The following is a 144,179-nucleotide window of genomic DNA, read 5'->3' on the forward strand; positions in this document are numbered from 1 at the left end:
ATTTTACCGTAAAATTACATTATATTAAATTAAATTTTACCATTATATATATTACAGTTATTCACCGTATATAGTACGAAAACTTTCTGTAAACCAATTGACAGTTTTTCACCGCACCATTTTTACAGTCTTTTACTGTTAAAATCACTGTAATTTTTTACAGTGTATATATGTTTTTACTAATTTTAGCCATGCTTGGATGTTTTTTTTTTAAGTAGAAAAGTCTTGTGTCTTGCCACCCTGCCCTGTAGCTCAGACAAATGGAAAATGCAGGAGATAGTTGTTAAATATAGGGAGCAACAAGTACTTGCCAGAAAGAGCTGCAATGTTGCTGTAGGCCTCTCGACAGCCTCCCTGACCAGTTTTCTCTTTGTCTTCTCATCAAGTTTGGAGGGATGCTCTGTTCTTGATCATGTCACTGTTGTACAATATCTTCTCCACTTTTTGGTAAATGTCTACACTGTGTTTAATAGTGTATCTAATGACTTGAATTTTTTTTTTTTTTTCTTTTTTTTTTGTAGCCCTCACCTGAGCGATCTTTTCAACAATGAGATCCTACTTCGTAAACTCTTCAAGTGGCTCATGGCTCTTGTAGTGGCATGCAACCAAGAAGATGTCAGAAAAAATCTTACAAGAACAGTTAAGAGTTACTTCAGTTGAAGACAACTTGTGTGTGTGTGTGTGTGTGTGTGTGTGTGTGTGTGTGTGTGTGTGTGTGTGTGTGTGTGTGTGTGTGTGTGTGTGTGTGTGTGTGTGTGTGTGTGTGTGTAAATAAATAAATAAATAAATATAGACTTTATATTTATTAATTCATTTAGAGAGATAAATACAACTCCATTAATTAATACAGCAGACATGACTTAATTTTTTTATTTTTTTAGGCTTTATTGTCACTTAGTATTTACAGAGAGGTCACATGCCAGACTGATTAACCCTCCCACTTAGTGTAAACTCTAAGTATGAATTGACAAGTATGAATATAATTATTATAAAATATATTAATCCTTTATCAGAATGTAAAATTTGCCTTGACATACAAATTTAAAAATAATTATAATAATTGGATAATTTTATCTTTACATTCCAGAGCATTGACTAGGCATGAAACTATTAGTAAGCAAAGAACATATTGCTACCTGGAAATAAACAGTAAGTTTTAGGAGTTTTAAAAAGAATAACTACATTTAAATTGTTGCATTGACCATGTTTTGTGACCACCTTTTGTAAAAAAAAAAAAAAAACCCTGAATATAGATAGATAGATAGATAGATAGATAGATAGATAGATAGATAGATAGATAGATAGATAGATAGATAGATAGATATTTCAATCGAAATTATTATGCTGCTAATATAATTTCTAATGAAAAAACTTTGCTATGTTGTTGCGTCAGATTGCATGCAGGGCAAATTAAAAGCTTCGATAATCCATAATTCGCTCGCTTTATTCAATATAAGACATAAATTAAAATACAATTGTATGCTTGCTCTGCACCCCTTTTTTTTAAATACACATGCTAACAAATGATACGCTTTAATACACATTAAAGGGTCTTGTTGACATATCTCATATAGTGACGTATTTCCGGTTTAGTTCACTAGCATAAAGAGCAGAGACGTGCTCGACAACTTCAACGCCCCGCTGCTGTTTATCATCAAACACTTCTGCAAATAATTCTCGACAACATGGCAGAGAGTGACTGGGATACCGTGACTGTTTTGAGGAAGAAGGGATCGGCTGCGCAGTCAAAGTCTAAGCAGGTATCTCACAGCCATCTGCTACATAGTTTGCTGACGTTATTAGTTCACGTTTGACAAACACATTGTTGCTGTGACCTGCTTTCAATGTTTCGCTCCAAATAATGCGCAAAATGTGACCTAAAACTTAAAATGTTGGTCTGTTTACAAATGCAACAGAAATACTATCGTGTTATTTCTTGTTGGATTAGCCAGTGCACGAAACGTGGTGGAAGCCATAATAATAACAGCTCAAAGATATACGTGCAGTTTCGGTTTACATGACGTTAATAGTACTTTTGTTTCAGGCTATCATTTCAGCTCAGAGGAAGGGAGAGGAAGTCGAAACATCTAAGAAATGTAAGAGCTTATAAACCTTTTGTACATTATCAGTTTATTACCAATGGAATTAAATGAATAGTCTCATTTTCCAAGGGGCTGCTGGGCAAAATAAACAGCATGTTGTAACCAAGAACACAGCCAAGCTGGATAGAGAGACCGAGGAGCTCAGCCACCAGAGAGTGCCTCTTGAAGTGGGTAAAGTGATCCAGCAGGGCCGCCAGAATAAGGGCCTCACCCAGAAAGATCTGGCTACTGTGAGTATTTGTCCATTAAAAGTCCACCTATCACCAGACTTACTGTATGATTCAATTTTTAAAGTCACCATGAATTGAAAATCTACTTTTTTTTCTTTTTTTTTTTTTTATAAATGATTCATCTGTGTACATCATTATTATTATTTTTTTAAATCCATGTGCTCTTGTAATCTTTAATCAAAATAGCTTCCCCTCCCACTTGCAATGACAACTCTTCTCTGATGATGTTTACTGACGGGAGGGCAGGACAACCTATCACATGAGATCACAGCAATAGCAGACCACCACGATCTTACAACCCAATCAATTCCAGATGGACAAAACCAAGTCCCACCCCACATTTTTTCTTGTTCGCGAAGCCGTTTCACTCGCATATACATCACAATATGGAAAAAAAGACTTCTGTTCTGTTTCATACGACTCAAACTTATAATTTTGTTTCTTGCAGAAAATTAATGAGAAGCCACAGATCATCGCAGAGTATGAATCTGGGAAAGCCATTCCCAATAACCAAGTCATGGGGAAGATTGAGCGAGCCATTGGTAGGATTTTGTCATTTCATCATTCATTACTTTTGCAGGTGCATTGCGGCAATAGCTAATTTGCTGCCTAGCTAAGATTTATGCATTAAAATAACGTAATCGATTTGTGCTTATATAATTCAGCAAAATAAAAAATTGCTTGCATCATGGTCTGATAGACTTTATACTAGATTATCATGTTGATGAAATGTGCAATTTGTTTTTTAAATACCAGTGAAACTGTATATATGTGTGTGATTGAACTGAAAGTGTCTGATAATATATGGGAATAATGAGACTAATCAAATTTATTATTTTTTTTTTATATATAGGGCTGCCCCCTAATAGTTGACCAAATGTTAGTCAATGAGAAGAAGCTTAGATGATCAATTTTAATTAGTCGGTTATTCGCAGAAAAACAAAGCAAGTGGCGTAACACAGCTGGCCCATGTGGTAATTACAGTATGTCGGGCAGGAAATCCAAACATTCATCGACCTAACTGTGGCTTATCATTTGAAACATGCAAGTAGTAGCCGTTTGCCACTTTACATGGCTACTCGCTCTATAACGTTAGCCTGGATAAATGTGCGCTATTATTGGCGCATATTCAAATGTTGGTGCCGACTGACCTGGAGGCTCTGGCCCAATCACTTGCATTTTTTTTTTTTTCTTCTGATAACAGCGGAAAAAACTATAAAACACTGTCATTGTTTTTAGTACAGATAAAAAACAATATTTGAAACTGTAATGGGTCTTTTTGTGTAAGCTCACAATAACAATACAACTTTGTGCTTTTTTAAAATAAAGAAAACAAACAAGGATGCGCTTTCTGTCGTCTCAGTCTCTGTGAGCTGAAAAATGAAAAAAATGAACCGAAACTCGTATACTTATAGACTTAAGAAATGTCTATATACATATAATCATTGAAATTTTTACTTTTAAATAAACCAATTCGAATCAAAAACAAATATTGTCTGATTATTTAATAATCTTTATAAAACGTCCATTTTTCTCTTTAGGTGCGCCCACAATACTGCGGACAGGGCGAGTCAGCATCGTCAACAACATCTTTGCAGCCGACACTGACTCGAACACTAGTTTATTAATAAATCAGAACTTTCAGATGGTCTCCTTCATTTTTTCCCTCCCCGTCACATTCATAATAATTACTTTTGCAGGTGCATTGCGGCAAGCTTTGTGCGCGTGCTTAAGTACTTAATTTATAGGCCTATTTTAAAGGCTCAGTATTATGGTCTAGTATTTCTCTGTAATGTAAAACAATGTTAGTAATGTTACATATAAAATTCTTTCCCAGCCCTGAAACTTTTTTCAACCATTTTCAGTTGCCACCACCCAGTATGTATCGAAGTAATTCAATTATTATCATAAACGTGCGATTAGTCAACTATTGTCTTAAATGAGTGACTATTAGTCAGCTAGAAAATTCTTTAGTCGGGTGTAGCCCTATTTTTTTTTTTTTTTTTTTTTAAGATTTTTGAAATAGTAATAGTTTTACTAATAATTTAGTTTTTTTTTATCCCCTCACATACTCACCAGGGCTGCATTTATGATCAAAATACAGTAAACGGTAATATTGTGAAATATTACAATTTTAAATGTTTTCTGTTTTTAATATATTTTAAAATGTAATATACTCCTGTGATAGTGAAGCTGGATTTTCAGTGACCAAAAATTGCTGACTCCAAACATTTGACCAGTAATGTAGATCATTTTACACATTTGCCAAAAGAACTAACAATAATTTTTGTGTAATACAGAAAGTAATCACAGCACATTTTAAAAGGTGCAGTCCTTTAAAGGAGAACAACCATTATATTTTATCTCTTGTAGATTTTGTTTTCCTCATTTTTAAACTATTTTCTCTTTCATTTTTAGGCCTTAAGTTGCGTGGAAAGGATATTGGGCAGCCCCTCGATGCCGGCCCTAAGAAGAAATGAGTATAAAATCCTCGAAAGATCCACCATCTACTGAAACCTACCAGTAGTTATATGATCTTTACAGTCAATCTTTATTAATTGCTGCATTACTTCATATTTTCTCAATTCAATGGTGGACCAGACATGCTCATATTACCACCTACACAAAAGGCTTATTATCTAACGTTTTATGTCAGATGATGAAGACTTGGATTTTTTTTTAGCTTGCTCACTGCTTTGAAATAAAAACATATTTCTATGTCTGACTAAGTTGTCTTCTAACTGATGCTGCATTTTTTTTTTTTTCAGGCCATGTAATTCATGAAACTTATCATTTAGAGTATTTGATTTGTATAGATATTTGATTTGTTAAATGCTCATTTTAATGTTAAATACTTGGCTGTTGTTTATAATAATAAAAAAAAAAAAACTCGCTTGTACTTTGCAAATGAACCTGCCCTCGGAACCATTAAACTTCTCATGGTTGCAGACGGACTCGCATTCAAGCGGACGTTGTTGCCACAGGCAGCCGCTGGCGTTGTTGGAGTTAAACTAGCTGCTGTTTTTTTCTCGAATTACTCTACAAGGAAACTAAAAGGTTGAACAAATCTGAGTACTACAGAAGACCAGGTTGTCATAAAACTACTTTGTAATGTATTTCAACTACTGTCTCTGCAAACTGCATAAATCAGCCAACAAAAATGCAGAGGGGATTAGCGTCGTTTAATCGTCATTTTGATTATGCGCAACTGGTGAAGACAAGTCACTTTTCTCCCTTGCCGCTACTGAACTACGGCCCTTTTTTCTAATGGCGTGAGACGACACTTGAGACGATCACCTTCATGAGAGATTTAACAAGACGTCTTCCCGCACTTCATCGTTACTGGCAATGACGGAGCGTTATCCTTTAGCCGAAAAGGCGATGTCGGAAGGCTACGCTCGACTCCGGTTCAAGGACACTTCGCTGCTGATTTGGCAACAGCAGCAGCTGGAGCTGGAGAAAGCGCCTCCGACCAATTACCTCAGCCGCAGTCAGAGCTCGTGGTACAGCCAGTATGGAAACCAGGCGGTTGTGATACAGGACAAAACAAGACTGAAAGATTCTGACAGCACTGGACAGTCCCGGATTTGTGTTGTTATGTGATAGTGTTATTTTTGTTATGTCATTTGTCCACACGTCATTATTCAGACAATCTCGTGGGCAAGTTTACACCGAGCTTCATGAACAATGCATCAGTATTTTAGCATTTATATATAGTGCAACAGCAGTATAGTTTGAGGAGCATTGTCTGCTTATTATAGATAGTGTTATCCCATTTTATTCCCAGAAAAGTGAACACGTATTTTCTTACTGGATATCACAGTGTAACAAATTGCGCATGTCTTTTTAAAGTATGTTTGCTGTTCCTTAAGACCCAACTATATTATATACTTTTACTTAATACTTTAATGTAGCAACAACTACAATTGTATAAATGTGAATTAGTTACTTGTTCAAACAACTATTTTTATGTTTACATGTCTTAAGATTGCTGTCATATATAAATCTTAACACTAAGACAACCTTAAGTGTTATATGTGCCAATTATGCTAACTTTATCTGTATATCAGATGCTTCCAAAAAAAATGTTCATGTGAAATCAAGATTTTAATGGGTTAACAGACTTTTATGACCTGAAGTTGGTACATTTGAACAACATGACCTCATTAAGCTTCCCAAAACAGTATCTTACTCAAATCTTACTATTGTGTTTTATGTCTTCTAAAAAACAAAAGCATTAAGTGAACTCAAATAAATACATCTAGATAGTAAAAATACACTCCTATGGGTTTTTGTGATTTATTTACGAAAAACAGGGGGCTCAGTGTCCAAATTTCAGATTAGCTTATACATCAGATATTATCATGTAAGTCTGCGCCAAAACATACTTGTCAACTTGCTTTAACTTGCTGAACTTAACATATGCAGCGCTACCAATTTTAAAATTTCACTCGAAAGAATGACATTTACATGTTATAAACTGCTCAAAAAGTTTAAGAAATATACTGTAAATTGGCATGCAATACACAAATGTTCTCTCTCTCTCTCATAAAAAAAGAACTAAAATACTTAGACCCAAGACAATTGATGAATAAGTAGTGAATATACATTTATATCTGTAATTATATATCCTATGTATCTTTATATCTCTGTCTGCATCATTTTCTGTATCATAGACCCCAGTTATATTTACTGGGCTCTGCTGGAGGAATTGAGGAAGAGGAGCTGTAACAGAAATTATCTTAGAGACAAGGTAGGTTATAGTCACAAGGAACATGTAATGCAATACAGTGGTATAATGAATAAAATCAAAACATAATTAAAAGCATCCTACATATAAGAAGAAAACCCATTAAGTCACTTTACATCACAATTTTTTGATGTGTTTTCATGATTTAAAAAAAAAAAAAAAAAACTATACACATTGGCTTCAATTTAAATCAGTTATACCAGACCCATTTTACTTTATTTTAGTGTGCCAACTAAACTTAAGGCAAAAAGAGCACATCCAATGATTTTAAGGGGTTATTCAGAGTTGAATTCAAGGCTGTTAAATGAAATAAATCATTGCCAATGCCAAAACCCAGTGAATGAGTAGCATTACTGCAGCCACAAAAAGAAAATGAGAAAATAACCTCAAATACATTCATATTTTTTTTTTTATAAAGATTATCAGTCATGGTCCATTTCCAAACTATTCTGGATACATGGCAAGAAGTGTCTAGGTACCATTGAAAGCATTCAATACACCATTTGAGAAAAACAAAAGTAAAATAATAAAGTTATTAAACTTGAGAACATACATTAGTTGTAATACTTGCAACTAATAATAACTACTGTCAAACACATATCCTTCTGAAATTAAATCTAGCACTGCTGCTTGAAGTCTTCTCAAAGATAAATGTCCAACTTTGTCTTTAAATGCTTCCCTCTTGTTCTTTACAGAAGTCTCCTCTAAATGGCTACTTGTCCAAGAGAGCTAGCATTCACTTGGTTTTCCCAGGGAGGAGTTTCATAGAGGCTGATTCATTCCAATCTGCAGCCTTGTGGGTGTTTTTTTAACATCTGAATGTATTTTGCCATTATTTTGGAGTGTACTCGGACACCCTAAAATACCTCCATTTCATATATACTGAACTTGAATCACAACTTTGATTGTCCTATGAATGGACTTGGTAAAGATGAGGCGTATCAGATAGAAAGTAGGATAAGAGATACTCAGGGCACCTACATATCAATAGTAAAAAAAAAAAATACAGAAGACAATCCAAATATAAAACAAACAAATGAGCGTATGATATAGATTAAAAACATACAAACAAAAAATTCAGACATAATTCTACATCAAATACTGAGCTGAGAGCACCGGAAGAGAAAATGTACAGTGTTGAAATAGCCAAAATGACTGCGAAGCCTCTGAAATTGAAGGTTTAGTAACGATACTGACACCAGAGTTACCAAATGCTGTCTAGAGTTCTAGTGAGTTATGTTGAACCAAATTTCTTACATTTAAACAGGTCAACTGGAAACATTTCTGTGAAGACCGAAGGTTGAAAACACGCATAACTTTGTGCCTTTTTGGATAAAAAAAATAAATAGATTCTCTTAAAAATGGTAACAATGAAGAGTATTATCATAGTCAGCAAAATAAATGCGGAATGAGTTGAAATGTCATGCCAACATGACAGAACCACACCAGAGCGACAGAGCCGATAATTCACTGTTTGTTCCTTCAGTCTTTGAGACCTTGTGTAGCTACTCGATCAGTAAAATGCAGCCAGGCATTTGTCAGTTTTTCCACTAACAAACGCATGTTTTCAGTATGGATCTAATGAGCAGCAACCTAAAAAAAAGAAAGAAGGGAAGAAAAAAAAAAAAACAACAGACACACACAACCGTTTCACCTCCACAACTGACATATTTTCAAAAAAATATCTTTTTTTTTGTTGTTTTTTTTTTCCCCCTCTGGTGATACCAGGCATTTCCCTTTGAGGGCCAGCGAGAACCTTAAAACTGCTTGAACTATTCCAACTCTCCTCTTTATCTGAGTCAAGAGCATCCTACAAACTATTTTAAAATATCCTCTGCCATCTGCAAAGCATCTAGCTCTTTATAAAATGGGCCTTCAGAGAGACACTATCATGACAACACACACTACTCATTAGAAAATAGAGGAGGTTGAAGTATGCAACGTGTCGATTCGAGTTCAATCTGAGTCGCTGCTCTCGGAGCTGGAGCCACTGGAGCTGCTGCTGCCGGAATCCGAAGAACTGCTGCTGCCACTCAGCCGAGATGGCCCGCCCCCCTGCGCTGACCCCGCCTTCTCTGCTGGGAACAGGGAAGAGAAGTGATTGCATGTTCAATATGTATGAGAAAAACAAACACTGAATGTATATATTTTATGCAATTCATTTCCGTCAAGACCTTTGTCCCTAAGTTGTTTTTTTTACACGCCCTTACCCACACCTGCAGCTGTGTATAACAATAAAGCAGAGACATGCACAAAGAAAGCAAAGAACTGATCTCGAAAAGACAGAATATATTGCGTGCCCACCAAAGCAGCTGATATCAAGTGAAGTCAGTTAGTTACAGCACATACACAACCATATTCATCAGTTATTAGCTTCTCTAGCAGGTTTAACCATGTTTTACTATTTGTCCAAACCAGGGCTCAACAGCAAGGTTTTTTTTTCTGTCAGTAGCTAAAGATTTCTAATTGCCCTGCCAAGACTTTAATTACAAGTTAATTATAATATACATGAAATAATTAATAATTAAATAATTGTATTTAATATTTAAAGAACAAAAATATCTAAAAACACTACCATGTTTATAGTTAGTGTTTATGGAGTGGTTGGGGTCAAATATATATATATATATTAATATTATTATTATTTTTTTAATATATTTTAAAATGTAATTTATTCCTGTGATGGCAAAGCCGAATTTTTAGCAGCCATTACTCCAGTCTCCAGTGCCAGATGATCCTTCAGAAATCATTCTAATATTCTAAATTGCTCAAGACTTATTTTCTTATTATCAATGTTGAAAACAGTTGTACAGTTTAATATTTTTTGTGGAAACCTCAATATATGAATAAAAAGTAAAATAATAATAATAATAATTTATATATATATATATAATTTTTATTATTATTTATTATTTAAAATTATTATATCATTTATTTGAAATAGAAATCATACAGGAGCTCCAAGACAGATATAAATTTATAAACACACTAGATGGAAAAATAATGGCATGTGTGGGTAAAAAACAAAACAAAACAAATCAAAAAACAGATTGGTTTGAAATTTAAACACAATGGTATTGAATCTAATAAGAATATTAAGTCAAAAACTAGGGATGCGCCAAAATTACAGCTACCAAAATCAATAACGCTTAATTAGTGCTTCTCTGATGGTGAATTTTGACAGTTCAGAGTCTATTTTGTGCACAAAACATGTATAAACTAGAAAAGTTAAACAGATTGACAATATAGATTTCTCGATTTTAATCGATACTGATATGGATTCTTAAACCTCAAGATCGATTTAGTCTATGCTGTTTTCTGTTGATCCGTGAACCAAAAATAACTTTAGAGAGCAGCATTTTGGTTAATATATGCCCTGTATTACATATTCATTATATTTTTACTTAACCTTCATTAATTATTTAATGTGTTTGCATAATTCTGTCTTGTAAGGTGGGGGGAGGGGGGGTGCAATGCCATTTCATGCATTCTGATTTATTTACACTGTTAAAGAGTTGGATTCTCATGCTAAACAAGGCCAAAGTTTCAAAACACGAGTTGGACGTATATCAGTATTTCTGTGTCAAAAATACTCTTCCAATTCCTCACAAACTTCGCACTTATTTTTTCAAGTATGGCCCTTTATTATGTAATAAAGGGCAGAATTCCTTGTATGGGCACTTCTCCCGGAAGAGCGCACGCACACCAGAGCGAGAGCAAGAGCACACCAATCAACGTGCTTTATTTGGCTTTACGGAAGTCATCGGCAGCACTGCACAGGACTTACTCAAGAAAGATTTGTCACTTTGTTTTTAGACCACGAAATCAACAGTGTCACCAAAGAAGTGTGTTTTTGGTTGTGAAGGAAAGATAACCTTGCTTCCCAAAGAACCCAGCGTTAGGTGGAGCTGAGAGATTTGTGCTCACGCATTACATTGATGCACTCTCGATATTTGTCATTAAAATAACCATAGAAACTTGCCTTAAAATAACTATCAAAATAAGGATAAAGTCAATCCTAGGCAATGGTGTATTGTGTGTGTTTAAATACATTTGTTTAGCTGACCATTGATAGTTTCGCAATAGCTGCGCATGCTCGTGACTCTTTAGCTTCGCCCACGGCACGACTCCAGGAGCTTGGCTGTTTTCGGAAAGACTCAGTACAGCGTATGTATCTTTTATAAATATGTTAAAACTAAAGACTTTTAGGAGATATGAAGAATGCACTACTACTCTGTAGGTACATGAGATTGGCAGAACTTGTGTGTGATACCACCCCCCCTCCCCCCCTTTAAATGTTTATATTTCCCCACCAAATTGGAGTAGAAACATAATTCTGTTATTGCCTCATGGGCAATTAAAATGTTTGTTAAGCTGAGTTTTATTTGAGTGTTGATTAGCAAATAAATGTAATTAATTTATTACTGAACTTTATTTTTGCTTTCCATATATATATATAAAGTAAAAAGAAAGAAAAAAAAAAAAGAAGTAAATTTTCAGTTTCAGGCCTGAATTTTCATTTCGGTGCATCACTAACAAAAACTATTAATATTTAGTCTTTAAAACAAAACAATCCATCTAGCCAGTTAGATAAGTTTACCTAGCTAACAAAGTTACAAATTTGACCAAAATTCGCTTGCAAATTTCACAGAAGAAATGGTAAGACATAGCACTGAACAATAGACAGTCTAACTGGTTCAAAACTATGGCCAGCAGTCCACCCTTGTTGTTGAGCCCTGCAAACCCTTTTCAGTGTATGAATAGCATTACATATGAAGGTCTGGCAGAAGACCTTAGATGAAGTTAGTCAAATTAGTGAAGCAAAAAGCCTATCCTTATCTCTGTTTTCTTATCCTACCATCCTAAATCCAGCTAACCCAGTTTGGTCACCTGTCTGCTCACATCTGCACACTACCACACAGGTACCTTTTTTGGGTGGTTTCTTGTTGTTGTTCAGTTGTCCGCTCACGTCCTGTAGCCTCTTTTCTAACTCTTTCTTCTTTTCCTGAACCAGTTCCTCTTTAGACTTGGCACTCTTTTTCCCAGTGCCCGCTGCAGGAGACACACAGCGGTGACCGGTGAGTAACGGGTTGCCCTCGTAGCCCACCGCCGTGGCAACAAGCAGCAAAAAGCACTCTGCTACACTGGTTTTAAACTCCATGATGTCAAATTTGTGTTCAAGGAATCTTATCAGGTTCAAGTTAAGACCAAACAGCAGCATTTGGTTACTACCATAGAAAAATACTTAGACTCATCCTTCATTTTCCTTAAAACAAACAAAAATCAAGGTTATGTTGAAACACTAACAATAGAAGTGAATGGGGACAATTTTTAGAGGAATTTTAAAAAAATGAAAAGATTTTAATTTTATGAAAACACTTACATAACTTGTGTATTTAAAGGTGCTATAGAGGATGTTTTCGTCGACTGAGAAACCAAAGACTGTTACTGAGTTTTTGAAATGAGCGCATGCGTAAGAACAACCCCCCTCCTTCACAGCTCAATTAGAGGGAACGCCTCCCAAAACTCGTGCACAAGTATTGGAACACGAGTGTTTGTTTACCACCGGCATTCGCTGTGTCGTGTTATTATGTCGGACTCACCGCAGGTAACTCATAATCTGCAGTTGTTACTCCTGGCAAAAACATTGCATGCGGCGCCTGTGGAGTGTGGAAAGTGCGCACGCGTCTCTCACAAGGAACATAGTGGCAGTGATTGACAAGCCAGAGAGCCAATCGTTTATGTGATGATCACACAAACGATTGGCTGATGTTTTTAAGGCCCTACCTCGTGCACAGATGAGATTATTCCTTTCAGTGCACCTTATAAATAGTCTTTTATCAGTTAGTAAAGACAGTTTCAAGTAATATTGCAAAAATGTATAAAACAAAACATCCTCTATAGCACCTTTAAGTAAAGTTGTTCTCATAATTTTTATTTATTTTAGGTTTAGTTTGTTTTACTTTTATCATGGTAACAAAGTTGAATACAACTTTACATAGAAATGGTTAGTAAACTCCACATTTTTTTCCACATTAAAATCATGCTAACACGCACAGTTTACCTCTTGTGGCTATACTATAGTCCAACAGTCAGGTTCTCTATAAGGGAACTGTTTTTTTTTTTTAATGATAACTCACAATAAGCCTTCTGTGAGCTACGAGGGTGTTAATCGATGGTAAGGACGGGTGATGTGACCAAAATCTTATATCACAATATGAGTAATTTTATTTCACGATAATGTCACGGTATACTTATTTTTGCTTTAAATAAGGTTTTTATATCAATAACATTTGATACCATTGAAATTTCACAATTTCAATATCTCTCTTTCTCACACTTACTGAAGACAAGTCAGCAGTCAATGATAAAATAAGAACAAAGAAACTAATTACAAGCAATAGGACAACAAACTACAATAGAACAAAAAAATAGATCTACCTGAAAAAATGTAAGCACTAGAAATAAGAAATACTAGCCTGCTAACCTACATAAAAACTACATTACCTATAATTCTGTAAAAGAAATCACCACCAGAGAACTGCAACAAGAAAATCACGCTAAAAGAATTTAGCGCCTACCCACTCCCCATGAAGCAACATGAATGAAGTAATAAAGTCAGTCCCTTCAACCCTTTCAAACTACTTAAATATATGTATATTAATTGTGCAACAAGTTTTATAAAGTGTGGCCGATTAACATGGTTTTTTATCAATGGTATTTTGATTAATGGCAATGCAATTCTTCCCTTCATTAGAGAAGTTTACTACACAGTCCTGTACCTTAGACTTCTTGTCCGATTTTCCAATACTTTTTTGGTTCAAATCAAAGTTTGTAATGTTGCTATTCACATCATAGCTGGTTGGTTTGGCTTAATCTTTAACAAAACACCCTATTGAAAATATAAATGAAAAAAAAAAAAAAAAATATATATATATATTATATATTATATATATATATATATATATATATATATATATATATATATATATATATATATATATATATATATATATATATATATATATATATATATATATATATATATACACACTTCCGGCACCAAGGTCGCTAAAAATGCAAGCAGGCACTGTTGCATTCCAGTGAGTATTTTAATGGTTATGGATTGACCCCATGCACTTCCATTTGTATGTGCCTTTTTTTATAGAAAAGAAGGGACAAGTGGAAATTACTTATTGTGGAAATCAACATTATGCCACAAATGCTGAAGATTGAGCTTAAGTTGTAATGAACCCAGAATATTCCATTATGAAGTATGAGTACTGCAGTGTGCACAATAATTACATGTACACTGTGTACAATTAGGAAATTGATGGTCTGATCAAATGTTCTCTACTGTATACTGATGTACTCTTTAAACCCTTGAAGCTTCACTTGAAGGTATTAATACCAGGGAAAGCACATGTAAGGTAATCCACCAAAAGTCATGCAACACATTGGAGAAGGTGAGTGCTCCCAGCTCAAAGGAGGAAATAGCACAGCCCATTTCAGCTTTTAGAGCAGACGGACCAGGCAAGAAAAGAGAGCTGCTCGTCTATAAAACACTGAAGTAAGCTTATACCTAGCAACAAATCTGCTGAGAAAGAAAAGAAGGGCACTTACGTAAAGGTTTGCGCTGCTTTTTCTGTAAACAGGACTTGACGTATCGTTCGAGCTCACGCAACGTGGAAGGCTTGAGCGTTTCAAAGTCGATCTCGATCTCGTCTGGGTTGGAGTCTCGCAGTGACGGCTCACGTGACTGGATGATGTGAACCACGCGGCCCAGTTTCTCACCGGGCAACCGGTTGATATCCAGGCTAAGTTGCCGTTTTTCATCGTAAGACATGGGAAGAGACTCCTCCTCGTCAGACTCATAGTTTGCAGCGCCAGGTTTGCCCCCCTTTTTCGGTTGCCTGTGGATTGGAGGTGTAGTTTGCACAAATGCTTCTTAACCTTAAAAGTGACCTATTATGCTCCTTTTTATAAGATGTAAAGTAAGTCTCTGATGTCCCCAGAGTGTGTATGTGAAGTTTTAGCTCAGAATACCCCACAGAAAATTTAATAGCATGTTAAAATTTAAAACTGTGCCTTTTAGTGTGTGTCCCTTTAAAATGCAAATGAGCTGGTGCTCCCAGCCCCCTTTCAAGAAGAGGGTGGAGCTTCAAAAGCTCAGGCTATAGCATACCGATGTAAGGCAGAATGCCAGAACACCAGCAACAACAAAAAAGGACAATCTCACGCACTGAAAATGTCAGAAACTGTCAGTAGAGGTGTTTAGCCTTATATTTTCAAACCAAAGTCACTGAAAAGACCCTTGTTTGTGAAGCAGTTGGCCACAAAATGATTGACGTAAATGTGTAAGACTTTATTTTCTTCAGGATATTTCCTTCAAAAATTAAATTTAACCATATGTCCTTAGTGACTTAGATGGTGGGAGTCCTGTGCATTGGTACATTCCAAAACAACACTTGTAATGCCTCTTTGGCACAGACATTGTACAACTCCAGTTGCTACAGCTAGGATACAGAAATGGCAGACTCGGGGCTTCTCATTTAGGGCTTTGTCTATGCTAATACAGCAGATCATCACCGGCTGTGGGCGGGGCTTCTCCCTATAATGATGTCATTATAGGAGGAAATCTGAATCAGCTCATTTGAAGAGACTGATTTTGATTTATGGGATTTATATAAAAAATGGGTGAGTGAATTTTTACCATTATAGACTGGTGCTTCTCACACACTGCGGACAAACATCGGTGTTCAAACACCTTATTAAAGTGAATTTTGCATAATAGGTCCCCTTTAAACTCTATACACAAGACTGAACTGCCATACTGAGATTGAAAGAATTACATGAAAGTTAGCACACTTTACCACTATGACCAATAAATGGCACATTGTGTGTTATTAAATTGTGTTGATTTACATTGAACTTTAAACAACTTAAAATTGGTATTTATGTATCCACATATACAATATGGGCCAAATAATCAGCCAATATTATCAGTTGATTATCTGTTAATAATCATGACTGCTTGGCCTATTATTAAGTGTTTGCCAATCGTATTGTGGATCTTCAGTTTTCTATGGAACCCTGTTTCCACCTCAGAGTAAAAAAAACAATAAATGTAAATGTGAGATAAACTTTAAAATAAGAAATAAAATCAGAATTCTTTTTTCAACATTTATAAGAAATGTTTCTTGAGCACCAAATAATCATATTTGATATGATTTCTAGCAAACAGCTATTTTAAATTTTAATTGTATTTCAATATTATTGTTGTTACTTTATTTTTGGTCAAATAAATGCAGCACAGATAAGCATAAGAAAAATATTAAAAACATTATTAATAAATTAGTGCAGTGTAGTGTAAAGTCCCAATTATAAAAAAAATAAAATCGCAATTACAAGAAGTAACATTTTATTTATTTATTTTTTTTTAAATCTGAGTTAGAACAGGCTTCCATAGTTCTGAAATATTCTAAATATTGTGTAAAATAAAATGCATTTGTGCACATTCCATTTGTAAATCAACAAAACATGTATAATAATATAGTATTTAGTATAACGTTGCCATGTATTACAATTAATGTATTACAACCCCCCCCCCAAAAAAAACAACCAACCAACCAACCAAAACAAAACCACCACAAAACAACAACAACAACAAAAAAACAATCTAACCTCGTGGTGGACGTGCTGTTGGGTTTCCGTGCAGAGGTCTTTTTCTGCGGAGTTTGCTTATTCGGTTGCGTGGACTTGGCCTTTTTGTCATCTTCCGCCTTGACCTTGTTTTTGTCTTTGTCCTTCTCCTTGTCTTTCTTCTTCTTTTCTTTTTCCTTCTTCTCTTTCTTTTTCTTTGGTTTGCTCACAGGACCCTGTGACAGAGCGGCTAGCTGTTCATGAACAGCCTTCAGCTGAGGAGGAAGGTGGAGGGAATGGTTAGCAAGCAGGGGGATGGGGCATGCTGCATCGACGCTAACGTAAAAGACTAGGATCTTAGATGTGCGGGACAGATGATGGGACTGGTGATGAAGGGAAAAGTTTGAAGGATAATGAATGACATTTGTTACCTACTTATCTCCCATTTTCATGGAAATGCTCTCCCCAGAAAATAGCTGTTTGCAGAGGACTCTTATTTTGAAACAAATGCCAAGCCCAGAAAAGTTTTGTTTTACTTCTAAATTCTTTGCAAACAAAATGGTCATAAACAACTTTAAATAAATAATAATAAATTCTTCAAATGCTATTCAAATGCAGCAGCACACTAATCGAACATTTTTACAAAGACACTATCTTTCATCATTTAGTTCCAGTTACAAACCCACATGTAAACAGTTTAAAGTCGGTCTGAAATGAAAATTCAGCCTATTTCCTAAATGCCTTTTATTGATCTTATTCATCGGTTTATAGGTTTCATTTTTTAACCTCATTATTCTAAATAAAAATATCATAACTTGATTTTCCAGCGAAATGACGGGCTTCTCTCTGATGCATACGCCGGACTTCATCAATCATTAAGTCCACTTAAACCCCGCCCCTTTCTTGCAAGCGACTGCATTCAGATCTGCCTCCATCCAATCAACAAGTTAGAGACAGAATCAAGTTTTTTTTTTTTTTTTTTTTTTTTTGTTAATCCGTTTCATTCCGATGTACGACAATACAATACAATACAAAAAAAAAAAAAAAAAAACTCTACTTCCGTTTCATCACGACTTTAAACCTCCTTTAAAGAATAAAAAGGACTCTACCATGATGATTTGGAAGCACTGGAGATCACATCCCGGCAAAGAATTTGGATTCTCATTGATAAACATGCCAATCAATGTCATTCACAGAACAGAGAGGGAAACAGAGCCAAAAGACTAGCTGAGTGTCAAAGCAAGCTCACTTAAAGATGCCCAGCTCAAACACACCCCATAAAGCACCACCTTAACCCTCTACCGCTCACTTAAGAAGAAGCTACGAAAAATGGAGGAGTTAGTGGGGTGGGGGACCGGGAAGTAAAAATATCATTCACCTGAAAACGTTTGGCACACCCGTTTTTTGTCCCCGACCTGTTACCATTGGGGTGCTCCACAGTGAATCGCTGGTAAAAAAGCCAAAGTGAAATCAAGGGACAAAATAGTCATTCTCAAAAATGTATTTTAACAACAGACTATGTCATGATGAGAGCAGAGTAACTATAATCGACACCAATATGTTTAACATTGAGAGACAGCGAAATTAAAAACTGTCATCTGAAGTTTTACAGCATGCAAGCCAATGTATACCAAGATGCCAACACAAACTGCAGAGGCGGTAGAGGGTTAAACGTTCAGTCCAGGGTGAAAATGGGCACTCGTTTCCAAAACATTATGAAAACAAGAGACATTAAGGAAAAACAAAAAAAAAAAATCCAAATGACTAACACAAGCAGTCAGACTAAGGAGGAGGAGGTGGTGAATGTGAGGGGGAGTGGCTGTGGCCTCTGCCTGTCTCTCCACCCTTGGTTTGGATCTTGGTCCTCAAGTGGTGACACCCACCTGTTTGCCACTCACCTGTTCCTGCAGCTCAGCCAGCCGAGTGGCCCGTTCCTCCTCCGAGTCGGAGCTGGAGCTGGAAGAGTCTGCGCTACTCTCGCTGGTGCCGGTGCTTTTGCTCACCACCGCCGTGGCCGACACCGCACTAGGCGAGGACGGCTCTGCGGGTTCGTCGGGCATCTTAGCGAATTTCATCTCAAACACATCCTGTGGGACATGGGCAAATATGATTGGTGAGATCCGAAAGCACATTATCAGGCACAATGGCTCTTTTTTTAACCGCCGCACCTGGAGTTTTCTTGCCATGGCAACGACCTCGTGATCAGGCGGGTTGTATTTGTAACAATTTGAGAACATTAACCGAATATCTGCCGCAAAGCTTTGGGCGTCTTGGTATTCTCGACTGTCCATCTTTTTCTGGAAAAGACATTTTGTGTGAGATAAAGTCTGGCTTTAAAAATGTAATAAAAAAAACATTATATACAGTATATAAAAGTTTATTTATATAAATAAATCAATTTCTTTTGAATATTTACTATTCTACACTTAAATAACTTTTCAAGGTGTTATTTTAGCCATACTTTGACAGTACTGAGGTCCATTGGTTGCTTGATGATTTCATGATAGTCATGCAGCTCCAGGGCCTCTGCATCTACAGGCTTGTAGAAGGGCCAGGCGTAGGCCGCATGCTTCTTGGAAAGCATCTCTTTAAGGATAGTGTCACAGTATTTGAGATGATCGTTGAGCTTGCTTTTCTTGTTGCCTTGCTGTTGGACATCCCCATCCTCCAGGTCTTTTTTGGGAGGTTTGATGGGTCGACCTGTGCTCTCTCGTCTGGAAATGACTTTACTGTGTTTGGACTCTAACATCGCAGTGGGCGACTCACTTCTGCTGGCAGTGATTGCGCAGGTTGTAGGTGTGGTAGTGTCCGCTTTCCGCTTCACCCCTTTCTTCTGAGGAAACTTAGATCAGCATGTGTGTTAGAACACTACTAAATTAGGGATGTGCCCAAAGCCGAATTCCCTATTTGGAAAGGAAATTATGCATTCTACGGAGCTCCTAAAGGGACATGATGATGGAAAAAATATGAGATGGGAGGAAAAATATATCTCAATGCTTTTGCGTTCTCTCGCAATTATGCAGTTGGGTAATTGTACTGTACATAATTTGAGTGCATCAAGGAGCAATATGCGGGGTATTGAAATTGCTTCTGAATGCGCGCTTGCTTTTCGTGATCATGCATAATCTGTGTATAGGGAACAGCGGTACTGACCACACATTTACAAGATATTTGTCATATACAGTATAAGATATATGAACACTGTGTAACCCAAGTAAGCCTAACCATGTCCCTTTAGGGGCTCTGTAGAATGCGTTATTAATTTTCCGTGTCTTTCTGAATAAGGTATTCGGCTTCGGCCACTAATGTGCAAAATGACTGATCAGTGGCATGTGTGACAGACTAGCTTTAAGGAAGCCTTTAATAATTAGGCTGGTTTAGTGTCAAGTTAGTCAATACCAGTTAGACTTGTTTTGTTTTTTTAGAGATATACAGACACAACATTCTTGCCATTTATCCTTCAATAGAACAGATATTGAACAAATAAATAGACCACAAATCATTTTATTGCACCAACTATTATAGCCCTCACAAAAAAACAGATTATGCATAATAATGGGAACATTACTCAGAGCAGGTGATTTGAAATCTATTGCTGAAGGCAGTGAATCTGTTACAAAAATTGTTTTGATGGCTGAAACAGCGGTGCTTTAAGAGAAGAATTTAGACATCTCAGAAAATGTTTTAGTTTGTTGGCAATCTTATAGCTACTTTTAGACTGTTAACACACTAAAGCACAGCATGCTGTCAGAAAACTAAAGGCCTTTCAGAGAAGTTGCATCCCTAATCCATCCCCTTTAAAGCCCAGCTGCTAAAAATATGTAAAGCTAAAAAACATCTAAACAAAATATAATAAAGAACAAAATTAAGAGACAGTATAGACAGAGAGAGGCAGATAGATAGGACTGAGCAAATAAAACCTGCTATGTCCACATCATTTTAGATGGTCTTACTTTGAGAACAGGCTGTGCGGTTGGAATCATGGAATTGGCAGGGGGCACAGCTTGGACATTGGAGGTGATGGTCGAGACCGGAGTCGCAGCTATTACAGGAGTCTGAGCCAGCTGTGGAGGGGAGCTCGGACATGACGAGGATGGAGAACCGGTAGTCAGTGCTATTGATTGTTGGTTTTCTGTTTGGATGTGATAATGACAAGGTCAGCTGGAAACCCTCATCCAAGCATTGCATCATTGGTAACTTCAAAGGTTTATTATTTGTGGCATCCAGTCAGTTACCTGAAGCAGGGGGTGCTCCAGGTTTCCGTGCTTTACCCTTCGGTGGTGGGGGTAAAAGTTCCACCTCCTCCTGGGGCATCTGAGCTACCTTTTGGAGGAAAATCTTTTCCAAGGCTTGAGCCATTAGAACAATGTCATCTGTGGGCTAGGACAATAATTCAAGGGAAATTGATTTAAATCACACAAAATGTATAATAATTATAATAATAATATATTTTGTAATATTATAAAATAAAAATAAATATTAAGGACTTGGATCTACCTTGTTATAGATGTAACAGTTTGTGAACATAGTGTTAAAGTCCTGCATGCATTCGCCAGCAGTCCAATAGTAATTATTCTCAAGTCGCTTCTTTATGGTTCCCATGTCCATTGGATTCTTAATAACTTTATGGTAGTCCTATGACCGAGATAATAAATTAGACAAGGCGTAATGCACTAGGTAAAGGAAAACAAACATTTAAAGGTGATGCGTGTAATATTTTAAATTTTAAACACTACAGCCATTAGTAAGTAATTTATAGTTTATTTCCCACTCTACATATAGTTTGATAATCCCAACCAACTCAACACAAAAACAAAATCAATCAACTGCATGGGTTTGGGATTCTCTGCTTGCCCAAACCATAGCAGATTGTCACTTTTTTGTAATTCCTCTTGGTAACACTAGAGGTGCAAAAATTACACTTGTCACCTTTAAAGGGATAGCTCAGCACAAAATTAAAATTTTGCTATCACTTACTAACTCCCAAGTTGTCCCAAACCTATATGAGTTTCTTTCTTCTGTTGAACACAAAAGAAGATATTTTATAGACTGCTGGTAATCAAACAGTTGATGGTAGCAATTGACTTCCATAGTAGGAAAAACAAATATTATAAAAGTCAACTGTCTGGTTCTTCTTTAAAATATCTTCTTTTGTGTTCAACAGAAGAAAGAAACTATCCCTTTAAGTCAACATTACTGGTCAAAATAAAGTTTGAAATAATGAATAATATTTTATATTTTAAGTCTCACCATGGCTGCATTTATTTGAAAAAACAAAACAAAAACTATGATATTGTGAAATGTCACAATTTAAAAGAACTGTTTTATATTTTAATATATTTTAAAGTGTAATATATTTCTGTGATGGCAAAGCTACTAAATACTTTTCTGGAAATTGTGATACACCATTCAAAAGGCTGAAGCTACTTTTATTCAGGAAGGATACAATAAATTGATCAAAAGTGACATTTATAATTTTTCAAAAGAGTTACATTTCAAATGAATGGTGTTCATTGAACATTCTATTCAACAAAGAATTCAGGAAAAAAAGTATGTTTTCAACATTGATAATAAAAACACTTATAATAACTTATAATAATTGAGCACCAAATCAAAAAATTATATATATAAAGAAAGGCCAAAAAAATAACTCACTGGCAGATTCAACTTGATGGCATCCACAGGTGTGTAAAAGGGCCACGCAAACTGATGCTTCCACAGAGTCTTCACAACCACATTCTGCATGTACTGTAGCTGGTTGGTTTTTCGGCCAGGCTTACCAGGGTTCGTGACCTCAGGTGGGGGAGGGTTTACAATTGGTGGAGGCACCTGTGCAGGGGATGTGACTACCGACATACTGGTCAGTTGCTTGAAAGAAGTTGCTTGAACGACGTCTGTACGTCTCTTAGCTCAGTTTCAATGATCCTCTTGCTGCTCCTTAGTCCCACCTCCACACACACATCCCATCTCAGGACCTGAGTGTCAGCACGCTGCCAGTAAATGTAGAAAAATGACTCAATGAATATACAGCTATGAAAATAAATGACATATTTATCTATACGGTGTGTATATAGCATCAAAAGGAATGTAATTGCAGAAATTATACCAGTTGACTCCATTCTTTTTTTTTTTTTTTTTTTATACAGTATATTGCTAATTGTGCACATGTATTTCATAACCAATACAAATTTGAAAATTTATCAAGACCACAATCATGGTGGAAGTGGATGTGCATGTTGTAAACAAACCGAATTTTTAATAACTAATGTTATTTTCTATAGCTGCATTAATATTAATAATAATTAATGTAAATCATATTGATTTTAATAATCATTTTCAGGTTATGTGTTGTATAGATTCATGAAATATAGGTCTCTTCACCAGTAAATTAGTTAAAAGTCTGAACTACAGTATCAAGGGTTTCACACGAATGAATGGCTAGAAACCCGGGAAAAAGCAGAACATTACTGTAAACTTGTGTGTTTCATTTGAACCACTCCAATAGTTTTAAATACGAACAAATCGATCAAAATTTCGCGTGCCAATAAGAGGCCATGAAAAATCGCAGGTTTAGTCAGAATTAAACCAAAACATCAGCTAGCAAATTGCGCCCCTGCGCGCCCTTAAACGGAGCTCTAACTGTAAACTTGACTAGAAATACATTTTGCAATCGCGCGTTAAAGTAACTGCATCAGGCGTGTGTGTATATAAGTTCTTGAAAAGATGGCGGGCACGGGAGAGACAGGGCATCGAGTGAGGAATGCCGAGGATCGAGCCCCACCATGTCTTTAACACAACCATTGTGTGTGCATGCCGTTCAGTCAGCTAGCTACTCAGCGGGCTAATTTGAAATCATCCCACAATGCATCAACCAGTCCTGTTTATACACTTGATACAACGAGAAAAAAACAGCGCAAACAATTACAGCGAGCTCTACGTTTACTGATCGAAACGGCTGCGCGTGAAAGAAGGTTTTGTTACATTGTTGCAAAGCGCCGCTCATCAGCTCCACTCTGTCAGAGGAGATCCTGCTAGCCACATTCAGCTGTGTTTTCCCCCCAAAACACCAATATACATCACCTAAACTGAATATAAACTTCGATCGGAATGCACTAATCGTAAATATATATGTTATACTTTATTACTTTCACTCCAAGCAGCTCCGGTAGCGTTTTCCTTGCAGATTTTCGGGTAGCTTTTATTGCGAAGAAGCATAATAGATGGCTGGGGTCGACACTGGTTGGGTAGTGTTGTGCGCATGCGCGCTGCGTCGCACGGTATTGTGGTTGTTGTTGTTGTGTAAATGAATTCCCTCGGCGTCGCTCAGCTTTTAACATTCTCATTCCAAACGTCCAGTATACTTTTTTATTGTTGTTTTACAAATATCAAAGTGGCATATTTACAGTGTAAATTCAGTAGCTCTTGATCAGGACCACGAAACTGTGTTTTGTATCACCGTAGCGTGATGGGTTGTGACATGATGACCCACTGACTAATACTGCTTATTACATAGCTAAATAAATGCGTGGACGTGAAATATTGATTTGTTGAAATTAACTTTTATTAGCTTACTTCTAGAGACAAATATTTGATGCTGTGAAACAAATGTGCTGCATTTGCAACAATGGTCAAAATAATATCATATAGCGGCAGCCTATCAAAATAATATATTTCTATGTCCAGTAAATAAATACAAGAGTAAATAGTTTGTTTGTAATGTTCCACATCTCCTGACCGATAATCACCAAACAATTTAAATTTAAAACAGTAAAAACGGTAATACTGATCCCAGATCAGCTCTGAATGGAGTGAATGACCACCTTCCCTACTATTAGAGGAAAGATTTAAACAAACTTACTCGCAAAGTACTAAAAAAAATAGATGAGTTTGTTCATAATTTATTCGAAGGCACTACAGCTGTGCAAAATTTATATTGGTCGCATACAGTGAAGAAGACAGCAAGTAACATAAGAAACTCAAGTTGTCATTACATACTGCACATGCGCGGTGGCGCGTGTGTAATTTCTATTTGGCTCAGCAAGTGTCCCGACGCGTCTTCTACTACTTGTTTTGTAAACATAGTCGTTTGGAGCGGCTCGTTTGAAATCGAAACTTTGGTTCAGAACCTTCCAGTAAGTTATTCTTTTGTTTGTTCGTGTTTCGTCGCTTATGTGTTATGGAAACCTGAGCTGAATGCAAGTAACGTTACTGTGGTTCGGTTGTTAGCCGTGCTAGGTGTGTGAGTGGACAGCAGTGATAGGGCGGCAACTACACAGTTGTTTACTGTTGTAACTGATTTATGTGTGACTGTCAAAATATACGCCTCACCATCCGCAGTTCTAAATAAACATATGAATTAGTCAGAGGAAGTAAATGGCTTGGCTGCCATGCTATTGTAGTGAGACTTTCCTTTTAGGCCATGTGCATTTTGTAGCAGCCCAATGCTGTCAACTGTCAAGTTTGTGTTGTTGATATACTACTTAAATAAGTGGCATTTATTTGAATCGTGTACATCTTTTATATGTTCAATAACGTTATGATCTCTTTCTCTATGATTTAGAGCAACTGTATTTGACCACATGAGATGCAGTGATGGCATCAGAGGAGAAGAAGCTGGACACAGAAACACAAAAGACACATTCAGCATCATCATCCTCTAAGGTAGATAAAAACTAAAATAATAATAAAAAAACTAGCCTTTTGGTTGCTTTGCTCTTTTAAAGTCACCATGAATTCAAAATTGACCAACATTGCAGTATTTATATAAATAATTTATTTGTGCACATCATTATATATTAAGTAACTTTCCCTCCCTCTTGCAACAACATCTCTTCTCTGAAGACATGTTTACTGGCATGAGGGCAACCTGTCACTCACATGAGATCACAATATTAGCAAACCACAAAGAACCAATCAATTCCTGCCCTACATTTAGGTTTCATGCCAATTTTAAATGCAGTTTCAGCCAGAAGATAAGTTTTTTCTATGTTGATGTTATCTGTATGTCTTTTTTTCAAGTCTGCCCCTGTGAAGCCAAACTACTCATTGAAGTTCACCCTCGCAGGCCACACAAAAGCTATATCATCAGTGAAATTTAGCCCAAGTGGTGAATGGTTGGCCAGTTCATGTAAGTGCTTGTTTGTTTTTTGTGTTTTAACATTCAGTTGTAATCTACAAAAATCAAACCAATGTTACAAAAAGTTTTTAAAAATGACAATCTCTTTTTCAGCTGCAGACAAGCTCATCAAAATATGGGGCACTTTTGATGGAAAATTTGAGAAGAGTCTTGCAGGACATAAACTTGTGAGTTTAATCTAAGTTAAAATGATAGTTCACCCCAAAATGAAAATTCTGTCATCAATTACTCATGTCCCTCACGTTTTTTTTAAACCCTTAAGACTTTCCAACGTCTCCAAAACAAGATATTTTTGATGAAACCTGGAACATTTCTGTCCCTCTGTTGAAAGTCCATTCTACCAAGACTTTCACTCTTCAAAAAGTTCATAAAATCATCACAAGTACGGTTGAGCTGTCTTTGACCGTATTTGATGAGCTCTATTTTGATCAATGTACATTACCAGTATTCCATCATAAAGCAATTGTGTCTCTTGGTGGACTTGGATTTAAATGCATGAGTCATATGAATTAGTTTAAAATCTCTTTCTGAACTTTTTAAAGTGTCAAAGTTTTGGTTGAATGGACTTTCAGTGGAGTAATAACTCAGGTTTCATTAAGTATACCTTCATTTGCGTTTCAAAGATAAATTAAATTCGTTTGAGTTTGGAACAACATGAGGGTGAGTAAATGATAACAGAATTGCATTTTTGGGTGAACTAACCTTTTAAAGACTCGATATGTAAATCCAGCAACATTCAGGTTCAATCCCTTGCTCAATATTCAAAGACATATGTATTAAAGAAATGCTATTGTATAAAAAATACTCTTAAGAATATTCCAGTCCCAACATTTAGAGCATATTGTGATGTGTTTTACAACCCTGTGTTGTATTTGGCAGGGAATATCAGATGTGGCCTGGTCCTCAGACTCAAATCTTTTGGCGTCTGCATCAGATGACAAGACACTGAAGATCTGGGATATGAGTTCGGTAAATTTTTTATATATATAATAATATATAATATATACATTATATATATTCTGATGCTGTAGGTGTTATCCATATCAGTTTCTGAGTTTTTCCCCTAAATTCTCTGTCATGCTTTTAAAGGGGAAATGTCTAAAGACACTAAAAGGCCACAGCAACTACGTCTTCTGTTGTAACTTCAACCCACAGTCGAACCTTGTTGTTTCTGGATCTGTAAGTAAACGGACAGATGGATTATTTTTTAAATGCATCAAAATAAATATGCATATGAGACGACGATTGCAATTGTATGCCATTTAGTGATCGAGTGGTGTGGTTCTTGTTGACAGTTTGATGAAAGTGTACGGATTTGGGATGTCAAAACTGGGAAGTGTCTGAAGACCCTGCCAGCTCACTCGGACCCGGTCTCAGCGGTGAACATCAATTCCTAAAAAATCTTTTTGTTAGCTTGCATGTGGATTTTGATGATGTCGCTTTCATCTAATGTTTCCAGGTTCACTTCAACAGAGATGGATCTCTGATAGTATCCAGTAGCTACGATGGTTTATGGTAAGTTGATTAGCGCCTTCATTTAAAGTGCCTCTAATATGCATTTTTGAATTTTACCTTTCATGCAGTGTGTAAAAAAGCTGGTGAATGTAAACGGTCTGCAAAGTTTTAAAGAGTTTTAAAGAGAAATAATTGATTCTGAACTGCCAAAATGAGTCGTCAGCATTTCCACTCTCATTTCCTGTTACATAATACCTACGTAACAATAATTCCAGCCTTTGGTCTTCATTGGCTACCCATGAACAACATTTACTTTGACCCACCCTAAAACACTGTAGCTGTAGCTGAGGCCTGGAAGAGTTTCGTTCGCATTGTCGATATGTCAAGAAGATGCTGTTTTTTAGCGCTACGAATCCACTTTGCATGCACTTGAAAAGGTTGTGCTGGAATTGATATAGGAAAACCAATGCTATACTTCGTATCACTGTATATCAAGCACTGAGGAAGCCTCCGGAGCTGTAATTCAGATATGGTAATAGGCGTTTCGTTTCTGACACGCGCTATTACAGTGAATCATCAAACAAACTGTTTTCAGACTCTTTGAAAAATAAGGTGATGTGCAATGTATATTATTAGAAAATTAAAATGTTTTTTGACCTTGGATGCATGTAAACCTATTGAAAATCCATGCTAACTTACTTAACTTACTTTAGACCACCCATATCTCTTCAAACACACACCCTCTCTCCAAAACCCTGCCCTACAAAGGCATGTCAGCAAATCCAAACATGTAAAAGGCAGAGTGGCATAGCACATTCTCTGTCAGGTAGAGCAGACATACTAATACGTTTACTTGCAGAACCTCTAAGTAAGCCACTATCCTTACTTATGATTCTTTAAGACCGATGTGATTATTTATCCATTAATGTTATGTACTGTATTTTTAGTCGATTGTGGGACACTGCTTCAGGACAATGTCTAAGAACTCTTATAGGTATGTGACTGTTTTCTCTTTAGTATTTACCATATGTACTGATGAAGCTGGAGAGCATAATATCAAGTTTTCTAAGTATAGCTGGACTTTAGATGTTGAGTGAGTGTTGTTGTGGTGCCAGATGGCAAGATGTTGTGTGGTGTATAATTTGGAGAAATGTGGCCGCTCTAAATGCAAATAAGGAGAGTCTGTTGATGGAGAACTTTTTTTAATATATATATATTATTATTTCCAGATGATGACAACCCTCCTGTCTCATTTGTGAAGTTTTCTCCAAATGGAAAATACATTCTAGCTGCAACACTGGACAAGTAAGTGAACTCATCCCCCTAGTGATGTTTTCTATTCATTGCAGAGTTTCTGAGATATTAAAGGTGCAATATGTAAGAATTTTGCAGTAAAATATACAAAAAACACTAAGCCAGTGTTATATATTTTCTTCACTTGAGTACTTACAACATCACAAATGTTTCCAACTATTTGTAAATCATGAGAAAATTACAATTTTAACCAAGGCTCTGGGACGTGTGAGGAGTCGCCTGTCAATTGACCCTTCGCCGGGAGTTTGATTGACAAGCAATCTAACCAGTCATAATGCCGAATCTGCCATTTTGTCTGACAAAGCAGTCAGGAGTTAAAAGATTAACCTCGGTGGACTTGATCTTGAAAAATGATGTGTATTGACGTCTTTCCGCGTTTGAAACAACATTCCTTCTCATGTTCATTCATGTTTATTTGATGCTATAAATTAACTAGTATGAAGAGATGATCGGTTCACGAGCTGCTTGAGCTGAGGCGGTACAACAATCTGTCACGACACATTAAAGAGCCACAAAACGTTTTTTATATAAAAAAAAATACACAATTTGAAAGCTGGGACTTTGTTTAATATCATAAGTAACCTGCTCTGTCTTGTCTGTCAACGTGTTGTTAGTGTCCTCTTTGCTCTGCAGTGTATTTTTCACTCTGTGTGGGATGACAGCGCTGGCTTGTCGGACACAGCAACAGTAACTAAGGGGGCAGGTCTTTGCGAAGGGTCAATTGCGTCATACCCGTGTTACCCTCGGTTTCCGGTTTTATTTTGTAGAAACCATGGAAACACCAAAGACGCTTTAATATATCACACGTTTTAATAAACAAAGGAGCAACTGTTTTGATATATTTATAGACAGAAAACTAATTGTAGTTATATAGCTCAACACGTTTAGTCTTATTGTTTAAATCTAATTTTCTTGATTTTTTGTGAGTGCCATACTTTACCATGCCTCAGAGAAAAACACTATTTTGTCAAGTTGATAACATAGCATATCAGATGCAGCTTTATTTTTAGTAACAGTAATACAGCATTTTCTCCATCATGCAATACCTTTTAAAATGAATTAAATGCCATTTATCAACACAAGCCATCCAGCATTTATTATATTCTAAAATTGATCTATCTTACTGCAGTGTGCAACAAGTGTCTCACAGCAGCCACCGAGTGAACACACGGAGTAACGTTAATCATTTTCAATACACTTAAATGTATTTAATATGATAAACAGAGCTGCGTTACCTCATACTCATGACTGGAAAAGAGGAAGCAGCGCCGGCGACTGTGACATAATTAAAGTTCCGCTGCTCGTGAGGTGTGTGTTGTGCAATTGCTCCCACAACACTCGGCCCTGCTCTGCTTCATACTACAGTAACGTTAATAATCTTATCCATGAACATGATTTTTTCCCGAGTCCTATCCCAATTCTTTTCCACCGACCGTTGAGATGAAAACCACATGTCCCAAGATTCCGCGCCCAAACTTGGCGTCATAAAGCTACGCCTTTGTTTTGAATAGGCCTCTAGTGACGTCTAGCGGACAGAAAATGTTACATAGTGCACCTTTAATTCAGTAAAACTGTCAAAATTGCAAACTATTGTAAAACAAATAGAATTTTAATATAAATATTATGGTAACACTTTACAATAAAGTCTCATTAACATGAGCAATATATTTTACAGCATTTATTAACCTTTGTTAATGTTTTTTAATAAACATGCTCATGTTCATAATTTTTTTTCCCCCTTACAGTACCTTAAAGCTCTGGGACTACAGCAAAGGAAAGGTATGTCATTTGTAATGAATGTTGACTGCTACTGAATTGAAATTTTTATCATAAAATATTGTTTTAATGCATTCAAATTATTAGTGTATAATACATGCTATTATTTTTAATACATTAATAAAAATATTTTGTGACATGTTGATAATACTAATTTGTAAGTATATGTGTACAGAGTTGACAATACTTGTGAGGTCCAAAATTTAAATCTAGTGTATTGCACAGGTTTCTGTGAAGGTTATGTTTAGGCATAGGTCGGGTTAGGTGAAAACAAAAATCATTAACCTTATATATAAAAACAATGGATGTCCTTGAGATACAGTATACTAATATAGTCAAACAAAAGTGTTTGTTTACCTACTACTTATCATATTTTGTGGACAAATTTATACCCAGAATTGAGATAGGGTAACATGTTCAAATGATGCCCCTGGTTTAGTCAGCCGAAACAGTTTTGAGGTTAATTGATCTAATTTTGTGTCTCTGGAAAATAGTGATCTATGACATTTTATTATGTTGAATACCAAAATGTTTTGTATCTATTTGTTAATGGGGTTTATGGACTCATGAATGTTTTTAGATTTGAGGGAAAAAGGTAAAATTAGACCCTTGGGGTAAGATGACCCCCTACCCCATATTAGGCACAGAAGCGCAATGTTGTTACTTGTGTTATTATTTTTTAAATGTAATACTTATTGTAATTAATTGGGCTTCTTACCCAAGGTATGGGGTCAACTTACTCCAGCAGGGGCCATCTTACCCGTCTTTTAATATGTTACATTTTGTACTATAACAACTAAATTAGTTTATTTCCTATAATAACAAATTGGCTGATGCATCATCATCCTGCACATGCTAAACTTATATCAAAATATGTTACGGTTTAAAATTAAATCCACATTGTTCCTATGGAGGGCATCTTCCCCCATGTTACCCTAAAACCTCTTTTGGGGATGTGCTCATTTGTAAGAAGGTTATAAAAATAGATAAATAGTAAATAACTTTTATTATTATTAATTTTATTATTATTGTAAAAATGCATAACTTTCTTTTAGGGTTAAGGTATAGTATTTCAAAATAGCTGTATATAAAAACAATAGAATGTCCACATTTAGCTAAACGTGTGGATAATATTTCATGCTTTAAATGATCTGTTGTACCTTTTAATATTTTTTTTAGTGTCTCAAGACGTATACTGGACATAAGAATGAAAAGTATTGCGTGTTTGCCAATTTTTCTGTGACTGGAGGAAAGGTAGGTTCTGTTCTACTTTGTTCAAGTATTTGTTTCAACACATAGTTATATCGTTATTTTAGGCCTTTTTTTGTTGTTGTTATTTGAATAACCTGAATCTGTCTTGCTATCATTCAGTGGATCGTCTCAGGCTCTGAAGACAATATGGTGTATATTTGGAACTTGCAGACCAAAGAAATTGTGCAGAAATTACAAGGGCACACAGGTATATGACATTTGATTGACCTCCCAGACACTGCAGTCTCTTTCATTTTGTTAACATAAGAGGTAAGACATTGTAAATATGATGTATTTTTTTTCCTTAGATGTAGTGATCTCGACAGCCTGTCACCCTACGGAAAACATCATTGCCTCTGCAGCCCTGGAAAACGACAAGACCATCAAACTGTGGAAAAGTGATTGTTAAGTTAAAGCATAGTACTCCAGAGGCTTTAGTAGAAAAAATCAGACTGACTTCGAATAGTGTCTGTCTTTTACAATGGTTTGATAGCATATGATGCAGGTTTATCTGAGAGATGGGCAGGTCCTATCTGCTTATAATAGTGACATCTCACTTATCATAAAGCCTTTTCTCCCCTTAAAGATTTAATTCACCCAAAAATGAAAATTCTGTCATTAATTACTCGCCCTCATGTCATTCCAAACCCGTAAAACATTTGTTCATCTTCGGAACGCAATGATCTTTTTAATGAAATCTGAGAGCTTTCTGTCTCTCCATTGACAGCCTAGGCAACTACCACTTTCAAGCCCCAGAAAGGTAGTAAAGACATCATTAAAGTAATCCATGTGACTCCAGTGGTTTAACATCAGTTTTATGAAGCATCTAGTGTGCTTTGTTTGTGCAAAAAATATAATTTACCACTTTATTTACAATATATTAATCTCCAACGCATTCACGCAACGTCTGCTCTCGCGTCAACACAACACGCATATGTCGCGGTGATTAATATTTTGTAAATAAAGTGGTAAGTTATGTTTTTTTGTGCAAGCAAAGCACTCGCATCACTTCATAAAACTGAGGTTAAAGCACTGGAGTCACATGGGTTACTTTAATGATGTCTTTACTACCTTGAAAGTAGTCGTGTAGGCTGTCATTGGAGGGACAGAAAACTCTTAGATTTCATTAAAAAGATCTTCATTTGTGTTTCAAAGACGAAGAAGTTCCGAAGATGTCTTAAGGGTTTGGAACAACATGAGGGCAAGTAAGTAATGACAGAATTTAAATTTTTTGGTGAACTAACCCTTTAATATACTGTATAATTTACTGTAATGTTTTCAGTTCATTTTAATTTATTACTGAAGAGCAAATGTTTTCTATCAAATGATGAATACTATTGTTTTATTGTTCTATTGGAGTAAAGATATATGTACCAAAAATGTATATGTAAATGTATTTGTTAAATGAGAAAATGTCTTTTGATGTCAATTTTTGCTTTTTGCTTTAATCATTTTGCAAATATTGATATTTATATGTAAATTAGCAATGTCCGTTGGAAACTTCAGTTGTTTCTAAACATAATTTTCCAGCATTTCAGCTTTGAATTTAAAGGTATTCAGTTATCTTCATTTTTATTTTCATGGTTTGTCTTTGATCCATTGGAGCAGTTGGTTAATCTCCATAAAATTCATAACCTTCTGCACGCTTTGCTATAGGAGTATATAGAAATTTCTTGTCTAGAAATATCTTGTATGTCATCATTTATTCATATCTATCAAATACTTTAATGTTTTCTGAAGATGACATCAGTCTTTTTTACAATCTGAAATTTAATAGTCCTTTGAGCAGACATTATATAATAGGTCAATACACAATAAACCCTCGATTTGTCTTGTAAAAAAAAACGAGCGAGCATCTTCAGCTCAGTTGAGGGTACCATGAAAACAAATGGCAGAGGAACAGAAGCCTTTGCACGTAAACCTTTCCCTCAGTTCAGGCTTAAGGGCATGGCTCCACTTAAAAAGGAATATTTACACCAACAATATGAACAACATAGAACTGATGAAGTAATGATACAGAGAAAAAAATTACACTTTGTACAAAAATAGATAAATCTCTTAAAATGCATCTCTTTTGTGTTTTGCTAACTTATCCTGTGATGGCTGGTGTCTCACAGTCACAGGGAAATATTACAGATTCCTAGAAAGATGTCTGATGGCGGCACATCAGGATTGCAGATAAGATGCGCCTGGCTCCTGGTGGTCTAACAAACCCTGTTTGACTAGTCCAATACAGTTTTTCGTCTTTACCTCAGCAAGGGGCTTTTAGTTCTTATCTGCACATTTTAAATATGCTGGTTTTGGAGTAATGAAAGGCCAAAGATGTTCGATAACAGAACTAGCAAAATCAAAGCACTGATCTTCCCTGACTGCGGATTCAAAGCATAAAAACATGGAAACTATAACTTTAGGTTCTGTATAGCAATGAAATAGACATTATATTCTGTTTGTGTACATATCATACTGAATGCTCGTCATGTTTCTGTGAGGCCTGGCGTAATAGACTTTTGGCAGAATGTGTATTCTAAATCAGTAGGTCTTCTGCACTACGTCTGCTAATGACAATTCCTTAAATTGCTGCTACACAGCTCACATATACCTCCTGAATTCCAATAATAATTATTTAAAATTCATTGTCGTCATGAAAACACTGGTTCAGATTGGCTCAATCTGCAAATGAGGTTTGATGCGTTAGTAAAAATGCTATGAACCTGTAATTATCACAATTTACAGTTTCTTGCTTATGACATAGATAAGACACTGCACAACAGAACCAAAAACACAAGAAAATGTGGGGTTTTGCATTTTGCATCCACCTGAGGCATAGAAATGGTTACTTTGCAATGTTTGCCATGCATTTTATGACAATCCAACTTTTAAACTAACAATTCCATGTAATAGCAAATGAGTGCAGCTGTAATGTCACAACTCTTCCAATAGGGGACAGACGAAGCACTTCTCAAACCTCCTGATTCCCTGAGGCCAGAGTATCATCTGGATTCCTTTAACTCATTGCATATTTTCAAATCACAAACACCCACTTGCTGGGAATTATCAGATGATATATAAACATTATTGAAAATCTTTGGAAATAATACATATTTATGCTGAATTATAGAGGCTTTTTTTTTTTTTTTTTTTTTTTTACATAATTCTAACAATGAATCATTGTATTTTCATCCAGCATGAGTTCAGCCAAGAGAACACCTGCTTTTCATTCTTTTTAGGCCTTTCTGTTATTCATAGGCCCATATATTTCCCAAAAAGAAAATGACTTTAAGCCAAACTGCGTACAGATTCTTCCTCATGAAGATGGACTTTAAGCATCCTGACATATGACAACACCACTTGAAAGAAGCAATTTCTAAGTGCCTGGAAACAAAAAAACAAACAAATGTGGTCCTTTTAACACTGAACTCTGCTATGATTTCAGCAAGAGCTTCTAATGGCAGATACAGTGATGTGTTCTTTATTGACAGCTGCATGAAGAAGTGCATCCGAGGTATTTTTATCCTCATGAAATCTGAAAATTCACAGCAAAATGATTGTGAGTTCAGAGATGAGGCGGTTTGGCTGTGTACTCAACGGAAAGCAGAGGTAGACCTCTGTAAGGCAGAAGAAATGAGAAACCAGTAAAAAAAAAAAAAAAAACTTGTCCAGAAGTGACTTCCCAAACGTGCATGCAAACCAGGAAAAAAAAACAACTCACTTAATCCATCCTGTATGGTATTCTGCAATGAACGGTTACTCAGTATTTTGTGGATTGCGCAATGTTTCTTAAGAAATGCCAACGTAGAATTACTATTGGTTCAGTCCTCTTCGGTGAGATCAGAGATGTGTCCTGTCCCTCCTGTAGTGTTCTATACATAAGCTGCACGTTCTGTCAGAGGGGTGGAGATGAAAAGAAATGATTCCCTCATGTCATTTGGTGTGGCGCCTCAAGCATTTCCATTAGGAAAGTATCAATGGGCGTGTCCCCAATTAACTTGAAAAAGAAGAGATGTTCGAGACACTTCAGGCCGATGGAGCGCAGAGCAGGCAGACGCAGTAACAACTTGGCAAATCTGTTCATGAAACAATGGATGAATGTGTGGATTAGCACAGTGTAATAATTAAGCTGTTTTCTTAAGATGTTCTGTTGTGGTAAATCATCAATCATTTGTAAATAAAATAAACTATTGTTGTAAAGTTAAAAAAAAAAAAGAAATTAATACATTTATTCACCAAGGACACATTAAATTGATCAAAAGTGACTGTAAAGACATAATGTTACAAAACACTTTATTTTAGGGTCTTTTAACTAGTTGCTTATTAGCATGCATATTACTAGAATATTGGCTGTTTATTAGTGATTATTAAGCACATATTAATGCCTTATTCTGCATGACCTTATTCTACATTCTTAATCCTGCCCAAAACCTAAACTTAACAACTACCTTACTATTAATAAGCAGTAAATTAGGAGGATATTGAGGTAAAAGTCATAGTTAATAGTGAATATATGTTCCCTATACTAAAGTGTTAACAAGATTTCAAATAAATGCTATTCTTTTAAAATTTCTATTTATCAAAGAATCCTGAATGTATCATGTTTTCCACAAACATATTAAGCAGCACAACTGTTTTCAACATTGATATAATTAAATAACTAATGTTTCTAGAGCACCAAAATGATTGGTAACACTTTACTTAAATATATATATATATATATATATATATATATATATATATATATATATATATATATATATATATATATATATATATATATATATATATATATATATGATGCATTATAAACGTATTTTAATGCATTATTTATGCCTTGTAATGCACCTTATAATGATGTCATAAGTAATTGTAACTACAGTTATAAATACATTATAATACTCTTTAGAAAGTATAATGCATGACAAACACCCAATTTCAAATTCAAATTTAGTATTATAATGCATTTGGTTACAATTAATTATTAACTTTGTTTTTTTGAACAATTATTTATGAAAAGATGTAATGCATTATAACATACATTAAGAATACCTTTAAAATGCATTATACATAAAGGCTTTAAAGGGATAGTAAACCCAAAAAATTAAATTCTGTTATCATTTACTCACCCTGAAGTTGTTCCAAACCTGAATACATTTCTTTCTTCTGCTGAACATAAAGGGAAGCTGAACAGTTCTGGGTTACAAACTTTCTTCAAAATATCTTCCTTTTTGTTCAGCAGAAGAAAGAAACTCATACAGGTTTGGAACAACTTGAGGGTGAGTAAATGATGACAGAATTTTAATTTTTGCGTAAACTTTCCCTTTAAGTAAAGTGTTACCAAATGATTTCTGATGGATCATGTGACACTGAAGACTGGAGTACTGACTGCTGAAAATTCAGCTTTGCATCACAGGAATAAATTACACTTTAAAATATATTTAAATGGTAAACGGTTATTTTAAATTGTAATCTTAATTTGCATTGTTAATGTTTTTGTTGTATTTTTGATCAAATAAATGCAGGCTTAATTAGCATACAAGTTTTTTTTTTTTTTTTTAACATTACAAAATCGTACTGCTCAAAAACGTCTGAACCGTGGTGTAAAGGAGATTTAACAGATATGTAGAAAATAAGCAAATTACTATAAGTAAAATTGGTTTTGAAAATGAAATAAAATTAATGAACATGAAATGAAAAAATATATCATGCTCACTCTGAATCCAATTAAACTTTTCTATAGCACTCTTTTTGTTTGGTGCTATTATTTTAATTTTTATATACAAGTGAAATAATGAAGCGTACATAAACACATGTGAGATGAAAGGTGTGTGTGTGCACGTACCTCCCGGGCTGATCAGGATATTTATGTTTACAGTAGGCTTCTAGAGAAGCATACACTCTTTCCCTTAATGCCTCCACCTCTGATGGATTAGACAGTCCTTTTGAATCTACGAGTCAATACAAACACAAAATCCACAATTTATTGTGAACTACCTAAGATTAGATGTATTTACACATTCAGCTTTCATAAGAATCAGTATGTAAGGACAAACTTTTGATATACAACAAAACAAAGTCATGTTAAAGTGTTATTTTATTTGATGCTACACTACTGTTACAAAAGTGTGGGATCAGTACATTTAAATAAATAAATACTTTTATTGGGAAAGGATGTGTTAGATTGATTAACAGTAATCAGTAAAGACATTTATAAAATAACAAAAGATTTCCATTTCAAATAAATGCTGTTCTTTTAATCTTTCTATACATCAAAGAATCCAAAAAAAAAAAAAAAATGTATCACAGTTTATACAAAAATAGTAAGCGCAAGTGTTTTCAACATTGATAATAATAATAAATGTTTCTTGAGCAGCAAATCAGCGTATTCAAATGATTTCTGAAGGATCATGTGACACTGAAAACTGGAGTAATGATGCTGAAAATTCTTTTTAAAAAATATTACAAAAACTCACCACCCCCAAAATTTTGAACGGTATAGTGTACATTTAACTTGTCTTGTGGATGATAGGTAATGCTAGCAGTGGTGTAGCGGACAGGCACGCACTGCGGGGGGGCCCCACGTGTTTGGGGCCCCCGCGATAATCCCCTGTGTTGGGTTGCGCCAATGATCATTGACAGACATTGTCAAAAGCATCAAATATTGGCAATATTAAGAGGATTTGGCTTTTTTTTTTTTTTCGCGGATTTGCGCTTCGCCACTGAATGCTAGTTTAATCAAATAACTTCAGGCTGTAGATAAAGCTATTTCAGAAAGTACAGCAGCAATCCTCTTTCCTCAATAGCATGATTATAGTTTGTCCGACATCTGAAATAAAGCGCATTGCCTTAGAATGTGAGAGGACCGTATCCCACAATGCAATGTGCTTGAATTGACCTTTTATCAGGGGTGCCTGCAGGATTTCAGAGGGGATTTATTTATTTATGCAAAATCAAACACTAAAAAGCTCAATATATGCTCATGCTAAAAATTCAACTCTGAGAGATGTTTTAATTTTCTTGAGTATACACACATTTCCACCATTGGGCCAAACCTTTCTCGTTGCTAAACGGTTCCATTCCGCGTTGATCCCAGCCAATTTGGTTTTATTTTCCACTGTAGGGCTGATAACGGAGCTCTTTGAAATGTAATACAAATGCGTCAGTCGTTGTCTTGGTAACGCAAGAGTTTACAGACTGTATGAGATGGAAATAAACCACATTATGGAGGATGATCACATATTTCTTTAAATTGTATTATTAACTTGTGTTTACTTCACTCAAGTAGTGCGCTTGGCCAGCTACAGAGAAACTGGTAGCCAGGCAACAGACAAGAGACTAATCCTGAGTGGCGACGTCACTACACGGCCAACCGTGCTGAGAATTCTGGGCCGAGAATGATTTGTAATTGACCCGTGCTGAACCAAGCTCAAGTGGAAATATAACCGGAACTGTTCCTTACTGTTCTAAAAACCATTCGCTCCGACAGTGGAAAAGCAACTTAAATATAGCATTCATGTAACTACTACACACTTCTATAAAGATTTTTTTTTTTTTTTAAATGGCAAAAAGCGGAAAACAAAATGGTCAAATATATACATCTAGCACGTTCACATATTAAAACAACTTAAAGACAGTGTAGGTGGACACAGAAACACTTTCGGCGTGAATGTCTGCTTATTCACGTGGCACAGCTGAAATTTCTCAAAGTACGCTAAAATGCGTACAGCCATAAGGCTGCAGGCACCACTGTAACAAATGACTAGACTGTCAATATTTAAGACATTTTTACACAACAAAATGTTTTATTGTTTGGAGATGAACACAGAGGTCACGTGAGAACAATTTTGCATTACACAGTATATAGCCTGCTGATTTGCCTGCTATACTACACTGTAAAAAAAATCCAAGTAAAATTTACGGTAAAAAAATGATAGCTGTGGTTGCCAGAACTTCACCGTAAAAAATACAGTAGCAACGTTAAAAAAAATCTGTTAAATTTACGGTAAAATAACGTATTTCATTAACTGATATAATGTTAATTTACCAACTTAATGAAGTACTAATATCTGTTTTGTACCTTTATAATACACTGACAGTCACCAAACACAGTGGTGATAAGAGTCACATGATGAATCAAAGTTCATCACAAGCAGATTTTCCACAAGCTGAGAAGGACAACACTAACATATAGAAGGTGCACACAGTGTCATTCACACACACACTAAACACCATCATGGTAACATGCATGAAATTTTAAAAATGCAATAAACATTAATTTAACAACATTAGATGTAACATAAAACCCTAATGTACATAACATGATTAGAAAAAAATGAGAAAAACTAAGAAGAAACAGAGTTATTTCAACAAAAATATATGAAAAGTGTCACACAGGGAATTGTGGGAATGTCAATTTACGTTTTTTCACTGTAAATTTTACAATGAATTGTTATTTTTCACTTCCAAAAACTGTGAATTTAACAGTATTTTTACCGTCAAATTACATTAAATGTACCGTTAGATCTATTATAGTTATTCATCATATATAGTACAGAAACTTTCTGTAAACCAATTGACAGTTTTTGACCGCAGCATTTTTACAGTCTTTTACTGTTAAAATCACGGTCATTTTTTACAGTGTAAGGTTTACAGTCAGATGAATCTCATTTACCCTTTCTGGATTTATTCCATTCATTTTTTTTTTTTTTTAAATGGGCCAAAACAAAATAGCAAGGTATCTTAATCAAACTAAAATGACATTTTAAAAGCACTTGCATAAGAGTGCTGTGTTTGTATAAGTATACATTACTGTACCTGGATTGAACAGAACAATGGCCCGCAGGCATCCAAGTTCAGTCTTGTCCATTTGCATGTCTCTCATCTTTGACACAAGCTCTGTCAGCACTCTGTAAAAAAGGGACAAAAATCTTTATGCTCACGTGGCAACTCAGCCAATCTAAATTATAGATATAGTTCATTTATCTCCAACATACCCTTAAAAATGCCGGTAAATGTTCTGTAACATATTAAACAGGCTCAGTGAGTCATCGCTCCACTTTATATTTAGTTTTCATATCGCCTTGAAAATCAAAGTCATTATGTCTTATAAGACACATTCATCTCTACCACAGACAGACCGGGCAGCATATATTTCATTAGTGAGGACACCAGCATATCTCACGCGGCCAGTGAAACATTATCACAGCGCTACATAAAACTGCCATACGGCTTAATGTAAAAACGGCATCAATCAAGAGTAAGATGTGCAGGACACTTTCATGATGCAGCGTCTAATATCATTATAGGGGTTATTTTCAAAAATTCATGTGTGCATGACCTACAGCTGTCACAAATCTTCCACAGGTTGTATTATCAGGACACAGAAAGGTTTCTTAGTAGACCACAAGATCTTACTCTCTATAAACTGAATGCTGACACTGAATTTAAAATGATAGTTCACCCAAAATTAAAATTTGGTCATTGCTAGGGGCTTTCGCACTGGGTAGTTATAGGAGCTAGCCACCAGTGCGGTCCCCTCCCCTGAGAACGAATGGCCCCTAGGGCCATTTTTATGGTTGCATTCGCACTCCCAGTAGGAACTCTGAAGTGACGTAAGCTGGCCAACAGCGATGTCATTTAAGCGTGGCATTCAACAACACCAACAATTGGAGGATGGAGGACGCCATGATTGGAGCTGTGTTTTTGTTGTGTGTCATGGGATTCATGATAACTGAGATGGAATGTAGACGTACAGTGGGTACGGAGAGTATTCAGACCCCCTTAAATTTTTCACTCTTTGTAATATTGCAGCCATTTGCTAAAATCAATTAAGTTCATTTTTTTCCCTCATTAATGTACACATAGCACCCCATATTGACAGAAAAACACAGAATTGTTGACATTTTTGCAGATTTATTAAAAGAGAAAAACTGAAATATCACATGGTCCTAGGTCTGAATACTTTCCGTACCCACTGTATAAGTTATGTGATTGAAAGAGAAAAAGGAGAAAGAAGAAATCTCCTATGAAAACGTGCAGTGCTACATATCATTGCAAGGCTGAGAAAAGAACACAACGCTGCAGACAAAGGTGACAGGTTCATGTTGTTAACATTAGCTTTCAGTGTGTCTTATTGTTTTCCATGTTTGTGGAGTTCATTGAGTAAGTATATAAACTCTGTACACTGATTTTTAAAAATGATGGGTGCCGGATTTTTGTATGCGTTCGGCCAGTCAATGTACACTTATGCCACTGGAAGTTCCTATTGTGCTGGGTTAGACCTTTTTCTGAAGTAAGAATTAATTTAGTCTTCCCATAAGGTGTTCCTATGACAAAAATCATTCCCAGCTCCTGCGGTGCGAACATGCCAAAAAAGTGGGTATTTCCTCCGACAGTTATAGGGACTCCCATGCGAAAGCCCCCATTTACTCACCCTCACATTTACTCAACCTGTGTTACTTTCTCTACAAAAGGGGATGCTTATGTGGCTGCTCTTTTCCATATAATTTAAGTGAATGGGCACTGGATCTATCATGCTCCCAAAAACAAAACAAAAAGTAACATAAAATATCATAAATTTAATAAAACTATATTCCATGTCTTATGATGCCCTATGATAGTTTTGTGTGTGGAAAATGCATAAATCAAAATTTTTGTCTAATGGCACATATTTGATTTGAGATTTGATTAGAGGTTAAATAACGACTTTGGTCTGTCCTTCACACAAAACTATCATGTAGCTTCAGACGATTTGAGTGCAACAAATTCATTTTTCCCATAGGGATTTTTAAAAAGTCTTTGTTAAAGAGTAAAAAGGCATAAACTAAGCCAACCAGCTATAAAGTGAATCACAACATTACAGACTTTGATTTGAAGCAACGGATGAAATGGAATTAAAGTAAGGGGGCACAGTGACTCAAGTAGCCGGCCCACGACCCCCGGGGCCCACTTGTGGCGCCAACGCTGAAAATATGCATATATATAGGAGCCCCTCTGTTGACATGGTGATGGAAAAATTATGAGATCGGAGGCATATTTCAGTGCTTTTTTTTTTTTTTTTTTTGCAAAAGTATTGAGCTACACAGAGAAACTTCGCATTCACTCGGAAAAGCACTGAATTTTAGTTTTTACTCCCATCTCATATTATTTCCGTCACTTTTTTTTTTTTTTTTTTGCACGTTTCTCTGGGAAATGCAAAAGTTTTTTGAGAGAATGCATTAAAATATTTTCCCTCCCATTTCATTTTTTGATTGGTGGAGATTTCTCTGCAGAATCATGAGTAATGTAGGTTTACACCAGGAATTCTACTGATAAACCCGATAATTTAAAAATAAGTTGAAATAATGCAGGTTGATGGCTTCAACAAAGAAAGACATATACCATCGACTAACAACCTTGTAGCTCATAGAACAGTAGTGGCTAAAAGTGATTTTTGGACCCTACAAGTTTGATTAAACCATTGAAACTTTATTTTTTCTTTTTAAATATATATTAAATATGAGGAAAGAACAAAACACTACACTTACTTAAGATATTTATCTGACAAAATCATTTCACAAAAATGGCAAACTGCAGCTACAATTTTACGTTGACTCTACAATTGGACCAACGTACTCAGAAGACAAGGTCTGTGGTAGATTTAGCTGTATTGAACACATAAGAAATAATTGCTTCCATATAAATGCAGTGACATAGGAATATTCGTGTGTTACTAATTTGTACCTTTTCCTTTTCATTTCCAGGGATTTGATGGGTTTTTTTTACTTTGTGGGAACCATAAATTAATTTTCAGTTCAGAATTCAATTAGTGCAAATGTAATTTGTTTGTGAATTGATTGAGACTAATTAAAATAAAACTTTGGCTGTCTTTTCTGTGTCTGAATGACTTGTTCTTGAATTAAACCCTATTTAGTTATCACTATTTAAACATTAACACTCACCACATCAACATCAATTTCCAAACAGTTTAACATGAAAATTTCCAGTCTGAATAAACAGTAAACCTCAAAGACATCAAAATCAAAATCAGTCCATGAATTCAGTTCAGTTCCCAAAAGAAAAGTTCCTTGAATGTGATGTAATTCATAGTCTGTGCAGGTGTCCACAGGATTAGGACAAACAAAAAAAAACCCCAAAAAACAAAAGAGTTTGTTGTGCAATTCCCCTCCTACCGTTCGACGACCAGCACGTTCAAGTTCACAAGAAGTTCTAAGGATTCACTCGACAGGTGGCTCGCCAGTCCAACCCCACCAGGTGCATACAGAAAGTGTAGGAAGGAGTTGAGATAATTCACGAATCAGAAGGATTCACACTTTGATCAATCCACATCCAGATCAGGCAACATTCAGCGACTGACTCCACAAAACTCATACAGACATCACAGGAGGAAAAAAGACCTAGCCAAGGAACTCATTCATCACATGTACATCGGATGAACAGGAAAATTCCAAAGTATACGCGTTCCAAAATGTCAGTCTCCACACAATGTGCTTATCTCTGAACCCATTACTTTTCTCCGATTTTGAAGCACTGATTCTCCGGGGATAGCGAGAATCTTATTGGATACTTCATAATGTGAGAATATTATTATTTAATTTTGAAACCTTTATTATTTTATACATATATATATATATATATATATATATATATATATATATATATATATATATATATATATATATATATATATATATATATATATATATATATATATATATATATATATATATATATATATATATGTAATTAGTAAAATTGATTACATCATAATTTATTGTTTCAGCCTCTTTATGCTTCAATTTGTGCTTTAATTCGAAGGTTTATTTTTTCTTTCTCAGTCACTAACTACTAGTAACCTGGGCTACATACAGGTTTTATTTTACTATGCAAAACAATGCACAGAAAAACAAAAAGCTAACAGGAAAAACCATACATTGACTATTAATATTAATTATTAATATTTTGTTAGCTGTCACTTGTTTTCATGTGTTCATAATTTCTTTGTATGACAGCCTGGCCAAAAGGTATGTCCACACAATTTGACATCACAAATAAAACAAATGACACCAAGCTCAACTACGCAATATGCTTACAAAATCTTTAAACAAATGTTTAAAGGTGCCAAAGAACATGTATAATATAAGTCTAAGGTGTCCCCTGAATGTGTCTGTAAAGTTTCAGCTCAAAATACCCCATAGTTTTTTTTTAATTAATTTTTTTAACTGCCTATTTTGAGGCATCATTATAAATGCGCCGATTCAGGGTGTGTGGCCCCTTTAATTCTCGTGCTCCACGGCCCAAGAGCTTGCGCTTGCCTTAAACAACATAAAAAAAGTTCACACAGCTAATATAACCCTCAAAATGAAACTTTACAAAGTGTTCATCATGCAACATGTCTAATCGCGTAAGTAAGGTATTTATTTGGATGTTTACATTTGATTCTGAATGAGTTTGATTGTGCTCTGTGGCTAACGGCTAATTCTACACTGTTGGAGAGATTTATAAAGAATGTTGAAAAAAGTTGTGTTTATGCATTATACAGACTGCAAGTGTTTAAAAAATGAAAATAATGACAGTCTTGTCTCCGTGAATACAGTAAGAAACGATGGTAACTTTAACCACATTTAACAGTACATTAGCAACATGCTAAAGAAACATTTAGAAAGACAATTTACAAATATCACTAAAAATATCATGCAATCATGGATCATGTCAGTTATTATTGCTCCATCTGCCATTTTTATTCCTGCCTTTTGTTAATCCTGGCTGCCCTTGTGTAATGCTTTGAACATGAGCTGGCATAGGCTATGCAAATATTGGGGGCGTACATATTAATGATCTCGACTGTTACGTAACAGTCGGTTTTATGTTGAGATTCACCTGTTCTTCGGAGGTCTTTTAAACAAATGAGATTTATATAAGAAGGAGGAAACAATGGAGTTTGAGACTCACTGTATGTCATTTCCATGTACTGAACTCTTGTTATTCAACTATGCCGAGGTAAATTCAATTTTTGAATCTAGGGCACCTTTAACAATATTTGAATAAAGGGTAAAGATGTCAATTTTCCTAGGCTGGACATCACTTTTGGCCACTACTGTAGATCTGACTTTAATGTTTTTTAAGTTATTGTTAAAAATGAATTTCCCCATGGAGAAAACGAATGGGATTTTTACTTCTGGAACCTAAGTACTACACTATAGTGCATTAGTCATATACTTTAATTTACTTCAGTTTTCAAGGTGCCATTTTGTTTTCTAATTTTTAAGCTTGAAAGCCCCAGTCTCCATTCACTTTCATTATATCAAAAAGAACATCCAACAAAATATTCTTCAAAAATTCACCTTTTGTGTCCAACTGTAGAAAATCATACAGGCTCAGGATTTTTTCTGAAAGCTTGGACTAACCTGTCAAAGATGGCTCCGACGCCGGCAGTATGTGCGCTGTTTCTATGGACGTGAAGGCCTGTAGCTAATAATATCCCATCTTTCACAGCTATGGAACGATGTGAAAAAGAGGCAATCAGGAGTTCATTCCACCCTAGCAACAGAGGACAGGAGCACAAAAGCACATTGATAAGTGAACAAACACACAAAGGTAGCAAGCAAGGGAGCAACTCCACCTCGTGTCTCTCTGTGTGTGTGTGTGTGTGTGTGTGTGTATGGTGGCTTTGTCTGCTGTATTTGTTTACTAGCTCAATATCAACTTAAGTTGTATGTTCTTAACTGAAATTGTGTTTTAATGATTTTAAATACATTGACACACTTTCATATGCTACGATCCCATTTCTGAGGCTCTGAATAAAAGACACTAAACAGAAAGACACTGAGAGTTTGGTTGTCCTCAGGCAACCTACAGCCTAATGAAATAAATGCAACATGTGAACGGCGAGAACAATCCAGCCTCTTATTCTCTCTTGGTCTGTGTAGAAGCCATCATTCTTAAAAGAATAAGGACTCTCACTCTAAGATAATGAGATGGAATTCCTTCTTTTAATCGATGCTATGGCCTGAGGCTGGATCAAATGTATCTGCAAATCTATATACATGCTTCTGGAATAGACTCTAATGTCAAATAACCGTAAACATACTCATTTCATTAGCTGATGCTGTTTTCAGCTGTAACTTCATAGCTGGAAGAAGAGCTGTACAGCAAACAGGTCACGTTAGGTCGATGTCTGCATGACAAAAAAAAAAGTGGTCTGTTTATTTACTGACGCACCTGCTCGCAGAAGGATGACCTGATCGTCCAACGGGAGATCAGAAAAGTGGGGTATCCGCTTGGCCCACTCCACTAAAGTAAAGAGTTGCTTGTCAGCTGCTTGGCAGATGTTTGTTACAGGGTCGTTAGGCTAGAGAGAAAGAAAAAGAGAGAGAGAGAACGCTATGTCAGTAGCTTTCCATGGCAACACAAAGGAAAGGAAAATCAAAAATGAGTTCACAGTTGTTTCTCCTAGTCAGCAACGGAGAGGAAACTTTTGCTTTGGTCTCCTGATTCTCTGATTTCCTCCTGGGAAAAATACCCTAGTGATCTCCTAGTTTCAGAAAAAGACAATGTCAATGTCTCAAACTGCCAAGATACCAGAATCTGCAAATCAGAGGTCAGAAGTCTCAATATGAATTCAAACATTTCATGAATTGGGCTAAATTATTTGAGTGATGTTTGTTGCCATAGCAATTCATTACCCACACCTGTTCCATGTCAAGCCCTTGTTACCCTGTTTATTTATACCCCAGTGTTTCCTTTATTCAGTGTCTGGTGAACAGTGTCTGTTCCATTGTGGATGTTTCGCATGTATTGTTTACTCTGAATTTGCCTGGATTTACTTTTGATATTTTGTTAAAAAACAAAAGTTGTTGATGCAACTGGATCCAGCACCCCCATGACACTGAGATTTAAAAGAGCAACTTTTGAAATACAATTTTCCATTGTGTGAGGATGGGAAGATATTGTAAGGTTTTACCTATTGTATGAGTCAAAGCACTTTATACTACTGTTTAAAGGTTTGGGGTCTGTAATATTTTCTCCTTTTTTTACAGAAATTAATACTTTTATTCATGAAGGAAGTATTAAAAATGGATAAAAGTGACAGTAAAGACATTTATAATGTTACAAAATACTTCTATTTCAAATAAATGCTCTTCTTTTGACATTTCTATTTATTAAAAAAGTATAAAAAGAACAGCACAAGTGTTTTCAACATTAATAACAATAAGAAATGTTTCCTGAGCATCAAATCAGCTTATTAGAATGATTTCTGAAGGATCATGTGACACAGAAGACTGGAGTAATAATGCTTTGACATTACAGGAATAAACTATATTTTATAATATATTCAAATAGTAAACAGTTATTTTAAAATAATAATAATATTTCACAATATTACTGTTTGTTTTACTGTATTTTGATCAAAAACTGTAAATGCAGCCTTGGCGAGCATAAAAGACTTTCAAAAACATTTTAAAAAAAAATTACAGACCCCAAACTTTTGAATGGTATTTCTGCACAAATGTGCTTTTAGACATATCAGACTTTTAATGAGAATGCAATAAACAATGCAGGAATAAGGTCAAACTGTATTTGCAAACTCTGAAACAGCTTTTGAGTGTTATTGACTTCACTGTGGGACATGTTACTTTACCATATCTGCATTCTGCAAAGATATCACCAAGAGAAACTCAATTGTCAAACTCAGTGATGTGAGTGGAAAATGAACAGATAGATATCTTGTGGGAAGTCTTGTGGAAATTATTCCCATAATTTTCCCCAATGGAATATTTTGATTCCCTGTTTAACTCTTGCTCTCTAAAAGCCTTTCCTTCTGCTTGAATAAACCTAAGCTCTCCAGCCCAGAATCAATCAGAACAAGCACTCATGAACCAACAGCCTGGCAAGTCAGAGAACTCTCTGCATGTTCTGCTGTTGTCATGGAGCAAATTCTGTCCCTGTAGGATCCCAAAATCACATCATCACTGAAGCACCATCATCATCTACCCAGAGCAAAAAGCTCTTCCATTTTAGTGGTGAAAAAGAAGTACTTTTTACAAAGAGTCCTGGAAATAATATACTTTAAAAGGGTCACACTTTAAATTATGGTCCAACTCTAATTTATAGAGTTACTCAATAATCTCCCAATTACTGCTTATTAATAGTTAGTAAGGCAGTTGTTAATTTTAGGTACTGGGTATGGATTGTGGGATGTAGAATATGGTCATGCAGAATAAGGCATTAACGTGATTTAAAAGTATATATCTTTTCATTTGTAATGATGAAGTTGCAGTATAGTACATTTAAAATATTTTGAGCTGCAAATAGCCAATATCCTAGTAATATGCATGCAAATAAGCAATTAGTTAATAGTAAGAATTGGACCCTAAACTAAAGTGTTACTGTTAAAAGAATATACTTGTTTGAAACTAATGTTTGTTTTAGACACTTGTTTCTTAATTGAAATTAAATGAAAGTGAAAGTATGGTGAGTGACCCATACTAATAATTTGTGCTCTGCATTTTACCTATCCAAGCGCAGACACACAGCAGTGTGTATTGAACACACACACCATGAACACACACCTGGAGCAGTGGGCAGCCATTTTTGCTGCGGCGCCCAGGGTGCGATTAGGGTTAGGTTTCTTACTCAAGGGCACCTCAGTTGTGGGTAATGAGAGGCACTGTACATTCACTCCCCCTCCTATATTTCCTGCTGGTACTGAGACTCGAACCCGCAACCTCTAACAAGTACAACTCTCTAACCATTAGGTCACAACTGAAAATATATTATAGTTTAAATTTTTATTAAATGCAATTGCTGAACTTTAAAGTTTTCTTTTTTTTACCCACTTGAGTATTACATCTTTGAATGTAATTTCGGCAACACTTTAGTATAAGGAACACATATAAGACTTTTCCCTCAATAAACTCCTAATTTACTGCTTATTAATAGTTAGTAAGGTAGTTTTAAGAATTAAGAATGTAGAATAATGTCATGCAGAATAAGACATTAATATGTGCTTTATAAGTACTAATAAATAGCCAATATTCTATTAATATGCATGCTAATATGCATCTAAAAGACCTTAAAATAAAGTGTTACCATAATTTCAAAATTATTTTTGTTGTCATTGAAATATGGAGAAAGCATACTGCTAAGAGCACTGACAAGTTGTTCCAAACTTGTATGAATTTCTTTCTTCTGCTGAACATAGAAGAAGATTTTGAAGAATGTGGGTAACCAAACAGTTGATGGTAGCCACTGACTTCCACAGTAGGGAAAAAATACTATGGTAGTCAATGGCTACCGTCAACTGTTTGGTTACAATCATTCTTCAAAATCTTCTTCTGTGTTTAGGAGAAGAAAGAAATTCATACAGGTTTGGAACAAAGTGACGGTGAGAAAATGACAGAATTAAAATTTTTGGGTGAACTATACCTTTAAGATAAACTAAAATGTAATTTCTATCGAAACTTTTGTCATGTATTTAAATATTTTTCTAAGTACGGTAACACTTCAGTACAGGGAACACATTCACTACTAACTACAACCTTTGCCTCAATTAACTCCTAATTTACTGCTTATTAATAGTTAGTAAAGTTGTTAAGTTTAGGTTTTGGGCAGGATTAAGAATGTAGAATAAGGTGATACAGAATAAGGCATTAATATTTGCTTACTAATCACTAATAAACAGCCAATATTCTAGTAACATGCATGCTAATAAGCAACTAGTTAAAAGATCCTAAAATAAAGTGTTACCATAATTTCAAAATTATTTTTGTTGTCATTGAAATATGGTTAAAGCATACTGCCAAGAGTACTTACAAGCATTTAAAGGGAAAGTTCACCCAAGTTGTTCCAAACTTGTATGAATTTCTTTCTTCTGCTGAACATAGAAGAAGATTTTGAAGAATGTGGGTAACCAAACAGTTGATGGTAGCCACTGACTTCCACAGTAGGGGAAAAATACTATGGTAGTCAATGGCTACCGTCAAATGTTTGGTTACCCACATTCTTCAAAATCTTCTTCTGTGTTTAGGAGAAGAAAGAAATTCATACAGGTTTGGAACAACTTGATGGTGAGAAAATGACAGAATTTAAATTTTTGGGTGAACTATACCTTTAAGGTAAACTAAAATGTAATTTCTATCGAAACTTTTGTCATGTATTTAAATATATTTCTAAGTACGGTAACACTTCAGTACAGGGAACACATTCACTACTAACTACAACCTTTGCCTCAATTAACTCCTAATTTACTGCTTATTAATAGTTAGTAAAGTTGTTAAGTTTAGGTTTTGGGCAGGATTAAGAATGTAGAATAAGGTCATGCAGAATAAGGCATTATTATGTGCTTAATAATCACTAATAAACAGCCAATATTCTAGTAACATGCATGCTAATAAGCAACTAGTTAAAAGATCCTAAAATAAAGTGTTACCAAATACTTTCAACTTAATATTGAATATCACACTACAGTTAAAATGATAATCAAGTACTTCATATGTGCTTTAGTATGTTATTCATCAAATCAAAATAGTGTACTTCTTTAAAGCATGTACTTTGAAGTAATTTATTTTATTTTATATTATGACGTGCACTTTTTAAAAGTATAAAAATTGTGGAAGTACTCTCACTTAAGTACACATAAGTAGCCTTTTATTTCATTAATATTATATTATCTCAAGTAGTTTTTAACATATACTTTCAAATTTTGAAGTATACTACAATTGTACAACTACATTCCATACAATTAAGCTCACTTCTTTGTGTATTCATGAGCGCTCAGTTCATATCACCACCATACTCAAATATCATAACAATAAGATATACATCTTTCTTAAATGTCTCCTATTCTACACGGCTTTCATTTAAGATCATCACGTCTTAACAGTTTTCCAATCAACCCAAAAGGAACACAAATTCATTAGAACCCTATTCATGTGAGAGGACCTTCCCCAGGGCTCAAGGACGAACACACAAACAGCCATTAAAAAACGACTGTGGGGGAAACAAACAATCTGAAAATACAAAGTAGGGAAGACAAAGCATATGCCTCTTTTCCCCCTGACCTCTACCTGATTTAGAGCTTACAGCTGCACAAAACAGAGGACAAATGTGCGCAAGGCATAAATATACACAGCGGCACTAGCCTCGGTGTGTCAAACTGACATGGTTAATGGCTGAAGCTCTTATCTAGTGACATGACAATGTGCTTCTTCTGCAGTATGTTCCCTCTCGAGGGGTCTGTACAGAGGCCTTCAAAGCCAAAGTGCATTGCTATGTAGCCGAATCCATCCGCTGGGAGTGGGACCGTAAAAATAGCCCTTCTTATTCACAAACAGAAATACTTGTATCTGCATCTGACTCTTTCTTGGACAGCTGCAAAACTCTTAAAACTGTCTTTTATATATCTGCAGGCAGGTTGGAACCTTTCTTTAGTCTTGACATTCAGAAAATGATCGAGCCCAGTCTGTTCACTGAGGAGCAATTGTGAAGTGTAACTCTGAAATGGCACATTTCAGACGAGCCAAATGTTCTCCATAAGTTGAATGTCACTGAGTGTGATTTAGAGGGAGAGATTGGCTTACAGAGTTGGCAGGCGGACTCAGGTTGGCCTCCACGTAGGTCTCCGTCTTTGGTTCCACTGCCAGTTCGGCATCCAGAATCTTCTCCACGGGCATGTCCTCGTTGGCACAGCTGCCGAATTCAGCCTCGCTCCGCTCCTTCGCCCGCTGCCGCTCCTCCTGAACGGCTGCACACGTGCACATTCAAAATTAGAAAGGCTTGCATGTGCGACATGTCCAGATACATACACAAACAAAGCCATGACCTTGTGCACAATAACACACAGCTGCTTTTGGTTTGCTCTTAATCTACACATTTCCACAAAAACAGCACAGGCTGTTTTTCATCGAGCTGCATATGCATCCAGCCCATTATTCATCGACTTCAGAGGCTGAAAGTTGAGGAGGTCATTCTACATTTGGAGCGACGTTATTAGTAATATGTATTCTGCTTTTTAAAATATGTATATTTTATTTGGGTACGATCCAGTGCAAACATGATTCTGTGCTTCTATTCAGTCTATCGACAAAGTCATGGGCCATAAAAGCGTCCTTCTAAAACTTTCGGTCAAACGATTAGTTATGCAGGTTGACAATGTATTGGTGTGTGTGTGTGTGCCACATTTGGGCGAGCATCTGCGTGTTGTGTACACAGCGTACACGTTTGTTTGGCCTGGTTTAGAGGGGGAGCCAAGTCTAAACCACACAGTCGGACTACTGTGGTCTGGACCTGGTGGAAATGAGCCCCGTCTGCCTCGCCGTCAGGCTGTGGAACATTTCAGCTTTCCCTTCTGTCTGTAAAAGCCCTGTTTTATGACTCACTCTCTCTCTCTCTCTCTGTTAGACAGAAACCACTAGCAGATCATGAGGGGAATTCTTGAGTAGGAGCAGCAGAGAGCCGTGGAGGTCAGCTGAAGGATAAAGCTCTACTCCAGGAGTCACTGAGAGGTGAGGAGAGAGGCACAAGGAAATTATTTTAGCTTTATTGTCCTCAGAAACAGAAAGACAGAGAGAGTGACTTGTGGGGGAGAAGTGTGTCAGGTTACCTCTCTCTCAGAGGCCTCAGTATAGGGGGTCCAGCCCTCATGTTCAAGACCATTTTATTAGCTTGAAAAATATACCTAACGTTCTAGTGTCGGGATTATTCTTTATGACTTTTTCTACTCTTTTGAGAACAGATTATAAACAAAATTGATAGCACAACGAACTTCAAATGTCTTCCATTAAAAATGTCACAATGCAACTTATGTCAGTTATAAAACAATGGATAAATGCAATTAGTTTTCACATGCTAAACTTCTTTTACTGGTATCATGCTGTAATGGTACACTGCTGGTTGTTTGCCGTGACTTCTTTTATTGTACTTTTCTACAGTGTGTTTTTCGTAAAAAAAAAGACCCACCTTGTCGTCAAACAAAATGATAAAGCTTCAATAATGTCTGGCTAGTGGGCTTTAACTAGGTCAGAAAAAAACATATGAAAAGAGTTTCAAGGAACAATAAGAGGTTGTTTTTGAAATCACTATTATGAAATTTATCATTATCATAGTTCACCCAAAAATGAAAAGTCATTAATTACTCACCCTTATGCCGTTCCACACCCGTAAGACCTTTGTTAATCTTTAGAACACAAATTAAGATATGTTTGTTAAAATCTGATGGTTCAGTGAGGCCTCCACAGCCAACAATGACATTTCCTCTCTCAAGATCCATTAATGTACTAAAAACATATTTAAAACAGTTCATGTGAGTACAGTGGTTCAATATTAATATTATAAAGCGATGAGAATATTTTTGGTGCACCAAAAAAAACAAAATAACGACTTATATTGTGATGGCCGATTTCAAAACACTGCTTCAGGAAGCTTCAGAACGTTATGAATCAGAGTTATGAATCAGCAGTTCGTAGCGCCAAAGTCACGTGATTTTAGGAGTTTGGCGGTTTGACACGCAATCTGAATCATGATTCGATACGCTGATTCGCTCCGAAGCTTCCTGAAGCAGTGTTTTGAAATCGGCCATCACTATTTAAGTCATTATTTTGTTTTTTTGGTGCACCAAAAATATTCTTGTCACTTTATATTATTATTAATTTTGAACCACTGTACTCACATGAATTGATTTAAATATGTTTTTAGTACATTAATGGATCTTGAGAGAGGAAATGTCATTGTTGGCTGTGGAGGCCTCACTGAACCATCAGATTTCAACCAAAATATCTTAATTTGTGTTCCGAATGACATTAACAAATGACAAAAAATGAGTTGAGTAAAAAATGACATTATTTTCATTTTTGGGTGAACTAACCCTTTAAAAACAGAACATGAGGGATAGTGCATATATGAAAAATAAATAGATAGACTAGACAGCTATTGGAATGTCCTCATTCATGAAATATTCTGAAAATATTCTGAATTAATTACATTTATGCCTACATTCTTTTCCCGCTATTCTCAAGTGGGAATGCTGGAAATACAATATATTGCCATTTAATTCAATTCCTTTTAGATGATTCTAGACTTGCATAATTTAATCAACACATTAATCAATCTCACTCATTTCCTTGAATACAGCATACAGGAGTGCAATGAACTGCAAATTGTAGGTCATTAATGCTTTCAACCATCTGTGCCATGTGTTGATTAATGTTTATTTCTTTTAAGTCTGTAAAAAGATCTCCCCCAAAATGTGTTTATTTGATAGTTTGACTTTTCAAAACTGTGTCTCATAGCATATATACTTACTTTCATTTGGACATAATAAAAATAAACATTAGACATTCAGAATGAGGTGATTTCAAGAAACTGGATTATTTGCTCTGTTTGACCGGGTTAAAGGAACAGTTCACCCAAAAATTTAAATTATCCCATAATTTACTCACCCTCAAGCCATCTTTTTTCCTTCAGCCGAACACAATCGGAGTTATATTAAATAGTATATTGACTCTTTCCAGCTTTGTAATGGCATTGAATAGAGCCTGACAAAGTTCGATGTTTCGCCATGAAACAGGAAGTTGTTGTAACTCGGGCATACAATGTCCGATCTGCCCCAAACTTCCTCCTGGTCTGAAGACATCTACATGCCAATATTAATTTACAATCAAAGCGCCACCTTGTGGGCAACAGGAAATGACATGTTTTACACTGTGATTAACTCCTCATAGACATTTAACCAGAAGCACATCCTATATGGTCAGTCTAATCTTAAGGCCTTCGCGATGTTAAATTGCAAAGATCTTGAGTTTTTGTTGATGTCCGTGGCGACTGACAAAGTCAAATGTTTCGCCATGAAAGGGGAATCACATTTTTGAGGGCCTAAACATGCTTGAAAACTCATTAAACTTTGCAGATGCGTCAGAAGTGGTGAAAATTTACATCTGATATGGGTTTCAGAATTAGGTGTGGCAAAATGGCTCGATAGCGCCACCTATAAAACTTCAACAAAGTGCCCCTGACCCTACATTTCACGTACAGGTATGAAATTCGGTACACACATCTAACAGCCCAATGCCAAAAAGTACAAAAAAAGTTTCTTGGAGCAAAATTTGAAAACCAAAAAGAAGTCAGATATTTTTAATTTTCTTTGCAAAATTTTTGCAGTTTTTGCCATTTCCAAGAGTTGTACTTTAACAAACTCCTCCTAGAGCTTTAATCAGATCAACATCATATTTGGTAGGTCTAATCTAAAGGCCTTTGTGATGCTAAATTGTGAAGATCTAGACTTTTCACCGAAGGGCGTGTCTGTGGCGGCCTGACAAAGTTTGATGTTTCGCCATGAAACAGGAAGTTATTGTAACTCGGGTATACAATGTTGGATCTGCCAAAAACTTCACATGTTTTATAAGAGTCCTGGCCTGAAGACATCTTCATAACAATATTCAGTTATAGTCATAGTGCCACCTGTCGGCAACAGGAAATGACATGTTTTACACTGTGATTAAGTCCTCACAGAGATTCAAACAGAACCACATCATATATGGTCAGTCTAATCTTAAGGCTTTAGCCATGTTAAATTACAAAGATCTTGAGTTTTCATTGGAGGGCGTGTACGTGGCAGCCTGACAAAGTCTGATGTTTCGCCATGAAAGAGGAAGCTGTTGTAATTCAGGCATACAATGTCCGAACTGCCCCAAACTTCACATGTGTGATAAGAGTCCTGGCTTAAAGACATCTATATGCCAATATTCAGTTAGTCAAAGCACCACCTGCTGGCAACAGGAAATGGTATGCTTTACACTTTAATTCACTCCCAGAAACAAATTTCAATATGCCACGAAGTACCAAACATACTAGAAACACGTTAAATCATGCGACACTTGGCTAAGTGCTAATGTATGCGATTAACGCCATGAAACTGGAAATTGTAGTAACTCAGGCATACAATGTCCGATCTGCTCCAAACTTCACATGTTTGATAATAGTCCTGGCCTGAAGACATCTACATTGCAATATTCAGTTACGGTCAAAGCATCATCTGTTGGCAGCAGGAAGTGTAGCAATTTGAAATGACTTGGCCATAATTCTCCTGTATTTACTCGCTTACATGCATGTCACGCACTGTTCACTGTTTTCCTGATGCCAATGGGTGGCGGTGAGCTGCTTGCAGCTTTTAACCCAATTGTGTTCGGCTGAAAGGAGAAAGTCATATACACCTAGGATGGCTTGAAGGTGGGTAAAATGTGGGATGATTTTTATTTTTGGGTGAAGTATTCCTTTTATGAGTATATGACCCGTTAGAATATGACCAAATTCTGATATTATTAAGAATTGTCATGTGTTCACAGAAATAAGCTACGCACCTTCTCTTTTCATTCCCATGGCTAAGCATTTCTGATAGCGGCAGTACTGGCAGCGGTTGCGCTGACGTTTGTCGATTATACAGTCCTTGTTGTCTCGGCAAGTGTACGTCAAATCCTTTCTCACCGTTCTCTTGAAGAAGCCCTTACAGCCCTCGCAGCTGTACACCCCGTAGTGTTTACCTGCCAGCAGACATATGCTTTAGTACTCTTCCCAGCAGGGTTATCTTTAATTGGCATTTAATATCAATAATTCAACAGCCGCACATCTGTTTTTGTCACACACTACTCTGAAAGACATAATATATGGAGTGACCAATTTCATGACTGCAGTTTAACAAGTACAATAAAGCATATTATTAAACAGATCTCTGGAATACTTGATTCTGATTGGTCAGTTGGGGCATGCTGTGGTCGTACATTTTTATATCCTCCTTTTTCCTAATGAGCCTACTGCGTTTTAGATTATGAGAGGCACTTCCGGTTTGGGGAAGTTCCACTCAAAAAGACTAAAACAGATCATTTCAAATCATAAGGTTGCGCTACAAATAATCCATATCCATCAGTTTGACTGAATGAGCTGTAAAATGTCCTTCATGTTCTCATGTTCAGACTATATATATATCATCTTGAATATCATCTTTTTTTCTTTTGTATTTTACTGTAAAAGTATAAAAAAGGACAACATATACTAAAATAATCGGGAGTTATTCATGGTCTGTTGTAGTAATTTGTTTTAAAAACTTTTAAATGTCCTTTTAATGTTTGATGATTGAAGGGTGAGTAGAATAATGTCATCTCATTGTTCCCAGATTTTGAAAGTGCTTATTATTGCGTTATAATTGCTGATTGTTTACAGTTTAACATAAGTTACTCCCATAAGTCACACAAAGCGTCAAGGGGTGTAGGAAAAATATGGATAATGACTGTACAGTATACAGTATGTTGTTCCTGGCAACTAGACATGCTAGTCTCTCATATCGGTCTGTGGGCTCTTTTGTCTCACATAGAAAAATAATAAGTACTATTTTCAATCAAAATAAAATTTTAGGTCCTATTTTGATAGGTAGCCATGAAATAACACATGAAGTAGCCATGAAAAACATGTGAAATAATCATTTTTTATAATTTATTTATTTTTTTAATATAAATTTGTTGCTTATAGATTATTAGGATAATTTAGCTATTTGGTTCTGACACAATAGCTAAATTATCATAACAGACACAATTTACATTCTAGTGCATTAATATTATTTTTTAATCATCTTAGTATGTGTGTTCCTATAATATAGTGTGTGTGTGTCACCTGATGAACGGTCTCCACAAATGGCACAGATGTGTTTAGTGAGGGAGAGGGATGTGCCTGTGGGCTGTGCCGGAACCTTCATTACCCCATTCAGACCCAGAGGGGGTTTAATGTCCTCCGAATTACTGACTGCATTCATGGGTGAACTGAGCTAAAAAACAAAGCAAAAAAAAAAGGATATATATCAGAAAATATATCAGATATCAAACCATTACAAGTTGCTAATAACTGAATTAATTCAAGGGATTTATTTGATCAAAAATACAGTAAAATCAGTAATTTTCATATTTTTATGCTTAATATTTTTGTGGAAACCATGATACATTTCAGTATTTTTCTGATAAATAGAAAGTACAAAATAACAGAATGTATTTGAAATTTAAATCTTTTGTAACATTATTAATGTCTGTACTGTCACTTATTGCATTGACACTATTTTCTTTAAGAGCTGTTGTGCAGCCAAAATTATATACCAGTTATCACTGTAAATCTGAATCTGCATTGTAAAAAGCGCTATATAAATAAAGTTGACTTGACTTGACTTGATTTGACTTATGATCAATTTAATGCATCTTTGCTGAATAAAAGTATTAATTTCTTTCAAAATAATAATAATAATAAAAAAATCTTACTAACCCCAAACTTTTGAAAGTGCATAATTCCCCATAAAAAAGTGTCTGTTGGAATGGAATCAGTTACACGTGGCATTTATTCTTAACTACCCAGAACTAAAGTCACACAAAGTGTGATGATGGATGAGCCGACCTGTGAAAGACATGACAGACACGCCTACAGGAAACATTACAACGAAAGAATGTTCACTATGTTTTTCTTAGGTAATTCTTGAGGAACAGATACATGAAACTATACAGCTTCCTGAAGAGAGGAAAACATTAAAATCATTCACCAGTGAAAGTGCTAAACTATTTCTAAACAAACAAAAAAACAAAGGCAAAGTCTAATATATATATTCGTATTTAAATATACAATAGTTTTGAAATATCAAAATATTTTGATGCAGACAGCATGACAATTTGCTTTAGGGAGAATTAGAGACTATTGTGTTCACTGAACAAAAACCATCTCCTGAAATTTCCACGCCTTAAATTGTGTCAGCATTATTTTTTTTGCACTATCAATGAAAATCTGACTCATGACAAATGTTTCTGGTTTAGGACACATGCCCACACCTGAGGTTAGGATTATCAGTGTAGATATGACATCCTGCATACAAGTCCTGCATACAGACTTTTAAGCCCGGGACACACCAAGCTGACGGTCAGCCTTCTGACAATGTCGGGCCGTTTTTGAGTGTTGCTCAGCTTTTAAGGGGCTACTGACATTCATGGTTAGCATTACACTATGTGATGCTTTAACTTTCAATCCTAAATTCATACTTCTACAGGTAGGGAAAACATATAAATGAGACATAATTTGTCTAATATGATCCTAACAATATAAGCTTGAGTAAAGAATTAAAGGTGCCCAAGAATTAAAAATTGAATTTACCCCGGCATAGTTGAATAACAAGAGTTCAGTACATGGAAAAGACATACATTAAGTTTCAAACTCCATTGTTTCCTCCTTCTTATAGAAATCTCATTTGTTTAAAAGACCTCCGGGAAACAGGCGAATCTCAACATAACACCGACTGTTACGTAACAGTCAGGATCATTAATATGTACGCCCCCAATATTTGCATATGCCAGCCCATGTTCAAGGCATTAGACAAGGGCAGCCAGTATTAACGTCTGGATCTGTGCACAGCTGAAGCATCAGACAAGGTAAGCAAGCAAGGACAATAGCGAAAAATGGCAGATGGAGCAATAATAACTGACATGATCCATGATAACATGATATTTTTAGTGATATTTGTAAATTGTCTTTCTAAATGTTTCGTTAGCATGTTGCTAATGTACTGTTAAATGTGGTTAAAGTTACCATCGTTTATTATTGTATTCACGGAGACAAGAGTCGTCGCTGTTTTCATTTTTAAACACTTGCAGTCTGTATAATTCATAAACAAAACTTCATTCTTTGTAGTAAATCTCTCTAACAGTGTGTAACGTTAGCTTTAGCCCATTACCCATGGAGCACATAGCCTCAAATTCATTCAGAATAAAATGTAAACATCCAAATAAATACTATACTCACAGGAATCGATGTATGCATGCAGCATGAATGACGAACATCTTGTAAAGATCTATTTGAGGGTTATATTAGATGTGTGAACTTTGTTTATGCACTATATAACTGCACTTATAGTCGAGAGCTCGGGAGGGCAGGGAGCGAGAGATTTAAAGGGGCCGCGCAGCCTGAATCGGTGCATAGTTAATGATGCCCCAAAATAGGCAGTTAAAAAAATTAATTAAAATATCTATGGGGTATTTTGAGCTGAAACTTCACAGACACATTCAGAGGCCACCTTAGACTTATATTACATCTTTTGAAAAGACGCTCTACAGCACCTTTAATAAATACAACAAATCTAAATGCAAACACAGCCCAACGTACATGACAAACTTTGCCATGTACATCCATACTGAAAACAAAAGAACTACCAATGTGATTGTGATAGTAAAGGAGTGGCAGGAACCCAGATACATACCACTATGCACACACCAGCACATATGCTTACAGTCACATGCACCTGCACACACACACACACACAAATAGATCTACCTGCTGCAGTCTGTTTCTATCGGGTGCAGGCATGGCTCTTTTGACAGTCAAATCCTGGTGGGCCACTAGAGAGTACCCACTATTTTGGGTAAACTGTAATTCAATATGTTCAGTGCCATGGGACTGGTAGCCTCTAGATTTAGACCAGGAGACAGAGAACAGTTTGTGGCCGTTTACACCTGGTATTAAGATTCATTTTGTTCGATCGATTCACAAGTAGATGAGGAAGACACATACCCCTCTCTTTTGTCCACTTTCATCCCCTTCTTTCCTGATTTCTTTGAGGGGAGGGTTTATGGGCGGGTAAATGTATGTTTTTTTTTTTTACATCTTTCGATCTAATAGACAAAATAAGCTTACGCAATTTACATATCAATGGAAAAACATACGGAAAGCATTAGCTTTCGTTTCTGCTCTGACAGCCGCAAGACCATGCTAAATGATGTTTCATTAACAAAGTTCAGGAGGAGCACGTTCAAATGATCTATCCAATCAACTCGTCATCAGCAATTACCACATCTAATCGTCTATGCAATCAGCATGAGAGAAAGCCTATATATACACAGTCGACTCACCTACATTCCTCAACAGTTTTCAGCATCCCTCCACCACCCCGACTCCTCACTCTTGGCTTGTTCCTACCACAGCAAGGAATACAAGGGGAGTACTCAGGGTTCGGACCAAATACCAAGCTCAGAGCCATCTCCTTGGACAGTATGCCAAATACGCTACCGTTTATTCTATCAGACTTATTTGTAAGTGTGAACTCGTGAAACACTGTGAGTGCATGTTAAAAATCAGGAATGGCGAGAGAACATTGTGCTTGGTACATTTTTTGTCCTCAAACCAAACTTGAGTCTTCAGACAACAAAGTTTAAATCTCATCTGGCTTTCGTGCTTTCATTTGAAAGTCATGTTTCCAGTATCTGTAAAACCACCTTCTTCCATCTAAAAAACATATATAAATTACGACACATGCTCTCAATGACAAATGCGGAACAGTTGGTTCATGCATTCATGACCTCAAGACTAGATTACTGTAACGCTCTACTGGGTGGTTGTTCTGCTCGCCTTTTAAACAGACTACAGTTGGTCCAAAATGCGGCAGCTAGAGTTCTTACTAGAACTAGAAAGTATGACCATATTAGCCCAGTTCTGTCAACATTACATTGGCTCCCTATTAAACATCGTATAGATTTTAAAACCTTGCTACTTACTTATAAAGCCCTAAATGGTTTAACTCCCCAGTACCTAAGTGAGCTCTTAATGCATTATAGTCCTTCACGTTTATTGCGATCTCAGAATTCAGGCCAGTTGATAATACCCGGAATATCAAAATCAACTGAAGGCGGCAGATCCTTTTCCTATTTAGCACCTAAACTCTGGAACAATCTTCCGAGCACTGTTCGGGAAGCAGACACACTCTGTCAGTTTAAATCTAGACTAAAAACACATCTCTTTGCTCTTGCATACACATAACACATTATCAATACATTAACATTTTTCAAATCCGTTAAAGGATTGTTACACTGCAATAATTAGGTCGGCCGGAACCAAGAACATTTCCTATAACACTAGATATACCTGTACATCAGAATAAGAATGGCATCTACGCTAATATCAGTCTCTCTGCTTATCCTGAGGTTTGCCGGGTGCTGGATCCAGGCCGTACCCAGATCAGATGGAGAACCTGTGTCTGGACCTGACTACAACGTAGCCCAGGAGACAATGGGCCTAAAGATCCAGTTCTGGCTGCATCTTTAATTCAGATTTTGAATCCCCATATCCGCTTACATATATTTATATATAATCTATTTTTTAATCTCAATAATAAAAATGTATAATTCAGATTTTGATCTCCATATCCTTTTACATATATTATATCTTCCAAGGGGTTTTTTCCCTCCTAGGACTTTTTTCCCAGTGTTAGCACGCTGGGTTTTTCTCCTAGGGGGTTTTTTCCACCCCTGGGAGTCAGCCAACATTGGCTTAATGTAGCACCATCTTGTATATGTTACACATTACCACGCTTGCTTGTACAGTATTTTTAACCACTTCTCTTTTTTTTCTGTGCTTCTAATATGTAAAGCTGCTTTGAAACAATTATCAATTGTAAAAAGCGCTAAATAAAAATATTTGACTTGACTTGACTTGACTTCCCATAATGCTTACACATTAAGTCAGTAGGTGGAGAGTAGGTGGTCTTTTCTTGCTGTTCAAACACATTCAACAACATGAGCATCTACACTACAAAAGCAATCTGGTCAAATGCGTTTCTGACTAGCTCTGAAAGTGGTCAATAGTAGACTAGCTCAAGATGTTTTAGACCCGGTTTACACCTTTATTTATCGTCGTTCACTTGTGACCCATAGACCAAAATGCATTATATATGTGTAAAAAAGGCCTAACAATCTTAACTTTAAGCCCTGAAAAACTCAGATCCCCACATTCATGGAAGTGAACCACTACTAATGATGTTATGATTCGATAAAACTGTGTGTGTGTTCTCGTTCACTTTCCTGACAAGCGTGACTGATATATATCTCATTTCGCGTTCTTTAGAAAATGTGTGGCAGATGGATGTGCTGTTATGTGCTGATGCTTTGAATACAAAACCAGAGGTTCAAAAAGCAAAATATAAAAGTGAAGTTGAGCAACGCTATGTCAGGTTTGGGTTGATGGATGAGAGCGAGGACTCAATATGCAGGTAAATGGGCTTTGTTTCAATAATAAAAATAACACGAAATGCAACAAAAACTACCCCAAGGGGAAACATGACTAGACTTGACTTGACTTGACTTGACTTGATTGCTTTACTTGACTTCTTGACTCTATTAGAGGGAACACACATGAGGGAAAATACGATGACGAACCAGCACAGGATTGCAAACACAAGGAGAATAAATAGGAGAGCAAACAGGGCAGGTAACAAGGGAGGACAGGTGGGGAAAATAAACCAATAATCAGGTAACAAGATGGGCGGGGTCAAGACAATAGACATGAGAGCACATGGCACAAAGAAACACATGACAAGTCATGTGCTCACAACAAACATGACAATAACACAAGCACATGGCCAATGAAAACAAATCACAAGCCATGTGCTTACACAAAACAAGACATGAACATGCAACTATGAGAACTCAGAAGCTGCGTGTTCACACAGAACACAACAACACAAGAGCGCCTGGCCAATAAGAACCAACCAGGCACTCACAAAATATGAGACAGTACACGCAAACCATGCGATCACAATAAAGACTGAACAGGGAACGCGAGTGTCCGAATCCCAACACGAAACCGAAACTAAACTAGACATGAGTGCCGGGTTCCGAACGCCACGCTCCCAACATGAAACAAGACACGCAGACAAGAGAGCGCACGGCTCGAGAACTCAAGACCGTACGCTCACACAAAGACAGGACAAAAACGGGAGTGTCAGAACTCTGTCATAAAACCAAGAAATAAACTAGACAAAAGTTTATAGAACCCTCACACACTATGCATTTTGCCACCTTCTCGCATGGTTGTTACCAAGCAACAGGGGAAAACAGCTGCTGCTTTGATGATGCAAACGCACCGCGGCCCGGATCCAAATAATATAATGTGAACACAATCCAGTGGGGGCAGGGGGAGGGGGGAACAATCGGATTCGGTCCAGGCAATTGAACCAAGTGTGAAAGCATCCTTAAAAAGCAGAGCACAGTTCTAGCAACACCAAGGTTATGGGGCTGATTCCTAAGGAATGCATGAATCTACAGATTGGATGCACTGTAAGTTTGGATAAAAGCATCTGTCAAATGTGTAAATGTAGGAATCAGTGGCATCACACACCCATGATTAATTTCAGATGGCACCAGTGGTGGTCCTGGCTCTCATGGTGGATGAGGCAAAACAAACACAACACTTTTTTAGCTTGTAAAAGACTTAGGCTCAAATCCAGACTATATTTTATTTTTCAGTGAACAGAACTTCAAGGAAATAATACATGGAAAAGTGTAGATTTGACATTTGATAACTGTTACGTAAAAAATGTCAGCATGATGCTTCTGGTAGAAATAATTGGGAAGTAGCAAGATTTTCCATATAACACATGCCAAATCAGGCTAAGAAAATACGCTCTCTTTTAGTCCTGTGGAAAGAGTGAATGACTGGCATTTTCATAACCCTGAGAACCCTCTATGACAAGCAAATTAAAACAGCATGAGTGGAGACATAATGAACAAGGAAAAAATAAGTTTTATTATCGCATCTTTCACTGCAGAGCCCACAGGAGCTGTTAGAAGACAGATCACATGTGGCATGTGACCATCTCATGCTGCTGCTTTGTGTGTAGAGCTTTTAGAACTGTTCAATCTGTCCGCTGCTGCATTGCAGTCATGAGATGCTGCGCAGATCAGTCACTGACCATAAACATCCCCAAAATATCATCTGTGCTCTGAATTATGCTACAAACTTTTCTATATGATGCTAAACATATATATTGAATAATTGTGGGAGACTTACCACAATTGTATTGGAGGTGATTCTATCTTAAAACCTATAATAAAAACTGTTTATCATATTTACATTCTAGATTGGATTTTAAACAAAGGATTTTACATTCCTTGATTCCATTGAGCAACATTTTTTACAGTGATTAAAAATTACATTTGTTACAGTTTTTTTATTATTAATCTTTGTTAATGTTAGTTCTATAAAAATCCAGCTGTTCATTGTATATTCATGTTAGTTCACAGTGCATTAAATACATAGTTCAGTCATGAAACTCTAGATGGTGCAGGCTAATGGGTCCTTGAGCTTGTTACCCACACATTTAAATGGCTGGTTACATTCACTTTAGCAGTTTGCAGCATGCTTCAGAGTTCCTCTAAAACCCTTCACCTTCCCCAGCTCCACCTGTATAGATCTGCTATGGGTTATTGATATATGCTATTTGTGCAGCAGCACTATGTCTTTCTCACAGCAGCATATCGGTGTATATGTATTGGCAGTAGCAAGTTCCTGTACTTGCTCTGCAGCAGCAGCAGTAATCAGCAGCAGCAATAATCTACAACAACTGAAATAATCTACAGCAGCAGTGTAACAGATATATTCTGCCAAGATAAAATTAACATTGTCATATCAATTACCATGCTAAAAATCTTCAGAGAGTTGTCATGATTGAACTAATGTTAACAAATACAACATTTGATTTCCATGATATATTAGTAAATGTTGAAATTAACATTAACTAAGATTAATAAATGCTGTAGAAGTATTGTTCATTTTTAGTTCATGTTAACTAAAGTAGTTAACTAATGTTAAAGGATTAGTTCACTTTCAAATAAAATGTTCCTGATCATTTATTCACCCCATGTCATCCAAGATGTTCATGTCCTTCTTTCTTCAGTCAAAAAGAAATTAAGGTTTTTGATGAAAACATTCCAGGTTTATTCTCCTTACTTCAATGGTCTCCAAACGGTTGAAGGTCAAAATTAAAGTTTCAGTGCAGCTTCAAATTGCTTTAAACGATACCAGACGAGGAATAAGGGTCTTATCTAGCAAAACAATGGGTCATTTTTGAAAAAAATGTAAATATATATGCTTTATATAAACAAATGATCGCCTTCCAAGTGCTTCCGCCAAAACCGCACTTTCGTATTCTTCAAAAGGTTACGCTGTATGTCCTAAGCCTTCCCTATTCAACTTACGGAACGAACGCAGCGCCAGTTCCATTTTTTTCATAAGTAGAATTAGGGTTAGTAAATTTTCAGGAACATTTTATTTGAAAGTGAACTAATCCTTTAACTAATGAAACCTTTTTGTAAAGTGCTACCAGAATTTTTCTTTCAAAAAAGAAACTTTTGAACAGTAGAGTACATGTACAAATGTAGACTTGCATCTGTCTGTGTGTATAAGGAGATTGAACTGGCAGGGTGTTAAAAGAGTTTCTTTCTGACACACACCACATGGCTAAACTGCAGATTTTAACAAGCCAGCTCATTTCCCGTGCGATTGGGCCCTGACCAGGCCCCTACCGGGCCTCTTCTGAACCCATTTAGCATGCCAATAAAAAGTAGAAAGCCCATGTGGCACACTAAGGCCGTGTTTGACACCATGCGGTCAGAGATCAAGCACTCTGATGGGGCTAATGAGGATGAATGGGGGCCAGGGCACCTCCAAGACGCCTCTCCTTAAGCCCATACGCCATTACTTAAGGCAACACCATTAATGTGAAATGCACCCTCTCCATTTAGTAGCCAAATTAAAGCTGTCTGACATGAGGTGGTAGAAGAAAAAAAAAATGAAGTCCATTGTTTTTATGCCAACCCAAACTTGTTTTTAATGTGAACTTATTTCCATTTTGGGGTACAACAGTAACGACTGAACATTTTACTATTGGTAGTGAAAGGGAGGTGATATAAGTGGGGGGGCGAAACCCTTCACAATAACATGTCCATAACGAGTATAGTGTGTGGTTTATCTTAAACTGTATTGCAGGGATTTCAGTTCTCATATACCATCTGGTGTCTGATAAAACCCCACGGTCTTCAAATGAATTTATAAAAGGCTGTTATTTGATATGACTAGAGTTACACAAATGGTTTTACTGATTCTCAAATGACTCTGGCAGGCACTCAATGATTTCACTGTGCCAAAGTCTGACTTAAATCCATCTTACTTATCTCTACAGATTTAAAGTAATATGTTAATGATTACATTTGTAATTCAAACACACTTGTACAGAGCGGTTCTACAAACTCCAGTGCAAAGAAAAAATTATCAGCTAAGTTCAAAACATTTGTTCAGTCAATTATATTATGTTGCTCTAAAACATGCCCTTATGTTCTTCACTTTACACGGACAAAATACTTTTATCAAATGACATTATGAAAAGCATTTAATTTAATTTCTTGTATTTAACCTAAATGACAAGCAACAAAAAAATGCAATATGATGTGGCATATTCTATATTCTAATATATTCCACATTCTATATATCTACTAAAAAGTAAAAACAGGAAAATATTTCTCCATATTTTTTTAATGAAAACCAGTCTTGTCTGCTAACAAAGCACTATACATGTCTCTTGTAATTATTTATGTTAATTGAATTGACAAATTATAATGAAAACAATATTCTGACTAATGGAGACGCAATCACTTAAATATATAGTTGCACTTTGAATACAGCTTTTGCCTTATGGTTCTCATCTGTTTCCTTTCTATCTATTTTTCTTAAATAACGAACACCTTAATGATACCTGTTTCATGCCAGTCAGTAGTTTTAATCAAATACAAATATTGTTTTCTTTAATGCTGCTTATATTAAATACAATCTATGTGTCACTAATTTAGTAATCTATTCAAAATTCAGTCTCATCATATGATTTAATATTTTATTTTAGGGTTCACGCTATGAACCCCTGACAACAGCCCTGAATATGCCAACTGATAACATGGACATTTAATCATCTCTATGTTTATGTGAATATTCTTTAATGAATAAAAACTAGAATTATGTTCATTATAAAAATAGTAAGAAACAACACTAATGTAGCCAATGCAAATGCAAGATCAGAAAGAGTTCCATGCACCTGCATTCACTCTAATCATTTTTTTTTTCCATTTACTGAAGTGTACATAGGGAATAACACGTTCTGCTCTAAATGCTTTAAACGTTTAACTGTTTATTTCTTATCTATGTACCCTAAAAAAGGCTCCAGCACCACCTACATATTGCCACAGTGTGTTAGTTTCTGTTTGTAAGGACTTTCAGTTTTCATGGACTTTCAGTTTGTTTTCGAATGTCACATGTTCCTTTGTTCATTTTCCCGCCACTCTTCTGTCTCCTTGGCTACCGTAATTATTAATTTATTTGTATCAGCTGTGTTCCTTTCATTATCCTCATCTGTGTTTGCCTTATAAGTTGGTCCCTCACGTTCATTTCCTGTCCGTTCACCGTTCATATAAGTGTGTGTTGCACCTTATCGTCTGCCTGTTGGATTTAACGTTAAAACCTGCTTTCGGGATTTATTATCTGCCTCCCTGCAAGCACTGCGACACATATATATTAAATATAAAATATTAATCCAAGCTACATTCCTAGTAACCATACGTAAACAATTATAATACAAAAGTGGAATTACATCACTTGGAAACTGTAATATTCCTTGTATGATGTCTCATAAAACCCAGCTCATAGTGAGAGGGATTTTACAGAAATCCAATAACACCACAAAATTTTTACAAGATGCTGCATTTTCCACCAATGAAACCCTGCTTCAATAGAGCTTTCTAAGCTATGTGTTATTAAATAAAACCCCATCATAAACTCAATAGCACTGATGCTGAATTGATTAGATTTTCTGTGAATAAGCGGAAGACTGCAGCAAGCAAGAATGGCCTCTAAACTCTGTGTGAAAAGTATGTATACATGTGTGTGTACCATATGGAAAATACAATGGAACTATTTATGTATTTATAAATACCTTGAATGTCTAAACTTTATAATTACTAGCATTTTTCATTTCTGAGAAACTTTAGCAGAGCTTTTTGAGCTATGAGTTATGCAGACAGCCTTCGCCACTATTGCCAAATCAATTACGTTTGCTATGAACAAACAGATGACCAGGTCTCATTGTAGCAAGAAACGCTCATTAAAAGCAATTTTTCAAAACCTTACTAAATTGGCTGATTGGTTCAATACATGAGGTAAAGATTCAAACAAATGTTTGTGTCTCTGATTTTGTGCACCATCTAGTCATGCAATCAAAACCATTTGAGCAATCAGACTCTTTAACATGGATCTTTAATTTCCAGCAGAGTTCAAGTCAAGTTTAGCCAATTGAGCAGGAAAATTCAGTTCAAGCTGAGCCTGAGAACATGTTAAAAAATATTTATTGTTGCATACCTCTGAAAGAATCTGAAATAGCACTCGGCGCTGCCGCCCACAGCAATTCATGCTAAAGCTGTTAAATAAGTCCACAGTAAATGCAGTGATGTCTTACCTGTGGGCTTAAACTGGGTCTGAAGGTCATGCTGGTGGAGGATGGGCCACTCATGGAGGGATGGCCCATGGATGAGCTGATGACAGGGAACGGTGAGGACAGGCCATTGATGGGCGAGCTGAGGGTGCTGATGGGCGAGTGCAGCTGACCCGGGCTGGAGCTCATGGCAGACGGGCTGAGCAGGGGCTGGTGGAGAGGATGGTTATTGATGCCTCGGTGACCCGTGGAGGAGCTCAAAGGAGATGACGAGAGCTGACCGGAGGTGTCTGCAGGATGGCGAGAGGGTAAAAGAGTTACACACAAAGGAAATTTCAGGAATATTTTGCATTGTGAGTTAAACAATGCCAGTGTGTCTTTGTTCGGTTATTTTACACTGAACAGATGATGTGGAAAGGTTGAACATAGTGTACAAATATCTGTTCATTTTAAAAGTTGACAAATGACCAAATTTTCCTTAAACTTTTGAAATAAAAAAGTTTAATGTACTACGTAAACATTTCAAAGAAAACTTATTTTCTAGTCCAAAAATACCATTTATTGAAACTATACTGCAAAGACATGAGCAGTAACAAAAACTTTCTAATTCAGAGAGTCACAGAGAAGGTGCTAAATCATCATAAAAACTATGACAAATAATATTTATATATAATTATTATTAAATTATAATTATTTAATTATTATATTAAAATAATTAACATAAGAAAATAAAAAAAAATGATATGTAAGTATATAACAGTCATTTTATACGGAAGAGGATTAGGGCCAAGCAATAATAAAAAAAATAAAACCATCTCGAGATTAAAGTTGTTAAATTCCGAGAAAAAACTAATTAAATTTAGAGAAAAAGTCAAAATGAAATGTTGAGAATAAACTCAAAAACTCGTTAAATTTCAAGAAAAAGGTCGAGATAAAATGTTGAGAATAAAATTACGAAAAAAAAAACTTGTTAGATTATGAGAACAAATTCGTTAAATTATGAGGAAAATAGTCGTTAAATTTCGAGAAAAAAGTCTAGATAAAATGTTGAGAATAAATTCATTATTATGTTATGTTTATGTTTATTATGTTTATGCTCAACATTTTATCTAGACTTTTTTCTCGTAATTTAATGACTTTATTCTCAACATTTTATCTCGACTTTTTTCTCGAAATGTAACAAAATTTTTCTCATAATTTAACGAATTTGTTCTCATAATTTAATGATTTTTTTCTCGTAATTTAATGACTTTATTCTCAACATTTTATCTCGACTTTTTTCTCGAAATGTAACAAAATTTTTCTCATAATTTAACGAATTTGTTCTCATAATTTAATGATTTTTTTTTTCTCGTAATTTAATGACTTTATTCTCAACATTTTATCTCGACTTTTTTCTTGAAATGTAATGAGTTTTTTCTCATAATTTAATGAGTTTATTCTCAACATTTTATCTCAACCTTTTTCTCATAATTTAATGATTTTTTTCTCGTAATTTAATGACTTTATTCTCAACATTTTATCTCGACTTTTTTCTTGAAATGTAATGAGTTTTTTCTCATAATTTAATGAGTTTATTCTCAACATTTTATCTCAACCTTTTTCTCGAAATTTAACGAGTTTACTCTCAACTTTTTATTTCGACTTTTTTCTCTAAATTTAACAACTTTTATTTTTTTTATTATTGCTTGGCCCTAATCCTCTTCCGTAGTTTTCAACATTGATAATAATAAGAAATGTTTCTTGAGCATCATATCATCATATTAGAATGATTTCTGAAGGATCATGTGACACTGAAGACTTGAGTAATGATGCTGAAAATTGAGCTTTGCCAACACAGGAATAAATTACATTTTAAAATATTAAATCAAAACACAGTCATTTAAATTGTAACAATATTTTACAATATTAATGTTTTTTTACTGTATTTTTGATCGAATGAATGCAGCTTTGATGAGCAAATTATAAGAACATGTTTTACTGACCCAAACGCTATTGTATATTATTATGTTTCCTTTAAGAAGTATTATCATGCTAATTATATGTGGGGACTCACACAGACACTTTGTACACACGCACACTTTGTTTGTGTATGTGTGTGTGTGTGTGTGTGTGTGTGTGGTCCTGGTAAACCCTATGTTATGGGGACAAAAAGTCCTAAATACATTTTTGGTCCCCATGAGGAAAACAGCTTATAAATCATACTGTGATGGGTTTTTTTTTTTCTGAAAATGTAAAAATGCAGAACATTTTCTGTGATGGGTAGAATTAGGGGATTGAATATACAGTTTGTACAATATAAAAATCATTAAGTCTATTGAAAGTCCCCATAAAACATGAAAATCCAACATATATGTGTGCCTGTGTGTTTGTTGTGTTTGCTCTTCCATATGTAGCCTACATATTTAACATACTCTCAGTTGATTTGTTGACATTGTCTACTCTGATAACACAGTGGACTTCAGCCACAACTTGCCTTCTCTTTACAGATAGAGTAAACACATGCTGAGAAAACACAGAGGGTTTAATTACTCATCCTTGTTTTCCCCTCACAGCTACAAGACCTTAACTGAAATGAAAACAATATCAATCTTCCTATACATGCAGCAACACATCTCTCAAAAAGGTAACAGTTCAAGTGTCATAGCAAATATTGTATTGAAACATCAACTTCAGCTCCAGCTTATTTTCTCACTCTGTCTATTGTGAAACATTCCGAAGGCCATTAGTCATTCAGTGTGTTTCACTAGAAAAAGAAAGTTTTTGACTTTTTATTTCTGTCGATTGAAAAGACAGAAATAAAATCAGCAAGGTTCTTTTATATCACATGTCTTAACAAGTCCACTGAAATGGAAACTATTGAGCGACAAAAACAAAATCACTGCTTCAGAAAATGTTTAATATACAGTGTAGAACCTTTGAACCAATGGGATTTGGTTCATGGTAACTGATACTCATTATGGGCACCACTGTTAATTGGGACAAAAAAAAAAAAAAGAAAAAAGAAGAAAAGACAGCTTTTCCTATGATTTTATCATGTCTGCTCTAATGCTAGCTTACATGGAGCAGATGAAGACAATATTAAGGAGAACCGTTTATTTACAGATCCAAAACTGTGAAACCAAACATAAACTTAAACCTGACATGAAACAACATAAACTATGAACTTAACAATAACATGGAACATGAAACATGGAATATGGAACATGGAACCAGCATAACGTTCTTCAAAACATGACAAAGTAACATGGTAAACATAATAAGGCTTAAATACAAGACTTTGGGGATCACATGACAAAAACATCCAATGAACAGACAGAGCTACTGAAACGAGACTACGACGCATGAAACAAAGGAACCAATGAAAACAAGACACATGTACTAAGGAATTCAGAACATGACACATGACAAGTAAACACATGACAAGATCACATGAAAGGAACAGGTAATCACATGACATGAACAGATGACCCAACATTAACTTCAAAATAAAAGACATGAAAACATTAACTGAGAACATGAAAACATGAACCTAAAAAGACGCAACATCAGTAGTATATTTCTACTTGATTTGATCAATAAAAACTACTTTCATTGGTTTATCCCAATATTCTCAAGTTTGTTGAATAATATTAAATAATTTCTTTAACTTGATGCAGTCCATTTAGATGTTACCACATAATATATAGTGTGATATATATTATGTGGTATAGTGTGACACTAATAAATGAAGCTATGCCATAGTAAATACATGTGTGCTGTTATCAGTGGGCAGTTATTTACATTTAAATGATGAATTTTCATTTTTGGTTGAACTACCCCTTTAATGTGCATAACAATGTGAATCCAAACCACTGAAGATTCTGAGAAGCTACAGTAAGTTTAAGATTTGTCAGGTTGGATTTATGCCAGGAATTCTTTCCGCCAACCCAAACCAGCCCTGCACACTGTCACCAGCATTTCTCCATGAGCAGACTTGAAAGTGGTGAATGAACGTGTATAGGACAAAAACATATCTCATCTGAGCGGAAAGCTCATGTACACTCATGTTTTCTTTTAAAAATTTGGATGAAAGCCCTCGCTGGACAGTTTAAATTGGTTGTGATCTGGTTTCTCATCCTACCATGACAGAGTGTGAGTCGGCAACAAATGACGGGAATCGGGAATAAGTGTCTCTGACACACCACACACATGCACACAACTTCTCCCCTGCCACCGTATTACAGCCCACGACATTGTGGGCACAGGTACATACATGCATGTACATTCACACAGACTATGAACATCAATACACACATTCCAAGAGCACTGGAAGATCATTTAAGATCATAAACAAGGTGTGTAGGAAGATCATTAGATTTCTATTCCCCCCCGTCTCTCACACACACATGCACACGTACATTTATACATCACAAAACTAATTCTGAATGAGAGTCTGTGCTATTCTGAGCAACAGAAAATTGTGGTTTTCTCCTTAAGATGACCACATGCTGACAGCAAGATCTGCAGCTCCAATCCTTACTCTGAGAACTACAGCATAACTAAGTATAAAACTGACCTACACTGAAAAATATGTGGTGTTGGATTTACTTTTAAACAATTTTCACACCGGGCAAGTAACACATTGGATTAAACATTACATTTTGAAGCAGAGAGACTGAAATAGTATTTCAGTAAAACATAGTATTTTATACAAATTTTATACATTTTTAAAACATAGTATTTTCTTGTAAAACATATTCCATTATCTTAATTTTATTTACAACTTTGAAAAATAATTTGTTACAGTCTACTATAAATCTCACAGAAGTCTCCTGCTTCACACACAAGTGTATGTCCAGTTTCAAAGCGAAACCATGAATCCAATAATAATGTCATTAATATCTCAACACTGTGACTTTTGGTTCTGTTTTATATTAATATAGACAACCAGTAGAGTCTCTGTGTCAATTAAGAATATGATCTGGCCTTATCGCGTAAACACAACTATCTTGACTCGACCGCTATATAAATACTGCCACACAAAGTGTTTACTCAATCGCCACAAACACCTACTCACTGAAATGTAAATCAAGGGTGGGAGATAAACAGACTAGGGGATAAGGATATACCGCCAGCCTAAGCAAAATGTATTTGAGCAAAACATCGTTACAGTTCGCTAATGAGGCAGCGAGAAGCAGAGCAGAGGCCTGATTAGACAGAGGATGAGGGATGATGGGAAGGCAGAGCAGAGGGTTGACTTCATCAAAACACACACTGCTGAACCGCATGGACACACAAATGACAAGATCATAACTCGCAATAACTGAATTTTATCCAAGCAAAGAAAGACTGAAAAATTTTATAGTTTAACCTTTGAATGTATTTTTGATTTATTACTTTTATTTTATTTTAATCCAGAATAAAAACACAATTTTTTTAACACAGTGTGTATTTACTGACTGAACACTGTAATTTTTTATTTTTATTTTCTCATGTTAAAGGGTTAGTTCACCCAAAAATGAAAATTCTGTCACCCTCATGTCGTTCCACACCCGTAAGACCTTTGTTAATCTTCGGAACACAAATTAAGATATTTTTGTTAAAATCCGATGGTTCATTGAGGCTTCAATAGCCAGCAATGACATTTCCTCTCTCAAGATCCATTAATGTACTAAAAACATATTTAAAACAGTTCATGTGAGTACAGTGGTTCAATATTAATATTATAAAGTGACGAGAATATTTTTGGTGCACCAAAAAAAACAAAATAATGACTTATATAGTGATGGCTGATTTCAAAACACTGCTTCAGGAAGCTTCAGATCGTTGAATCAGCGTGTCGAATCAGACCTTCGTTCATCTTCAGAACACAAATTAAGATATTTTTGATAAAATCCGATGGCTCAGTGAGGCCTTCATTGCCAGCAAGATAATTAACACTTTCTGATACCCAGAAAGGTACTAAAGATGTATTTAAAACAGTTCATGTGACTACAGTGGTTCTACCTTAATGTTATGAAGCGACGAGAATACTTTTTGTGCAACAAAAAAACTAAATAATGACTTAATTCAACAACATCTAGTGATGGCTAGGGATTCATCTTCAGAACACAAATTGATAAAATCTGTGTTATGATATAGACACGGAGGCAGAGATAAAAGCAATCCAGGTGAGCTTTATTGAACAATATGTGGAACACAGAGTGATAATGGCTGTTATCAGGTTCTTGAGAGATGAATATAAAGTAATACTGTCCTTGTGTGGTTTGTGGATCCAGGAGTTGAGCTGAGATGGAGGGAGACGTTGGAGACACTCACACACACAGAAGGGTAAGCACACGAAGGGACCAGGAGACGAAGGAGATGAAGGAGATGAAGGAGATGAAGGAGATCGCTGGAGCAGGTAAGTATGTCGATGGGGAGTCCTTAAGGTAAGCATATACATGGAGTAGTGCAAACGAGACCGGACAGTGAGTGTGTGTGAGAGTGGTGGCTTTGTAGTGCTGGTGATTGCAGAGTGAATGAGGTGCAGGTGGCGGTGATTAGTATGCTGGTGATTGAGTGCGTGGGTACTGTGGTGAGGTGGAGCCTGGCGTGTCTGTGACAGTACCCCCCCTCCCACGGCCCGCTCCTGAGGGCCGCGGACCCCGACGTCGTGGTGGTCTTCCCCTGGGTCGCGGGGCAGGTCTGTCTGGATGGTTGGTATGGAAGTTCTGTAACAGAAGAGGATCAAGGATATCATTCCTGGGAACCCATGAGCGTTCTTCGGGACCATAGTCCTCCCAGTCCACGAGGTACTCGAGTTTACCACCACGGCGCCGGGAATCCAAGATCTCGTGGACCACGTAGGCTGTGCCGTCCTCTAGGAGAAGTGGAAGGGGGGGCTCGGCGGCTGCCACGTCAGGCTCTGTGGAGGGAACAACAGAAGGGTGGTGAGGTTTGAGTAGAGACACGTGAAATGTAGGATGGATTCTACTATACTGTGCCGGGAGTTGGAGACGATAGGTGACGGGGTTGATCTGCCGAAGGATGGTGAACGGGCCAATGAAGCGGGGACTCAGCTTTTTGCAGGGCAGACGCATCCTGATGTCCCGGGTGGACAGCCAGACCTTCTGCCCCGGCTGGTAGACAGGAGCCTCAGAGCGTCGAAGGTCGGCTGCCATCTTGCGTCTGCGCAGGGCCCTCTGCAGCTGGTGGTGAGCTGAGTCCCACACCCTCTCGCTCTCCCGGAACCAGTAGTCGACTGCCGGAACGTTGGAGGGTTCCCCGTCCCAGGGGAACATCGGGGGTTGGTAGCCGAGTACGCACTGGAAGGGTGTTAGTCCCGTTGAGGCTTGGCGGAGAGAGTTCTGTGCGTACTCGGCCCAACCCAGGTACTGGTTCCAGGAGTTCTGGTGGCCGTGACAGAAGGTACGCAGGAAGCGGCCGATCTCCTGGATCTTCCGTTCCGTCTGCCCGTTCGACTGAGGATGGTATCCAGACGATAGGCTGACGGTCACACCCAGGAGGGAGAAGAAGGCTTTCCAGACGTGTGAGACAAACTGGGGTCCTCTGTCGGAGACGATGTCTTCAGGTAATCCATAATAGCGAAAAACATGATTAAACATTAGTTCTGCGGTGGCCATGGCGGTAGGTAGACCCTCCAGGGGTATCAGACGGCAGGACTTTGAGAAGCGGTCCACCACCACCAGGATGCATGTGTGACCGTCAGACTCGGGGAGATCGGTGACGAAGTCCACTCCCAGGTGTGACCAGGGTCTCTCAGGAACGGGCAGAGGAAAGAGCTTGCCGGTGGGAAGATGGCGTGGGCTCTTGGAGATGGCGCACTCCCTGCAGCCCTGCACGTACCTCCTGACGTCGTTGGCCATGTTGGGCCACCAGAAGCGTTGTTTGAGCAACGAGAGGGTCTCCTTGACCCCCGGGTGACCAGTGCCAAGTGAAGAGTGGATGCTGTGCAGGAGTGGAGTGCGACGTGCCCGTGTGATGTATTGCAAGCCTTGGGGGCAACCCGGCGGAGTGCGTGTGGAGGCATTGGCGGAGGGAATAGTTTCTTCGGACCACTGGATGGGGTTCACGAAGATGGACTCCAGCAGAATGGTATCAGGCTTTTCGGGCTTTTCCTCAGGAGCATAGAGGCGAGATAGGGCGTCAGCTTTCGTATTCTTAGAACCAGGACGGTAGGAGATGGAGAAGTTGAATCTAGAGAAAAACATAGCCCAGCGAGCTTGGCGAGGGTTGAGTCTCTTAGCGGCCTTCAGATATTCGAGGTTTTTGTGATCAGTGAGAACTTGAAACGGGTGAGTAGCTCCCTCCAACCAATGCCTCCACTCCTCAAGGGCAAGCTTGACGGCCAAGAGTTCGCGGTCACCGATGTCGTAGTTGACCTCCGCCGGGTTGAGCTTGCGGGAGAAGAAGGCGCATGGATGGAGTCTACTTGGTGTCCCCTGCTGCTGTGAAAGGACCGCTCCCACTCCGGTGGTAGATGCGTCCACCTCAACGATGAACGGGAGGTCCGGGTTAGGGTGGACGAGGAGGGGAGCGGTGGTGAAGGCCTTCTTCAGGGTCTCAAAGGCATTGGTGGCTTGTGGAGACCAGGACAGAGACTTGGGCTGGTGACGGAGTAGGTTGGTGAGTGGACTGACGATAGTGCTGTAATTCTTGATAAACCGGCGATAGAAATTGGAGAAGCCTAGGAATCTTTGGAGCTCTTTGATAGTAGTAGGAGTGGGCCAGGACTGTATGGCGGAGACCTTCCCCTCGTCCATCCGGATGCCACTGTGATCAATCACGTACCCCAGGAACTGGACGGAGGGTTGATGAAATGAGCATTTTTCCGCCTTGAGGAAGAGATGAAACTGCCGTAAGCGCTGGAGGACCTCCGCAACGTGGTGGCGATGTTCGGCCAAGCTCCGGGAGTAGATGAGGATGTCATCTATATAAACCAGAACGGACTTATGGAGAAACTCCCGGAGCACCTCGTGGATGAAATCCTGGAATACGGAGGGGGCGTTGACCAGGCCATACGGCATCACGAGGTATTCGTAGTGTCCTGTGGGCGTGACAAAGGCGGTCTTCCACTCGTCCCCCTCACGTATCCGGATGAGGTTGTACGCGCTGCGGAGGTCCAACTTGGTGAACACAGTGGCACCGCGGAGATGTTCCAGGGCCGCTGGGACGAGGGGAAGTGGATAGCGGAACTTTATGGTGATCTTGTTGAGGGCACGGTAATCGATGCAGGGCCTCAAGCCTCCGTCCTTCTTTGCCACGAAGAAGAAGCTTGAAGCAGCAGGGGAAGTAGACGGGCGGATGTAACCTTGTTCGAGTGCCTCCTTGATGTATTCCTCCATGGCCTTCTCCTCCGGTATGGACAGGGGGTATATGCGTCCCCTGGGCACTGGTTCACCCGGCAGCAGATCGATGGCGCAGTCCCATGGCCGGTGTGGAGGAAGCTTGGAGGCGCGTTGCGGGCAGAAAACGTCACTGAAGGGGGCGTAGTCCGGGGGGACATCCACGGAGCGCTTCTCAACAGGACTCTCGATGGACGTGGCGTTCACGAGAAGAGGCTTGGAGAGTGGAGATTTCGGAACAGGAAGCGCTGGGAAGCAGTCTGGGAAGCAGTGATCGCCCCACTTCAGGACTTCGCCCGTGCGCCAGGAGATGTTGGGGTTGTGTTGTTCCAGCCATGGGCGCCCTAGAACCACGTCAGCGGTGGATTCCTCCAGAACCAGCAAATGGATGTGTTCAGTGTGCAAGATTCCGATGCTGAGTTGAAGTGGACCCACGCAGTGACGGATGTGTCTGCGGCTTAGGGGTTTGCCCGTGATGGAGTGGATTTGATAGCTCGTCGGTGAAGGAGAGATCTTGAGGTTGAGTTGTCTACAGAGGGTGCCTGAGATGAAGTTTCCGGCTGACCCTGAATCAAGGAGCGCCACCACTGGAACAGAGATGTTAGCAGCAGTAAGGGTTACAGTTGTAGTGAGTGGTTTCATTTTCTGAATGGAGGGAAATATTGCACTCACCACGGGTCGAGGAGGACGTATTGGGCATGTGGAGAGATTGTGCCCCATAGTCCCGCAATAGAGACAGAGATTCAGGGCCAGCCTTCTTTGTCTTTCATTAGGAGTGAGACGAGAATGATCGATTTGCATGGGTTCTGTGGCTGGTTCTGGGGAGCTGACGGGTTCAGATCGACGGAGGAGGTTGGTGATGGATGACTGGCCCTGGTGTTCTTGAATACACGACTGCATACGGGACCCCACGCGGATGGCGAGTTGGATGAAGCGTTCTAATCCCATGGAGTCCTCGTATGCAGCGAGATGCAGCCGCACGGAGGGTTCCAGCCCCTGACGGAACGTGGTGATGAGGGCTTGCTCGTTCCATCCGCTGGTGGCGGCTAGCGTTCGAAACTGCAAGGCATATTCGTTAACAGAGAGGTTTCTTTGCTTTAGATTGTAAAGTTTCTCACCAGTCGTGGAATCAGTCAAAGGCTTCCCAAATACTTCCCGGAAGTGGGAGACGAACGCCGAATAGGATTGGACGACTGGGCCTTTCTGGGTCCATAGCGAATCTGCCCATTGCAGAGCCTTCCCTTGCAGTTGTGAAATAATGAACGCTATTTTAGCCGTGTCTGTGGTGTAGAGGTGCGGCTGCATCTCCAGGACCAGTTCGCATTGGAGAAGGAATCCGCTGCATTCCTCCGCCGATCCAGAGTAGGGCGCCGGTTTGGCCATGGGACTGGCGGTGAATGCAGGTGAAGGAGCGGTGCTGGTGGGTGCGGAGACAGCCGTGTTGAGGGGTGACGATGTTGAGGGCTGTGGTGTGAGTGCTCGACGCAGCACGTCCACGAGTTCCTGGAATGGATCGTCGGTACTCATGCCGTTAAGTTGTTATGGTCCGGTCTTCTGTTATGATATAGACACGGAGGCAGAGATAAAAGCAATCCAGGTGAGCTTTATTGAACAATATGTGGAACACAGAGTGATAATGGCTGTTATCAGGTTCTTGAGAGATGAATATAAAGTAATACTGTCCTTGTGTGGTTTGTGGATCCAGGAGTTGAGCTGAGATGGAGGGAGACGTTGGAGACACTCACACACACACAGAAGGGTAAGCACACGAAGGGACCAGGAGACGAAGGAGATGAAGGAGATCGCTGGAGCAGGTAAGTATGTCGATGGGGAGTCCTTAAGGTAAGCATATACATGGAGTAGTGCAAACGAGACCGGACAGTGAGTGTGTGTGAGAGTGGTGGCTTTGTAGTGCTGGTGATTGCAGAGTGAATGAGGTGCAGGTGGCGGTGATTAGTATGCTGGTGATTGAGTGCGTGGGTACTGTGGTGAGGTGGAGCCTGGCGTGTCTGTGACAATCTGAAGCTTTACAAATCTTTTGTTTTGAATCAGTGGTTCGGATCATGTATCAAACTGCCAAAGTCACATGAACTATTAAAAGTTTCGAAACACTTATGACGTAACGAAGCCTTGTTTACTGAGATCACATGACTTTGGCACTCCGAACCACTGAATCGAATCACTAGATATTGTAAAGTATTCTCGTCGCTTTATAACATTAAGGTAGAACCACTGTAGTCACATGAACTGTTTTAAATATGTTTTTAGTAGCTTTCTGGGCATCTGAAAGTGTTAATTATCTTGCTGGCAATAGAGGCCTCACTGAGCCATCGTATTTCATCAAAAATATCTTATTTTTTTCTAAAGATGAACATCTTACGGGTGTGGAAAAACATGTGGGTGAGTAATAAATGACAGAATTTTCATTTTTGAATGAACTAACCCTTTAATACATTTTAAATCTTTTATTATTTCTTACTTTTTATTATTATTTTATTTCATATGACCCTTGTATTATTTTTTATCAGTTTTATGTAAAGTACTTTAAATTACCATTGTTATTTATGTGCTAATAAAGCATAGCACATCATATTTTATTTTATAATTTAATTAATGCTAATAAACTGATAATGAATTTCATTCATTAAATTTGTTAATATTGCATAATATCTCTACTATTATTTTACTTCAGTATTTCATTTTGCATATATGCTGCAAATGTGTTGGTATACAAATGTTTAGTTTTTGTCAAGCCAATAAAACACATCAAACTGAACAGAATTGAACTGAAAGAGTAAAAGTGATTACATTTTGATATTTTCTTTGTGGTGTTTCTTCATAATGCTACGGTATTGTTGGAGACTGCCAGGTTGTTGCTATGCAGCTCCTAAGGCATTTTGATTGGGTTTTAATGTGTTGCTATGTGTTTAGTATGGTGGAATATATTGTAGCTCTAGATCGTTGCTAGACGCTCAAAAAAAGTCAAAAAAGCCAATGATATTCTTCAAAGCAAGCGGTATAGAATTTATCCACCAATTTTATCGTTTGCTCTGCATCTAACAGTGTAATACTAAGGTTTATGCTTTTGTTTAAATCCCTAAATATGACACCTATTAATAATAATGCTTACCTTAGAACCATTAATATATAAAAGCATGCATGGTCCTCATTGAGTAATCATTTACTCAGTATTATTGATGAGGTTAGCACTCGATGACTTCCAACATTATTATGGACTGATCTCTTTAAACAGGTACAAAACAAGACACTTGAGCTAAAAGAAGGGTGAATCAGTCATACACAACACAAATGAGTCTGTTTTCAATTCGCTCTGAGCCCAGCAGTGCTGCAGAGTCATTTGAATATAGAGGAAGAGAGTGGTTTCGTGGCTTCCTACATTCAATCAGCACAGAGTGTTTAAATCAAACCCTCACTAATGTGTTTAGTCTGACACTTCCTGAGCACCTTATTTCTCCTCTCTGTTTCATCTTACTTTTCTGTAACACTGCTCTGATCTTCACAGATCTACACAAACACAGGCTTGTATCACGCAGTGCGTGTGGAAGGACATTTAGTCGACATAATTCGCATTATGTGTTCACTCACACACCATCTCTCTCCATTTCTCGCTCTCACACACATTTATACACTTTCACAACGCACAAACACGTACATATGCTGCAGACAAAACCCCAGACTATCCAGCCAGCTGAGATGTAATTACACTGCCAATTTGGTCACTTAGCAGTTTGGACTAAAGATTCATGCCAGTTTCACACATCCAACCATTTCAGATAATCATCACTACAGAAAATATGCAGTTGTTCATGGTGAATAATGCAAAATAAGCAGTTTGATGAATAATAGAAAGCACAATGACTAATCTATATGTGATTCATCTCCAACTGTCACTTTAATGAAAACCTTGAACAAAGACAGGATAAATATTTTGAAACTGAACGTTGGGGATTTCCTCCCCAGTTTAGACACAACTTATTCACTGACTTATTTCATGACAAATTACAACATGACAACTTGTTTTGAAATTAAAAACAGATAAACAGGATGTACATTTTACAACACTTTTCATCCTGTTCAGAGAAGAAAATGAAAAATGATCTGATGATCTCAATGCATTAGCATTTTTTTGTCTAGTGGTATAAACCACAGGCAGCCACTGAGATATTTGAAATATTCATGATCCCTATTCCCCCTCTGGGTTTTCTTTTGAAATGACGGCCATAATGTTTCAATCTTAGTTCCAAAGAGATTTCATTTTAAACAACCTTTTATCTCGAACCGACAGACAGAGAATGTACATCATGTATATGACAAAATGATCAGCGTTTTTCTGAACAAGTTCACTGGATGTTTGTTATAAATCTTACTGCTTTCATCTGATTTAGTATCACTGAAAATTTCATATGAGAATAACTATAGCAGTCAACATCTTAAAGGTCCAGACAGCAAGTTCCCACGGTGATTTCCAAGTTTTGCTGGCAGAGATGGTGACTTGAGTCTGAAACTCTTACTTGAGACACGCTCAAGTAAAAAAAAAAAAAGATTGTATGCTTGACTTAAACAATTGGCATGAGCCTTCACACTTGGACTTCAAATAAAATAAAAAAAAACTGTGGACATAAAAAGCAATAGGTTGATTGAGTGAGTCTAGTGCAGGGGTGTCCAATCCTGCTCCTGAAGGGCCACTGTCCCATAGAGTTTAGCTCCAACCCCAATTAAACACACCTGAACCAGCTAATCAATGTCTTACTAGGCATACTAGAAACTTCCAGGCAGGTGTGTTGAGGCAAGTTGGAGCTAAACTCTGCAGGACAGTGGTCCTCCAGGACCGACTTTGGACACTCCATGGTCAAGAGAGTCTTTAATTCTGAAGAATTCTGAAAACAAAATCGCACTTTATATTAGGTGTCTTTAACTACTATGTACTTACATCAATGTTAGTAGTACATGGTAGTTCAGTGTTGTCTTTTTTGTAGATAAATGAACTATTTTTAAAGTGCATGGCAGTGAAGACGATCTACTGATTTAAGTAAAAAAATCACAAACTTTATTTTAGACGACTCAAAGCTGCAGTCTGTAAGTTTTGCCTCTGTTTGAAACTTGCAATTGCAGTTATTTGCAGAATTATCATCTTTACGTGTGTTGTGCATCGGCTCCTCAGTGCGGATAAATCTGATGTTTGTTGTAAGTCACCACACTGGTGTGAATACTGTACTTCAGAATCACAGATTCTACGTCTTGGAAGTATGACCATTGTCACTGGAAAATGTCATCTGATCAAGTAAGTAACATGTCTGCCACTTTTGTTCAGAACAACGGAGAAAAAAACATTACAATATATCGCGCTGTCAATGGTGATTAAATCTAATGATCGCTTAGCTCGGATCATGTCAAACCGAGCGAATTATTATTATTGCTATACTTTGTTCTCTAATGTATGGAAGAGGATTAGGGCCATGCAATAATAAAAAAATAAAACCATCTCGAGATTAAAGTTGTTAAATTTCAAGAAAATACTTGTTAAATTTCGAGAAAGAGGTCGAGATAAAATGTTGAGAATAAACACGTTAAATTACGAGAAAAAACTCGTTAAATTTTGAGAAAAAAATCGAGATAAAATGTTGAGAATAAACTCGTTAAATTACGAGAAAAAATCGCTAAATTTCGAGAAAAAGTCGCGATAAAAAGTTGAGAATAAAGTCATTAAATTACGAGAAAAAAGTTGTAAAATTACGAGAACAAATTTGTTAAATTATGAGAAAAATGTCATTAAATTTTGAGAAAAAAGTCGAGATAAAATGTTGAGAATAAAGTCATTAAATTACGAGAAAAAAGTTGTTAAATTATGAGAACAAACTCGTTAAATTTTGAGAAAAAAGCCGGGATAAAATGTTGAGAATAAAGTCATTAAATTACGAGAATAAATTTGTTAAATTACGAAAATAAATTTGTTAATTTAATGACTTTATTCTCAACATTTTATCTCGACTTTGTTTCTCGAAATGTAATGATTTTTTTTCCTGAAATTTAACGAGTTTATTCTCAACATTTTATCTCAACTTTTTTCTCGTAATTTAACGACTTTTTTCTCGTAATTTAATGAGTTTATTCTCAACATTTTATTTCGAAATTTAACAAGTTTTTTCTCAAAATTGAACAACTTTAATCTCGAGATGGTTTTATTTTTTTTATTATTGCTTGGCCCTAATCCTCTTCTGTACTAATGTTAATGACATCAGCATTGTGTGACTAAGTGTATTTAGTGTGTATTAGCGATACCTGTAGATTTCAGTCCGAAGTCTTTTGCAAAGTCACTGATGATTATCATTTGGACCTTTCTGGATTACAATCTGCCATCAAAATAAGTTTAATTATTGCAGCTGCTGTAAGAAATCTCAGCATCCTGCAGTATCCTCACATGCCATATAGCCTACTAGCTGCTACTCCTTCTTTATGTAAACAGACGTGACGTAATGACGCAAAGACTTACGGCGGCATTTCATATTTTGACACCATGGAGTGTAATTGATGATAGAATTCTCATTTTTAGATGAACTATCCCTTTAATTATCAAGAAAATGCCTAAAAATTACAGAATTGACCTATAGAAATGTAACGCTGGTAATATTGCACCTTTCTTCAACAAGCCATATAACTCATGTCAGTAGCACTAACATGATGGGTTTAAATACTCTGCCAACACCAAAGCCTAAAATCTGATTGAAAGGTTGAAAGGAATATTGTCTCAGTACCAAAAGGATGTTGATCCAAGAAGTCTCTGCACATTTCTGCGGAGCACATTGTTTAAGCTGAGCTAATATAATCAGAGCCCAAGGTGATGCACCTGTTCCTGACTGTGTCAGATATCAGGCCAAGCATCTGCTATCCTTATGTTCTTTGCATGTTAAAGTAAACATTTGCTTATATTATTTGCTTTATTTGTCAGTACCATTCTAACCATGCTAATGTAAAGTCTACAGGTACAGTGTAGCTCCAATGTCTGTCTGATTTCAGGGCATGGGAAGCTGGTCCCTGAAACTGAAATGTTATCAGTTTCCACTACAAGACTAGAGTGAATGAGACAATCAGATAAGCGTCTCTGTAGCTCAGAGAGAAAGCTCGCTCTCTATAAGCCACCTGTGAGATTAAGCCAGTGCTATCTGACACACTCGGCTACATGTGTTTGCACAGAGATGGACAGATATGAACTGCTGGTACAGCGAGAACTGTTCACAGCGTCCAGGGGCCAGTGAAAGAGCACATGCATTAGTCTAAATGACACAGTGAACACACAATGGCAACATGTCTGAATAGATCACAGACCTGACATGCTTTGAATTCATTGCTTTAAGGATTGATTTATTAATGAATGATTGATTTAAATATGGCCTACTATGATTTATTGAACTTTTTTATAAGATAAGATTCATAGAGTAATAAGTCAAAAAGAGTAATTCCTAAAGTGTGATATGTCTAGAGGGCATATTTGGAAATATTTTAAATTTGCTTCGTTAAAGGGTTAGTTCACCCAAAAATAAAAATTCTGTCATTAATTACTCACCCTCATGTCGTTCCACACTTGTAAGACCTGCGTTCATCTTCAGAACACAAATTAAGATTTTTTTGATAAAATCCGATGACTCAGTGAGGCCTCCATTGACAGCAAGATAATTTACACTTTCAAAGCCCAGAAAGCTACTAAAGACATATTTAAAACAGTTCATGTGACTACAGTGGTTCAACCTTAATGTTATGAAGTTACGAGAATACTTTTTGTGCCCCCAAAAAAACAAAATAATGTCTTTATTCAACAATATCTAGTGATGGGCGATTTCAAAACACTGCTTCATGAAGCTTCGAAGCATTATGAATCTTTTGTTTCGAATCAGTGGTTTGGAGCGTGTATGAAACTGCCAAAGTCACGTGATTTCAGTAAACGAGGCTTCGTTACGTCATAAGTGTTTCGAAATGTTTCAAAATTTCAATGATTCATGTGACTTTGGCAGTTTGATACACACTCCGAACCACTGATTCGAAACAAAAGATTCGTAAAGCTTCAGATTTTATCAATTTGTGTTCTGAAGATGAACGAAGGTCTTACAGGTTTGGAAGGACTGAGGGTGAATAATTAATATTAATATTTAGTGTTATTAATTTTAATATTAAAATTAATATTTTTGGGTGAACTAACCCTTTAAATAAAATAGAAAAATTATTAAAATGACTAATCGTGATTAATTTTTTTTTTTTTTTTTCAGTTTGTTTTTAAATAAAGAAAACTTTATATGTGTGACAGGGTTAAAACCATTAAAAAAACCCAAAAACATTTCACTACTTGAAATAAATAAATAAATATATATATTTATTTAATTTTTATTAAATAAATATATTTTTATATTTATATAAATATATTTATAAAATTTATTTTATAAATAAATATATATATATATATATATATATATATAGATATATAAAAACTTAAAGGCAAGGCAACATTTCTCATTTTCATTCATTTTAAGTTGACATACTAAAATAACTAAAAATAAATAAACAAAAACTAAACTAAAATTAAAATGAAAACAACAAAATATATAAAAATGAAAACAAGATCTAATCCAAAATACTATATTAGTGATACTGTCACTGTGAAAAATTAAATTACATTAAATTATTACAATTTATTTCTCTCTATAGAAGCCTGAAATGTAATTAACTCTAAGTATTTGCAATATAGTGATGCTTGGCGTATAAAACATCATTAAGTAGACAAACGAATGAATAGAAACACATAAAGTCTATTTTAATAGTAAGAAAATCAATTCCATCAGCAACAAAGAAAAGATTCATGTGTGCTGATCTGATGTGTGCTGAACATTATAAGCTTCTCCTTCCAATGCCGGACAATAAACCATCATCTCTACAGACCTCTTTATTCTCTCTTTCTGCTTTAAATCGGGACAGTAGACATTTTGTCATTCTCTCTCAGTGTATCCCTGCAGTAAGATTGCAGGCTGCCCCACTTTTAGGTTGCAAAAACACAAAGATGCACACACACATTCTTGCACAATCACCGGTGGGACTGGATGGCTGGCCTGGTGCCCTGAGAACTAGAACTTATACTGTGCGTCTGCCAATCTGAGCCCAACAAGCTGTTTTGCATGTGCATGTGCATTTAATTTCTTTCTCACAGACCATCAATGTCCTGCAAAAAGGCCAATATAAACCTCAGTCACTAAAAAGCCTTTGTCACATTGCTCTTGTTAAAAGATCAAGAGTAACTATTCCCAGATTCTCAAAGCAAAAAGAATTTAAAATGAAAAATGATATTGTTTTTGATACAGATGAGTAATTTGTGTTAATTTTCGCTATCTCTTCCTTTTGACTGAAGTAAAAAAAAAAAAAAAAAAAAAAACCTGATAGGTGCAGTTTAACAGTGGGACGTCAGAAATGAGATAATATTTCATTGTGACTGTGCCAGAGAGATAAAGAGCTCAGCGAGAACTCAGGAGCTGATTAAAGCTGATACAGCTCCAGGACTGATAGCTTCCCTCCAGCTTCTGTGTTGTTAGCTGCTCCTCTGAATGCCATGTGCACACCATATCCGGTGAGTCAAAATTATGGAATTAGAATGGATATTTAGATTTGCACTAAACTGTTGCTTTTGAGCAGGCTGATGTGTTGTTGTTGTTTTTTGTGGGTTTTTTTTTTTGAACAAAATAAACACTTTTATGATTTATAACTGAAACTGAATTGAATTTTTTCTTATTGTCTTTATATGTATATTTTTTTACATCATTTATTTTTGCTACTTTTTATGGAAGCCCGTTTCCTCCACAAAAAAAAAAAAAAAAAAAGAAAAAAAAAAGATGAATTGCGACTTTATATCTCAGAATTCTGACTTTATAACTCGCAATTGTGAGATATAAACTCATCGCAATTCATCTTTTTTTTTTTAGTGCCTTTTTTTTTTTTTTTTTTTTTTGTGGATTTTTTTTTTTTTTTTGGTGGCGGAAACGGGCTTCCATAACTTTTCAAATGCATTTTATGTATGTTTTTTTTTTCTTGTCTTTCAATCACTTTCAATCGTTAAATAGAAAATCCCCTTTAGAAAACTGAATTATTATATATCGTCGCTGTCGGGCAGAAACCTCTCCATATTTCGTCTTTTTTTCATAAATATTAAAAAGAGCTTGTGACTAAACTTTCTATCTCCATTGGATCCTCAAACTGTCTGTAAAACCTCATGGACCGTTTCTGCTTATTTGGTTAATAAAGAACTAGTTATTTGAATAAATATAGCCTTTCCTTTAATAGGCTAATGTTTTATGTATTTGAGGAGGGGAGAGGAGTGTCTTAGTCTAGCATTTGTCGTCGAGTCATTGCCAATACTCCCTTAAATAGCCTGTGTGAAGCAGTTAATCTTTAATAACATAAGATTTTCTCCAAATGACATAAAGGCTGAGTGTCCACATAGCTACAGTAGACTTTATAACCCATAAGTTGATGAAAACGTAACGCAATGCACTTACTACCTCAGATGATGGACAAAGCACGCATGTCCTAAATTCTCAGAAATTCACTGATCAAAAGCCTTGTAACTCCATTTGAGCTTGGTTTTGGTAAAATGTTAATAATATAATGAACTGTTCAAGTGTCTGACCATATTTTTGGAGATATGAGGTTTCCACATGACAGCAACAATATTTACAATCATGATGATCTAAAGTGAGAGTGAAATCAACATAAAACATTTAAATATCTATTGTGTGAAAATGACGTACTGTAAGACATCTGTGCTCAAATTATGACTGTCACTTAGGCAAGGCTATTATCGTTAACTAAAATTAAAGGCGCTCTAAGCGATGTCACATGTTTTTAGGCCAAAACATTTTTTGTCACATACAGCAAACATCTCCTCACTATCTGCTAGCTGCCTGTCCCCTGAACACACTGTAAAAAAACATGGTCTCTGTAGTCGCCACAAGCTCCAAAAATGGCAACAAAAACTACCTGGTGCAGCCTGGACCACGAAACATAATAAAAACGCTCCAGCCAATAACCGACAAGAATGATTTTAAATGCGCGTTCATGACTGTTTCATGAAGCACGGAGGGGAGGGGGAGGAGGAGGAGGGAGGGTCAAGCTAGCCTCTGTTTTGTTTGACAACACTTTGAACGTCAACAGGAAGTTACTCCGCCCAGGAACGCTTAGAGCACCTTTAAACATTAACAGAAATATTATAAAATACTTTCAACTAGTTGCCAAGGCAACATTTATCATTTAGATAATTTAAGTACTAAAATAACTAAAACTAAAACGGTTTTAAAAAATAATTAAAATGACAAAAAACACAACAAAATTACTAAAACTTTAGTTTAGATTTAGATTTTTAGTTTAGATTTTTCTTTTGGAAATCAAGGGCATGTGAGTGAGCCCTGCCCACCCTCCCACCACTGAAAGTGAGTTTTTGGATTCGGGACGGGAGAAGTGTTGTCATTTTGGAGAAGTTCCCAACCAACCTCCCTCTACCACCACCTCTCCAAAATACCACTGAGACTGTTTTATTTTTTGTTTTTTTACATTTTTTGTGTCTCAGTGGCATGGTTACACAGCTGGACTGCTGGAAGTCATCTCCTCCTGGGCTTGGGGAGCCCGTGGCTCCGCCTCCAGCCTCTGTGTGCTCCATTCCACCTTGACCCGCGCCCTGACTCCTACGCCTGCGCTCCTTCCACCCTCGATGTCAGCAGTGTCCATCGGGCATTTGGCCTCGCCAGTCTCCCTCGGTGCCTGGGTCGAACATCGCTCCACCTTCGCCATGGCCCTCCACCCCCGTTCCTCAGGCTGCACCTCTGTCCTCGGTCGCTTTAGCTCAACCTTGCTTCCACCTCGGAGGGTTGTCGCTGCAGCTCCGTCACAGTCGCGGCACTTCATCGACTCTCCAGTGGGCTCCACCTCCTACGTCGCCATCACTGTCCATCCTTTCGCCATCTCCTTGTCTGCCTCCAGAGCCCCCACCCTTCTTCCCTCATCTTTTCTGTCTTGGCCCGAGGTTCCGCCATCCAGGAGGTGGCATACTGTCACAGTTTTCCTTTGTTTGGACTTAGTATTCATTTTGCACCATCTATCTGTCATCATGGACACTAATGTGATTCGTTCAGGTGTGTGTCGTTAATCATCCTCATTTACCTGTGTATTTAAGTTCCCTTGTTTCAGTTCAGTGTGGTCTGGTCTCATTTATGTTATGTTTGTGTTTGCTTGTCTTCCTCTGTTTGGAATTACCTGTGGATACTATTAAAGACTCTCTTGGATCTTCATCTTCTTTGTTGTGTGTGTTAATACAGCCAGACCGTGACACCATGATGTCTGTATTTTCACATACTGTGACATAATAAAGAAGCGCGAGTGTTTCAAGAAATTTCATTTTCTAAATGTTCACAAGGACAAAAGTGCCCATAGCTGAAGAAACACCCAATTATAGAAATCATCCCTGTGTTTAACTGTTTTCATTTTCAATTTCATGTCAGCTCAACAATCAAGTTATGTTCTTTTTTTTTCAGTAAATCTCAAATTCCAGCAAAATATTTAGTTTTCCTTCACAGGCATCTGTCACTTTAATCATCCAACACATTACACATGTGATGTAGCTCAGCCCGCTGTGGCACCTCAGTCTGCTTTATGGAGACAACTGCCTCGATCATCAGGAAGAAATTAGCCGAGAACTAAGCAACACAATCTTATTGGCTGCCGGGCCCGTCCGCTCCATTTGAGGTCAGCCCAGACATTCCAATGGATAATCTTTTCCATCCCTCCACTCTCTTGTCTTTCTCTCTCTTACACTCTCTCTGTTTTCCTCAAAGTGCAACTAGCACAAGGCTGGCTTTGTGTAGTCTCTTCACTAGCGTTTTCTTACTCAGTCAGTGTGTTTTAAGTGAACCGTATTTAGCTGAAATACATATCTGCCTTCATTCCCATTTTTCACTGTACCTTCCAGTAAAGTTATTTTCTATAGCAAGCTAGTAATATGAAGCCTCTGAATTAGGGCCATCACCACATCACAAAGCTTCTGGAGAGTAGCTGAGCTATGTTTGCTTCTGGAGCTTCGCCCACTTTTCCCAGCATCCCATTCTTTGTTCTGCTCGATCTCTCTGAACTTGCAACAAAAGGCTATAATTATGGTGGGCACAAACTAGAGAGAAAGAGCGATATTATAGCATTCTCTCACACTTCAAATATGCCCGCTCGCTAGGAGTTACAGGAACCCATTTTGATTTATGCCAGCTGTGGAAATGACAGCTGCTGTGAACTTCTGGATGGTCGTTTTGATGCAACCCACATATCTCATGCATTCTGAACCACAATATTTACATAAGTCCTCATGTTTGATGCCTGAGATACGCATCCTTGCCTAAACATACTGCCGAGTGATCGTGCTGAAGACTAGCTATAATGCGCTACATATAAACTTGTAACATTTTATAATACATTTCCATTTGATAACATTAGTTAACGACTAAACTAACAATGAAAAATATAGATCTAAAGCATTTATTAACCTTAGCTGACGATAAATAATACATTATTAAATGTTTATAATATATATATTAAACTTTTATAATTTAATGATGATAATAACACAATAATATCTGAGATTTAATGGATCTGAGCTAACATGAACTAATAATGAACAGTGGTATTTTTAGGTAACACTTTATTTTACTGTCCTTGTTACATCTACATGTACGTAAATTATGCATAATTACAATAAACTAACTGTAAACCAAACTCTGTAGCACTTTATTTTACAGTCCTGTTCTGCATTTGCATACTTAATTTTACAGTACATGTACTTAGAGTGTACTTACAGTGTACTTACCCAAGAAAGTACTGGTAACTATGGGTTAAGGCTAGGTTCAGGGTTATAACCAATGTTCCCTCTAATTGTTTTTTCTCACTGAGCAAAACTTTTCTCTGTTGAGGGCACATTTTGGCCACCTGGGCAAAAACATAATTTATATCAGACCTGTACAATGAACGTAAACGCAAAAAAAAAAAAAAAAAAAAAAAAAAAAGGTTTTATCACGCAACTGTAACATTTAACTTTAATGTGCCGTTTCTATTTTATTCGACCCTTGATGTAACTTAGTGATTTATTAAATAATATTTTTGAAAACAAGCAGTTCAGTCACTAAATTAAGCACATTTTAGGTTACTTGAGATTTTTCACATTACTGTATTAACTGTACCAGTCTTTACCAAGAAATTCTATTAAAAAATAATTTCTGTCCTCCTGCAGGAAAGTGAAATTCTTTATAATAATATAATTATTGAGCAGTTACAATGATGGTTTGGGACATCCATAACGTGTTTTTGTACAGTCAATTATTAACAACAAACCATCAAAATTACATGTTTATTGCTTATGAATTTCCCAGATTTTAGGGAGGTTAAGATTTTTCTTGGCAAGGAGCCCTAAACAATCCCCTTGTGAGATCAATTTTTTTATTAGGCTTACATTATAATATAATAAAATATAATATTTAAGTAATTAAACTGATATACAGTATTATATCAGTTTAAATGCTTCCATTTGGTTTAATATATTATATAGTGAAAACAAACTGAAGCATTTAAACAGATCTGATAGCTAAATATTTTTAATAAAAGTGAACGCCAACTCTTTTATAGTTATCTAAACATCCCTGGCAATTATTTTTTCTGCGTGGCCGCAGCTTAGAGGGAACATTGGTTATAACTAGGTTATAACCCTGAAACAACCCCTAAACCTAACCTCAACCTATAGTAACCTTATATTACCAGTACTTTCTTGGGTAAGTACACTGTAAGTACATGTAATATAAAATTAAGCATAACTTCAAACTCCTAACCCAACCCTATAGTAAGTATATGTGGTTAATTAATATTACTCTAATTGTATAATTACACTGTAACAACCTAACATTAACTAATGTTAACAAAGATTCATAAATACTTTAACAAATGTAATGCCCATTGTTAGTTAATATTAGTTAAGGCAGTAACTAATGTTAACGAATGGGATCTTATTGTAAAGTGTAACCAATTAACTTGAAACTTGAAAAATAAAATCTCTGAAATTGACAATTGACTTTGAATAAGCAACAAGCCTGGGGAAAAACAAGCATGTACGCTAGCTGAAAACCAACTGAAAACAAAGAGACCTACAACATGTGAATACCAGGAATAAGACCGGTGAAACATGTCCATTAATGTAGAGGCCAGGGGAGACGCTCATTATATGGGCTTTGTTGTAACATGTTTGAAGCAGAAACTATTTCTCATGAGTGAAACTGTATCTTGAGTTCTGCTAGGGAATGATAGGACAAGACATCCTACACTTGGAATGAAGACTGATTTTGCCCTACAGCGTTGGATCGCTGACATTATGCATGGATGATCCAGCACTGTAGGGCAAAATCAGTTCAATGCAACTGTGCTAACACAAACCAGATGGCTTTCAGCTGAATTAAAATACTGATCTGATGTGTCTATGTGGCAAGCACAGGTGCTCTAATGTGTTGGTGCATGTGAAAGTGTATTTTATACCTGTAGATATCCTGCGCTGTTGTAGCGGGTACGCACCCGTGAAGCCGGAGCAGCCATTGGGCGAACTGCCAGCGTCGCCCGGCCAGCTCCGCAAACACGGCGGCGCTACTGAGCAGGGGTTTTTCAGGAGCCCTGTGTGTGTGAGACACAAGAGAAGTGGGTGAGAGTCACTCACTTCCTATTCAATCAGGTGAGGATTTCAGACCAATATGTGAAAGTACACACTACACTTTACTCAAAAATGTTATGGATGAATCTCACAGTCTTCAAAAAATTATACATAAGCTTGTATGACAGTATAGAGGAAAATGTAATAGTAGCTCAAATGTTGCTCTAAGGGCGTAATGTAATAGAGTTTATGTAGGTATCAGTCATTGTCTCAATGTGTCTCCTATAAAATTATTTTAGAGAAATACATTTAGAAACATAAAATAAAATAGAATTAAAGTACACAGCTTTTATTAAGCTTATACATACAGCTTATATTAACTGATGTGAAAGTTTGAGCTCACATTGACTTTTAATCTGAACACAGTTAGTGACATTACTGAGATCTCTTATGAAGCATGTGAGATAATGTCACGTGTTGGTGTAATAAGGTGCACGAAGAAAGAGTAAAGAAACAAAAACAGTCTTTAATGTTAAGTCCATAAAGGGAACACGCAGGAGATAGCAGGAGTAACGTAACCACATTAACATTGACATTGACATAAACAATACAAGAGAAAGAAAGTGAGGAAATATAAATATAAAGCAGGAAGACAGGACATAACAGAGCATAACCGTTACAGATAAATAGGGAAAGATACATTTCCATTTGCTGTCCACTTAATCTTGTTGTTATGGAGAAAATTTGCATACAGAAAAATTGTCTGTATAGTGTATAGAAGCCTATTTCTGCCTGGGAGAAAAAAATAAAAATAAATGGACTATTTTTCATTCATAATTAGAACTTTATGTCTCATAGTTGCAGTTTTATTTCTTATTTTAAACTTTATCTCACAATATTAACAATTATTTTTTAAAGTGATAGTTTAATCATAAATCATACTCGTACTCATGTCCCACATGTCGTTATAAATCTACAGTATGCTTCCGTTCATCTTCGAAACACAAATCTCTCATATATTCAAATATTTTCATTTGTATTTCAAAGAAGTTTTATGGGTTTGTAACTAAGAACATTGAAAACTGTAAAAAAAAAAAAAACTGTGTTTTTTTTTTTCATTTTTGGGTGAATGGGCTTCCATACTTGTACGTACTTGAAACATCTGTAATTAATGAGTGTCCTTTTCTACATGTTACAAACATTTCAACAATTGTGTAGTGTCAATTATGTAGTGTCATGTAAAACCAGAAGTCATTTTTGATGAGAAAGACCCATGCAAGAGTATTTGTGACTGAATGTGTGTGGCCCATGCTACATTTCTCTAATTGATATGGAAATAACTTGACCTCCAGATGTTTTATTTGTTCGCTAGTAAAATTGCAAGTGCCTCATTTTCATCTGTCTCTGAATATGAACTTTCAGACCACCCAATAATCTGACTCACTATGACCTTGAGCAACAAAGGACACCTAGTCTCACACACACACAAACACAGGCTAAAGGCAAAATTTGCAGGCTCACTTTATGAGACCCGGGATATTTGCTCCTTTCAAAGCCCTCATTTACGAGACCTTGATGAGAGGCCATGCCACGCAGAGCAGATTCCTTTTTTCAAGGTTTCCATCTCATCTCTAAGACAATCAAGCTCAAGGTCAAAGATCAAACCTGCAATTCAATTCATCATGAACGTCATAAAAATTTCTCTCTCAAGGGTTCTTGATTAGCTCTTTAGAAAGGGGCTTGAAGGATGGACCTCAGTACAGGCAGAAGTTGTTTCCTTGACCATGTGATCATTAGAGAACCTTCAAGTCTTATTTGTAGCCTTGAAAGCTGCATTAGAGATGTATAGAGATCAAGGGGTTTCAGTTTAATACCTCCTTAACTTCTTGTGATTGATTAGAGTGTGTGATTTGATGACAGCCTTTACAATGAGTTCTGGAGACTAAGAAGTTATGCCAAAGATCAATGCAATGATTTGACTGTCAGAATTATGAAGATCTGCCGCATATGCTGTTATTCACATTGAGGTAATCAAAAATGTAGACAACACCAGGTTTTGCTGTGTCATATCCTGTCAGTAAATGGGAATGAGAATAACTGCTTTGGCATTGCTGTTGAAATAGTCAAGATAGTATGCAGGAACAAAAGGTCTGATCCATAACCTTTCATGAGACACTGCCAGGAAGAGACATGGAGATGTTAGGATGGAAGGAGAGAAAGCAGTCTAAACTAAGAAAGCCTTTTAAAATAGCTGCCGAATTCCAGCCTTCCTCCTTATAGCTGCACGCATAAACATAGACACAATCTTTACAAGACAGTCAGGAAAAGCAGACCCATAAGAAAATGGGTCAATGACATATAGGCTACTAGTGTCCACAAAACACATGTGCCAACAAATGTATTCATGTTGGTTTTGAAAAGTTTAAATTTAATGACTTTAAAACTGTCATGTGGTGTAACCATCAGGTAAAACCTAATAACATACTTTCCAAACAGCTTGAATACATTTGACTGTGCACATCTTAATTATATATAAACATACAGTATATATATAATGAGGGTCTGCATTGGTCCTCTCTATGATATAATTTCCTGTTATGTTTTTTCATAGATGAGGTGTATTCAAGTCACTGAATGTTTGAATTGCATTTTTAATGTATTTTAAACAAATTAATGGATCATCATGTCATTGACCCAAATTGCAAATGAGATGTCTTTAATATCTTAGTTGTTTCTCCTAGACAACAATGAGATGAAATGGAGAGTAAATGGAGACAGTCTCCTGATCTCCTTCAGAGTTTCAGAACGAAACTTAGATGCTCAGATTTGCGTTTGATATCAAGTCTACAATCAAAAAGTCAGAGACTTTAATATGACCTCAATTGCTTCTCATCAAATCCTTTCAAGACTGAGGTATCATCATTCATTTTTATAGATTTATACTCTTGCACTGATCAGTTGACACATTTTCAACAACAACAACAACAAAAAAAATCTCAGATAATTATTTTGAAATGATTAATAGCATTAATTAATGGAGTTTTGTAATAAGTATGTTTTTTCTTAGTGCAAAGGATGACAGTTTTGAAGTAGTACATGAGTTATGAAGAAAAATATTTAAAAAACAGCTAAAAAGAAGAGAGAGAGAACATAACTTCAAGGTCTTGCATTCAATGATAAAGCACAAAGAATATAATGGAAGTGAAGGATAAGGACATCAAACAAACACAGTCTCACTGCATCTCTTCTGAATTGCAATGGGTTACTCAGCTGCTTTTAAGACTTTGATACAAAAAAATAAAATGTAGAACATATTCTGCATGTTTATTATTTATATACATTTTATAAGTTATATACATATTATTTGTTATTTTCAAGAGAAGGTCAAGCTGATGAGTCATGATGTCATGGAGACTAGAGCTTCTGATAAAAACACATAGCCAATTTCACCTTCAAATTGTTATAATTAATTATTATACAAAAATATTATTGCAATCAAATGCTCTCTAGAATGAGAATGGAATCTAATACCACCTGCAATAGATTAGCAAATCATGGTTCAAGATTGTGATGTCTCTAAAGGCTATTGGCAATTAAAATAAGGGACAAGTCCTTTGATATGTGCTTGTAAAGTGATTTCATGGGAAGGATTATGGGAAGTCTGGAAATATTGTTTTTAAACCTTTCCAATTTAGAGTTATTGGTCATAAGAAATTCCCTAAAAACTCAATCACTCAAATCCAATTATCAGAGAGGAAATGGAAAAGAAGGGAGAGAAAGTAAAAGAAGGTGAATGAGAGAAGAGCATTCAGGGAAATGGCAAAAACACCTAACTTATTGAAATCTACTTCAATATTTCATCAGCCCATTTTTTTTCTATTATTTTTTTTCTATTTCCTATGGAAGGAACAGCATGGAGTGTTTATGGCTGTCGGAGTGTCCTGTCCATTAATCTCTCTGTAGATACACCAATCTGCCTCTCAACAGTGGTTTAATAAAAGTATGTGGAAAAATACTACAGAGAGGCTTTTAATAATTGACGTCATCAACACAGAACAACACATCCAATCTCTTAGATTTAAACATCTGACCGCTTGCACATGTTAATATTGATGTTGTTTTTCTGTTTTTCTACAGGATGTGCCATCCTCCTGTGATTTTTTTTTTTTTTTTTTCCCCAGTCTGTCTGCTTCACCAGTGATGTGTAAAATATGAGATCCATATATCCCTGGTGTATGACATGAGGGCCTGCAAGTTAAGTTCATTTGGAAAGAATGTTGGCTATACCAAGAATAAATTTCAGGAAATATTTGGCTCACTTGCAATCATAATATTAATTATGTAGTGGGGAAGAATTATTTAAGGCAATTTGGAATACTGGAAGCATCCAAAGGATTAAAAGGGAGAGGTTTTGGAAACCACAGTTTGGAAATAACCGGTGGAGTTCCTTAGAAGATATTATAATTATTTATATGAAATAGAGGTGTATTTTTATATAGATCATCAGAGCAGATCTGACAGGGAGAATGAAGGAAAGTGAGTGTTGAAGCTGTTCAGCTCTGCCGGTTCATTCATACCAAATTCAATTGCTCAAAGATTTCCCGTTTAAAGCTCAGAGACTTTAAATTTGACACGGAATGAAAATTCACCATATATATTTTGTAAATGCATGTTATAGATCTTAATGTAAATGATTCTTCTATGTATGGGGGCTTATATGTTTTATCAAAATGTCATAACTAAATCTTTCAGTGAAAAAAATGAATTCTCTCTGTTGACCTACTCAGGCTTTATTCCGCAATGATCACATCTCAAAATTCAATCAACAACCAATGTATAGAACCAAGTCCCCACCCAACTTTTTTTTTCTTTTTCGATATTTCATTAAAATGGGATGTATGTCACGATACAGAAAAAAAGAACTGTCACTACTTCCTTTTCATCTTGACTTAAATGAAGTTCCAAACATAGGTTCGGGAGGAGCCTAATCATTTAGTTCTGTCAATCATCATTATGAGCGTATATAAGCAGCAGTCAATTCTTCCGGCATCCCTCCGCTTCTCCATCTCCTCCTCTACTTCTTTCATTCTTCCTGTATGTAGTACTATATTGGTGGGTGGGGGGGTTGATCTCAGAACTCAAGCCGATCCTCAGGAAGCCAAGTTCGTTTACCATTTACTAACTCATGAATGGAGTTTTCAGTTTCAATTTTGTCGCAGTTACAGTTACCTCTAATCTCCTGTAATATAGTCATTTATAAACATGCAAGCCCTATTTATGTTATAGCAAATGGCTATTTGACAAGTGTTGTGCGTTAATTAGCATGCATTTACGCGTGTTCTCATCTCAGGAGCCGATTAGAGCTGTGTCTCCAGCAGGTAAATAGCCCCTCTTCCAGGCACACACACACACAGACGCATCGCCCTGACATCCTGTTCCTCGCCTCCTCATTGTTCTCTTATGACTTCCTGCTGTACCAAATCACACACTCACCAATGTAAACAACCCTGAGAGAAAATAACGGCAACGGGGGGAAAAAAAGTGTAATAAGAAGACAGTAAACACTTCATGTCCTGTCCTGTAGTTACATCACTCGGAAAGCGTTAACAAGAAAAATACAGCGTAAAGAATGATAGAATATCATATCATTCCATCAACATTATGTCATGATACTGTATCACATTACAAAACAATTAAGTCAGACGTGTCTGATGGCTTGGAAAATCATCTGACCGGATGAGGGCAAAGGGTGAAAGGTTCATTCGTTCCTAAACATTCTTTAAAGTGCAACTCCAGTGCAACTTCACCCCAGAGACATCTAAATCAGTCTGGAAGGAAACATACATGCATAAAGGAGCAGAACAAAACGTATAGCACAATTCAGTCTTATCTTTCACGCCCAAGGAAAAAGAAAAACCTATATGCAATCTACAATGAAGTCATGCACAAAACATACTCCAACCATAATATAAGTTGTTATTTAAGAGCAAGGACAAGGAGGACAAAGTGTCACTTATGCTAAAAACACAATGAAATAAAAAAAGCGATGACATGATTTCATTTGAAAGACGCAATGCTGTAGGGACAACCATGTTGGAAATCACACTCTAAAAACAGATTGCACTGAATGCATAATGTAAAAATGTCTTTAATGACCTACTGGAAAAAAGATGGACAGATCGCACCCAGTGCCCTTCAGGATCTGTTTTAATGAGTTTACTTGGGCTGACTAATTAATTAGGCAAACCAGAAAGTGTTTAGATTGAATGTGAATTTTGGATGTTCTCAAGGCATCAAAGCTGGAATGAGATCTGTGGATGGTTGCATCAACTGCTTAGACTAGTCTTTCTTGCTTACAAGTTAGTCATCTAATTTTTTTCTTCAAGACTTGTCATAATACAAAGATAGATTGGTCTAATTTAAATCCGAAAAGTAAGACTTTTATCCCTTGGTTAACTGCTAGTTAATCTGACCAGTTCTTAAGACACAGTCTTAAAACAGATTCTATGGCCCTGTTTACACCTGGTATTAATGGTGCCATCGATCGTTTTTTTACAAGATGTAATATACATCTAAGGTGTCCCCTGAATCTGTCTGTGAAGTTTCAGCTCAAAATTCCCCATAGATTTTTTTAAATTAATTTTTGTAACTGCCTATTTTGGGGCATAATTAAGAAATGCGCCGTTTCAGGCTGCGGCCCCTTTAATTGCTCGCGCTCTCCGCCCCCTCCCGAGCTCTCGACTCTATCATTGCATAAACAAAGTTCACACAGCTAATATAAGCCTCAAAATAAATCTTTGCAAAGTGTTCGTCATGCATGCTGCATGCATACATCAGATTATGTGAGTATTGTATTTATTTGGATGTTTACATTTGATTCTGAATGAATTTGAGGCTATGCTCCATGGCTAATGGCTAATGCTACACTGTTGGAGAGATTTATAAAGAATGAAGATGTGTTTATGAATTATACAGACTGCAAGTGTTTAATAATGAAAATAACGACGGCTCTTGTCTCCGTGCATACAGTAAGAAACGATGTTAACTTTAACCACATTTAACAGTACATTAGCAATATGCTAACGAAACATTTAGAAAGAAAGTTTACAAATATCACTAAAAATATCATGTAATCATGGATCATGTCAGTTATTTTCAGGTATTTTTCGCAATTGTTCTTGCTTGCTTACCTAGTCTGATGATTCAGCTGTGCACAAATACAGATGTTAATACTGGCTGCCCTTGTGTAATGCCTTGATCATAAGCTGGCATATGCAAATATTGGGGGTATACATATTAATGATTCCGACTGTTGCGTAACAGTCGGTGTTATGTTGAGATTCACCTGTTCTTCGGAGGTCTTTTAAACAAATGAGATTTATATAAGAAGGAGGAAACAATGGAGTTTGAGACTCACTGCATGTCATTCCCATGTACTTAACTCTTGTTATTCAACTAGCCAAGGTAAATAAAATTTTTAATTCTAGGGCACATTTAAGATGCATTTTGGTCAGTAGGATCAAAAGTGGATGATGCCAAACACAGGTTTAAAAGGGGTCTAATGTGTTTTGAGTTTGTCTACTTTCAACTACTTCCAGAGGTATTCAAAAACATTAGACCGGATTGCTTCCGTAGTGTAGACACTCATGTAGTCAAATGCATTTGATCATCCACAACAGACCGCCTACTCTCTGCCTACTGACTTAATGTGTAAACATTATTGGAAGTGCGCTAGACAGATGGGATTTAAACTTCGTCAACTAAAGACCCAAGTTTGGTTTGACACAATGTTCTCTTACCATTCCTGATTTCATCCATTAGGTTGAAGAAAAGCCCACACATTTACCCACCCATAGACCCTCCCCTCAAAGAAATCAGAACGGAAGTAGTCGAAAGTGAACAAAAGAGACAGATTAAAACACCAGGTGTGAACGGGAATTTGTCCCCCTTGTCTATTTGTGATCTGATCAAACAAAACACATCTTAATACCAGGTGTAAACAGGGCCTCACTTTACAGGCCCGTGGTCAGTTATCCACCAACAGTTTTCTTCCAGTGAAAGAGTGTCAGCCTTAGGGAGAACACATAGTACATACAAATAAACATGTACACACACATTGCACATACATGACAAGATGTTGTATGTCAAAGCCATTTAAAGGGAAGTGACAGCTACAGCAGCCATTGTAGGGAATACAGTACAGTGGAAGTGCTTTACTCAATACTGTCATGCTAATGTGCTTAGTGGAGGAAAAATACATTGTTTTCCTCTTTGTAAATGGTTATGCAAAAGCCGTTGGAACAATCTAGCCACATGAGTCATGACTCAATTAAGTTATTAGATACAAAATGGAGCTGGCACATTTACACAATCAACATTTGGTGCAATTACTAGTGCAGCACAGAAGTGGCTAGAAATAGTACCGCTGACACAAGTTCAGGGCTGGTGTAATGACTCATTCTCCAGTGTTCTTTGACAGTTTATAGTTTAATGAAAACTTATGAAAGCATGTTGCATCAGGGAATGTTAAAAAGAACAAACAAAAAAGTCCTCTCTTTGGTCCTTTATATGTGTATAAATCCACAGCCCAGCTTCAGAAGGACAAAAAACATCAAAAGGATATTGCATTTATTTAACTTAGCACTACCTGTGTAAATGTAACAAATTTAAAAAGTACTTTAGTCCAAAAACAGTATAGTTACTGTACTCTAAAATATGTATTATTCAGACTGGATCAAACAATGCAATTCAAAAGACTCGTTCGTGAATCAGACCTCACTAGTTCTCTTACACAAAAGAGAGCTAGAGTGGATGTCAATATTTGGTAGCACTTGTTACACATATTACATGCACTTACTATAGTAATAACAGACACAACAAACCCTAAACCAAACCTTAATCCTAACCCTAACCCTATATTAAGTATGTTGTTAATTAATATTATTACTCACCACTTAAAAGTATAATTACACTGTAAGAGTGCCATCACATAAAGGCTCAGTCTTGTTATTGTTAACTAAATTTTTTTTTTTTAATGAACTTAAGCTAAAATAAAATAAATTAGAAATATTAAATAAAAAAAACTTAAAACTTAAAAAACAAACGAAAAAGCTGAAGTACTAAATTACTAAAACTGAAATGCAGTTAAAAAGCTAACTAAATTAAAATGACAATAGTGTCAAGGTCATGTTTAGTTTCTGTCTTGTTTAGTTTTCAATCAGGATCCTCCTTCAAACTGACAGTCCAAATCTGATTTTTGTGGATATCCGATTGTAATCGGCAAAAATCACATGAAATTTTTACAATTCGTTTCGACCTACATTTATGTGACTATCTGTAAAAAGTAAACATCAGACGTTGTAGGAAGCAATGCTGAAATTCGCCACAGAAACAAGGTTATGTTGTTGCAAAGTGCCAGATGAGCAGAACATGACAGTACAACGGAGACATGTTTTAAGACCTGTGGAGACGACAGCAAGGAATAACACATCCCAGCCACTGCCTCAGAAGATGCAGTATTCCAGCACAGCGGCTACACATTGTCATGCCGTAAATAAGACAACATCTGTATTGCAAACCCCTCCATGTTGCAGTTGTTGTTGTTTTTGCCACCTACCAATGCAACATCATTGCCATAGAAACCCATGCAACGAAAGAGCGACACGGGACACACAAATTGTATCTGAACAGTTGCGATACACAGTGGCTACATTCATACTGTCAGTTCAAATCCGATTATTTGTGTATCCGATTAGAATCGGCAGAGGCAGACATGTAGGAGGCTGGTATGTGTGGCTTTATTCTGTGCTGTCACCTCTGCCGTTTTCAAAACATGTCCACATTACATTGTCATTTTCTGCTCGTCTGGCACTTTGCAACAACACAACCTTGTTTCTGTAGCAACTTTCAGCATGTTTCCTACAGTGCTCAGCGTTAATGAGTACACCCCCTTTGAAAAGTAACATTTTAAACAATATCTCAATGAACACAAAAACTATTTCCAAAATGTTGACAAGACTTTGTTTTACATAACATCTGTTTAACTTATAACATAAAAGTAAGGTTAATAATATAACTTAGAGAACTAAATTTTCAGTTTTACTCAAATTAGGGTGATGCAAAAATGAGTACACCCCACTGAAAGTCTCTGGAGCACAGCTAAATTTTAGACTACAAATGTCTAATTTAACAAGAATTCAACCACAGGTGAGTGTAATTATTCATTACAATAAAAGGGTGTTCCCATTTCAAACCCCTTCCCATTTCATGCTGTCAGCACCACATGGAAGAGAAATGTTACAAGACCTGAGAAAGAAAATAATTCAGTGATAAGTTCACTGCAGTTATCTAAAGAAGTAGAAAGCCAAACTGGGGTAACTATTTCCCATGACACAATATGGCGTAAACTGCAGAGGAATGACATGCATGGGTGCTGTCCATGAAAGAAGCCTCTCCTAAAGCCCAGGCACAAAAAAAGCCCACCTAGCGTTTGCCAGGGCCCATGCTGACAAAGATGAAGACTACTGGGACTCTATACTCTGGAGTGATGAGACCAAGGTAAATGTTTTTGGAACTGATGGCTTCAAAACTGTATGGCGTCACAAAGGTAAGGAATACAAAGAAAAATGCATGGTGCCTACAGTGAAACATGGTGGTGGCAGTGTCCTTATGTGGGGCTGCTGCATTTCATTGATGGCATCATGAATTCACAGATGTACTGCTCTATACTGAGAAGATGCTACCATCACTCCGTGCCCTTGGTCATCGTGCACTTTTCCAACATGACAATGATCCTAAACCCACATCTAAGGCCACTGTTGGATTTCTGAAGAAGTCAGTGGCTCCTGATCTGAACCCAATCGAACACCTATGGGGAATTCTGAAGAGACAATTTGAGAATCACTTTCCATCCAGCATCCAGTCTCTAAAAGCATTCCATTCTTGAAGAATGGAAAAAATATAGATGTTGCAAAATGTCGCTAACGTGTTCATTCCATGCCTAGAAGACTTGGTGCTGTCATTAAAAATCATGGAGGCCATACAAAGTACTAGATGAAGTAGTTTTTGTTGTGGGATGTACTCATTTCTTCATCACCCTAATTTGAGTACAACTGAAAAATGTGTAATCTAAGTTATATTATCAACCTTACCTTCATATTATAAGTTAAGCAGATGTTATATTAAACTTAGTCTTGTCAACATTTTGGAAATAGTTTTTGTGTTCATTAAGATATTGTTTAAAATGTTACTTTTCAAAAGGGGTGTACTCATTTACGCTGCGCACTGTATAACAACGTCTGATGTTTACACTTTACATGGCGTGAGAAAGTTGCATAAACCATAAAAATTGCTGTCAGACTGAAATGGATTTCCAGAAATGCGTTTTGAATAGGATTTCAAACCACATATGAATGTAGCTCGAAACAGATTTGTAAAAATCGTTCCAACTTGCTAAATCTGATAGGATTTCAATGTGATATGCACAAAATTCAGATTTGGACTGACAGTCTGAACATAGCCAATGTGGACAGTCAATAATTTTAGATCAGATTTCAAACAGATACACAAAAAAAAAAAAAATCAGATTTGGACTGATAGTGTGAATGTAGCCTTAGTTCATTATATATTAAACTGTTATTGTTCATTCTGCGTTACGCACTTCCTTGTGGATTATGCTACACAGCAACCTGTGACAAAAAGTGCATAACAAAATTACTAAAATGTAAAATAAAATTAATATAAAAACTGAAAATATAAAAATAAAAGCTAACTTAAAATATTAATAAATACTAAAATAACACTGCTATGGCTTCAGAAGACTTTAAATATAGTGAAGACGTATATGGACAACTTTTATGATACTTTTATGATGTGCCCTTTTTCAAAGGGATAGCTCACCCAAAACTGAAAATTCTGTCATCCTTTCAGCTTGAAAGACCCAGTCTTAATTTAACATGAAATTGGTCTATATCTATATCTATAGACATGAAAGGAAGGAAACAAAATGTTCAAAAACATGTGTCGCATCAGCACTGAGCTTTAAAAGTGGTTTGAACAGCCTTCAACATTCTTTAATGTCAGGAAAAGTGATTTAGCTTATTAGTGATTTAGCCCATTACTGTGACTGTAATAGAGCTGAAGACACATAGCGCAAGTGTGTCTCTTGTCAACAGAGCTCATGCACGGAGCATGAAAGGGAACAGAGACTCACGCTTGCATGGACAATCCGCATGCACAAAAATACTCCCAACATGCCCCGCAGGAATGATAATGTGTGGGACACCTGAGTCACCATAACTAATCTGCTTTTCAGTCTTTATCCCTTTAGTCTCTGGATAAGTACTTCTGCGTAAATCTAAAAGGACAGTTCACCCAAAAATTTAAATTCTGTCATCAATTGTCATCGACTATTGAAACATTCTTCAGAATATATTCATTTATGTCCCACAGAAGAAAGTCATAGAGATTTAAAACAACATGCGGGTGAATAAATGATGACAGAATTTAAATTTTTGGGTGAAGTGTCACTTTAAATTAAAGCATTTTGCATATATTGAGTTATCATGATGGTCATCTCTCTCTAAATTAAGTTATGAATCAACCAATTATCAAATATCTAATATAAATAAAACAGAATCGCACAAGGGGTGATTCTAAATTAAGCCAGTGACTCAGAGGAACTAAACTTCCTTTCAAATTGCCGTCTTCTCCAGGGTATAAATTGGATCCGTCTGTCCCATAGGGTGTAAGTGCAGCAAATAACACCTGTCTGAGTATCACATGAACAGTAGTTTGGGGCCCTGTTACTGTTTAATGGAATTTTTTGGTGTGTATAATTTGCTGCTCTCATGGGAGAAGAAATGCAAGATTCATATCTCCATCAGATCTTATCTGAATTACTGACTGTTCTGCATTCGGCCTGTAACATATCCTTCAAAAGAGCTAGAGCGTGTACAGGACGAGGAGACGAAAAGAGCAATGAAAGGGGGAAAAGGGAGGAAAGGATACCATAATCAGACATGGTAGCTTTTATGGACAGTATTTACAGTCTAGAGGTTTAAGTTATGATATGTTCTGACCTGCACTTTGAAGAATGTGCTGTCTGGAACAAAACACAAAAAACAGATGAAAGCATTAAAAAACATATAGTCCTCCTGACTTTAAGAATCATGTGCACAAAGATAAGCTCCAAAAAAAAGAAAGAAAAAAAAAAAAAAAGTATTGCTCAACACTTTGAGAGTTGGGGAAAAAACATAGTTCTATTAATCATAGAAATGCACTTTTAACCATTTATTAACATTTTGCAATACAGAATTTTTTAAAGCAAAATACACTTATGCTCATGAAAAACTTCTCTCCAACTACAAAATTGTCCGATATTGTTGTTTTACCTTTTTTTGTAAATGGTGTTTGGCTTAATCTTTGCACGTTTTGTAGACACTGGATCTGTACTTTCACCTATGTTACGCATGACCTTTGTAACATGATTACGTCATGCGTGTGGATCACAGAGATAGTGCAAGACGAGCATTTGTGGTTAAAAAGTACATCATTTTTTTTTTTTTTTTAGAAAATGACTGATCGTTTTGTTAGATAAGACCCTTAATCCCTGGCTGGGATCGCGTAGAGCTCTTTGAGGCTGCACTGAAACTGCAATTTAAACCTTCCACCCAGTGAACCCCACTGAAGTCCACTATATAGAGAAAAATCCTGCAATGTTTTCCTCAAAAACCTTAATTTCTTTTCAAATGAAGAAAGAAAGACATGAACATCTTGGATGACATGGGGGTGAGTAAATTATCAGGAAATTTTTACTCAGAAATGAACTAATCCTTTAAGTGTCATGTGATTCTTCAGAAATTGTTATAATCTGCTGATTTTGTGCTCAAGAAACATTTCTTATTATTATCAAAGTTTAAAACGGTACAGCTGAATATTTTTTTTGTGGAAACATGGTACTTTTTTTCAAGGTTCTTTGATAAATAGAATGTTCCAAAGAACAGCATTTATATGAAATAATTTGTAACTAGGGGTGTGACGAGATCTCGTGTCACAAGATCTCGTGAGACTAAAATGTGACGAGATTTCTCGTCGAAGCGAACAGTCATCTCGTGATATTGCCATGACAGAGTGGTTAGGATGATTAGGAAAGAATATGCCACTGCTACGTTTACATTACACCTCCACTGTCGTTTTGCATTTAATTCAGTTGGATAATGCTCGCCACCGCTCCATATTCACAGAGTATGCGCAATCGTGAAAATGAAAGCAAACGCGAGCGCGCATTCAAACGAGATTTCAATATCCCGCATTTTGAAAGCGGCTCCCTGATGAATACAGATATCTCTCAATATGAAAGCTATTTTAGACTGGGCAGTGTAGTTATAACCATCTCTTAGCACTGTATCAAAGAAAAATTTCTTATTTGCACATTGAATATTGAGAGAGTGCGATTATGGTTGCGCTTATTGTAAAGTGTTACCATAAAAATGAATAACAGTTTTGTCTTAATCTTATTAAGCAAAAAAAATAAGGTTTCATTTGTTAACATTAGTTAATGCACTGTGAACTATCATGAACTAACAATGAATGACTATTTTTATTAAAGGTGCCCTAGATTCAAAAATTGAATTTACCTCGGCATAGTTAAATAACAAGAGTTCAGTACATGGAAAAGATATACAGTGAGTCTCAAACTCCAGTGTTTCCTTCTTTTTATATAAATCTAATTTGTTTAAAAGACCTCCAAAGAACAGGCGAATCTCAACATAACACCGACTGTTACGTAACAGTCGGGGTGTACGCCCCCAATATTTGCATATGCCAGCCCATGTTCCCAACATTAGGAAAGGAATTAGACAAGGGCAGAATGTCTGGATGTGCACAGCTGAATCAACAAACTAGGTAAGCAAGCAAGGACATTAGCGAAAAATGGCAGATGGAGCAATAATAACTGACATGATTCATGATAACATGATATTTTTAGTGATATTTGTAAATTGTCTTTCTAAATGTTTCGTTAGCATGTTGCTAATGTACTGTTAAATGTGGTTAAAGTTACCATCGTTTCTTACTGTATTCACGGAGACAAGAGCCATCGCTATTTTCATTATTAAACACTTGCAGTCTGTATAATTCATAAACACAACTTCATTCTTTATAAATCTCTCCAACAGTGTAGCATTAGCCGTTAGCCACGGAGCATAGCCTCAAACTCATTCAGAATCAATGTAAACATCAAAATAAACACTGTACTTACGCGATTGGACATGCTGCATGACGAACACTTTGTAAAGATCCATTTTGAGGGTTATATTAGCTGTTTGAACTTTTTTATGTTGTTTAAGGCAATCGCAAGCTCTTGGGGCATGGAGCACGAGATTTAAAGGGCCACACACCCTGAATCGGCTCATTTCTAATTATGCCCCAAAATAGGCAGTTAAAAAAAATAATTAAAAAAAATCTATGGGGTATTTTGAGCTGAAACGTCACAGACACATTCAGGGGACACCTTAGACTTATATTACATCTTTTAAAAAAAAAAGTTCTAGGGCACCTTTAACTAACATAAACAAAGATGAATATATACTGTAGCAAATATATTGCTCATTGTTAGTTGATGTTGGTTAATACATTAATGTTAATAAATGAGACCTTATTGTAAAGTGTTAACATTTTTATTTATACTGTTTTTATTTCTATGATCAGTTTGTGGAAAGGAGTTCAGTTAGAAGGTCTAAAGTTGTAGAAGCTCATAAATCATGTACAGTAAGGCCTGAAGAGACTGAAATCATACAGAAGAGAAGTCAGTCAGTTGAGTTAGTGGCAAAACCTTTTTCAGTGCTTGAGAATTGTTGTCTTTTACTGCATATGATAATTCATACTCAGAAAGTAGAACTGAAATGGCATTCATTACAAGATGATTAATTAAAACATTTCAAATGCACCTGCAGAATATTTTTTCTAGTCATGTATTTCGCCACTGAGGATTTCTTAAAAATAGCTCGTAAAAATCTTGACACTCATTTTCACTCATTTTGAGTCTCATCACACCCCTATTTGTAACCATGTAACCAACGTCACTAAAGTTTAATGTGTCCTTGCTGAATAAAAGTATTAATTTCCTTAGAAAAAAAGACTGAGTTCAAACATCTCATTGGTAGTGTATAATAATAGAGATTGAATAATAGAGACTGAATAAATATCATTTCATTTTGGGACTGTGTGAAAGCTTGGCAAAGTTTGCAAATATCAGTGTCCATCATGTGCAGTGAAGAAGTTGACCTTAAAAGTTTGCACCTGGTAATTAGACAGCTGGACCTCTCATTAACTTGTCTGTCGCAGCATGCAAAAACAAAGATAGACACAGACTTAAACATATTAGATAATTACACTGCCAGTGACCTGCTTCTAGACAATGTGCAGCATTAAATTCAGAGTCTACAGTCCACACACATGCACACGCACACGCACACACACACACCCTTCACACTCTAAATGACATGGTACTTATGCTGCCATAAAGATGGAAAGTGGGGATGGGAGAGGTATTGTACATTCTTTAGATTTTCCAAATCCATTAACTTAAACTGAATTACTATGCATAAGGTCAAGTGTAATCCCATTAACACCGCACCAGAGAAAAATGGTCTAAAACACTCTCTTAAAGAAGTTGTTAATGCCTGCTATTTTCAATTTTTCTGAAATTTGGTGTCGATGAACACACCTTTTACAAACACACATACAAATAGTGGATTCCAAAGGTCTGAGTCCACTACTGACATTTTATTTGATCATTTTTATAAAAATTCACTGAAAAAGGGCCTGGTATTTGGTTCATCCTTCTTTTGCTTTAATGACAGCCTCATACGAGCTTCATGAACTACACCATATTCAACGTCACACATTCACTTACATTTGATGTGACCTAAAAATAGTGCAGAATTGAAAATAATTCAAAACTTCATAACGTTTCCTTCAGACTTTTGGTGCTGCCTGTACTTTGTATGATAAAGCTAAACTCTATATGCAACCAAACACGGACCACGGTACAAGGTGCAGCGTTGCCTTTATCAAGGAGACATGCATACACTGCATAGAGCAAATGATTAACAGGGGAGCTTTTTGAGCCGATCAAATATACCCCCTCTGACATCACTTTCAAAGCTGAAGAGCTGATGCTTAAATTGCAACAGTTTGTACAACAGTGAAACAAGAGAAGATCTAAAAACACACTCCCCCTCTAATGTGCCTGTATCACCTGACACCTCAGACAAACTTTCTCAAGTGCAGTTTGGCCCTCTGTGTAGTCCTGTCTAGAAACAGCCTGAGCTGCTTTTGATTTGGAGACAGACAGTGGCTGGAGGGTGTCTGGGAGACGCTGTCACTTTAAGCAATTAACTTTCCCTTTAAAGCCTCTCTTATAAAACTGACAGCTGCAGACATTCACAAAGGACCAATCACCTCTTCAGAAACACAAAACTGCTCTGCCGTAAACCAAACTGGTTCTCTTTTATTGGGGTGGTCCGGCATCCCGTATACACCCCCTTCACTACCACAGACTGGCTTTCTTACAATGGGACCCTCTATTTCTTATTAACGCTCATGGACTTGGGACGCTCCAGGGAAAGGTAGTGGCCCCCAGAGACCTATAGAGAGCAAACTTTAAAAATGCCAATAAAGTTGGGCACAATAAGCCCCAAAACTTGCTGTTTACACTGGAATTCCAACACGCAGGAAGAATGTATAAATAGGTGGCTTGGAAAATGAATATTGTTGCAAAACTATTTCAGTGCAAGTTTACACAACAAGCTCTGTACCATCACATGTGTCATGAGTTATTACTTTCTAAATCGCAATGGCTACTACCCAACTATTATTTTCCAACCAAGCACATTTTCTCATTTGAAAGAGTCAGACAGAATCTGAATGAGGCTAATGTGGCTTAAGAGGAGCTCAGGTAAGAACAGACCACTATTACACTCTATCATTCGCAATGATCGCAGCGCATAATTACCAAGCTAACCAAAGAAAAAATAAAGATCTCGATAAATCCGAGAGATCTCGTAAAATCTTCAAATCTCAACGGCCTCAGACCGTACAGCCCTTTGAAGTGGTTGAGATAACTATTGAAGTGTGCTGACATCGATTTGTTGAGCTTTTATGGCAGGCCATTTTAACATTTATTCATTTAAATAGTCTAGTCTTGTTATCTAATTTTATGGTACTAATAATTATTTTGATTACTTATCATTAATTAAATAGAACTACTGTATACCCAATAGCAGGTTGCACTTTATCTTAAGGTGCACTTATTACACAAATAAGTACTGAGTAATATTAATTAACAACATGTACTTACTATAAAATTACGGTTGGATTTTGTGGTAGCACTTTATTTTACAGTCCTGTTCCCCATGTACATACTATTTACTTATTATAGTAATTGCAATAACTGGGTAATAACTAGGTACTAATCCTGAACCAACCCTTAAACCTAAACTTAACCTTATATTGCCCAGTACTTTCTTAGGTAAGTACACGGTAAGTACATGTAAGTGCATGTACAGTAAAATAAAGTGCAACCGATTTTGTTAGGGTTAGTTGCTTATAATGCTGCAAAATTTACTGTTATTACTATATAGTAAATATATGTGTAACACTGTAACCTAAGTAAAGTGTTATACAATGCCTTTTTCTTTTGCTACTACTCACAACTCAAATAGTGCCAAGTAACAATTCTAATGCCATTTTGCCATTGAATTCTAATGGTATCTGTGGTTCAGATATCAACTATTCATTTCTGACTAGTAGTCCTATGTATTTAGTACTAATTTATTAGATCATAGAACTTATTTATGAGACACTAGTATTTATTCCATTTGCGACAATAGCATTTGTTATCTCTAGCTGCTTTTTTTTTAATTTTTTTTATTTGTTATATGTGACTACTAGTCAGAATTGCAACTTTATAATGAGATTAAAATATTGCCAGTAACAACAGGAATGCAATAAATAGATGTTGATTGAATTAGTAAGAAAAACGGAATTTATAAATTTGATAACACTTATTTGAATAATACATTTCACCTGATGAATTACTAGTAAAATTGGTATAGGAAGGTAACAGCTACCAGTAACAACTAAATTATATAGTTCGAAGTGAGTATAGTTGAAATCTGACCACAGATCCCTTTTGAATTATATGGAGAAAATAAATGTTGCCAATAGTTACTAGTTGTCACTAGTAACTACAAGCAAAGAAATTAAACGCATAAGAAAAGAGAAAATAGATACTAGATAGTTAACAAGAATAATTGTTTAAACGGCTTGCCATGAGCATTTAGAGTAATAAATGTGACAGCGCACAACTGAAGAACGAGCGCGCTTCAATAAACTATTAACATTCACTGTTTGACTAAAGTGATCGCGTCTGAACTTCATGAATTATTAGTCACACACCTTAATTGCTCAAGTAACACTTATTATTTTATAAAGATACTGATAACAATTACATCATAGACATAAACTAATAATAAAGATGACAATCTTGGTCATCATCATTTTATTAACTCTAGTAGCTTGCTTGCTTATTCCATTTTATTCCATTACCATGCTAGCCCATTATTAAGGAAAACGGGTTTAATGCACTCATAGACATGTGAATGTAAATATGCAGCATAGTTTCGTTTTGTTCAGCACTTCAGAGCAGAAACTGGTAGATGTCTGTACCTATTCATGACGTTAGCGTTAAGATAATAGAAACCATATTCAAACTCACCTAGAGACAAGAATGGTTTGGTTTCCATATTAGCGCATGCCAGCTATGTTTCTTGTAGATAATGATTTATCTTCCTCAGTGGGCAAGCTATAAGTTCCAGTAGGAAACGCCGTCAGACCGAAGCCAGAGATCCGCTGTCAAAATCCACTTAATATAACTAAAGTATCTACTTCAATCGGCTCCATCCAGTTTGCAACTCCGCGAGAGCGCTCCCTCACTCACTCCCAGTATTCCTTCAGCGATCAAGCACTGCCTAACCAAGGGACCCTACCAAGGGGGACTCTGACCGCCAGCACTTTTGCAGCGACAAGCCACTTCTACTTTTGACCCCCTTCGGACTATAAGATAAAAAAAACACATATGTGTATTTAGCAATGTTTCTGCTTGAATGACAGTTGTTTTAAATGCTATGCTAACGAAAGAAAACAACTTTAAATGTATTTATCATTAAAGAGCTCACCCTGCCTAAATAAAAACATTTATCTGGAGTATTTTCCCTTTCCTGTTTGTACAGGATGGACAACCTCAGGGATGTCTATCTATAGAAAAACTAAATGTGTTACTGTGTGTGTAATCACACTGTGTTGTATCCTCCAGGGAATTCATCATTAATTAATGTACACGGCACATTAAAGATCAAAACCACCATTAGCGTTGTGAAACGAGTATTTAAATGAATATGCATAGATATAGATTGAAGGTTTACTCAATGCCAAATGAAATTAATTATGTGAGGTGGAGATATATTATAATAGTTTTATCATTTTAATATAAATTTCATGGCTTTGTATAATAAAACCCGACATAAATAGCCTATAAAGAGATAAAATGAGAGACAGTATCTTATTGCAGTAGTTTTATTTCAGCAAGTTCTGCAATAAAAACGAAATGCATCCACGTGTATAGAAATTACTTTCTAACACGTAACCACGTAACTTTCTCCTCTTTGTTAAACTCTTTTTGTTCAATTCAACAGTAAGTGCATTTTAAGTAACTGGGATCTTTGAAATGTTACTAATACTCAGCATTCAAGCAGGTCAATGTCACGAGCTTCCCTTTGTGGAAAAGTGTCAGTGAGCGTACACACCGAGAACAAACTATTGCACTTTGTGTATAGTTTGGCGTTCTATAGACAGATGTTATTAGCTGTTTCATCTGATGAGATGTTTGTTTAAATAGCTATTTACAGCATTGAATTTTCTGTCCTATTGGTTTCCATTATACTGCACTACTTCAGTGCAAACTTGACACCTCTCCAATAATGCTTGTCTGAGCAAAGAGTATGCTGCCTCAGATCTAATTAAACGGTAAGTTTAGAGGTCGAATAGCTTTTCAAAGCAAATGGCACAGTTCAACTTCGAGTTCTATACTGCAACTCATAGCTGTAAAAACGGATGAGAAGAGAGTCATAGGTTACAATAACAGCTGGTGAGATTGAGAGAGCATACTCACTTTTCAAACAGTATCTTTCTCTGAGGAGACCAAAGGCTTTGCGAGAAAGATTGCAATTATTCCCAAGTTCTATAGAAAGAATGTATCCAGCCTAAAAATCCAAATGTGATTCCGGTCCCACTTATGGCCTTAACTACTATGTACTTACATTTAAATTAATGATTTGATACAATGTACTTATTGTGTACATACATGTACTTATATATGAAAAACACCTGCATGTAATTACATCTGTAATTAATATCTGTAATTACATTTATAATTACACTCCCTTACACCTAACCCCTACCCTTAAACCTATACCCATACCACCAAAACTTTCCCTAACCTTACCCGTATCCCAATTCAATAGCAGCAAAAGTGTTTTGCAATTCAATATGAACCCAATAAGTACATTGTACTTATTTTTTGATGTAAGTATATAGTAGTTAAGGCCACTTAATATAAAGTGGGACCGTGATTCCTTTCAAATATGATGTACCTTTTCCACTGATATCTATATGACCTGTAATATGTAATATAAAATATAATCATCACTTCAGTTTCAGAAAGCACTTCAAAAAATGTCATCGTTTCCTTTTTTAATGTATCATTTAAATTTTAACTCCACTCTTTTACGCCTAAAGTAAACATGTTCCTCTACATTATTTTACTACAAGAATTGTTTAATATTACTTTATGTCATATTTTTTTGTTTATGTGATATAAAATGTCAACCTGTGTCAGGAGGAAAGCACAGTGTTTTCTTATTATTGTATGGATGAAAGCAGAACTGAGTAGAGGTCTTATATATGTCTACAAAACAATCTGAAGCATCTATACATAAGCTCCTAATTCCCTAACTGTCGTTAGGGAATACCATACCAATATATATATAGCAATACAAATAATTAGTTTTCTAGCCTCTTTATCACTTGGCTGTTACAGGCTTTGTAATTACTCTGTCAGAATACATCCATACTCTCAGGAATGGTTTTCCTATAGAGATTTACTAACAGTGATGGTGCAGGCCAACGAACAGCACAACAGAAATGAAAACACCACACTCTTCAGAACAGGAGCAACTCCATCAAACTGTGGTATTATCAAAGGGTTAGTGATAAGAAACCAAAATCCTTGTGCAGTGTGACTTTCTCAGGGAGACAAATTGAGATGTGTCTCACTGACTGATCCCTTAAGGATCAACGCCAAGTGCAGGGGCTCAGTGGCAGGAGTGATTTAGTGCGTCTCACTCTCTCTGCTGGTCAGCCACTGTGGAGGAAAGAGAGGGGCAATCAGCCTCGTCATAAATCTCTACACTTCCTCCCACCATCACCAGTTCAAGAGAAATACCCCCCCAACCCCCTCGTACACAGCCCATTAAACCTGTTTGCCCCCGGACACACACACACTCACACTTAGACGATCCGCCAAGGTCCAGCATAGCAGCAAGTAATCAGTCATTTCATGTCTGTTAAATGCATCCATCATGAGAGTTCTGGAAAAAAAAGTGTCATGAACTAAATATAAAAATGTTTGGACTGGTGAATGTATGGAAGAATTATAGACAAGCCTGCAATTAAAGGAATAGCTCATGGAAACATTCTGTAATTATGTATGTTGTTTCAAACTCATACGCTGTTAGTTTTTCCATGGAATACAAATACATAGTATATGTGAATACACAGTACCATTCAAAAGTTTTATATATATATATATATATATATATATATATATATATATATATATATATATATATATATATATATATATATATATATATATATATATATATATATACAGTACAGTCCAAAAGTTTGGAACCACTAAGATTTTTAATGTTTTTAAAAGAAGTTTCGTCTGCTCACCAAGGCTACATTTCTTTAATTAAAAATACAGTAAAAACAGTAATATTGTGAAATATTATTACAATTTAAAATAACTGTTTTCTATTTGAATATATTTCACAAAGTAATTTATTTCTGTGATGGCAAAGCTGAATTTTCAGCATCATTACTCCAGTCTTCAGTGTCACATGATCCTTCAGAAATCATTCTAATATGCTGATCTGCTGCTCAAGAAACATTTAATGTGTACAACTGTACAAAATATTTGTGTACAATATTTTTTTTTTTCAGGATTATTTGATGAATAGAAAGTTCAAAAGAACAGTGTTTATCTGAAATCTAATCTTTTGTAACATTATAAATGTCTTTACTGCCACTTTTGATTGATTTAATGCATCCTTGCTGAATAAATGTATTAATTTCTTTAATTTCTTTTCAAAAAAATAAAAATTCCTACTGACCCCAAACTTTTGAACGGTAGTGTATAATGCTACAAAAGCTTTGTATTTCAGATAAATGCTGTTCTTTTGAATTTTCTATTCATCAAGGAATCCTGGAAAAAAAAAATGTACACAACTGTTTTCAACATTGAAAATAATCATAAATGTTTATTGAGCAGCAAATCATCATATTAGAATGATTTCTGAAGGATCATGTGACACTGAAGACTGGAGTAATGATGCTGAAAATTCAGCTTTGCATCACAGAAATAAATTACTTTGTCAAATATATTTAAATAGTACACAGTTATTTTAAATTGTAGTAATATTTCACAATATTATTGTTTTTTACTGTATTTTTAATGAAATAAATGTAGCCTTGGTGAGCAGACGAAACTTCTTTTAAAAACATTTAAAAATCTTAGTGGTTCCATATATTCATATATATATATATATATATATATATATATATATATATATATATATATATATATATATATATATATATATATATATATATATATATATATATATATATATATATATATATATATATAAAATGTATTGATGGCAAAGATTTTTGTTTTGTTTTGTTTTTTTAGCAACCATTACTCCAGTAATTTACTCTGTCATGTGCTGTTCAAAAACATTTCTTATTTTTAGCAATGTTAAAAAAATATTGTGCTGCTTACTATGGAAAAAAGGATCAGGATTTAGGATTTCAGGATTCTTTAATAAAATAGAAAGTTCAAAAGAACAGCATTTTGTAACATTATAATTGTCTTTACTGTCACTTTGTATTGTTTTAGCAATGGTATAATGACCATATATAATTATTTCTCAGTCTCTTTATTGGAATATAACCAGAAAATACAGAAAATCTGTATGCAGTATAAAAAAAAAAAAAAAGACTTATATAGGCTAAAGTGGCAAGTATTTAGAGACCTCCCCTTACATTTGAGCAATAGAGAACCAGGCTCTCTTAAACCTAAATGGAATGGAAAAGGACTAGAATGCCAAGAAAACTTTCAAAATATGAGAAGTTTTTCAGATTTTCTTCTTTTAGAAAATGGAAGAAGTCAAGGAGGTAACACTAAACACAGATTTAATACAGATTTTTGCTTAAAGAAGCGTTTTTTTTGTTTTGTTTTTTTTTTTTTACATATTTCCTGTATTTTCCGTTTGTATATCGTGATTAAGACCAAAAAATAAATATGGATGGTCATTAAAACATTGCTACTGTAAAACAACAAAGCTGGTGCTGGCCTAAGACTTTTTGTGTGTGTGTGTGTGTGTGTGTGTATATATATATATATATGCACAGTATATAAATGTAATATTATTATAACATTATGCATACTACTAATCTCAAATTTTAATTTAAAGTAATTTAAAAAAATTTGGACAAAGTATTCCTTAAGCTTTAGGGCCTAAAGTTATGGCTGACTCTCCATCAGATTATTATCGGCTTTTTTTCTTGCTTCTTGAAAATGTTATAAGATTCATGTTTTATGCAAAATGCACATACAAAATTTACAAGGGGTGAGTATTTGCCAGCAGAGCACAACACAAAATGAAATATGTAGTACTGAAATACATTGTTCAAAGCACTGAGGCCCAGTTCCGCTGTATGAGCTTCAGTATGAGTCGAAAGATTTACTGCTGTGAATAATTAGTAAGTGAAGTGTGGCTGACTTCTCCATAGCCCTAGATACTTGGCACACTCTCTCCCTGTTTGCATCTCCACCAGTGTATCCAGATGGTCAACTCACTATGAACTCCCTGGGCTAGCTGCACCATGCAGCCTGAATATTATTTATCAATAACTGCCGTCCTATCAGGTGCTGGAACACCAAGAGCACTCAGCGGTTAGGAGACAGTAGGGGGGCAAACATGTAAATACACACACACATGCACACACACACACACACACACACACACAGACAAGCGTGCATAAATGTGGACCTACACACACACACATACACAACCGCAGGCTCTGACACTGACACCAACATCTGCTTTTCATTAGCATCCAGCACACACGCGCTCCCTCTCTGTGTCCCGCTCACTCGCTCGCTCTATATACATTCACAACAACAGCCTGCTGTTGCTCAAAGAGCTGTCAACAGTTAGGACTTTCTCAAGACGTAAAAGGCAGAGAGAGCCAGTCGGAGGGAGAGAGACAGAGGGAGAGAGGCAAACAAAAGGGCACCATATGGAGAGGGTGCTTAGAAAACCACCTGGCTCTATGATATGAGTGCCAAGTCTGTAATGTGAATGACCTGTCCTTAAATACTTAAAAGTACAGATGCGACCAGTGGGTGGAAACTTACCTTGAACTCTCCTAATTAAATGTAAAGAGCCTATAAATATAATAAATATATAAAACAAGTGAAGAAGTGGCCAAACAGTGGGCTCTAAAAAGTATTTAAACGCTTGAAAAGCACACATTTCTGTGTATTATAAAACAAAATCTAAAGTTTAAAATAATAAAACAATACATTTTATGTTTAAAATTAAGATAAAATGTATTGTGACACTTCTAATTGTCAAACATTAGTAGATGTTCATAGTTAATGTGATGAACAGCACCTGTGTGAACTTGAGGACAACTAACTTTATACGTCCACTAAAAATCACAGGACCAGTTGGTTTAAAGTAATTGTTTGATATTTTATATCTAGGAAATTTATGTGCTTCTTAACCCTGAAAAGTCTAAAATGTTATATAAACTGAATACAACAAGTTGAGAAAACACAAAAATCTGTTGAAGTTTGTTGCCTTAAACTTTTAAGTTTTCTGAACTTTTCGTTTTTTACAGTGTAGTAAGATATAGAAGAATATGTAGCTCACACTCAAGGAGGAAAAACACATCTCAATTTTATTCAGGGGACCAACAAAAATATGCAGTTTGGTTCAGTTGCTTATACAAAAAGTAATAAATTCTGAAATGAAATTCTGATAGCTGTAATGTAAATCAATGAGATCTTTATAACAGTATAGCAGATTACTTACAACACTCTAAATCATTAAAGACTGTACCATGTACAATGACCTGAAGAGGGATGTTTTTATGAAATAAAAGGTCTTTTATTTACTTAAAAAAGAATGAACTATCAAGAGGGCAGAAGGCATGCCATAGATTGTGAGTAGATTGTAGGTTTTCAGCAAAGCTTTTAAGCCCACACTGTTAAAAATTGCTGTTAATTTACGGCAAAAATTTTAACAGTATAATCCTGTTATATTAAAAAGCAGCGCATTACTGTTTTTTTACGGTTGGTGAAATGACGTACACAAATTTTAACAGCATTTTACCGTATTTATTCCACAAAGGAAAGAAAACAGTACTTAACAGTATTTTTGGAACTGAAAACTGCAGCGAACACATCTGGATTTTTATCCGTCTTTACACTGTGATTGAACCGGTGAGTGCACCTTTGCCTTGCTCCTTTTACACAAGATAGGCTACACGTTTGCAATTGCAAATAACTGTGCAAATAACTGTATAATTGTGGATGCTGAGCTTGTAACTGTTTTATACGTCCATTTCAGTGCCAAACCTGCCAACCGTGCAAACTGCGTCACAGAGTGGAGCTGAATTTCGGATTCATATATTTCCCGAGTACGAGGTGAGTTCACTATGTATACCTATACAAGTTTTTCAAATATGATATACTATAAACTCTTCTGCAAAGTAAGCCTTTAACATCATAGCAACAAAGTAATATCGATGTAAGTTATTTCTAACGCGCTGAAATTGTCATCTCGTTTGCTAATTTTAGCTTAAGATCTTTTCATTTATTGGATAATATAGCCTACATTTAGTTTATATTAGACAAAACGTTGATTTCGATAACGTTGTGCTTGCAAATTTGGGTAAGCTTGTTCTAATTTGTACATAACTGTATTATGAGGGGAGTTTTTCTTTTGTTGCTGTTTTGCTTCTTTAGCGTTGGGTGTATTTTGGATTACTTCGACCAAGGTTAGCTTGATAGAATAAGTTGCGCGTTACTACTCAGTAAGTTATTATGTTGATGGTTTGTATTGTAATGTTACTTTGCCCAGTACAGTAGGCTAAATGACATTTTATTTCAGTGGAGACTTTGTTGTTGTTGAGATTTTCGTGCCCAAAGACTGTCCAATTTGACTCGCTGTTGTTGTTTATGTTCTATCATGGTATTATTGTCCTAACAACTGAAATAGACATGCTCTTTCCTAATTTAAAAATTAAATGCATACATTACAGGCATTATTGTTAGTGTATTGAGTCTGTCCTCATCATTGTAACTGTGTCTTAGGCCTCTTCCACTACAGCTGATGTAGAAAGGACACTTGAACAACCTGCAACTCCTCGACTGATACTCCTTGGTATGTATAGAACTAGTCTATTTTATTACATAAGCCTCTAAGGGTGTTTTTTTTTCTTCTTTTTTTTTCTTTTGTATTTCAGCAAACATGGTAAATGCTTTTGTGCAACACTGAAAGGGACAGTTCACACAAAATAAATATGCTGCCATCTTTTACCCACACTCATGTCATTCCAAGCCCTCAAGACTTTTATTAATATTTGTTATGTTATGATTTTACTTGTGGCACATGACTAATTGTTAAAGGGTTAGTTCACCCAAAAATGAAAATTCTGTCAGTTATTACTTACCCTCATGCCATTTGACACCTGTAAGACCTTCGTTCATCTTCGGAACACAAATTAAGATATTTTAGTTGAAATCCGATGGCTCCATGAGGCCTTCATAGGGAGCAATGACATTTCCTCTCTCGAGACCCATTAATGTACTAAAAACATATTTAAATCAGTTCATGTGAGTACAGTGGTTCAATTTTAATATTATAAAGTGACGAGAATATTTTTGGTGCGCCAAAAAAACAAAATAACGACTTATTCAGTGATGGCTGATTTCAAAATCATAAATGAATCAAAGTGTCGAATCTGCAGTTCAGAGAACCAAAGTCACGTGATTTCAGCAGTTTGGCGGTTTGACACACAATCCAAACCATGATTCCGCACACTGATTCATTTATGCTCCGATGCTTCCTGAAGCAGTGTTTTGAAATCGGTCATCACTATATAAGTCGTTATTTTGTTTTTTTGGCGCACAAAAAATATTCTTGTCACTTTATAATATTAATATTGAACCACTGTACTCACATGAACTGATTTAAATATGTTTTTAGTACATTAATGGATCTTGACACACAGATTCACAATGATCTGATGCTTCCTGAAGCATTGTTTTGAAATTGACCATCACTAAATAAGTCGTTATTTTGTTTTTTTGCCGCACCAAAAATTTTTCATCGCTTTATAATATTAATATTGAACCACTGTACTTACATGAACTGATTTAAATATGTTTTTAGTACATTAATGGATCTTGAGAGAGGAAGTGTCATTGCTCCCTATGAAGGCCTCACGGAGCCATCGGATTTCAACTAAAATATCTTAATTTGTGCTCCGAAGATCAACAAAGGTCTTACGGGTGTGAAACGACATGAGGGTGAGTAATTAATGACAGAATTTTCATTTTTGGGTGAACTTACCGTTTAAGTAATATGTCATTGTGGTTATGGGTTTTGAATTAATTTTGAATTAGTTAATAGTCATGTGCCTCAACAAGTAAAGTCATAACATGATACCTTTGTAAATCATTAGCTAAAGATTATTTAAAGCAGACAACTGGAAGTTGAAATGCATGGCTTTGACCGATTGTGGTAATTAACACGTTCATTTACATTATTAGTTAATATAATATGCTATTAGGGAATTAATATATTATGACACATTTAACTAATAACAATATAATGATTACTTAATCTATTAATCATATAGAAACTTTATTAGTTGCTGATGCAGTAATCATTAATTAATGGTTTAGTTCTTCATAAGTCATACATTAACTTGATTATTTGTGCATTAGTTAAGCATGAATTAATGCATATTACCCGTATTGTAAAGTGTTACCTTAATTTCTATTCACATTCTCGTTATGTAAACTTTTACCCACACTAATTCTGAATGTATGCATTTGTTTTTCAGACACTTCATTGGAATAAATCCTGAAAAAGGCACCAAGGGTGGACAAGACTTATCACACTCGGGTTGCCAGTCTACTTAAGAAGCTAATGGACTTAAAGCGTTAGTTCACCCAAAAATGAAAATTTTGTCATTTATTACTTACACTCATGTCGTTTCACACCCGTAAGACCTTCATTAATCTTCAGAACACAAATTAGGGTATTTTAGTTCAAATCCAATGGCTCCTTGAGGCCTACGTAGGGAGTAATAACACTTCCTCTGTCTAGATCCATAATGTACTAAAAACACATCGAAATCAGTTCAATATTAATATTATAAACCGACAAGAATATTTTGGTGCGGCAAAAAAACAAAATAATGACTTATATAGTGATGACCGATTTCAAAACACTGCTTCGTGAAGCATCGGAGCATTATGAATCAGTCTATCGAATCATGAATCAGATCGCAGTTCAAACCCGACAAATGGCTGGAATCACATGACTTTGGCACTCCGAACTGCAGATTCGACACACAGATTCACAATGATCTGATGCTTCCTGAAGCATTGTTTTGAAATTGACCATCACTAAATAAGTCGTTATTTTGTTTTTTTGCCGCACCAAAAATTTCTCATCGCTTTATAATATTAATATTGAACCACTGTACTCACATGAACTGATTTAAATGTTTTTAGTACATTAATGGATCTTGAGAGAGGAAATGTCATTGCTCCCTATGAAGGCCTCACGGAGCCATCGGATTTCAATGATAACCGTAGACCTCTTTAAGTCATTGGATTTCAACTAAAATATCTTAATTTGTGTTCTGAAGATGAATGAAGGTCTTACGGGTGTGGAACGGCATGGGGGTAAGTAATTTTGAGAATATTTTGTGATTTAAAGTGGCTTTATTTTTCAAGTTTTTCAAAGTTTTAATAAAGCACATTTTGAAGTTACTCTGCATTGTGTTAAATTTGTAATGTTTCAAAGGATATATTTGTACATTGTATTATGGTTTTAAAGCAAGACGTCTAAGGGGTAATTAATAAAATCAAAGAAATATCTAGAAAAATAGTTACACCTTTTTTTCTTAGCAGTCCATTTCTCAATATAATAACATTTGTAGCTTACAGTTAAAAAGTGCAAATAAACATTAATTAACTGTTAATACTTTTGACAGTAATTTACTGTTAATGTAGAAAATAACAGCTTTATGCTGTATTTACAAAAACAGTAACAAACTGTAAATTTCAACAACAGCAAGACACTGTTAATTTAACAGTAACTTGCTGGCAACCGTGCTGCCAGTTACTTACTGTTTTTTAACAGGACAATTTTTAACAGTGCATGTTAATAATTTTGAGGCCTTTTGCGTATCAAACATAATACAGTAGGCTAGGATTAAGTGTTCACAAGTGTCCAAATATGTTTTGGTGCTGCTCTATAGCGATTTATTGACTTTATATATAATTACAAAGAAACAACATTTACCATCATCTCACATCCATAATTTTTAAACGCTCTCAAGTCAACTGTTGATTTACAGGTGCTTACTGTATGTTGGCCATCACAGTCTCCCCTAGGTGGCCCCTCACACTGAGATTCTGCCATTTTGTAATGGTGTGGTGAGGCCACAGTCAGGCGAACTTCACTAGAGAGTGGGTCAGAGTCAGGTCAACTCACAGGCTCTCTACCATCATCAGGCCAAGAGTCTGGTGTAACCCCTCACCCTCACATGCCCCCTCCAATGAACATGCTCATTAGAGTGAATTGGAGCCATTTGTTGTTTTTAACCCAGCATTTCTTAGAGTGTAATATAATTTGCTCCTTTACAATTTGTGACGTTTCTGAACTGTTGAAATCTCTCTTTTTTCTGTACTACTTAGCTTTAAATTTACTGTATACATTGTATTGTGTAAAATACAATGATATTGAAAATACAAAACTTTTTTCAGACGTCTGTATATATTTAAAGAAAGGGGGTGAAAAAATCCTCGCCTTTGAATAGAGGCCAATCCTGTCATTTACTACAGCACAACTGTCAAATATAAATCATCTCTCACACTTTTTGAAATTTTGGGAAGTGCAAAAATGCTCAGTGAAACTGGCTGAGGCAAAATTGTCTCCTTGTGACCATGGTCGACTCACACATCCTTGGTATGTGAGGAAGTGTCTCTGTACAAACTGAGCTTTGCAACATAGTGATCATGCTTTATGTGGGAGACAGATGTCATAATACGAGTGTGACTTTCACTGCAGAGAGGGTGACACTTCTGCTTCCCTTTTACCCTCCATAAACATCACTGTACATTGCTTGAGACGTCAAAACAGCTCAGAATAACAAAAAATATGATGTCATGCGCACTGATCACATGACTTTTGTGTCTATCTGACATTTGTGATTCATATGCCTTGGAAAAATGAAACCTGATGAAAAGAATCAGATGTCATAATGATGATATAGTATGGGCTTCCAAACCATTAGCAAAAACATACTGCATTGGCTGTAATTTATTTACCAGCACCAGTTACCAATTTGTCATATCATAAGTAATTTCTGAGTGTGTCAGACTGCTAACAGAAATATTCTGGACTCGTTACAAGTTGCACTCAGTCAACAGCATTTGTGGCATAATGTTGATTACCACAAAAAGCTATTTATATTATATTATATACGTAAAATATAGAAATATATTTAAATTGTAATTAATTTTCCCTCCTTTAAAAAGGAAAATAGGCGATGTTAAAATACTCACTGTTTCATAAGGAGTAAAGAATATGTGTTAATATGATTTTATTATATAAAATTAAAAAAAATACAAAAATTGTTTACTAACCTTTTCTGTGTAATTATTTCTGTGTATTTGTTTTTACATTTTTACAGCTCAATATACAAGTTGAATTTAAGTGGTTTTATAAAAATTATAAACTTCATATTTCAGCTTTTATATCCTGCAAAATAATGCCTCTTTCATTTAAATTGTAGTCTCTCTATAACCTTGATTTTCAAAGTGAAGATACTACAATGGAAATGAGGGATAATTCAAAATTATTCATAATAACATTATGATACAGATTTGTATTAACCCCCATAATTTTTTTTTTTTTTTTAAATCCTTTAAATCAGTGTGTTATTGGACTCTGTTTCTATCTCTTTCTCCCTTTGTGTTCTGCAGCTGCCCTTGAATTTCTCAACAAATCCAGCCTTCTCAAATGATTCTTACTAAACTAACATCAGGTAGTATTAGAGAGCATACAATTCTGCCTCAAGCAAAAAAAAAGGGGGGGGGGGGGGGGACTGTCTTTTGAAAGTGTCCCTGGTGAAATGCTGACAAGACATTGTCATTTGATCTTAATTCCACCCTGCCACACAATCCACTAAATTACAATGACACAAGCCATTAGCCAGCACCTACAACCTCCCAATCTCCTCTCCCATTTCTGGCACGGAAAGCCTCAAGGTTTATTTTCACAGATCATGTTACTGACCTAAAGTGGACATCTGAACAGTCTTGATAGTCCTAGAGGACAATCAAAACGAGGGACTGGAAAACTGAATGCGTTATAAATTAGACATGACTGTACGATACAGAGATAATAAAGATCAAGATACGGAATTATATCAATTTTTATAATCAGATTTTTTTTTTCATCTGTACAGCCACAAGCAATTGAAAACAACCAGAACAGATATAATTACAACTTATAATCCTGACAGGCAGCAAATTACTTCAAGCATGTATTCTTGCACTGAGAATTGGCCATCAAGCCCATTCTCTAAGCTGTCTTTTAGTGAAGTCCAAAAAAGAGCATTAGTCAGTTTTCTTGTTTGAGCTGAAACCATATTGTCAAGACCAAGTGTGTGTTCAGCTCTTTTGAAATGTCATCGGTCTTATATCATTTGAACATCGCAGAGTGGTTTTCTTTCTCAGAGATTACGGAGACCAGACATTAACAACAATCCTATTGAGTTCCTCTGTTAATTACTCCATGTGTCAACAGCCTCAGCTCTAACTAATACAAAACAGAGAGAGAAAAAAAAAAAATCAAAAATTAGATTTTAATATAAAATTATCTCTAATATCTAATCTCTATCTCTTTAATATCTTATATAGTTATCTTTAGTTTTTTTCTATTTGAATATATTTTAAAATGTAATTTATTCCAATGATGGCAAAGTTGGCATTACTCGAGATGTCATATGATCCTTCAGAAATCATTCTAATATGCTGATTTTGTGATCAACATTTCTTCTATCAATGTTGAAAACTGTTTTGCTGCTTAGTATTTTTGTGAAAACTGTGATAAATTCTTTTTAGGATTCTTTGATGGATGTAAAGTTAAAAAAAAACCCTGCATTAATTGAAAATATTTTGTAACAATGTAAAAGTCTTTACTGTCACTTTTGGTCAATTGTATGAATCTTTGCTGAATATGTTTATTAATTTCATTTAAAATAAAAACATACTACCCCAAACAGTAATGTATGAAAAATAAAAGTAAAATTCTCAAAAAAGACGAGATAGAGCAGCCTGAGTTAGAAAAATAAAAATAAATAAATAAATGTAATTCAAATAAGACTGGTCAGATTATACTAATCTATAAATGACATCATGAAATAATAATAAATAGCTATACCATTCATTATGCATGTAAGTGTCACACTATTGCCATATACTTTCCAACACACAGTCGGTGCCTGAGCTGTAATAGGACTGTGGTCTGCTGGCCCCTCTCAGCCTAAAGAATTGCATAATACTCAGTGAACCTATTATGAACCCTACAGAAATTACCTCAGAGAACAGATGCCTGACTTTGTCATGATCCTTCACGTTAACAGTCTCTATAATGCAACAGAAACTCTACACTGGTGTACTTACAGTTGTGTGTTATTATCCAGCATCATACCCTGGAGACAATGTGTCGGACATACAGAAACACTTCTTTAACTATTCCCACACTTCTCCAATCCAATAACATCAAACAATCATGTTTTTCTATGGCCTCTTATAACCATACAACAGAGCACTCATGCAGTAATGACAATGACAAACAATCTCAGTGTAAACACAGCCTGCTGTTTGGATCTTTGCGCACTAAAAAAAAAATGTAGGCAATCAGTTGACGGCCATGTTGAGCTCTCATGTAAAGCTGAATGCTCCGTTGTTCCACATTTTATAAAACCATATGTAGCAATTAGCGGTTGAGAACACTAAAGCACTGTCAGATCTGTGGTGGACAAGTAGGAGGGGAAGAGTGGAGAAAATTACCCATTATGGTAAAAAAAAATCTGCTCTGAATATATTTGATTGGACCAAGCATGATGTACAAAGAAACAACCATTGTGCCTATGTTTCAAAAGACAACGTAATTGTTAACAGCAGTGGTGAGGAAGTGTAACTTTCTTGTGTTTGTTTATTGATAGAAAAATCACACAGCATATGCACAGAAAAGCAAATGCCTCTGCATCATTTGAAAGCTAGCCAATACTTCTGCTCTAAATTCAATCACTACAATAATTCCTATTTCGCTTGTGATATAAGGTATAAACCATGGCATTTATTCTGACAGCCTTGTTTACTGAATGTGCATGAACCATTTCCCAGAAGAATGCAGTGTTTTTAAAGTGCTTTAACTGGACCATCAAAAAAGCTATGTGATTTCAAGAATCACTTTAGGGGAAGAAAGAGAGAGTGAGTAAAAGAGAAAAAATAATCTTGTAAAACATTACTATCCTCTTGTCATTTAATGCTTTTGTCCAAATTCAATTAATTTAGTTCATACAGCACTTTAAATGTTATCCATGTCTTGTCAATAATGCATGCTGACTTTGAAATTCAAAAACAAAAGAGTGGAAAATCAATAAGACAGACAGAATAGGGCATATGGGGAAGGCAGGAAATGTCTTTTTTCTAAGTCAAAAATGAGATTCATTAAAAATGAGAGCTCATTAATATATCAGTTGTTTCCCTCAGGAATGAGGAGAAACAAAGAGCAAATTATGAGTTTTACAAAAAAAAAAAAAAATGCTTTTCCAGAGGAAAAAAAAACCTGTTCATTTCACATATATACTCCTCTACTGTGTCAGATGAAATCCCAGAAATGTCACTAACTCAGTCTGTCATATTTGCCAAGGTAGTGAAGAGTGCATTTAAAAGTTTTCATGAACTGAATTTTCTATAACTTTTCTCATCAAATCCTTCTCTAACCAAATTATCTGAGCTATGTTATCCACATTAACATTATAGCTCTATATCCCTGCTGTATGTCTTTTTTTCTATATTTATTTTCTCTACATAATTTGACAAGAAACATATTTATTCTTAAACAAATAACATTCCTAAGCTATAGTATAACTGAACAGAAAAAAGGAGAGATTGAGAAGCAGTTTTTTCTTTCAAATCCTTACTAAATATGTAAAACTAACAGCCTGTGTCTGGTGTTAGGAAATATATATTAGCATGTAAATTTGTTTGATTGATGTTTGTTGATTTGGTGTGTTGCTGCAGCCTAGTTTGACAGCTATTAGTTACATTTTAGGTCTAGATGCTAATATCCTTCCTGACATGAGTGGAGAACAAATATGGAGCAATATGGTGGTGATAGGGATAGATGGAGGTACAAAGCTTCATTGGCTCTTTGCTTTGGTGTTTCAATGATATATGCCCAAGACACCTCCAGAGGGCTCATCAGCAACATCTGGCGTCCCATGTGCGCCCCCATCTGATTTTACCCCAACTCTGTGCCTCTGTTGTTACGAGACCCAGACAATGTCCCTCCTCTTAATCCAGAGCCATTGACTAACCTGTTCAGTGGTATTAGAGAGGTCCTTGACAGCTTGTCTTTGGACTTGGCCTTTGGATACCAAGTCCTTAAGCCCCTTCCACAACAAGCTTTTATTTCACTGTCAAGCTTATCTTGCAGCCAACCAAGATGTGCTTCAGGTTCACTGTAGTTGAGCAGAGGGGGCACATGGGATCTTCTCCATACCATTGGCTGAGATTCATTAGAGATGGCAGGGCATCATGGGGGTTTGTAAAAGGAAGTGAATTTGAGATGTTTCCATGCCCCACAGCTCCTTCCAGGAGAACTTTCACCTCTGAACTCCCTCCCATTCACCCACTGCCCTTGCTTTGCTTGGGATATAGCTATTGCAAATCTCGTTGCTTGCTTTTGCCGGTGCACCTCCTCAACCAAAAGTTTTTGATGCTGAGATAGAGTCGCCTTGTGCCAGGATGGTCTCCAAGGCCTCTTCTCCCTTGTTGCCTGGTGCTTAAGGGCTAACTTAGCCTGCTGTACAGCTGTGAATGGAGTCCCCCTCCTTCCATTGTTGAGGGCAGGAACAATTTGGGCTATGCATGGATTGCATAATTCCATCATTGTCATTTTCTAACCTTATTTTGGACCATTAATACTCCACTTTGGAGCATTTATAGACATTTAAACAAATAAGCTGATCAACCTTTCAATGCTCTCAATGCCACTAAGGATGTCCTGCCTGAGCTGGTCCACTTGTTCTGTGTCCTTGAGAGTTGCATCATACCAGAGTCTTAGGCTTTTGACTAGTTTCTCCATCACCATTGGTATGGGTTCTTCCCCAATGAACAAACAATGATCTGACCATCTTTACTCTATCTACTCAATCTTCATCTGGGCCCACTCAATGTTCTCCTGTGACTTTTCCAACAGCCATCTGGCACAGATCTTGGTTGTAGTAAGTGTGGTCATATCATCCATGTTTGCGGTGGTGGGAGGGAGCCACAACCCAGGCTTGAACTTTTCTCTTCCTACTACCCATTGAGAGGCTTGGATGATAACTTCCATAGCCATGGTAAAAGGTGAGAGGTGAGATGGTGCATCCTGCCATAATACCTATTTCCAATCATTGACATGCTGTGGTATACTTATCATTTAATAGGCATAGTTGTATATTGGGAAAGTAGGCTTTTACAAGGGCAGTGAATGCCTCTTGAACCCTGAAGAAGTTGAATGCAGTCCAAAGGAGATTGTGGGGAACTGAACTGAAGGCATTGGCAAGGTCCAGGAACATGACATGGAGATCTATTCCATCTTTTTTGGCTGTCTGGATTTGCTGCCAAATCATGCTCGTGTGCTCCAAACACCCTGCGAAGTCTGGGATTCCTGCCTTCAGCACAGATCAACACAGATATATTCACGTATTGTTTTTTTTTTTTTGCAGAGGCTGGCAGTTTATCTCCAAAGAAGATACTGAAGAAGATTTTTCCTTCTACATTAAGAAGGCTTATGTGGTGGAACTGGCTGATGTCAGTAGAATCCTTTTCCTTTGAGATTGGTATGCCTCTTGCCCTCCTCCAAGCTGTTGGTATCTCTCGTTTTTGCCACACCACCTACATCTGTCTCCACAAAAAACTTAGGACATCTGGTACACTTTTATAAAACCTATAGGAGTCTCTGTTGGGCCAAGGAGAGGAGGCAGCTCTTGCTTGATGCACAGTGCTTACCACTTCATTCCACCTGGGTGGACTATCATCCAGCTGATGCTCTGGGGCATGTCGTGGTGGCATGTCAGGTGGAAGTGTAATCTGCTCGCACCGCCGGCTGTCAGAGTGGGTTATTTTTAGGTGAGCATCTAGATCCTTCCTTGATGTTAAGAGACTGCCACCATTTTCCTTTGTCAACAGACTCTGTACAAATCGAACTTTACTTTTACAAAGTAAAGAAATTTGTAAAGTTTGTTATTGCTTGATCTTTCTTTCTGCACATTCTTTAGTTAAACCTTAGTCAATTCTGAGTCTTTTACTAATTAGGTCCAAATCAAGTCTGAGTCCAAAAGGGGCAGAGTCTGACTCAGGTCCAAGTCCAAAAGGTCTGAGTCGAGTCCGAGTCCAACTAAACAATACTGTATTTCAATACTGTAAGTCAGCATCTTAAAAAAAAAAAAAAAAAAACAATGTCGATTTTAAATGTAACAAAAGCAAACCTCTATCTTGCCATTTTGATCTCACGTCATCTCATAAGTCATCTAATAATTAGTATCCTGTTCAGAAAACTTTAAGTCATGTAATGGAAGTTATAACCGACTTGATTTTCTGTATTGTGACATTTCTGAGTGAAACAGCTTTTTGAATACTAAAAGCTATAGGGTGGGAGTAATAAATGCAAAAAAAATTAAACACTGCGTAATCTTCCCAGTATCCATTAAATATGAATGATTATTATTAAAGTTACTCAGTCAAGAGCAGAGAACCATTCTCTCTTTTTCTTTTGTTGTTTGATTATCATTAAAGTCACAGCAGGTTTAATAGGCTGCTGTCAAAAGATCTAATGCACGGATCCAAAATACTGACACATCCGATTTTCTCCCGTTTACATTCACTTAAGACATAACTGACTGTGTTTGCATGAATAGTCACTGAAATGGGCATTTTGACATAACTTTGCATGTATTTAAGTGTGTAGAAGCACAATAAGTTATGAAAGGGAATTTAATTTGACATTCGCTTGCTGACTGATAGGCACTTTCTCAAGTTCGAAATTGAGTTCCACCACTCTACTTCTTCTTCTCTGAAACTCAATATCGCTCAGATCCATAAGTGTATATTATTTTTCCCATACTCTCCAGTTTCTTTACTGTGGTTCCCCTCAAATGGTCTAAGAGTTTCCTGAGATGTGTATTGACTGCTTTCCACTCCTTTTTTCTCACAGGCTTTTTTTGCCACTTGACAAGTAGCTTTTGCCCCTGGATTTTAGTTTGAGTTGCAGGTTGGGGTAGATTAGCCCTATTGGGTTTGTCCTGCTGCTGAACTTCACTTGACTGACTCAACTTACTTCTGATAAATAGTGGTCGATGCAAGGTCCTTGCAGCCTCTATGCATTTTAAGGCAGAGGATGTTACCTTAGCACAGCCACAACTACAACACTGAAGCTTAATTCCTAGAGTATATTTTGTTGACTCAGGTTTAGTGCTGATCATCATTCTCATTGTTTTTTCCGTTCCAAGGTCAATTGCCGTGTTGTCTGCTGAGGAGTCATCTTCCACCTTCACTCTTGCTGACTCTAGGAGTATTTTTTTTTTCTTCATCTACATCTTGTAGCCATGGATGGGTGAGACCCATACACTAATTGAGCCGGGTTCCTCTTGCCATAGCCTATGGTGGTCTTTCCCTCCTGCCAGCTGTCTTTCCAGTCAGTCACCAGGTCTTTCCCTAGTTGGTAGCTGCTCTATTCACAGCTTATTCATTTAGAATCAGCATGTAATGAAAATTCAAATCTATTTTCTAAATGTATGTTATAGATTCATCCATGCATATGATTCCATTTTTAAAGGCCTCGTTAATGTTTAACCCTTAAATGCATACCTCGGGTCTTTAGTGACCCGGGACGTCATTCACTACCCTCCTCCTCATTCATTTTTTAAAGTTAGACATCAACTTTCTTGGTATTCCTCAATCAATTTATTATAAACAATATAAAAAGAAAAAAATCATAAAAATATAAAAGAATGCCTATTTTTGCATTCATTTTGTGTAAAAATTGTATAGGGTCACTAACGACCCGAGGTGTGTATGAGCGTACGTATATTTTTTCTGCACAACAATAATTTAATCTTAGATGACGAAAAAAGTGCAATTGACCTTTATTCCACAAGGTGACAATGTCTGATACACAATGCTGAATTGACGACTCATTCAGACAGAAAATGAAATAATAAAACAAACATGAAATAGCTCAGCAATTTATTGCAGAGCAAGTACTGAACGCCATCAAATATGACTGTAACTGTTACTGGATGGATCTGGTGAAGCTGTTAGAGATCGAAATATTGATTTTGAAGATTTTGAAAATTACATAGTTTTGAGAATACGTTTGAGATCGCGAATTGGCTCATATTCGTGACCTCAAACATAAAAATAGCCTATTATTTGCTGAATTTACTGGGAAATGAGCTCTGACAAGGACAGTGGTGATGGCATAAAACATCTGCTCAAACCGAGCCCTTTCAAGCTCTAAAAGGTAACAAAATATGCTTTATTTTATTCTTCTGTAATTGTTACTCTAATATCAGAGGAGTTTTACATTATCGCGACAGGTAGAGATCCTTCCATGTTAGATATTGATCCGGGTCGATAAAGACCCGAATATGTAAGAATGATTGGCGAAACAGTCATGCATTTAAGGGTTAATCAAAATCTACCAATGAAATTGACTTCTCTCTGGTGACGTATGCAGGACTTCTCCAATCATTAAGTCTTAAACCCCAAGCTAACGTTCATCTGCCTACATTTTTAATGTTTTCAATTTTCAATAATTCGTTACACTCAGATGTACGTATGTCACAATGCAGAAGAAAAGATCTTTCGCTACTTCAGTTTCAACACAACTTTAAAGCAGCTCAGGTCACAAATTGTGGTCCTAGTGAGAGTAGACACTGAATCAGCAGTATATGAGGTTGTGTGAGGTGGGCTGTGTTGCAGGTTGAGGCTTTAGTCACATAAAAACAAATGACAAGATAAGTATTCTCCTGCTCCACATTAAAAGCTGTGACATCTCTCAGAACTATCAATAGTTCATCTATCAGTTGGATTAAACCTGTATAGTCTTGGCTGCTCTATACATTGGTTTTCCATGTCAGCTTAAAAAATAGGCATTCTGGGAAAAATAAATCAATAAAAATATATACAGTATAAGCAATCATGGGCTTGTCTCCGCCAGGTTGTGGCAAAATTTCAATCAGCCCTAATTTGCCATTAATCTGCAGTCTCTTTTCTGCCAGCTCTTTTTGCTGCTGTGTGTGATACAGTTCTGAGATTCATGCTCAGTAACAAATTAGGTAAAGCTCAAGACTGACAGGATAAATACTTGGTGTTCATCATAAACTGAGACTGTGATTCTAAAACATTCATACACAGCAACAGCATATAGACTGGACTTTAGGACGATGGACCGTTGTGACTAAAGGGGTGACATTAGACGTTTCTATAGACTTGTATTTATACACACACAAAAGCAGAAGATCGGAAACACAGGCTCATGTGAAGTTTTGCATTTAGTTGTGTTTGAAAGCTCTGATGAATTCTCATGAAGATGTGTGACCAACAGGTAATCTAAATGTCACATATTGACCTCTTGACTGAATTAAAAGGTTAGTTCATCCAAAACTGAAAAACCTGTCATCATGTAATCACCCTCATGTCGTACTAAACCAATTAGACTTTTGTTCATCTTTGAAACACAATTGAAGATATTTTAATGAAACCTGAGAGATTTATGTTCCTCCATTGAAAATGCTTCGAATGGTTCATAAAGATGTTGTAAAAAAAATCCATATGAATCAAGCAGTTTTAACTAAATCTAAGAGATATTGTTTTGTATGTTTTAGCTTCCATTTACTTGATGTATGTGCATGCTTATATGTGAATAAAAAAATGTACATTACTAAAATAAATCTGTTCATCATATAAATTGATCATGTTTTAGAAGACTTTAGATTAAACACTTTGATGCATATGGATTTCTTTTTTAATATTTTAAAGTTGTAGGAATAGATTTTCTTTGGAGGACAGAAATCTCTCATATCTCTAGTGTGAACGCAGCTTTGAATAAGTATATGTACTCTTTACTCCAAAACATTTGAGATGAGTAATGCAGTTACTCGTTACATTTTGCATGGAACCTCACTTTTTCTGCAGCAGTTTATTTACATTACAAAAGAAGTGATATTGCCATTTACAGAGCATTGAAGGTACCGTATCTTGTTCGTTTTGCCCCTTCTCACCTAAACCAGTCTGGCTTCAAGAATGGCCACTCCACTGAGACTGCCCAGCTCTCAGTTACTGAAGCCCTCAGACTGGCACAAACCACTTCAAAATCATCAGTACTCATCTTGCTGGATCTGTCTGCTGCTTTTGACACAGTTAACCACCAGATCCTTCTGTCAATCCCCATGTCGAAGGGCATCTCAGGAACCGCACTCCAGTGGTTCAAGTCTTACCTCTCAGGTAGGTCCTTCAGGGTATTTTGGGTGAGGTGAGGTGTCCAAGTCACATCATCTTGCTACTGGGGTACCTCAGGGCTCACTGCTTGGACCACTTCTCTTCTCCATCTACATGTCATCACTAGCATTTGTCATTCAGGAACATGGATTTTCCTATCACTGTTATGCTGATGATACACAACTCTACGTCTCATTCCAACCAGATGATCCGACGGTTGCTGGTCACATCGCAGCCTGCCTGACAGCCATTTCTGCCTGGATGAAGGAACACCACCTTCAACTCAACTTTGCAAAAAAGGAACTGCTTGGGGTCGGTGCCAACCCAACACTTCTTCAAAACCTTTCCATTCAACTTGGGTCGTCAACCATAACTCCTTCCAGGACAGCCAGGAACCTGGTGATGGATGATTGTTTAAGCTTCACAGATCATATCGCTACAACGGCCCAGTCCTGCAGATTTGCCTTGTACAACATTAAGAAGATTAGACCCTTCCTATTGGAGCATTCCACACAAATTCTTGTCCAAGCTCTTGTTGTCAAGCCTCTACAACTGATCCAGAATGCTGCAGCAAGACTGGTCTTTAATGAGCCGAAGAGAGCGCATGTCACACCGCTCTTCATTAGTTTGCATTGCCTGCCAATAGCTGTTCGCATCCAATTCAAGACTCTAATGTTTGCCTACAGAACAACCACTGGCACCGCACCACTGTACCTAAACTCACTACTTCAGACTTATGCGCCCTCCAGAAGCTTATGTTCTGCAAGTGAATGATGCCTTGTGGTGCCATCCCAAAGGGGCACAAAATCACTCTCACGGACCTTCTCCTGGTCTGTTCCCGACTGGTGGAACGACCTACCACGCTATATCCGAGCAGCTGAGTCTTTAGCCATTTTCAAAAACTGCTAAAGACATGTCTTTTTTGTCAACACTTGACTCAGTAATATTAGCACTTACTTTTTATTTATATTTTACTTTTCTTTTTTGATTTCTATTCTTTCTCCATCTATTTGTATTTAAAAAAAAAAAAAACCTTGCTACAAGCACTTTGCTGATGAAACTGTGACTTGACATGGCACTTACATGAATGTGAGTGTATATTGACTTAATTGACTTTTGACTTAACTCCCTAGCTGCCACCGAAGCGCGTATATTGCTGTGGGTGCAACAGGATTTCGAACCTCGTTCACTACAAGCCTTGGCAAAGCCTTGGCATCCATGAGGGTGATGCATTGGTTTCTTAGGTCATCGCCGATTAGCTTCAGCCAGGTCTTCTTCAGCGTGGTACCATGAGATGCCGAGGATTAGTCGGAGGCATTGCATTTGAAAGACCTCCAGCTTGTTAAGTTCTGACTTAAGAACAGTCCAGGTTTCTGATCCATATAACACGATAGGAATGATCAGAGTTCGGTAGAATCGTATCTTAGTCGCAGTAGTGATATTGGCCAGATCAGATCAGTCACGTAGCCATCGATGCTATACTGGACACCCAGCTTCTTCCCGAAGACCTTCCTCATGATCGCAATGATCAATGTATTGAACCAAAGTGGCTAGGCGATGTCACCTTGGGTGGAAAACTCCTTAGACACTTCACTGTGAATGCGTAAACGGCTTGTCAAGCCGACATAGAGGTTCTGAAGGAGGTGGACGACTTTGGGAGGGACATGTTCGGTCTCCAGCGCCTTCCAGAGTGCTGGCCAGTGCAAGCCATCGACCGGCGATTTGAAGTCAGTTAAGACGATGACAATACACTTGGCACAGCGGATTCTCTCTTCCATCAACTGGTGGATAGAAAAGATCTAGTCACAACAGCCTCAGAGAGGACGGAATCCAGCTAGCTCCTCATGGCTCGAATATTTTATTCAAGTCGTATTGGAATTGGTGACTTGTAACTTTTTCCGCATTTTCACGATTACATTTACGCTATATGATATCTGTCTGCATGGTTTTCAGGTACTGTTTACAACTCTGCCTTTCAACCACTCAGAACATCTTAGCAACCACACAACAATGACCTGCCAACTGTCCAGAACACCGCTGCATCATAGCAGTGGGTTTTGTATGGGACATGGACCACTACAACAATGAAACATTCATTTCATCCACAGTGAAATGTGTATGCAGACTGGTGAAGCATTTTGCATGTTAAATAGGACAAATACATTTAATCAGTTGTCATTTGCATTTTATGACTTGATTCCTGCTTTGACTCATTTGTGGTCTGACATTGACAAATATTGAAGAAAACTGAAACAAATCCACTCAGCACAAAATGGATTATAGAATCTCACCAAATTCAGTGCAATCAATTGTGAAAGTAGTCATTTCAGTGTCAGAGGCATATGACAGCAGAGGTTAAAGACAGGAGAGAGCTGAGGTTGCTGCCACAGCTTGTGCTTCAGCGCTCATTAGCTCTGTTACTCAGAGGCAGTGCACAGTTTTAGAGTCTGGAAGGAGCATATACTAGACTGCCTTATTTCATACGCCAGCTCTCAAACCTGTCTCCGCAATCTCTCTCTGCTAATTTCTGGATGAATCATGAGGAGAGTTAAAAGATGAAACACTTCTTCCTCCACTCAGTGAGAGATGGCTCTCAGTGCCTGTGTTTTCTCAAAGGCTGGATTAAACAAATCAAAACAGAGCCATGAGCCTCCGCGGATCTCTTCCCGTTTATTTTCATAAGAGCTTTCATCATAAGACAGGCCATTGCTCTTTAAACTGTTCTCTGAATCTGTCGCCTCTTCAAAGGACCCATATGAAGAATCACTGTGCATATATTACAAACATGATTTCTAGCAAAGAATGAATCCCAGTAAAATATTGCTGTAGTCAGGCATGTTTCATGGCTCTAATTACGATGAACACAGTGGACTGAGCACCACAACATATCTGCTGTGTCAGAGATTCTGTCAGGTTGAACATTTATGCCTGTGTCAAGAGACTGTGAAACACTGCCATCTCCTGTAGATCTGAGCTCTCTTTAGACATCATTTAGAGATAAATTTTCACTTCTCAGCCAAGAATTCATATGGATCAGCAATTACACTGTACTGTCATATATAGCCAGACCTTCTTTTCTGTTTACAGACATGACATAAATCTTGACGTGAATACAAACTAGTCAGGCTATGAATCAAATTAAGAAAACAACATTTTAATGTATTTGATCAATTATGGAAAGTTTTTTACAATTTTAAACAAAAATCATTTGCAGTGCAGTACTATAGATGTCTTATTTAATTATTCCAAATTAAGACAAAAAGTCTAAATTTGGAATAAGCACTTTCTTGATTGTCAAATGTTAGTGCATCATGTTCAAAGTTGTGCGATGAACTAAACCTGATGTTACACCTGCAGGAACTTGACAGGAACTGACATCATACGTCCACTAAAAATCATGCTGAGACCAACTGATTAAAAGAAATTGCAAAAATGTCTGAGAAAAGGTCAGCATTTCCATTGCCCACTTGTTTTGAGATTTTGTTTCTAATACAAAGACATTTTACATTTGGGCATCTGTATACAATTTCTGAAGACATAGAAAGCTTCTTCAAAGTAAAATGACATACATGTAAAGGACATGTAATGCTTTAAAATGAATGGTTACAAATTAAGTTGGTTTGTTGGCCATATAAAAAGTCCTTGTGAGGCTAACATTGAGTTTTTTTGTTTTGTTTTGTTTTTAAGAAATGATCTAATGATCCAAAGACAACTTTAAATTGAAGATCATATGTGATAAGTGATGTGAAGAAGGTTACACAGTAATTTGTTTGGTTTATCCACATACTCCAGGATCTGTATTCACAGATTTTAAAATTATATTTTCAAGGTTCCCTCCTTTATGTCTTGAATCCAAGTGTAGCTGCCGTGATTTTGCCGTGAAGTTCAAAGTTCTGAGTTATTTCGTCGACAGTATGACACATTGAAGCAACAGCGCAAACGTCAGTGAGCACATAGGCATCAGTGTGGTTGTCCGCCAGCGGGTGGCGCTGTTGCACAAATCAGAGTCGCAGCAGTGGATGTTGACTCCCGGCAGCTCCTCCGTGTGGCAGTGTCGGGCTGTGGCACAGCCACTGGTCAGCATGACTCCCAATGCAACTGCAGCAAAACAAAACAGTGTTTTTGAGAAACCCAGCATGTGGGTTACATAGAATCAACTTCAGAGGAATTTAATTTGAAGGCATGATTGTAATGCAGCAGATTGCAACAGAACTATGGAGTTGCTAGTTTTAAAGGGATAGTTCACCCAAAAATGAAAATTTGATGTTTATCTGCTTACCCCAAGGGCATCCAAGATGTAGATGACTTTTTTTCTTCAGTCGAACGCAAATTATTAGAGTTTTTATTATTTTAGTATTATTAGAGTCGAAAAAACTTCCATAGACAAATCCAAATTAAACCCTGCAGCGTGACGGCACATTGATGTCCTAAGACACGAAACGATCGGTTTGTGCGAGAAACCGAACAGTATTTATATCATTTTTTACCTCTAATACACCACTATGTCCAACTTCGTTCAGCTTCCGGCTAGTGAGGTCTGATCGTGCTCTGACAACGGAAGTGATGTCTCGCGCTCATTGAAGTATATGGGTGAGACATCACTTCCGTCAACAGAACGCGTTTTTTGACCTCACTAACAGGAAGCTGAACGAAGTTGGACATTTTGATTTGTCTAAGCAAGTTTTATTTATAAAAAATATTATTATGTTATAGTTGAAGTTCCCATCTACTGCTATTATTTGACTGACAGACGGCAGCGGTTGCAGTTAAAAATCATAATTTGCGTTTCGACTGAAGAAAAAAAGTCACCTACATCTTGGATGCACTGGGGGTAAGCAGATAAACATCAAATTTTCATTTTTGGGTGAACTATCCCTTTAAAACATGGAGGAGATTCAGCATTTTTGAGCCAAGGGTTCATGGAATTTCCTGTGATTTTAGAATGACATTTTGGAATTATGAGTAGAATTAATGTCTGTGGTTAACACTGCATGAAGTGACTTCTGCAACATAAAATACACACAGTCAGACATGAATTATGAAGTAACTGTTAAAAGAATTTACGAAGACATTGCTGGTATAAGAACTATGCAACTACCAGAAGTGAATGCACAGTCTGTACACAACTGTATTTCTTTAGCAATTTATTAGTGACTTATATATATATAAAAAAAAAAGACAGTGGCTTCAAAATTCATGTGTGTACAGTAGTTTATATTACAGAACAAAACATGAAAGTACTGTAATGTTAACCACAGACATTCTTTTAATCAATAAGCGAATTAGCTTTCTGACATGGTGTAAAAATTGAGGTCATGACTGAACAGCTCTATGACACATTGAAGGAATCAATAGGTCTACCTGTAAGCTCTACTGTAAATGGAATTTTGCTTGTTTTTACAAGCACAGGTGATTACCATTACCATGACAGTATTGATTACCACAACAACAACAACACCTGTCCAAGTCGGTTTTTACGAATACACTAGGGTATGCGTACCATGTGCATCACGTAAATTTCATGATCAGCATAGTGTGCTGTACACAAACAAACCAATTTTTCTAAAAGTTTTTTATGTTTTTTTTGTAATAATTAGTGTCCTCAAGGTGGCATTTTTATCAATCAAAACATTTGTAGAGACACTGTACAAGTATGATTCAGGAGTTCACATGTACAAAATCAGATTAAAGATGCATATTTGTCTTGCTGTTCTCTGCTGCTGTGATACACCTTTTTGAGCAGTGGTGGTTGCTGCCCCTTTGCAGAATAAGTGGCTGGAGAAATTATCTGCTTAGATGCTGGATTGGATAAGAATCGACAAATAACGGGTCAAAGGGTGACTTAACTTTAGAGTGTCTGAATTGCAGAGGGAATGGGACAGTTGAATGGGATACACTGCAAAAACTGGGCTGGCCAGCGCTGAACGGCTTGGGGCGGGAGGTGAAATGGCCTTTTTTGGCTTTGTTTAATGAAAAAGTAAATGGTTTTATTGTCTAATACTAGCATATCTGAAGTTGTAAGATGGGCTTTTTGGTTAAAAATAGAGGTGATTGTGAGTTCTGAGGAGCAGAGAAGTCCAACAAAAGCTAAAATGAACATTGCTTCAAGTGTACGGGCAGTGTTGATGGAGTGGTAGCCTAAGCAGAAAATGGAGATACATTTGGTGAGTAAGTCTAAGGTTAGGGGTTGTCTGCAAGCTGGGCAGGAGGGTTGTGTTCTCTGTATACCTTTAATGAGGAGGGAGGTCTGAGGGTTGATTATTGCAGGAGAGGGTTTGCCGTAAGTGAATGATAATAAGGAGGTGGAGGGGTTGTTTTTGAATTTGCCTCTGGAGCCAGCAATCTGAATTTCTGAATTCAGAACAGCCTTCTGTCTGTGTCATCTTTCTTTGGTTGCTTTCATAATTTTTGCTTTTATTCTCGTGGACTGACTCATTAGCTAAGCTGAACAGCCAGTCAGAGTTCTCTTTCACTGATGGCCCAACATTGATCGACCATCTGATTGGTGTGTCAGGGCCTTTAGGAACGGCATTATTATATAGACTGTGAATGACCTTTGTTAATGCAGTGCACCATTGCTTCATTATCATAATAGACTAAAATACTGTTCGAGGCCATTCTTTCCCCCACAACAAGGCCATGATGATGAGGGGGTAGAGCTCAAAAGAGCCGAAGAGG

The 144,179-nt window shown here is 36.6% G+C and overlaps 5 protein-coding genes across 13 annotated transcripts; 3 read left to right on the forward strand and 2 right to left on the reverse strand.

The window, feature by feature from the left end:
* Positions 1-1,593: 1,593 nt before the first annotated feature.
* On the forward strand, positions 1,594-5,043 carry edf1 (endothelial differentiation-related factor 1). 2 transcript variants are annotated; one of them, XM_067408072.1, is made up of 5 exons: positions 1,594-1,760; positions 2,045-2,096; positions 2,172-2,332; positions 2,781-2,874; positions 4,751-5,043. In XM_067408072.1, exons 1-5 carry the CDS (start codon positions 1,686-1,688, stop codon positions 4,810-4,812), a joined length of 444 nt encoding a protein of 147 aa, XP_067264173.1. In that variant the 5' UTR covers positions 1,594-1,685; the 3' UTR covers positions 4,813-5,043. The 2 variants fall into 2 exon arrangements, with proteins under 2 accessions (XP_067264173.1, XP_067264172.1); XM_067408071.1 differs by lacking the exon at positions 4,751-5,043 and adding an exon at positions 3,874-4,744.
* Positions 5,044-5,287: 244 nt separating this feature from the next.
* Positions 5,288-5,946, forward strand: LOC137034856 (putative uncharacterized protein BRD3OS). The gene has a single exon (XM_067408073.1). It carries the CDS (start codon positions 5,681-5,683, stop codon positions 5,933-5,935), a length of 255 nt encoding a protein of 84 aa, XP_067264174.1. The 5' UTR covers positions 5,288-5,680; the 3' UTR covers positions 5,936-5,946.
* Positions 5,947-9,018: 3,072 nt separating this feature from the next.
* brd3b (bromodomain containing 3b) lies at positions 9,019-23,964 on the reverse strand. Of its 6 annotated transcripts, none has more exons than XM_067408065.1 (12): positions 23,870-23,964; positions 22,380-22,714; positions 21,222-21,359; positions 20,960-21,104; positions 20,678-20,856; positions 19,186-19,566; positions 18,893-19,021; positions 18,623-18,811; positions 18,103-18,171; positions 16,767-16,999; positions 14,706-14,995; positions 9,019-9,157 (listed from the first exon to the last, which is right to left on the reverse strand). In XM_067408065.1, the coding sequence occupies exons 2-12, from the start codon at positions 22,578-22,580 to the stop codon at positions 9,039-9,041; spliced, it is 2,073 nt and encodes a 690-aa protein (XP_067264166.1). In that variant the 5' UTR covers positions 22,581-22,714; positions 23,870-23,964; the 3' UTR covers positions 9,019-9,038. The 6 variants fall into 6 exon arrangements, with proteins under 6 accessions (XP_067264166.1, XP_067264168.1, XP_067264164.1 ...); XM_067408063.1 differs by having other exon boundaries at positions 9,020-9,160; XM_067408064.1 differs by having other exon boundaries at positions 9,020-9,160; positions 23,862-23,959.
* Positions 23,965-24,065: 101 nt separating this feature from the next.
* On the forward strand, positions 24,066-32,682 carry LOC137034854 (WD repeat-containing protein 5-like). The gene is made up of 14 exons (XM_067408070.1): positions 24,066-24,856; positions 25,285-25,385; positions 25,743-25,851; positions 25,954-26,027; positions 26,740-26,829; positions 26,950-27,039; positions 27,156-27,239; positions 27,320-27,375; positions 28,263-28,309; positions 28,545-28,620; positions 30,375-30,408; positions 31,585-31,659; positions 31,777-31,864; positions 31,965-32,682. The coding sequence occupies exons 2-14, from the start codon at positions 25,317-25,319 to the stop codon at positions 32,063-32,065; spliced, it is 993 nt and encodes a 330-aa protein (XP_067264171.1). The 5' UTR covers positions 24,066-24,856; positions 25,285-25,316; the 3' UTR covers positions 32,066-32,682.
* Positions 32,683-32,775: 93 nt separating this feature from the next.
* On the reverse strand, positions 32,776-114,979 carry rxrab (retinoid x receptor, alpha b). 3 transcript variants are annotated; one of them, XM_067405606.1, is made up of 13 exons: positions 114,774-114,979; positions 108,073-108,095; positions 94,885-95,016; positions 69,977-70,242; positions 58,303-58,453; positions 57,000-57,179; positions 52,227-52,390; positions 46,867-46,996; positions 46,736-46,789; positions 46,053-46,185; positions 40,462-40,553; positions 37,490-37,595; positions 32,776-35,720 (listed from the first exon to the last, which is right to left on the reverse strand). In XM_067405606.1, the coding sequence occupies exons 4-13, from the start codon at positions 70,139-70,141 to the stop codon at positions 35,573-35,575; spliced, it is 1,323 nt and encodes a 440-aa protein (XP_067261707.1). In that variant the 5' UTR covers positions 70,142-70,242; positions 94,885-95,016; positions 108,073-108,095; positions 114,774-114,979; the 3' UTR covers positions 32,776-35,572. The 3 variants fall into 3 exon arrangements, with proteins under 3 accessions (XP_067261707.1, XP_067261704.1, XP_067261706.1); XM_067405603.1 differs by lacking the exon at positions 108,073-108,095; XM_067405605.1 differs by lacking the exons at positions 46,736-46,789; positions 108,073-108,095.
* Between the last annotated feature and the right edge of the window lie 29,200 nt (positions 114,980-144,179).

This window comes from Chanodichthys erythropterus, chromosome 13 (genome assembly GCF_024489055.1).
Source record: "Chanodichthys erythropterus isolate Z2021 chromosome 13, ASM2448905v1, whole genome shotgun sequence".
Lineage (NCBI taxonomy): Eukaryota > Metazoa > Chordata > Actinopteri > Cypriniformes > Xenocyprididae > Chanodichthys > Chanodichthys erythropterus.

Excerpts from the sequence above, each read along its gene's own strand:
- brd3b (XM_067408068.1), bottom strand. The coding sequence starts at position 22,580 with ATGTCGGTAGTCACATCCCCTGCACAGGTGCCTCCACCAATTGTAAAC. Across the intron at positions 21,360-22,379 it reads CCATCAAGTTGAATCTGCCA|GACTACCATAAAGTTATTAA; the intron begins GTGAGTTATTTT and ends TCTCGGTCATAG. Across the intron at positions 17,000-18,622 it reads TGGCTGAGCTGCAGGAACAG|CTGAAGGCTGTTCATGAACA; the intron begins GTGAGTGGCAAA and ends CTTCCTCCTCAG.
- LOC137034856 (XM_067408073.1), top strand. The coding sequence starts at position 5,681 with ATGACGGAGCGTTATCCTTTAGCCGAAAAGGCGATGTCGGAAGGCTAC.
- edf1 (XM_067408071.1), top strand. The coding sequence starts at position 1,686 with ATGGCAGAGAGTGACTGGGATACCGTGACTGTTTTGAGGAAGAAGGGA. Across the intron at positions 1,761-2,044 it reads CGCAGTCAAAGTCTAAGCAG|GCTATCATTTCAGCTCAGAG; the intron begins GTATCTCACAGC and ends CTTTTGTTTCAG. Across the intron at positions 2,097-2,171 it reads AGTCGAAACATCTAAGAAAT|GGGCTGCTGGGCAAAATAAA; the intron begins GTAAGAGCTTAT and ends TCATTTTCCAAG.
- LOC137034854 (XM_067408070.1), top strand. The coding sequence starts at position 25,317 with ATGGCATCAGAGGAGAAGAAGCTGGACACAGAAACACAAAAGACACAT. Across the intron at positions 27,040-27,155 it reads ACCTTGTTGTTTCTGGATCT|TTTGATGAAAGTGTACGGAT; the intron begins GTAAGTAAACGG and ends TCTTGTTGACAG. Across the intron at positions 30,409-31,584 it reads GGGACTACAGCAAAGGAAAG|TGTCTCAAGACGTATACTGG; the intron begins GTATGTCATTTG and ends TATTTTTTTTAG.
- rxrab (XM_067405603.1), bottom strand. The coding sequence starts at position 114,801 with ATGGAAACCAAACCATTCTTGTCTCTAG. Across the intron at positions 70,243-94,884 it reads ACAGCGCAGGATATCTACAG|ACACCTCCGGTCAGCTCTCG; the intron begins GTATAAAATACA and ends GCCATCCTGCAG. Across the intron at positions 40,554-46,052 it reads GTCGGAGCCATCTTTGACAG|AGTGCTGACAGAGCTTGTGT; the intron begins GTTAGTCCAAGC and ends CCTTTTTTACAG.